The sequence below is a fragment of the Gastrolobium bilobum genome, unplaced genomic scaffold, assembly GCF_033153095.1.
Source record: "Gastrolobium bilobum isolate Gb01-03AN ecotype WA unplaced genomic scaffold, APGP_CSIRO_Gbil_v1 utg1530, whole genome shotgun sequence".
Classification (NCBI taxonomy): domain Eukaryota; kingdom Viridiplantae; phylum Streptophyta; class Magnoliopsida; order Fabales; family Fabaceae; genus Gastrolobium; species Gastrolobium bilobum.
Window position 1 is genome coordinate 282686 of NW_026898965.1, and position 139723 is coordinate 422408.

At 34.1% G+C, this 139723-nt stretch overlaps 18 protein-coding genes across 32 annotated transcripts in view; 10 read left to right on the top strand and 8 right to left on the bottom strand.

The window, feature by feature from the left end:
• The first annotated feature begins 5783 nt into the window (after positions 1-5783).
• Positions 5784-10980, top strand: LOC133285900 (autophagy-related protein 13a). 2 transcript variants are annotated; one of them, XM_061483217.1, is made up of 4 exons: positions 5784-5999; positions 6506-8050; positions 8136-8317; positions 10308-10980. In XM_061483217.1, the coding sequence occupies exons 2-4, from the start codon at positions 6764-6766 to the stop codon at positions 10621-10623; spliced, it is 1785 nt and encodes a 594-aa protein (XP_061339201.1). In that variant the 5' UTR covers positions 5784-5999; positions 6506-6763; the 3' UTR covers positions 10624-10980. The 2 variants fall into 2 exon arrangements, with proteins under 2 accessions (XP_061339201.1, XP_061339202.1); XM_061483218.1 differs by having other exon boundaries at positions 10312-10603.
• Positions 10981-12073: 1093 nt separating this feature from the next.
• On the top strand, positions 12074-14328 carry LOC133285870 (uncharacterized). Its single transcript, XM_061483170.1, has 6 exons — positions 12074-12132; positions 12206-12247; positions 12614-13522; positions 13617-13728; positions 14078-14173; positions 14245-14328. The coding sequence occupies exons 1-6, from the start codon at positions 12074-12076 to the stop codon at positions 14326-14328; spliced, it is 1302 nt and encodes a 433-aa protein (XP_061339154.1).
• A 3109-nt stretch (positions 14329-17437) lies between these two features.
• On the top strand, positions 17438-23939 carry LOC133285871 (membrane protein of ER body-like protein). The gene is made up of 9 exons (XM_061483171.1): positions 17438-17879; positions 18401-18550; positions 19116-19736; positions 20164-20331; positions 20882-21145; positions 21854-22285; positions 22429-22683; positions 23203-23264; positions 23461-23939. Exons 1-9 carry the CDS (start codon positions 17438-17440, stop codon positions 23923-23925), a joined length of 2859 nt encoding a protein of 952 aa, XP_061339155.1. The 3' UTR covers positions 23926-23939.
• A 1488-nt stretch (positions 23940-25427) lies between these two features.
• LOC133285906 (uncharacterized) lies at positions 25428-29580 on the bottom strand. Its single transcript, XM_061483225.1, has 8 exons — positions 29202-29580; positions 27900-28047; positions 27622-27772; positions 27300-27425; positions 27114-27194; positions 26700-26892; positions 26332-26602; positions 25428-25942 (listed from the first exon to the last, which is right to left on the bottom strand). The coding sequence occupies exons 1-8, from the start codon at positions 29409-29411 to the stop codon at positions 25680-25682; spliced, it is 1443 nt and encodes a 480-aa protein (XP_061339209.1). The 5' UTR covers positions 29412-29580; the 3' UTR covers positions 25428-25679.
• Positions 29581-40807: 11227 nt separating this feature from the next.
• On the top strand, positions 40808-42285 carry LOC133285916 (uncharacterized). Its single transcript, XM_061483234.1, has 2 exons — positions 40808-41325; positions 41517-42285. Exons 1-2 carry the CDS (start codon positions 40869-40871, stop codon positions 42014-42016), a joined length of 957 nt encoding a protein of 318 aa, XP_061339218.1. The 5' UTR covers positions 40808-40868; the 3' UTR covers positions 42017-42285.
• Positions 42286-45097: 2812 nt separating this feature from the next.
• Positions 45098-46731, bottom strand: LOC133285884 (large ribosomal subunit protein uL6-like). The gene is made up of 3 exons (XM_061483192.1): positions 46290-46731; positions 45483-45605; positions 45098-45353 (listed from the first exon to the last, which is right to left on the bottom strand). The coding sequence occupies exons 1-3, from the start codon at positions 46659-46661 to the stop codon at positions 45273-45275; spliced, it is 576 nt and encodes a 191-aa protein (XP_061339176.1). The 5' UTR covers positions 46662-46731; the 3' UTR covers positions 45098-45272.
• A 1931-nt stretch (positions 46732-48662) lies between these two features.
• Positions 48663-53760, bottom strand: LOC133285861 (uncharacterized). Of its 3 annotated transcripts, XM_061483162.1 has the most exons (6): positions 52660-53760; positions 52382-52540; positions 50996-51084; positions 50742-50906; positions 50556-50633; positions 48663-49484 (listed from the first exon to the last, which is right to left on the bottom strand). In XM_061483162.1, exons 2-6 carry the CDS (start codon positions 52500-52502, stop codon positions 49473-49475), a joined length of 465 nt encoding a protein of 154 aa, XP_061339146.1. In that variant the 5' UTR covers positions 52503-52540; positions 52660-53760; the 3' UTR covers positions 48663-49472. The 3 variants fall into 3 exon arrangements, with proteins under 3 accessions (XP_061339146.1, XP_061339145.1, XP_061339147.1); XM_061483161.1 differs by lacking the exon at positions 48663-49484 and having other exon boundaries at positions 50322-50633; XM_061483163.1 differs by lacking the exon at positions 48663-49484 and having other exon boundaries at positions 50507-50636.
• Positions 53761-55779: 2019 nt separating this feature from the next.
• Positions 55780-62855, bottom strand: LOC133285860 (uncharacterized). Of its 2 annotated transcripts, XM_061483159.1 has the most exons (8): positions 61728-62855; positions 60896-60972; positions 60632-60797; positions 59220-59308; positions 58966-59130; positions 58777-58854; positions 57040-57143; positions 55780-56301 (listed from the first exon to the last, which is right to left on the bottom strand). In XM_061483159.1, exons 1-8 carry the CDS (start codon positions 62422-62424, stop codon positions 56196-56198), a joined length of 1482 nt encoding a protein of 493 aa, XP_061339143.1. In that variant the 5' UTR covers positions 62425-62855; the 3' UTR covers positions 55780-56195. The 2 variants fall into 2 exon arrangements, with proteins under 2 accessions (XP_061339143.1, XP_061339144.1); XM_061483160.1 differs by lacking the exons at positions 55780-56301; positions 57040-57143 and adding an exon at positions 57381-57539.
• Positions 62856-65321: 2466 nt separating this feature from the next.
• On the bottom strand, positions 65322-69927 carry LOC133285894 (hydroxyacylglutathione hydrolase cytoplasmic-like). The gene is made up of 7 exons (XM_061483208.1): positions 69797-69927; positions 69598-69720; positions 68560-68721; positions 67836-67914; positions 67481-67594; positions 66003-66179; positions 65322-65716 (listed from the first exon to the last, which is right to left on the bottom strand). The coding sequence occupies exons 1-7, from the start codon at positions 69841-69843 to the stop codon at positions 65642-65644; spliced, it is 777 nt and encodes a 258-aa protein (XP_061339192.1). The 5' UTR covers positions 69844-69927; the 3' UTR covers positions 65322-65641.
• A 4978-nt stretch (positions 69928-74905) lies between these two features.
• Positions 74906-77169, top strand: LOC133285863 (large ribosomal subunit protein uL16). 2 transcript variants are annotated; one of them, XM_061483165.1, is made up of 6 exons: positions 74906-74955; positions 75968-76184; position 76221; positions 76357-76469; positions 76641-76722; positions 76936-77169. In XM_061483165.1, the coding sequence occupies exons 1-6, from the start codon at positions 74946-74948 to the stop codon at positions 77005-77007; spliced, it is 495 nt and encodes a 164-aa protein (XP_061339149.1). In that variant the 5' UTR covers positions 74906-74945; the 3' UTR covers positions 77008-77169. The 2 variants fall into 2 exon arrangements, with proteins under 2 accessions (XP_061339149.1, XP_061339148.1); XM_061483164.1 differs by having other exon boundaries at positions 75968-76469.
• A 10983-nt stretch (positions 77170-88152) lies between these two features.
• On the top strand, positions 88153-92135 carry LOC133285855 (probable inactive receptor kinase At5g58300). 3 transcript variants are annotated; one of them, XM_061483153.1, is made up of 3 exons: positions 88153-88450; positions 89518-90893; positions 91416-92135. In XM_061483153.1, exons 2-3 carry the CDS (start codon positions 89600-89602, stop codon positions 92006-92008), a joined length of 1887 nt encoding a protein of 628 aa, XP_061339137.1. In that variant the 5' UTR covers positions 88153-88450; positions 89518-89599; the 3' UTR covers positions 92009-92135. The 3 variants fall into 3 exon arrangements, with proteins under 3 accessions (XP_061339137.1, XP_061339139.1, XP_061339138.1); XM_061483155.1 differs by lacking the exon at positions 88153-88450 and having other exon boundaries at positions 88708-90359; positions 90390-90893; XM_061483154.1 differs by lacking the exon at positions 88153-88450 and having other exon boundaries at positions 88708-90893; positions 91431-92135.
• Positions 92136-92976: 841 nt separating this feature from the next.
• On the top strand, positions 92977-94668 carry LOC133285872 (serine/threonine-protein phosphatase 7 long form homolog). Its single transcript, XM_061483172.1, has 4 exons — positions 92977-93257; positions 93375-93950; positions 94068-94146; positions 94237-94668. Exons 1-4 carry the CDS (start codon positions 92977-92979, stop codon positions 94666-94668), a joined length of 1368 nt encoding a protein of 455 aa, XP_061339156.1.
• A 2860-nt stretch (positions 94669-97528) lies between these two features.
• LOC133285864 (low affinity inorganic phosphate transporter 8-like) lies at positions 97529-99412 on the top strand. The gene has a single exon (XM_061483166.1). The coding sequence runs from the start codon at positions 97529-97531 to the stop codon at positions 99203-99205; it is 1677 nt and encodes a 558-aa protein (XP_061339150.1). The 3' UTR covers positions 99206-99412.
• Positions 99413-99897: 485 nt separating this feature from the next.
• LOC133285888 (serine/threonine-protein kinase AtPK2/AtPK19-like) lies at positions 99898-103609 on the bottom strand. 2 transcript variants are annotated; one of them, XM_061483198.1, is made up of 7 exons: positions 103569-103609; positions 102094-103044; positions 101855-101945; positions 101658-101773; positions 101334-101507; positions 100707-100814; positions 99898-100386 (listed from the first exon to the last, which is right to left on the bottom strand). In XM_061483198.1, the coding sequence occupies exons 2-7, from the start codon at positions 102820-102822 to the stop codon at positions 100141-100143; spliced, it is 1464 nt and encodes a 487-aa protein (XP_061339182.1). In that variant the 5' UTR covers positions 102823-103044; positions 103569-103609; the 3' UTR covers positions 99898-100140. The 2 variants fall into 2 exon arrangements, with proteins under 2 accessions (XP_061339182.1, XP_061339183.1); XM_061483199.1 differs by lacking the exon at positions 103569-103609 and having other exon boundaries at positions 101658-101778; positions 101855-101937; positions 102094-103459.
• Positions 103610-107214: 3605 nt separating this feature from the next.
• Positions 107215-115298, bottom strand: LOC133285909 (methylesterase 17-like). The gene is made up of 4 exons (XM_061483227.1): positions 114940-115298; positions 114697-114837; positions 108455-108589; positions 107215-107540 (listed from the first exon to the last, which is right to left on the bottom strand). The coding sequence occupies exons 1-4, from the start codon at positions 115222-115224 to the stop codon at positions 107259-107261; spliced, it is 843 nt and encodes a 280-aa protein (XP_061339211.1). The 5' UTR covers positions 115225-115298; the 3' UTR covers positions 107215-107258.
• A 7959-nt stretch (positions 115299-123257) lies between these two features.
• On the top strand, positions 123258-128354 carry LOC133285879 (uncharacterized). 3 transcript variants are annotated; one of them, XM_061483178.1, is made up of 3 exons: positions 123258-123376; positions 124296-124563; positions 124994-128354. In XM_061483178.1, the coding sequence occupies exons 2-3, from the start codon at positions 124443-124445 to the stop codon at positions 128074-128076; spliced, it is 3204 nt and encodes a 1067-aa protein (XP_061339162.1). In that variant the 5' UTR covers positions 123258-123376; positions 124296-124442; the 3' UTR covers positions 128077-128354. The 3 variants fall into 3 exon arrangements, with proteins under 3 accessions (XP_061339162.1, XP_061339165.1, XP_061339166.1); XM_061483181.1 differs by having other exon boundaries at positions 123259-123379; XM_061483182.1 differs by lacking the exon at positions 123258-123376 and adding an exon at positions 123865-123881.
• Positions 128355-128749: 395 nt separating this feature from the next.
• On the bottom strand, positions 128750-133375 carry LOC133285885 (uncharacterized aarF domain-containing protein kinase At5g05200, chloroplastic). The gene is made up of 10 exons (XM_061483193.1): positions 133135-133375; positions 132855-132997; positions 132369-132482; positions 131890-132078; positions 131641-131796; positions 131068-131333; positions 130884-130981; positions 130412-130590; positions 129576-129692; positions 128750-129070 (listed from the first exon to the last, which is right to left on the bottom strand). The coding sequence occupies exons 1-10, from the start codon at positions 133322-133324 to the stop codon at positions 128891-128893; spliced, it is 1632 nt and encodes a 543-aa protein (XP_061339177.1). The 5' UTR covers positions 133325-133375; the 3' UTR covers positions 128750-128890.
• Positions 133376-136054: 2679 nt separating this feature from the next.
• LOC133285897 (uncharacterized) overlaps positions 136055-139723 on the top strand; it is a 26818-nt gene continuing 23149 nt past the window's right edge. For 4 of the 5 annotated variants that reach the window (XM_061483211.1, XM_061483212.1, XM_061483213.1 and 1 more), the window contains exons 1-5: positions 136055-136186; positions 136705-137528; positions 137702-137908; positions 138069-138130; positions 139236-139692. In XM_061483211.1, the coding sequence (XP_061339195.1) occupies positions 136717-137528; positions 137702-137908; positions 138069-138130; positions 139236-139692 (1538 nt within the window). In that variant the 5' untranslated portion in view covers positions 136055-136186; positions 136705-136716. Of the gene's footprint in view, positions 136187-136704; positions 137529-137701; positions 137909-138068; positions 138131-139235; positions 139693-139723 lie in introns of those variants that run through there. The other variant, XM_061483215.1, reaches the window with a different exon arrangement.

Genomic DNA, 139723 nt, shown 5'->3' on the forward strand with positions numbered 1-139723 from the left:
AAATTATTTTCATTAAAATATTTCTAATTAACTATCACTTGAAACATATGAATGTTTATTTTAAAATAATATTTCGATAAACCCCATTCATTTAACAGTTACACACACACAGCATAGGGTCTGCACTGCCGGCGCCTTCTCTTCTTCCTAACCGCACCCTGCCTGGTGAAAATTAGAGGGAAATTGATTGCGAGACTTCAAGCATTGTACATGTGATCCACATGCTTGGTTTAATTTATAGCGAAAGTGGTGCATTTTTGTAATTGGGATCAGGTCAGGAATATTGCATTAAATTGGATATCTCCTTTTGTTAACTTGAGGTGCATTTTTGTTTATATTTTTTCGCACTGTATGTCCACATTGCTTTGTAGGTCTCGCAATTTTCGATGGGAACAAACTTGAACTAGGGTTTTACATTTTTTAATTAAAGTTAAACTTTCGCAAATGTTACTGGTCTTGGTCTCTTAAGAGTCCAATTCTTATAAGAAATATAAATATAAAGTTATTTTGCTGCATTTGCACCTTCTTTCTCAGCATGTTTTGCTGAATCAGTTAGTGACATCCCTTGTGACATAGCATCAGCAAGGGCAGACTGCATTGCATCAGCAAGGGCAGACTGCATGGCATCATGCTTTGCTCTTTCAACATGAGCAGCTCTAATATTGTAAATATAAAGCTTCACACCTTCCTTGACACCACATACCAAAGTTCCAGAACCCATGTCAAAGCAATTGAATAATGTAAACTTTCCACTTTGGGATGACGCCTTCTCGCCAACAAGATGTCTGCATTTTTCAGCTGAAAAGAGCCATAGTTTATGCATAAACAGACATTGCAATTGGAGGGCTTCACCACAGTCAAAGATGAGAACACAAGGCTAGGAAAACAACTCAACTTTAACATTTGTTGGAAGGAACATAAGTTATTTTAATAATGATCACATGATAATGAAACATACACACACAACAAAATCAAAGCAATCCATAGAATCCATGCTAGAAAAGAAAGATTTATCCCTTCAATCAATCTGCACTAGATCGACTAAATGAAATCTCTAAACCCCTAAAAAAGCCACACAGACGTAGAGTTAAATCGCTAAACCCCTAAAAGGTAAAAGCGCTAAACCCCTAGATCGAGTCCACAAATTGCTGTCGTTGTTGTCGTACGCCACTCCAGGTGGTCTCCCTGCTTCCCTTTAACGGTTTGCGGTTCTCTGTGCTCAGCATTTGAATCGACCACTGTGCTATGTGTTTTTTTTTTTTTAGTTTAGATTTGTGCAATGTGTTTCTTTTTCTTTTTTAGTTTATATATATACAATCTGTTTTATGTATTTAAGATTTTATTCTTCTCTTTTTTTCTTTCTCTCTTCACAAACTTTGCTAATCGTGGTAATACTTATGCTTCATACTCTTGAATTTTCTTGTTCCTAATATGTTCAAAGACACAATATATATATATATATATATATATATATATATATATATATATTCTGATCAACCGGTCCGACAAGTGATCTGATTAAGAATTTGACATAATCTTTTCAAAAAATAAGAATGACAACCTTATTATCAACATAAATCAATCTAATCGTAATAAAATTTGATCGGTTCAAGTTAATAATTTTTTTTTTACAATCCTACCTAATTTAGTTTTTACTTTTTCTCCTTATAGGGGTTCCAACAATTACCTTTTATTAGCATGAATCCACAATAATCTCTATTAGCACAAATTATTGAACTGAATGAAAGAAAACCAAACCAAACCATTGAGAGTATTAGCACAAACATTTTTATTTATTTATTTTGTCATAGGTCATACATATTTTGAATTATTAGTGTAACACCCCGTGTATACCCGTTTGTTATGATGTCATCGTATTAAGCTACGTTTAATTAAAATGCGAAATAAACTTTTTCTTTTCAATTATGACGTCATTATCATTTACCAAGTTAATTATTTAATCATTTTCAAAACATTGCCTGTATGTAATTTGCAATCAAACAACTAACTGAAATACCTCATATATTAAATAACTGTGTCTCTAGTCACGGAACTACAACACGTAGACCGGACCATCCTGATAGTTTATACAACTCAAAACTACAAGCAAAACTAACATCAATGTGGCATGGACAATCCCCATGCTCACCAAATATGTCAGCAAAGCCCAACAGAGTCTCAAATCCAATAACATGATAATAAATGTAAAACATGTCAGCATCCAAGCATATCATCATAAAAGCATAAATCTCAACTCAGCTCCGGCCTCCTGCAGCCCGAGGTACTAACCCCCGAGGTACCTAATCCTGAAAAATGTGCCCCAAACGTGGGGTGAGATCTCTAAAAAGAAATCTCAGTAAGACAAGGGGTCCTCAAGGACTCTTCCGCCCCAAGCTCACTTACAAGCATAATATAAGTTCAAAACAGTAATTTCAGTGCATGTTCATGTTAAGCATATATTTCATTACATTATAATCTCTTGCTCAACGAGCTAACGTTTAACTCAGTAATCATGTGATGTATGCAAATGCGGTTCGACTGGCCAGAGAACATGATAGGGATTATGCACGTATGCGACCCATCTAAACATAAGAGTTGCAGTCTTATGCCTTACACACCAGAGTCGTTGTCTGATTGTGTAAGTAAACATCACTTCCATACACTATATGCCTTACACACCAGAGTCGCAATCTGATTGTGTAAGTAATTAACAGACATATTCACATATCTCAGGCATATATCAATGCATATAACATTTTCATAAAAGCATACCATGCATATAAACCACCCTCCCATGGAGGTCGGTGGAACAAACAACAGATCAATCCGAGGACACGAAAGCTTACCTGTACCCGTATGCCCCTCCGACTTGAACTCGGCATCAAAAGGGTCCACACCACAAATATAATCCAATGCACTCACAGATCTGGTTCAATGACCATCATAGTATCAATATACATATTCTAAAATTCCAAGGAAATTGGGTATTATTTTCTTTTTCATTTCGAACATGGAGATCCTTTCTAAAACATATCATTTAACTTATTTAATTTTAAATAATTACTATTTTATAAATATATATGCAATAACCACAAAACTAAAGGATTGTGATGACTGAAAATAAGACACTAAACAAATAACATTAACAAATTCACAATGAAAAGTGATGAAAAATAGAATTAACAAAGCATCGCTGCCTAGATATTAACTACATAAATAGAAATAAACTGCCACATGTTTAGCAATTCATTCTCTGATCGGGTGGATGTATATATACCCAATTTGAAAATCAATTCCTGTAACTATCTCTAACGGGACCAACATGCACTTATTGCTGGCTTGAAATATGCCTTTGTACTTGTTACTGATCCTTACGTACTTGTTACTGATTTTGCACCACGCTTGGCTCGTGGGTAAGACACTATTTTTGGTCGAGACAAAAAATTTATTGTAAAGTCATTCATAAATTCACTTTTCCATTGCACAGACGAATATATTCCTTTTTTGTCGAATTCACTTTTCCAAAGGAATATATTCATATTCCTTCCGTGCTTGTCGTCACGTTCTAATGGGAGGCGACGTGATTTTGCCAAACCCGTCAGCAAATGTGGCGGTTTCATGCCACATCATCACCAATCCCGTCACATTGTGTGACATGTTTAACAGGCCACTGATCCCGTCGATTTGGGTGGCGGGACTGAGACAATCTCGTCGGTTTATGTGACGGGATTCAAAGGTCACGTGGCTGGACTCATGATCTGATCCTACATGGCATGGCATCGCGTCGTATGTAGCTACGGGACTGATCCCGTCAACACATATTACGGCTTTGACTGCCTTAAGTTGGTCTTTCATTTCCAAACTGCTTTCATTAAGAGATACATTTGTTAAATGTGCTTAGTACGGTCGTTTTGCCCCTTTTGAAGGCATATGTCTAGAACCTTGTAAGTGTTCAAAAATGCCAGTCCAAAAAATGTAGATTTAGACGCTGACTTGTTTTTTATACTATTCCAATCATGTATGCATATTAAACCAACTTTTAATTTGGCTCAAGTTACAAATCCAATAGAATCTTTAATTATTCAAAAATGGTTTTAAAAATTATAAATTCATTATAGGAGGTATTGCTGGAATTAACATAAAGGAATGATCTTTGCAAAAAGTAAAACAAGTCGGTATAAAGGTAAATTACAAATTCACAGTAAGCTTAAAGGTGCCTATGACTTTAGTTGTGAATAACAGAGTATTGACTACAGACCTGTTGTAGTCATAAAACAACATGTTGTAGACATAACGATGAAGAAGAAGAGAGCTTACAATGAGGGTTTTGGGGTTTAATGAAGTAGATAGCTCACAATTAGGTATTGCTGGATACCTGATCAAAAGTGTAGACGCTGCCCTTGTAGACAGGAAAGAAGGACACCTATTTTTGTTAGTCAATGGAGTATATCAAACTGACTATAGACGGGAAAGAAGGACGCCTATTTTTATATTATTTTTTTAAATATAAAAAAAATTATATTTAAAAAAGTAATATCCAAACTAAATATAAGATTTTCTCTCATGAAAATATTAAAATATAAATAAAATAGTGAACTTGACTTTTGTATAATTAGATTTTAAGAATATTTTGTTATATGCCTTATTTCATAACAGTTGCGTTATAATTTATTATAATTCTAGTTCTCCTATTTAAAATAAGATTTAAGAATTATTGTGATATCCTCTATGCTAGTCAATTGTAGAGGATGTTACATTTTATGGTATTAGAGCACAAAGGTTCAGGTAAATAAAAGACTTAAATTAAACGTTGCTTGATATTTTGTCATAAATAGAATGGACTGCATTTATCACTAACTAATTTATATTTCGATCAAATAATGGTCATTAAAAATAAATTTGGCCAATAAATCTAGTCAATATTTTCTCAATCTATTTAATTTTTGCTGGACATGGTTAACCCTTTTGATAAGTGATGAATATATTAAAGAAACTTTTTTCACCCTTTTTAAAATTTAAAGAATAAATCTCTTATTAAACCAAAATTAAAGAAAAAATTCTGCATTTAAACAAAGAAAAAATTGTGTACATTTAAGTCATTTTAAGAGAGAATAGATACAAAGAGATGAAATCTATATTATTATATTATTTATCTTTTTTTTTCAATAAAACTCATATTTCTTTATATCTATCTTTTTTAGAATGAATTTACACTTTTTCCTTAAACAAACTCCTAATATGAACTTGTTGAATCGTAAGAGATAAGGAATAATGAATAATAATGAAAGATAGTTTTTATGAGGGTATCTGAGGGCAAATTATCTGTGTAAATATGACAACATGAAAGTCAAAAAGTCATAATTGCTTTTCTAAATCATTTAAGTAACCAAATGATGGCATTTATAATTTTTTTTTATATATAAATAAAATTAAATATATAGCTTGATACAAACTATTTCATTATATCACAACTAATCTGGTTCAATGTATCTTAATTCACAATTTTCAAAATTTCGACCATCAAATTAATCCAAAATTCAAATCACATTTTTTGTTGTATTCGTAGCAGGGTATACAATCACTTCACCAACTAGAATCATTCCCATTTTATATTAAAAAAAGAAAGAAAGAAAATTGAAAAACACCAATCACAGAGGTTGATTTGGGTGGGTGGGCGAAGAGGGGAACCTGAAGAAAAGAAAGCCCTTCCTTTCCTTTGTGCCTGCAATTCTCAACATTTATCCACACATGCACCTTTAACTAGTATAGTACGAGCATTTTTTTTCTTCTCTCATTTCTAAACTTGATCAATTAAATATACAATATTATACATTTATTATAATAATTTGGAGTTGAAGAGAGAGAACGCCACGGCACTGTGTGTTTCTACGCAACCTTGTTTCTTCTTATTCTTGGCTTGGACAATATGAGTCATGGCGTCTCTCTTCTAATGCTAACATACCCATCATCCCCTTCTTCGTCTCTGCTTCTCCTATCATGTGAGTACTTCCCTTTTCCTCTTTCTAGAGATCCACTGTTGCTACCCATGTGAAAAAGATTCGTTTTTTATTCTTAGGGGGCGTTTGGTACACGGCATTTTGCCGGATTCCTGGGAAACTGAATTTTTCTAAATTTTAAATTTTTGAATATTATCGTAAACTAAATGTAAAAATCATATTTTTAAAAATTGAGATTCCCGGACAAATAAAAATTTCCCCTGTACCAAACGCCCCTTTAGATCCCCATGATGATAATGATGATTTTTATTTTATTTTTGGAAAAAAAATTGAATCAGTTTTTTTTTTTTTTTTTTTTTTTATGATTACTTGATAATTCTATGTGATGAAGTCTTGTTGAGTGGTCTCTCGCCATGATCTGTGTACCCAGTTGATTTTACTTTCATGGGCATGTGTAAATCTGCATTGTAGTTGGAATTTGCTTTTTGATGATGTTGGCATATTGGTGTATAAATATGCTTGCTGATTGTTGTTTTTTGCATTATCAGAGTGAACCATGATGCCCGTTTTCCTTGGTGCTGCTGGGGCTGCATATTGACTGGTGATGATCAATGAGGTGATACTGTGAGTGAGCTATGTGATCTGTTCCTCGTCTCATGCATTTTTTGGAATTTCCTATTTGATAGACATGTATGAGTTTGACAAGTAGTGGATTTTTCTGGGAGAGGATATTTTTGTGGTAAAATATGTTCTTGGGTGAAGGGGGAATTTAATTAGGAATTATATTTTTTTTTTCCTGGGGTAGGATGGATTTGCAGTGTAATATGCAGCCCGAATTGGGAAAATTGGAACAGATTATTTACCAATTTCTTTTGAAGAGCTTACACATCATTTTGGACTCGAGGGTGCCTTTGTTAAAGTCACATGATAGAAGTGGTGACCAGTCAATGGGTTTTCGTGTGAGAAGGAGTGACAAATGGTTTAACTTGGCATTAGGTGATCGACCTTCTGCTTTAGATAACTTGAACTTCTGGCACAGAAATTTGATGGATCCTATGAATATTGACATTATACTAGTTCATGAAGGGACTGGTTCTTCTGTTGAGACAGTTATAGAGAGGTGGGTTGTTCAGTATGATTGTCCCCGAGTAACAGCTCCTCACACTGGTGACATTACTGGCTCTTACAAGAAGACTTACCAGAAGTCAATAGTACTGTTCCGGGCTCTTCATTCTCAAATGAGGCTTCTCCCTGCTCATAAGATATTTAGGATGCTAAGTACATCAAGTCATGCTTGTAATTTTGATATTATTTACAAGGTCTCTTCCTTTAGTGATCCATTCTCTCGGGCAGAAGGGGGAATGCTGGAAGAATATAATTTCACTCCTGTTGACGCACTTCCGGGCCGCCTTTGTATATCTGTGACCTACCGTACTGTGCTATCTGATTTCAACCTCGAGTGTTCAACACCATTACCTCCAAAAATAATTACTGATTATGTTGGAAGCCCCAATACTGACCCTTTGAGGTCTTTCCCTTCCTCAGAAAAGGGTGTTTGTGCCACTTCCTTTCCTTTGAGAGGGATAGCACCTCCATCTTCTGTGCCACTTGAACGTCCTCACAGCTGGACAAGTGGCCTCCATAAAGCAGCACCTTTTGTACAGAACCATCCATATGTTGGATCCCCACCGGTGTACCGTGCTTCTCCCAAGCCATATGATTTTCCATCTCCACCTACTGATAATTATGGTATCAGAATTAACAACTATCGAATACAAAACCGGCAAAGGTCTACAAGTTACGATGAGTATCAACTTTCTCCTCCATTCTCACCCTCATCATCTCCATCACCACCTACATACTTATATAGTGGCAATCCAATGCAAACCCGTATGCGCGCTGAAACTGCCCCTGTAACTATACCTCATCCAGTGATGAGCAAAAGCTCTAGAAATCTTTCTCCTAATTTTTCAGATCCCAGTAGAAATTCTCTGCCTCCTTTATCTCCCAGAAGGAATGATGCTTCATCACAGGAGTCTCCATCTGGAATTAGGTCATTCAGGAAAATAGAAGCTTCAAGGGCTGGTCAAAAGGTAACCTTGGTCCTTCATTTTCTACTACTGAAATTCAAATCTAACGTGTTTTATCTGTTTGATAAGCCTTGTATTTGCTTCATAGATTGTCAAAGATAGCAAGGATGATTCAGGGCGGTTCTCAGGATTGTTATCTTCGAGTGACTCACCACGCATCGGATTTTCTAGAACCTCTAGTAGATTATCTTTTCAGGATGACTTGGATGATGGTGACTTTTCGTGTCCTTTTGATGTTGATGATGTTGATACACCAGATGTTCCATGCAGGTACTTTGATAAACTTCGTTATTCACAACTAAAGTCATAGGCACTTTTAAGCTTACTGTGAATTTGTAATTTACCTTGATAACGACCTGTTTTACTTTTAGCAAAGATCCTTCCTTCATGTTAATTCCAGCAATACCTCCTATAATGAATTTATAATTTTTAAAACCATTTCTGGATAATTAAAGATTCTGTTGGATTTGTAACTTGTGCCAAATTAAAAGTTAGTTTAATCTGCATACATGATTGGAATGGTATAAGAAACAAGTCAGCATCTAAATCTGCATTTTTTGGATGGGTGTTTTTGAACACTTACAAGGTTCTAGACATATGCCTTCAAAAGGAGAAAGAACTTATGGATATTCTATGGAATAATAATGAAAAAAGCAGAAGACGAGAAGCTTATTCAAGAGTGTGGATTTGTTTTTGGAGGACTTTATTATAGATATATTTCCTAGGTGTTATTTCTGAGGCTTTGATAGGTTTTAAAGGCAAGTTTTAATATATAAAAAGTATCATTTCTGGTGGTAATTTTTGTTATCATAGGTTCATTTATATGACTATGATCCTTACTTAACGTAGAATGTTTTTTCCAGCCAAAGTGATTGGGTGTAACCGTGTAAGGCAATAAATTTTTTTAAGATACTTTTATTTGATTTAACAGTTGGTCCATATTAGCCCCTATGTATACTCCACTTCTTTGTATCAAGGATAATTATGAGACCAAAAAGACAGTAATTATGATTGTAAAGGTCATAATTGCTATATTAGAATTCAGAATAATATAAGTGAAGGTTCTCATTGTTGTTCTAATAACTTCCCCTTCTTTATTTAATCTCATGAAGTTCAGAATCATATATGATTAAGGTAGAACTCTTTCCAAAATTAACTCTTTGCTTCTTATACATACAGAGATGTTTTTCAGAGTTTAGCCTAGGAAAATCAGAAAATTTACTATAAATATAGGTGTCACACAATTTAGTCAAAACAATAATTGATCTGGCCGAGTAATTCATCCCCAAAAGGCAAGTTTGTCATAGAGTCATAACCGCTTACTAAATCTCCAATTTATAATCTGACAAGGTTGGTTATAAATAAAGAGTTTGACAATATGTGATAGTGATATCTATATTGTTCCCTGGATGGATATGCCTTTTCTGCTTGTTGCTCCATCCGTTTTGACCCAACCTTTGGTTATCCTCGTGTAGATAGAATTGGGATCGCCTGGTGTATTTTGAGAACAACAGGGTTGATGTCCTTTCTATCTCTCTAAATTTAGGTGAGCCTCGTGGATTTTATAAATATAGAGCCATTTGACTTTAAAGAGATTCAGATGCCATCTTTTTGTGGTATAGAGCTATTCATTGGTTTCCATGTGTGTGTCAGCACATGGCCTATTTTTTTATTTGTTTTTTAGGGGGTGGGTGTTTTTCTCCCTGACATTACTTCATTAGTGACTTTCAGAATAATGGTCATACTTTTTTATTTATCAAATAACTAGCAAAGTTAAAATTAATCTAGACATTTACACGGTTTGTTAACTTATGATTGCTCAATGCTCATTTGTATCTCTTGGTTGCCCTAGTTTTTTCATATATTAGGACTTGGGAGGAGGTGACTCCAGCTACATGCCTGTGCTTGGCATCCTCTAAACCTGAAATCTAACATGATTGATTCTACTTTGGCAACTTTCAAAGTGATGGCTTGTTACAGGAACATGTCATTTATCTGCCAGTAACATGGTCCTAGAGTTCTTTTTTTTTTTTGAAAGCCTGCCACTGTTGACTGATCCTATTTGGAAATAATGATACCTTATTGGATTATATTTTGCTGTTCTATGGCCATTTATAGTTTGGGCAGATTGACAATGTTACTTAATCCTTTGTTAGATCGACCTGTCTTTCTAAATGCTCCTCTAAATGTCCATGATTTGTATTTTAGTATCTAATGATGTTATTTCTTTTTTCCTTTTTGTTGATTTTATGATAAGTAGTCAGAATGTGGATGGGAAGAGTGGTTCGGAGATCACTTCAACATCACTACAAATGGGGAAAAAATCACCTGATGCTGCTGTTGGGGAACTTGTGCACATGCTTAGGACTGCACCTTCTTTGCGCCAAGATCCAAGTTGCTATTCATCCCATTCCCTAAAGGCTGAACTTGAGGGAGGAGTTGGTACTGCTTCTGGATTCTTCATGCCTAGAAAGACAGCTGATGCACTTGAAGAGCTCAGGAGTTACAGAGAAATGAGAGACCTTCTTCTTTCCAAGAGTGGGACTCGGATTGTGAACACAGATGAATCTTCTTAAGCATGCTTGAAATATAAAATAGTTGAGGCAGTTGATGCTGACTAAAGAGTAGTACTAAACTACTAATTTGAGTTATACAGAAAAAGCACTTCATTTGGGAAACAAAAAGATCCTATGGATTTGTGTACATATCCTGACTGAATGTTGGCTAGAAACACCAAAGTTATTTTATCACGGCCAAAATACTTCTAATATGCTCTCAATCTTTATAAACATTATAGTTGTGAAATGAGGAACTTGCTTGCCTGGTGTATATGCTAATGACAAAGGTGGGGAAAAAAAGAAAGAAAATGTCACTGGTATTTTGGGAGAAAGGTTGTTGAATTTCATTGTAAAAATGCACGCACGCAACAGGAAACATTGCTTGAAATGTATATTTGGCTTCTCTAAGAAAATCATTTTATGTGATTATTTGTTTATGTATAGGAGGATTAATGTCTTGAAATTATTGCATTTTTTTTTTTTTTTGTAAATAAAATTATTGCATTTTAAGTATAACCGTTTTCCACTCACCATTTAATACCCCTTTTAAAAAAATGAAAGTAGTAGTTTATTTCTTTATGGCTTTAATAGCTCTATTGTTGCTGCAGATCAAAAGATTTGCAGTAACATTTATTTTTATCAGGATTCCGTTTTATATTCTGAAATTTTTTATTATTATTATTATTATTTCAGGATCCGGTTCCGTATACTATTATAAATATGTTTGTTACAACTTTTTTCGTCTGCAGCAATAGGCAATAGCAGAAACGATGAACCCATAACTAGCTCCGTATAGTTTCTTGTTTCTGTTGTTGCTGAAGATGAGAAAAGTTGCAACAAATATATTTACACTAGCATACGAAATCAGATCTTGAAATAATAAAAAAAAAATTCGAGGATACAAAATCGTAGTAGAAATAAGTGTTGATGTATATTTTCTGATCTGCAGAGCCCTATATAAATCCTGTAGTCTTACGGATTAGCACATATCGGTATATATCATAAATGAACGAGATTAAATTGAAATGGTTGAGTGAGTTATTTACGGATTACGGTTCCTAATATATAATAAATGAGGTTTGTATTTATCATTTATCATGACACATAAAGTTTTCTACACACAATATTTTGTGTACTCACATTTTTTGAAAAAAAAAAAAAAACTACGACATGCAAAAAATGAATCTCTATAACATTACACGATCATATTTTCTATAACCTAATTCTTATAAAATTCATAATAAATTTATACGGCGGAAAACCGATAAAGAATTAACAAAAATACAAGGAATTTTTTTATTAAAATAATAGTTAAAGTTTAAAAATTATAATTGAGATAAAAAATTTTTATATAATCTCTGTAACATTACACGCAGAAAAAAGTTGCAGCCGCCATTAACATTTGAAAAAAGGAAAAGACTTTCCGCCATTAACGTGACCTTGTCCTCTGTGGTTCTTCTTCATGAACATGGATTCTTCGACTTGCCCCTTCTGTCATTTATCACTTCCATCCTCTCTGCTCCAATGGTATTTCTTGCTTTCCTTTTTCTTCTTTATTGTTTCCCATTTGATGCATGATGTGTCGCTGTTTGAATTTCAGGCACGCCAACACCCACTTCGACGATGATGATCCAAACTCACCACCTCATTCTCTTCTGGTACACATTTTTCTTTCCCCATCACCAAGTTTTTTCCTTTTTCTTTTTTGGTTTATCTGAGGAAACCAAAACCATTAAAATGAAAATAAAAATTGAATTTTTTTTAAAGAGGTTCGCTCTGTGGATGGTGATGAAAGTAAATTTTACCCTCATAAGCTTACAATGTGACTTTGTCAACAATTTATGCTAAACTCCAATGGTTATTTTTTATTTACCCTTTTTGTTGAAATGCAAGTTTTCACGTTTATTGTCTAAAAGGGATCACTTTGTCATCTGCTTGTCTAGACAAGAAAGACAAATGAAGTACTTGTCATTCAATCTGGAGTTTGTGTTGTGTTGCTTCATATTCTGCAGGGTGAACAAGCAATTAGTGGCTTGCATTTTGATACAACTAGTGGAGATTATAAAAGTTGGAGTGGTGGGACTGGTAGAGATAATGGGGTGTGGAAAATGGATGAAAAGATCTCTTGCTTGGTTGATTTGCAGAGAAGGAGCGAGTTTTACAAGGTTGAAGCGGGTTTGATGTCCTTGTTGAGAAACTGTTTGGAATCTGAAGCTGAAAACTCAAGAAGCATTTTGTCAGGTTATGTTGATCATTTCCAGAGCATTGAGTCTGAGGATGTTGGATGGGGTTGTGGTTGGCGTAACATTCAAATGCTTAGCTCACACTTACTGACACAAAGACCAGAAGCAAGACAAGTAATGTTTGGTGGTTCAGGGTTTGTTCCTGATATCCCATCACTTCAGAGATGGCTTGAGATTGCTTGGGAAAGGGGTTTTGATGCAGCTGGCTCTGAACAATTCAATCATTCTATCTATGGCTCGAAAAAATGGATAGGAAGTACTGAATGTGCTTCCCTTTTGCGTTCTTTTGGTCTCCTGGCAAGGATAGTGGATTTTGGTCCTAAGGAATCTGAATCACTCTATCTATCTGTCCCTGGTTTAAGTGTTGGGGCACAGGAGCTAGTGAGAACTAATAATGGAAGGAAGAGGAAAACACTAGATTTTTATGGACCAATGGATAGATATCTGTCTCGTAATGTTTCTCAAGCAAGTTGTGGCCAGGATGCAAAGTCATGCTCTTCTCTTATCCGGCTTCATGACAATGTGGATAAAGAAAGTGGTAGTGATAGGGTGGTACAATGTACTGCAAAACAAAGTGAGGGTCATCAAGTTCTCATGGACTTCGTGTGGAATTACTTCTCTAATAAAAGCTCGATTCAATTTGGCCACAGACGTGTCATTGTCAGCGAGAAAACGTAAGTGAGGGTGCATTTTAGATACAAATGTTCTAACCAAACAAATGATTGTGTTTCTTATGGTGTTTTAAGTTTTGAATGCTTTCTTGGACAGGCCCTTGTACTTTCAACATGATGGACATTCAAGAACAATAGTTGGAATTCAAGTCAAACATCAACGGACTGGAATTCTGCAATATAATCTCCTAATTCTGGATCCTGCTCATGTAATTTATATGCATGTTAATGTCATTTTTCTTGTTATTTAGATGGCTGTGAGTAATTCACTTTATTTTTTAGTGCTTCTTGAAAGATTGAAACCCAGGTCAAATTAAAAACCTTAACCAACTTTAATTACAACCCACATTATAATCTTTCTGGTAATTGGTTGTATTCTTTGGACTAGTACGAGCTCTACAAGTGAGGATAAGCAATTAGAAGTAGGTTTAGAACTTTAGATATGTTTTCTTCCTACTTCTCTTTGGTATGTGTGTTTGTGTGTAGTTATTAAAAGATGCATGTTGTGTAGTAATGATGGCATGGCATCGTTTCAAATGTTGTGACTTATCATTATAGAGAACGGCTGCTCTAGAAAGATCACTGAGGGAGAAAATTGGATGGCAGAAACTCATAAAAAGAGGAGTGCACACACTGAAGAAGGAACAATACCAGGTTTTACTTCTTTTAACAATTTCCCTTGCACCATTAAATGATGAGGCTTGATGGTATTGTTTCTATTTCAGTTGTGTTATGTTGATCCTGGAATTGCCGGTGAGGAGGAGATGGAAAAACTCAAGACAATTGATAGTGTCTTTCTCGAATTTTAGACAACAATATGGAGGTCTTTGCTACATCAAGGTACCATCTTATATTTCATGTTATATAATTATTTTTCTTGGCATTTTTTGACTATGATTTTATTACAACAGAGAAGAAGTTGGACTGACACAGAAAAAAGTTTTATGATTGAATACTATAAAGTTACAGATGCTGTAGCTGCACAAAACTGGTAACTTTATGTGGTTTCTTGGAAGCTCAGTTAAGTTATACATCATCACTGAAGTATTTTATTCAGTAGCAGCAGAGGGGTTAATCATCAGAGGCAAATTAACTGTATATGACTTAACAATGCTTGTTTCACATTTTACTAAAATGAAACGAAATTTCACATATTTACAGAGGCAAATTAGCGCTTTTGTGGAACTTAGAATGAAATAAATACTTTTGTTCTGGCCACCGTGGTTGGGTTGGGATAGTGATGATTGGCTTACGTAATTTACATCGGACTATAGAGTCAAACCTTAGTTTAACTATCGTAAAAGAAAGGGAAAAAAGTTCTTGTAATCAACGCCTATTTAGTGTTTGCTGGAAGGTAAACTAAAAACATGCTTTTTAGTGGGAAACATTTATGATTTTACATATTTTCACTCTTTTAAAGTGAGTGGCCAACATATTTGGAAATTAAGGAAATGGATCATGTGAGAGGATATTAATTATCAATAAATAAAACTCATGGTGATGATTTTATAATTTTTTATCCTAATATTTTTTTGATCATCCTTTATAATGATTTATTCACTCTTGTATGGTTAAGATTATATTAAATAAAACATGAGAGGATTTACTCAGAAATTAACGTATAAAATCAATGCCGTTAAACTTGACCTAGTTGAGGTATTGCATCATTGGTTCAACCAGTGAGTTATTGGTTCAACTAATGAGTCACTAGTTGAACTGTATAATTCAATAAGTATATGCAAATCTATAATTTATATTAAAAAAATTATAATCATACTCAAATACATGTAAAAAATGATATCAGTTTCAAATATTCTAATATGAAAAATAATAAATCATACAACATTGTCCAACAAACAAAGAAACACACAATATTTGACCTGTTTTCAAACATTTAACATCTATTATAAGTGAAATTCAGATGAAATTTTAACAATTCATTCATTCATCCTATTAATTATAATTTTATCTTATTTTATAAGCTTCTTAAAAAAAATTAAAAAAATGCCTCAAATGATATTCCTAAATTTATAAGCTTTTTATTGATTTTTTTAAACTTGTATGAATTGGCCAGGTGTACGGTTGAACCAGCTGGGTGATTGATTTTCAATAAAATTGACCGGATTTCACTTGTTCTAGTACTTGGCGATCCATTGGTTCACTCGAACCATGATCCATTGGTTCACTCGAATCGCTTATATGACTGATTTATTAATTTTTTGGTCGATTTGATCGGACTATTTTGGATTTTTGAACATTCTATGAAATTATAATTATTAATTAAAAATCTATATTTTAATAACTTTATAATTTATTATACATATATGATATATGGGTTATGTTTATCTCATTTTACATGAGATAAACAACTTTCCTATACACACAAAAAGGAGTTGGGTCCCACTATTTTTTTTTTCTCTTACCTGTGGGTCTCACTTATACTTTTATTTCTACAACATGAGGTAATTTTTTTCTTACAACATAAAAAAAATATATCCCATGATATATATATTATTTTAATTCGAATTATTAATTTATACACGCCAATTTGGAGTTAAGAACGTGCAGTTGGTGACAGCTGTAACATCAACATCATCGGTCTGAAATCACATCAAAATCAAGATAAGAATTTGTCTCAATCTGAATTATCTCATCCAACGGCCCACACTTGAGGATCTGGATCGTACAATAGTCAGTTATGTCAACTTTATTTAAATATGTGAGAAGGAGCTTCGCGTGAACCCCACTTTAAGCTTATTTTATTTCTTGTTCGAGCCGTCAAATTTTCAATAAATTTATGTTTTAAGGATGCTTGTTGGGATTTTTTTGTTATGCTTTTGGACAACAAGGATATTGATATCTAGTGATTAAGACATATTTTGTTCGACAATATACCTTCTCATGTTTTGTTTTAATCATTTAAAACCCTTTAATGTTTTATTGGTTGATTAATGATCAGTAATTAAATTTATTTTTTCCTTTTTGTTTTATATGTTTGTCAATATATATATATTTATATATATTTTGTAAAGAGTTTGTGAATATTTTGTGACTGTTAATATGTTAACGAATGATTGAAATTTTTTACACAATTTTAAAATTACTAACTTACAGACGTAATTAACATAAACTAAAAAAATAAATAATAAGAATAAATACAGAATAAAATAAATTAAATTAAGAAATAAATAATAAGAATAAATATAGAATAAAATCAGCTTAAACTAAGAAAAAAATAATAAATGCAGAATAAAATCAGAACTATATGTGTTTACCAAAAAAAAATAAAAAAATCAGAACTATATGTGACAATCGTCATACTTAAAAAATAGTGTAGAACATGGGAGGTGAGTAGTTGGTGTAAGATTATGTGTTTAATTCTCCTGAGTATCACTTTTAAAAAGAATTTAAAGTTTTAATCTTGCATCCGCCTCGAATCATACAAGTCGCCATCAATTGAAATATTAAAAAAAAGATAAATATTTTTTTTAGTCTCTAATAAAAAATACGGTCCTCACCTTAATCTCTTACAAAAAATAAATCTGAAGGTCTCTAAGAATTTTAAAGTGCATCTATTTAGTTGAAATCATAGTCTCTCGTAAATTCAAAAAAAATACACACTAATTTTTTTTTTAACGGATTAAGGCGAGATCATATATTTTTGTTAGGATTCAAAAATATATTTACTTTTTTGTTTTAAAAAAAAAAAGGAGTGTAGGAAAATCACGGTTAATAAATGACTTAGATTTTTAGTTAGAACAGGATGAGATATGCGTTAATCATAAGTGAGAAAAACGTGGTGGTTGAATTTTAGCATTATATGTGAAGACAAGGTCAACAAGAACAATAAACCCCACAAAACACCACACCTTAGTTTCTTCCCTTTTTGTCTCTATACTTCTGGGCAAGACAACTTCAATGGAGCAAGTGCACCATCAATGGATAGTGCATAATCATGAAGAAGAAGAAGAAGAAGAAGAAGAAGAAGTGGAAGATGCTGCTTTGAAAACAAGGCAATCTCTGCCACATAGCAAGGATAATCTTGTTACAGGTGTGGTAGTATCATCTTCTCCTATTGGCAATGGCGGTGGGCTTAGTGATGGAGTTTGCTCGGTGGTCACCAACCCAGATAGATCTATTCTTCAGAAAGAGGAAGAAGTTACGGAGATAGAAAATGTTGGTGAAAATGACAACCATTTTGATGATGATAAAGTTGATTATGCAGCTGTTGGGCTTGGACTAGTAGCAGAATTTGTTGGAGCAGCAACTAATGGAGAAGCTATAACTGGTCCTGCTGGTGCTACTTTTGGTGCTGTTGTATCTCAGAATAAGAACAGTGTTTACTTTGACAAGCCACAAGGTACCACACTACCTCTCTCTTGTTCTTCTTTTTATTCAGTACTCTTTGGCTTCATAATCTGTTAGATAAAAAATTTCAGGAAATCACTGTTTTTATGTGTTTGTTATTGCATCGCTCTCATTACCAATGCTTTTATTCGAATTAAGTTCTCTAGTGTAGTGTAAATTGTTATAAGCATTAGTCCTAGTTTAAATTTTCTCAATGTTTTCGAGTTGTTGGTTAACATTAGTCTGTGTGTATGAGTAGTTGAAGACAGTACTCAATCCATATTGGGGTTCCAGACTTCAACTTGTCTTTCTTAGCTTGTCTCATCATGAGTACTGCTAACTTGTGAGCAAAGATAATCTCCATTGACCATTGTAGATTAGTTATTTGGATTTAACCAAATAATATGACAAATGTTCTGCTTATGAGTTATGACATCTCTTGGACTGAAATCATCTTCATTTATCAAATTTCTGGGAGTTAGTTTTCCTTTTCTGATGTTTAGTAAACATGCCGTCACTTTTTTATGCGTGAAGGAATGTGGAAATGTCACCACTGCACATGGACCAAACGATTTGACAGTCCTTGGACTGTGCCCATTTGGAATCTTAAGGGGTACCCTGACTTGCTGATGAATGTCAAAACTATGATTCAACATGGACCATGTTTTGTTTGTGAAACTAAAGGTCAGTTGACGCCAAGATTTCTAGAACGCACATTAGCAGTACTGACCAGCGTAATTGAATAGCCTTTCAGTGGGATGGATTGTCCATATTGATTTATGAGGACTTGAAGTAACTTTTATCGTAGATTTGCTGGATGCAATTCTAACAGTTAATTTAACTTTGTCAGCTTTAAAATCTTATTGTTGTTAGAATGTCTATATGGAAACATGTTCAATGTTTTATAAATGCAAATTTTGACATTGTTTTGGAGATGCTTAGATGCATGGTGATTTCTATTTAATTATTTTAATTATTCTTTTGGTTGGCGCGACCAATGGTAGCAATGAAATTCCTATAACAGTAGCTATTTTTCAGTCACTTTGGTATTCTTTCACCATCTCAGTCTATGATTTTAGTAGAAATATGTATAATATCTGCTCTGTATAGTATGGGGGTAACCTATTATGGGCATATCTTTGAAACTCATTTTGGACATCTATAATTATGTGATCCTAATTTCTCTTTTCCATGAACGTTCTTATGTGGCAATTTATTATTGAAATGGTTATCTGTGCCATTCTTGCAGACAATGAAGTTAATGGACTTGAGGAAGATCAAACTGTTGATGCTGCCAGGTCTTTCCGTCCAACAAATCCTGGGGAGAGAGAATTTGATGTACAAGAAGAAAATTCAGTTATTCTAAATCGTATATGCAGTGAAGTCAACAATCAATGTATGAAAACTGTGGACGACAAAGTTCCTTCAAATTCAGAATTATCTCCTTTACGTAATTCATCTGACACACAAGCTATGAATGCGATGAATTTTCACTCTGAAACTAGTACAAAGGAAGATCTTAACTTGATAGAAGAAATTGACCAGCAACTGAAAGATTTGGATGTTGAGGCAGTATTGGCGAAACAAGAGACGCATGACTTGTTCTGTCCTAATTGCAATTCTTGCATTACTAAAAGGGTTATCCTCAAGAAAAGAAAAAGGAGTATTCATAATGTAGACAACAAAGCAAAGCGTGATAAGTTGGACACTATAGTTATCTCCCAGCTGGTTGATAGTTCTGCTCATGAAGCCAACCAAGGTGATCATGCAAATGCAACTTCTGACATTGTTAGTCTAGAGCCACCTGCTCCAGAAAGAGAACCAGAAGTGTTCAGATGCTTATCATGCTTCAGCTTCTTTATTCCTAGTGGTAAGTGGATTACCTTTCCTGAGAAGAAAAGCGTAGTGTGGTCTTTGATTTTGGGGAAATAATAACTGGAGGGAATATGAACTTCCTTAGATTTAGTGACTTAAAGCAGCAATTTCAAGGAAGCTTTATCATTAACTTAAAGGTATAAAATATGCCATTTAAAAAAGATCTGATTATGAATATTGAAAAAGCATATGTTTCCTGAGATGGTTGAAGGTTATTGTCAAGTACCAACTCAAACAATAGCTTAAGCTATTAGGTGAATGCTTAAGAATGGTTTTACATCTCTAACGATTTTCATCCTACAATTTGTGCATAAATTACTTTTGTATAGACTAGAAGTATTCTTATGACATATCTTAACAGATATGTGATGATTATGTGCTTGTCATCTATGTGAACTTAATAATCTTGTTGATTTGGACAGGTAAAGGTTTTAATCTGTTCCGTAAATTTGGTGGTGCTAGAGAGCATGAAACTTCACAAAATCCTTCGGGAGTCTCTGCAGGCAATTTGCAAAATCCTTCAAATCTACCAAGCACCAATGCGAATTGGTTCTTCTCTGTATTTACTTCAAATAAGGGGAAAACAGCTAGTAAGGAAGTATTTTTTTTTTTTAATTATCATTACATAGGTACTTCTAAGTGAAGTTGCTTTCACACTGATGCTTATTTGAAGATGGGCCCCGCCAACCTAATTGTGCCACTTTTATCTTTGTTTTGGAGTTTCAATTCATATCTTGTTTGAGGTCTGCAACTATAGTTACTATAGTATTTTGTCACTGTCATCTTTTAAAATATTTTTATAATGGAACATAAATAACTTCCTTGCCTTGAGACATTTTTAAATATTGATTCAAATGTGATATTCGACCTGGTATAACTTCAAAAGTTGTTTCATGAAGCATTTCAAATTCTCTATACTCCTTTTGGTTTACTTCCCTGTTGTATCTCCAATTAATAGAATTTCTCGTATTTTCCTTTCCAACACTTTCTTGAGCAGTTGTGCCATATGAAATGTAAACGGACAAATATTAGAAATCATGCATCTTGCTTGCTGTGAATTTCACTCAAGACAGAAACATTTTGTTTTGAAATCTTTCTGCCTCCAATTTAATTGTCTGTTTTATTGATATATTTGTGTAGGTGGTGCTTCCCTAGAACATTCTACAACTGATCCTGCTAAGCAGCAGCATCACTCACCATCAATTACTTCAAATATGATAACCTCCCCTGAAATTGGTCATGCAGAAGGTTCGCTTGCTGATACAGCTCTAGTTGAAAATGTAAAGTCTACACCAGATATTAACCATGGAAATGGAGGGACGAGTTATCAGATTTCCTCAACAGTGAAGTCAGTAAAGATTGAATCGTGGATAGAAAATGGCATTAAATCCCATATTACATCAGGTAATGAGCCTTAGGCTGACCAAAACTGCTTTGACTCATTGTTTAGAATGATTTGTCATCTATACAATCCTGTACAAAATGTGCTGGTTATAGGAACAATTACTGACTGGAAACCTGAGGACCAATGAGGGGGAGAAAAAGAATGATTCATTGGATATAATAAACACTATTTTATGCTTGAGTTTTGAAGATAATAATTCCTTGAGTGTTTGTTTTCATATTAGTTCTTTCAAAACAGGATCTAGCAAAATTTATATATGTACACAATTGTGCATTATGAATTTGGCAATATAAATATCCTATCTGTGAGGAAAGGTCATTCCTTATTCATAAAGAAGGTGAAACATCACTGGCTCATTCATTTGAAGGCTAGTTACTTTTAAATAAAAAATGATAAACAAAAATAATGCCAAGTCTTAGGGTTATGTGCTAGCAACTATTTTTCCTTTTATTTTAGTGAAATTAATATTATAACATTCCCAAACCTGCATAATTGTGTTTCGGTTTCTTATTGAATTATGCATGTCTACCTTTAAACTTGTACAAAAGCTTCTTGCCCAGCCCTCCAAGATAGAAGAAAATATGAAACATTTGTACACTTATTAATTATACAAAATGTAAATTTTCAAACTCTCATATTATTTATTCCATTGATTCATTTCTTGTTCAATGTGGTAGCGCTCACTTCACTAAATCACTATGAAGCAGATAATGTTGAAGATATGACCTCAAAGAGCTTTTCTGATGAGATGGTATCCAAGCATGAGAGGGTTCAATTAGCAACTGCTGCTATTACTGAAACACTTGTTAATGCCGGAGAAACTTCAAAAGATGCCATTCTGAATCCCCCTGAATTTCTGGTTCCTACAACTTTAGGATCTCCAATCCTTGAGAAGTCACAGAAAGATGTTGACAAGACACCTGAAATTATTGAGAATGGCTATTCCTCTTTGAGACAAGGAGCACAATCAGCAGTTCAATCATTTGGCAGTGCAATACTTGCAAGTGGTGTAGCTAGTAACAAACAAAGTTCCGAAATAGATGTTACATTTCCATCAAAACTAGATTTTCCACTTAGTGAGAAAGTGAAAAGGGATATTGATGAGGAAATAAATCCTTCTGTCATTAAAAAAAATAAAGGTATGTGCATGAAATAAATATCATCAGTTAATAATCATTTCACACTAATTCTTGCTCACCTGTATCACTTGCAGAGTTTTTGTCACTAAAAATCTTACAGGTTTGCTTTTTGTGTAACAACCATAGTTATTATTATGGTGCAGGTGGTGATGTGATAGTTATTGTTGAGGGAGAAGCATTTAAATCCACAGCATCTCAGACAGCAGATAATGTTCAACTTGAAGGTGCTATTATGACAGAGTCACATACTCAAGTATATATTGGTGAACCACCAAGAGATGAAATTGGAGAACCCCGACAATGGGAAATACTTAAAAGCATCGTGTATGGTGGTTTAATTGAGTCAATCACAAGTCTAGGAATTGTGTCATCTGCAGCTAGTTCTGGTGCTACCCCATGTAATCTTTCTTTCTCTCTCTCTCCTTGGTTGAAGGAGGCCCTTTTTGTCTAATAACCAAAGTTATTATTTATATTACATGACAGAAGTTGTAGGTAACCATGATTTATACTAAAGTCGTGATCCATAGGACTCATGCAATTCGTGGATATATACCAACACTTCCATTTCATATATATATCACTTTTAAGAATTAGACAGGTTTACTTTGTACAAGCATTTTTTTTATTTATTTTTTTCAGAGAATTCAGTGAAAACCAGTTATGACTAGTGTTGAGATATATAATCTCACATTGGTTGTATGAGCAACTAATGTGGAGTTTATAAGGCCTTGGGCACTCCCACCCTTTGAGCTAGCTTTTGGGGTGGTGTATCCCAAGGTTCTTTACATGGTATCAGAGCCTCGTGTTCCGGATTCGATCCTCGCTGAGTTTTATTGCAAATTTTGATTTCATATTTTAAAAGCTGAAAATTTGGTTGGTGACAATGAGTTAATTTTCTGATCTTGTGTCTATTGCAGTGAATATTATAGCATTGGGATTTGCAAATCTTGTTGGTGGACTTTTCATCCTTGGTCATAATGTGAGTGGGCTTCTGATCATTCTCATAATTACAATTGTATCATATTGTCTCTCTCTGCCATTTTTTTTTCCCACTCAGGTAGTCTTTTTAATAAAAGGAGTACTGTATTATGTCTTTTAAAATTAAATTTTTTATGTCAAATGTTATTTCCTTCATCTCTAGCCAAACATTTTTTTGTTTTAATCTTTTTTCCCAGCTTAATGAATTGAAAAAGGGTCACACTGTTGGGGATCAACTGCAAATGAATGTGCAAGATCGGTATCAAGAACAACTAGGACGCAGAGAAAACTTCTTGCTTCATGCTGTTGTAGCAGTTTTATCATTCCTGATATTTGGTTCTGTTCCCCTCCTTATCTACGGCCTCTTGATTAGTAAGAATTACTATGATGAAGTTAAGCTTGCGGTAGTGGCAGCCACTTCTATTGTATGTATCATTCTGCTTGCTATTGGGAAAGTTTACACAACAAGACCACCCAAATCCTATATTAAAACTGTATTATTCTATGTTACATTGTCACTTGCAACCTCTGGAGTCTCTTACATAGCAGGCAACCTAATCAAGGATCTCCTAGACAAACTCAGCAGCAACTCAGAGTCTGGTTTTGCTATTACCATGCCCATTTCAGACACTAACATGGAGTCAGCATGGATGTCTTACTGAAGCAGTAGGGAGGAGTAGGAACTTCTAAAGGAGCTTAAGCTTCTGATGGTAATCTCAAAGGTAGTAAGTTCCTAGAGGAACTTTATTAGAATAAATATATTTTTATGGTAATACATGAAAGTTCAAGGACACTTTTTCATTTTTTGTTTCCATTTTATTATGTCCTGTTTTCTTGGATTCCTGTATTCCATCTTTGTTCGAAGTTTTGATTTTTCGTATTTATATGTTTTTTCATCAGTTTTTCGATTCAATTTTTTTAGATTTTATTATATTGGATCGCTCTATAAACATCTCGAAGTATATTTACTATTGAATTTTATTGGGTTAATATCATGATAAACTTGAAATTAAATGAAAGATGGATATACTTTTACTTATTCATTTTAAAAATAATTTTACTTCAAATTATATATACATGTCTCTTTTTCCTTTTTGGTCAGTGTGTTATATATATTTTTTATTCTATTTTTTAGGGTGAATTATGCTATATACATGTTAATTTGTGTAATTCTCGCCAAGGTTTGATTTTGGGTTTTGTGCTTCTGCTTCTCACATGTACATTTTCATCGTCAAAATTTGAATCTACTTATATATTGTCGGTGATTTACGTGCGTTAACCGCGTGCCCATGTCCCTCAGTAAAACAAGTGCATGAACTTCCCTCTCCCCCTCTCCCTATTTTTTTCATTTTATTTTCTCCCTGATGAACCTTTACGAACATTAAATACAAAGAATCATGACTTAATTTACATCTAATCTTAATTTGCATGAAAGCACAAGGATTAGATCTTACATCTGAATCACATATCAGGTTTTAGGTGTAATTTTAAAAATTAAAAACAACTTAAGAGATTCCCGTGTGCAAGTGCATATGACAAGGGCAAGTAATTGGTGATACGAGTAAAATAGTTTTTTTAATAATTGGATTTACTTTGATACTCTATCTAAAAAAGAGAGCAGCCGCATTTTTTTTAAGTTAAATACTTTATAACATGTTATAAATTAAATAATTATAAACTTACAAAAATTTCTGACAGAGCGATAAATTTTTTAAAAAATCAATAGTATTTTTTTTTTCTTTGAAATACAAACCCTTCAATTAAGTACTTTACAAATAAACTTAAAACTTAAATTAAAATTATAATGAACTTTATATTAAATTAAAACCAATTACAAACTTGTTCACTTTAAAAATAAACCAACTTGAAAAAAGAATTGTACTTTTCTCATACTAGGCTAAGAAAGAAGCATTAGAAAAAGTTGGGATAGAAAGCAAAAGTCAATTGATTGAAGTACCAGCAATAGGCAAATCATAAAGCTAACACACTACTCAACAATGATTGTTTTTGTTCTTATACCTCAACATTGAGGCTCTAGCAATCCATATGTGAGAGCAAACAGATCAATACACTGCATGCCATCACGCTGCAAGGAGTCAAAAGAAAGAAACAGGCAGAGAAGAGCGAACAGTAATTATATATTTCACTCCATTGAGGAGCCTCCATAAATGTAACATCCATTACAACATAAACAACATCTGGTGAGTTAACAGCATACAGTATCACCTAACACAGATTTGTTGCCACCTGTGGATTAAACTTGCCTAAGACATATATGAAAAGAAAAAAAGGAATGATTCAAGACCAATTAATGGTTTCCGGTTCCGAAAGTTCTCATAGCAGGTGAGGACTATCACCGCAGCCATGGAGAAAAACAAATAAGAAAAAACATGGCAACAATAAATTCAGCAATACATCAGTTAGACCAGACATGAAGCAGACCGAGCCTATTGCCCGTATAGATCTCGTTGCGTTCTTCATCATAGAAGAGAGCAGTAATGTCTTCCAAGGCTTCTGCAACCGTGCTAGTAATTCTAGAGGCACGTTTTACCTTCTTTGCATTACACTTGCTGCTTGAACAATCGTCACCGCAACTGCATTCATTCACAAAGCTATTACTCGCTCTTATCTTTGCAAGACACTTGCCAGTTAAAATGTTGCTGACATTGATGGATCCCACTGCATCAAAGAAGCAAAATTTGTGTGTTCAGGAAGGAGGAAATGAAAGACATTTGGTGAAATCTGTGTGAGTAAACTACGCAACAGAGATTAGATTATATAAACAAAACTGCACTAAATACGAATATCATGGAATATTTTATGATATGCTATCCTGTTTTACATTTCAGCTTATCAGACCGTACATGTAAAACACTAACATAAATCAGCTTTCCAGTTCAATGATTAAACAACACCTTTCAAAATATTGATCCCACCGAACATTCGATCACACAAAGTGCATTTAAAAGAAAGAGGAAACAAAGGAAAAATAATTGAAATAAAGAAGTTTGTGTGTGTGTGTTTTTTTTTTTTGGGGGGGGTGGGGGGATAAAAAAGAAGAAAAGTACCATTTCCTACGGACAATGGATCATCAGAATCAGCCTTGCAGTATGATATGATGAGATCCTGGTCACTGGTTATATAAATGTTGTTTGTATTGCAGTCCGGATGCCACAAGAGATGATCCTCAAAAGAAGTTACAAGTTCTCCACGAAAGTTCCACACAGCCACAGTTCGATTTCGGAATGTCAGGAATAATTGGTTCTCATATAGAAATATAAATGCAGATGGCGTCATAAATTCACTTCTGCTAACTTCTGTGAGCTCAAAAGTTCTCACCTAATGTTAAATAAAAGTCAGATATATGGATGTATAACTCTCATGTTGGAATGGGAACAATCTATAACTCTCATGTATAAATGGGAAAATTACTTACGTCAAGAATTTGGAGGTTCTCATTTTCCTGTTTGACAAGAAGTTTTTCATTGAACTGTTCAATAAAATCCACCTTCTTATTCCGATGAAGAAGATGGTTGAATGATTTCAAAACAGTACCATCTTCTATTGAGAGGATTTTGAGGGGGACATGGCTACTTGTTTTATTAAAAATCAACAGCATGATCCCCGGACTGATTAAAAAACAAAATCATGAAACAAAGAGAAAAGTAGGATAAGTTAATCTAAGGCCAGAAAAAAAAACTAGAGAAAGAAGAAAATTCAATGATATCAAGAACTAAAAGGTTATGTGATATATAATCTAAAAAATTTGTACATAGCCATAGACCACATATCCATGGGGTTGTATTGTATATTTCAAACTAAAATTCACAAACACAAAAAGGAAAATTACCTTATCTTAATCTCTTGTACATTTTTATCTGAAATGGAGTATAACATTGAATAGTTTTTCAGGTCAAACACCTTGTATATGCTATAGAGGAAAAGAAAAGAAAATATAAGTATCACAATCAAGAAGCCTTGAAATATTATATAATTATATCTCCACACCATAGTATCAGAACAATAAAATATTTACCTATCCTGCGCAGAGTATGTGAGTACCTTCCCATTTACATCATCAAACTCTACAAAGCCAGGCCACTTCAATGACTCAGATTCAAAAAGAGCAAAGCCAGCTTCTGGTTGAATCCTCTTTATATATCTGGAAAACAGAGATATTCTAGCATAGAACACAACAGCACAAAATTGCACAGGCATCTGTTGCTATCTACTGCTTTTCTTTTAGTCTCTCTCAATTTGTGTGTTTGTGTGCCTGATTTTTTTTTTTTTTCTATGTCTTTCTTTTCTTGAGCATGAAAATCAAGGGTGGGAGTTAAAAAATAGAGAGCTATACTTACTCAATCCTGGTGCTTCTGCATTTCAAAGAACTAAAACTGTCCGAAGCATAGACAGAAACTGTGATAAGTGAGTCATTATTTTTATTATAAAACAAACTTCTTATAATTTCATCCGGACTGACATTCAAGAAGCATATCCTTTCATTGCTCTCTGCAGCAAACAAGTGAAACATGTAACAAAAATGTCATGTATCTACTTTTATGTTACAGTAGAATTGAACAGCATCAGAAACAATAATATAAAAAATATAAATACAGTCACCAGTTAGCAGTACTACCTCGGCTAAATGCTGCACAAACACCAGATTGTGCAAGAGCAAAAACAATGTCACGTGATGCTACAATCTCGATAATCTTTGACCTCTTTCTCAGAAATGGTAATACAACAGCCGAAGGACCTTTTGGATCAAGTGAATCATACTCTTCCTATAAATAGATACATCAGACATAATCACAAGGAGAGAGGAAAATGGATATAATAAAGCAAGGTACACGTCTCACTAGTGAAAACATGAGACACAGAAGATTTCTCAGCATCCAATGATTTAAATTAGAGTAGTTTCAAATGTTGTACTACACAAGTGTGTGGGGAATTGTTAAAAACAAAATAGCACTTATTGAGTTGTCAAATATTCTACTACATACTCCTCTTGATCCCTCGACAATGACCACATCATAACCTCAGACAAATTCACACTAAGCAATCCCAGTTCCACATTAAGCTAATTTTCTATTCCCGCTGCCTCTTATGTGGAATGCCTGTTGTTTTATGCTAATGTATCAAGGTACAAGCATGTAGCAGGCATAGATTAGTCCTCAACATCAACAAAATCATCATATACAGTTAGACTATATACAAAGAGTGTTACTGAAGCCTTTACAAGCAAGAGAACTCATAATTCAAGCAGCAACTTGAGAGTATAGTTTCTGCAAGGGCAACCTGATAAATCTTTATCAAAAGTACGGAGTCTTCATACTAAACTATTGAATTGTTCTGTATCAAACAAATTCAAACAAAAACAGAATGCTTCAGTCCATGAATAACTAGCATGCCTTTTGTTTCATGTTATGTTAATAACAAAGAAAACCAGATTCCGCTGGTTTGTTTGTATTCCATGATTGAAATGCACAGCGCTGGTCATTGAAATTTTAGCAAAAGAGTATCCCTTGAGCATCAACAAAAATGAAATATTAAGGGAAAAGAGGAAACCAATGGAGGGAAATAATATCATGGGTTTTGTTGACACATATTATAGGTGAAAATCTATTGGGAAAATTGAGGGAGGAGAAACATTCATGGATTAGGATTAGGGTTTGTAGCGTTCACAAATCCTCTGTTTTCTGAATTCGCTAGTTTAGGGTTATGGCTTTTAGCATTTTAAAAAATGTTCAAGAGAATCATGAAGGGAAGTCTAAGCCAAACAATGGATCCACCTAAGGGTATGGTCCCACCTGGAACACCCACATCAATCTGGTGGTGGGTGAAACTTAAACACCTAATTTCAAAGAATTAACACATTGACAAATACACAACAGAATTACATGACCAATGTCAGAATGAAAATTAGAAAATAAACAACCTGCAATCGGATGTTGCGAAACCTTTCTTGAGCTTCGGTGAGGCTGAAGCCACGATGACTTTTGGAGCTGATTTCGCGCCTCTGAAGCTTCTTCACGCTGTTGATAAAGCCACCAAAGATGCCTCCTCGACGCGGCCTCCTCTTGGCCAACACTCTCCGGCCACAGCATGGTCTTGGACTCACTGTAATCCTCCTCCCACCGCCTTCCATAATGAAGGAGCTACGAGTACTCTCTGCCACCACTCAGACTCAATGAAGGGTACACACTACACTGGAAGCTGTGTATTTATTTTCAGTTTTCTTAGGATTCGAGCGTTTCAAATTTGGTAGAGGAAATTGGGAATAAAAAAAGTGAAAATTGGAGAGGCGAGAGAGCAACATATAGTGAGGTGTGAGGGACATTAATTTGAAAAAGTGGCGTGCTGTGCTGTACACTCAGACTTGTTTGCATGTGTACTGTGTGACCTTCAGGGTCAACCTCTCAACCCAGGCTCATTTTAAGGTAACGGACCATTGTGCCTTTTATTTAAAAAAAATTCACTTTCTCCCTTCCTACATCGAATATAATTTATAATTGGAGAATTATCTACTGTATACATAAAAAAGTGGACGAAGTCTATTTATTTTTTCTCAAAGTACCCGTTGTTTCAATGAGCGATAGTCTTTGAGGTCATACTTCGAGGATATGGTGATCGAAAGAGGTTGAAAGGAATACCCTTTAGGTTATACCAAAAAAATAAAAAAGTAGATGAGACTCACTTATCTTTTCTCGGTCTTCTCCTTAATGGATCTCATTCGCTATTATATATGTACATAAGAATGAAATTATATTCCTTTTTAAATAATAGAGTAGATAGTCTTTTGGTTCCCTAACAAAAAACATGATCCCCACTTTAGTCCCTTACAAAAAAAAAATAGTCTCAAGGTCCCTAAGAAATTCAAAATGGACTCATTTAGTTGAAATCGTGGTCCCTCACAAATTCAAAAAAGACTCACATTAGTCCCTCAAAAATACTAAAATGGATCCACTTTGAATTTTAATAGTGATCAAGCGACTATTTTTTTTGTAAGGGACTAAAGAGGGGATCATGTTTTTTTGTTAGGGACCCAAAAGCGTATTTACTCATAATAGTATATCATTTTGCTCTTGTTTGCCAATATTGACCACGAATTGCTCAAGTAAAAGACTGGGACACCTACTCGAGTAAATCAAGCAGGTGGACAACTCAAATTTGGATATACGAATATTTTTTATTCAAATCAATTTCTAATGTCTTGTATATGTATAATTATAATTGAACTTGTGACAGGTGTTTGAGGGTCCTTTATAATTGAGGGCAATCCCGATTAAATTTAAGGTGCCAAAATATATATTTTTGTTGATTTTCGATATGACTTGTTAAGTTGGATTTATTTTTTTATTAATCCATACTTATTATTATATTATTATATCATGCATACACATATTTGGACTTTATATATAGGTTCGAGGGTCCAAAACAATTGAGAATAATTTTATCCAAGCTCTTTATACCCCAAAATAAGTTTACTAAACTAAGTTTTATGTACATATTTATGTTCATGTGACATTGCTTTTAAAGATTTATACTTATTTACTTTATTATTCCCAAAATTCATGAAGGAAGCATTTTTTTGAAAAGAATTTTTTTATCAAATCCTTTTCGACAACTGAGTCAATAGTTATTTTCTTCCAAAGTTTACACCATTTTAGGGTATAAAGAGCTTGGATGGAGATTTTCTTAATTGTTTAGGACCCACAAACACTCATCTTAAGTCCATTTATACATGTATAAGACATTAGAACTTGATTTGAATCAAAAATATTGGATCCAAATTTGAGTTGTTGTAATATGTCGAGCGCTGACGACGGCGGTGAGTCATCGCCAGTACAAAAGGGCACAGACAAGGAACAACTCCTGACAGGCTTCCAGCGAGGGGTTACATGAATTAATCGAATCGACACCTGAAAGAGAGAGATTCCAAAGACTGTGCAGGTATGAGACTGCACAGTTGGGGATAACTTATAAGAATTAATTGGTACTACCAATATTAACAAGATGCATCTACTTTTCGGTAGCCCGAAACGGAAGAACTCTATAATTAAGCGTGCTTGATTTAAGTTTTCCCAGGAAGTGTGCAAGTGAGGAAAAAGCACACTGAAAAGTCTCGTGTTAGTATGTGGGGATAGTCATTGATTCTTGAAGCAGTCGGACATTACAGTTATCCACTTACTTGAGTTACTCGAGTAAGATATTTACTCGAGCTGGCCTAGTTACTCTAGTAACTTGCGATCAATGTGGTCAAACAAGAGCATATTGATATATTAGTTAAAAAAAGTGATAAAAAAATTAAATCAAGGGCACAATGGTTAATCACCCTAAAATCGCCTTGGTTAAGAGGTTGACAATGAAAGTCACATAGTAGACGTGCAAACAAGTCTGATTATACATCACAACATGCCACTTGGGATAAATGCATAAGCTGATAAGTGCAGAATTTAAATTCAAATTACATGCATCACGAAATTTTCTCAAGATAAGGATGAGATAAGGTTGTTTTGAAGATAAACTCTTAATTTAAATGAAGATAACACCTTATCCTCATCCAAATCAGCCACGAAGATTAGAATAACAAGCATTCTTATCAAATCATATCAGAAGATTTAGCTACAGCACTGAAATTTTGAATTCAAGCTCAAACTTGGAGCCCAAGTTACCTAAGTCTATAAATACAAGAGCTCATGAAGGCATAATGAAAAAATGAGCGATCATCTCCATACACAAAAAGCTCTTGGACATTTTTAGAGGTCACACTCCACCATATTTCATCCTCACTAATCGAGAGACGGTGGAGGGGTTCAAGCCTGAGAGGGAAGAACCCTATAAAGATTCTTGGAGGAAGGAGAGCTGCTAGAGCATCGCTGGAGTAGAATTGTGCCCAAAGTCTTAGGATAGCCTGTTCTAGTGTTCTTTTATGTTTCTCCATGGATTTCTTCTTCTCTGTTCTCTTTTATTTTACCTTGAGCTAAACATTTTCGTAGGTTGGGTGATAGAGTACCTATGTTGTAACAATGTAATGGAGGCCTAAACTTTGCATATATGAATGTCTAATTAGTTATTCAATGAGTATGCTTTGTTATATTCATGTGGGCATGCCAAGAGGTACATGTATGGTTTTGAGGATGTTGTGACCGAGAGGTTTCCAAACTCAAACCCTTGTTGAGTAGTGTGGATTAACTAAGTTAAAGATAACTTAATTAAGTATTTCCAAAAAAAAAAAAAAAAGATAACTTAATTAAGATGAAGGTAGAGAGATCATTCACATCACATAGCCTTAGAACTTGTGCTTCATTGAATTCATTAGTTAATTATTGCATAGAGATATGAGGGTTAAGTGTTGGGTATATATGTAAGGTTGACGAGAGTCCCTACATGAAATAGTGCTCGACTACTAGTCAAACATTGATAGAGCATTATTATAATATCATTGCATCATTGCAATATCAGGGAAATTGATCCTAACCTATATCTCACATCCATCACTAAAATCAATTAGTTTAGTTTGTTGTTTTTATTAGTTTAATTATTAGTTTTAGTTTACTTGTCTCTTATTTTACAAAATCCACCATAAAGTTCATTCATTTCCTTTATTTCTTTGCTTGAATAATCACGATTTATAAGGGTGTGCATGACAACCTTCCCGGAATCAATTCTTTTTTAATTTTTGTTTCCGAGAACAGAAATGGATAGGAAACTCGTTTGGCAAAATCGATTTATTTTTTTTGTTTCCGGGATAAACCGGTTTAATTTTTGTGCTGGGGAACAGAAAAAAGAATCAAAAAAATTTTGCTTTTTTGTTCCCGGGCTCAAAATGAGAAACACTTATCTCTCTCAATTACTCTCCACCTCTACCATCACCACCACCACCACCACCACCATCATCATCCCGACACGACTGTCGCCACCATCGTCGCTGCCGCCATCGTACGACTAGTGCCGCCGTCACCACCTCTCACCACCACGATGTCACCGCCACCATTACCACCACCTCCACCCATCACTACCACCATGCCACCACCACCACCACTATCACTGCCACCGTCACCACCGCCATCAACCACCACCACCACCACCATCGCAACCATTGTCGTCGCCGCCACCATCGCCATCACACGCCAGTGCCACCACCCTCATCGCCATCACTACCACCACCACAATGCCACCACTACCATCACCACCACTGTCACTAACCACCACTACCATTGCCGCAACCACTACCATCTTCACAACCGTTGTCGTCGTCGCCGCCGCCACCAACCGCCACCACCATCGTCACAACCATTACTGTCATCACCACCACCATCGCCACCGCCACCATCACCACCACCATGCCTTCACAACCACCACCACCATGTCACTGCTACCATTGTTGCCGCCACCAACCACCATACCCACCACTGTTGTCGCTGTCACTGCCGTCACCTCCACTACCACCATTCCCACCACTACCACCGTCGTTGCCACCATTATCACCGCCATCGTTGCAGCCACTGCCGTCACAACCACCACCGCTATCTTCACCACGTCACTGCCACCACCACTATCGTATCGCCGCCGCCGCCACCACCTCAACCACACCATATGGAAAGGAAAGAGTTGATCCGAAATTTTTTTATATTTAATAAGAATTATTTTTTATTATATTATTTGTGTGTTATAAAACACAATTCTCATCCTCGGAATAAAAATGGAACATGATATCAAACACATTTTTTTTCTCAGAACAAGGCACAGAAATAGAAAAGAATAGTTTCTTTTCAGAAACAGTGCTCGGGAATAGAATGGTTGTCATGCACACCCTAAATCACCTCAATGGGAATAATATCTGGACTAACAATCCTATATTACTTGTTGACAATGTGCACTTGTGTTTATCAAGGGTGTTACTCTCACACCAACATGGTAACATAAGCATTACTCTTTTATAGTATTAAATGAGGGGGCTTAAAAGTACAGAAGGTAAGGGAAGGATTATGGTGACCTTCTGCGGGATCTAATATAGGCTAATTGGTTCATTAATGGCAAGGACTTGATTTAGGATCTAGGTATATTTAACTTACTATAATGCAAGGGGAAACAAAGCCATTAATTGATTCTTTACCAACAAGAACTTTATTTAGTATCTTAGTATGTATAAGCCACTACAATACTAGGAGAAACCTAGCCATAAATTAACCTTTAATTGAGTTTTAAGCCCAAGCTAAAATAATATATATTGGGAAAAAAAGTACTTTATCCTCCAGGAAGGGCATGTATTCATAACATGAAATGTGAAAAAATAAAGATTTACAAGTTGAACAACACAACCATCCTAAAATCATTTTGGCAAAAGTTGATCAGGTGACAGAGTTTTTATCAATCACTAAATTCACAACATACCTAATTTTTATTTACCACAAAATCTACCAACCAAGTAAATATTAAAAGAGTTTTAAACAATGATGTAACATATATTAAGGCATGGCTATGCATTAAAATCACTCCCCAGTTTAATGAGACGAAACAAGACTCAAAATATGCCTTAAATTGAAAGACTCAGGTGTCAAAAGTAATCTAAACCTGGACTTTATTGGACATCTAAATGTACCTTTCATTTTCAAATTTGGACTTCAATTCCTTAGTCATAAACTTGATCTTAGAGGCCACCCTGTCATTAAAAAATAAAAAACAATCACAAATGATTTTGCAACAAAATTAAAAGTAAACAACCAACAAATTAAACAAAAAAGAAGAAGAAAAAAGAATAGCAATTATCACTAATTTCATAATTCATTTCAATAATTTTTGCTTCAAATTCAATTATATATTTTAATTTACAAATAGACGAGTGGGTGATAGGAAACACATATATGGAAGTGAAGAATTAAATTCCTCACAGATCATTTTTAAAAACTACTGTCAATTCTTAAAGGAGATTCAAAATGGAAATATAATGAATTGACCAGTGCACATTGTTTTTCACAATACAAAATCGCAGGGGGTTTCTTATGCATTCAGAATATAGAATCATTTCATTATAATATTCAAATCATAATAAATGAATTGGTTCAAGCGCATGACATGATTCATTTGATATCTCTGCAGCCACTTTAGATCGAAGTGGAAGTGAAATTCTCGAGTGGTAAAACAACACAAATGTTAAAAAAAATGCAAAAAATTCCAGATTTTTGAAGAAAAAAAATGAAGAGAACAAAATCAGTAATAAAATGAAATCTTACCTCAGAGAGAATGAGAACCCTCGAACCTCAATGATGAATCGGGCAATTGAGAAATTAAGAATTAGAAATATGGTTTGATAATTTCAATTGTGAGGAAAGAGTAGATAAAGAAAAAAAAAGGCGTGTTGTTATTTTCAATGTGATTACGAGCTAACCCAGATTGATCGTAACCCTAGCCTACAACAGTTTTAGGATTCATGGATTGAGGTTAAAATAGTCCACCGATTATGGGACTCTAGGAATAGTGGATTAAAAAGTCGGTTATATGGGGTGGGTTGTGGGCTTTAACCTATATTGACAACTTTAGACTATTTAAACCAATGAATAAAATACATTTGGTCAAGTAAGAAAAAGTGAGAACTGAATTGTATATGATTCATTATATTTACTTATGTTTCTTTCTCTCCCAAATATTGGAGCATCTCTCTAAATGAAAAGTTGAGGCGTAAATCTAATCTTCTAAACTCGTTGTTGAAGTATTTTTCTTTTATAGAGTTGTTTTTTTTCTATTTTTTTAATGTTAAGTGTATAAAAGAGTCAATTTGATTAAAAACAAAAAATATAAGTTCAGGATTCATTAAAAAAATTATAGAGTAATATGATACAAAAAATCATACTTTATTTGATTGTTCAAATAACATAAGTACTAAACAAAAATAAATTCAAAGGACATAACAAATCTTTAAAATTTGGTTACACATTAACATTACAATAAACTATGCAAACTGCGATTGTTATTTGGGCGAATCATGATGGTTTAAACAGCAACGAAATTACCCTCGTAGCATGTGACAAGTCGCCACAATTACTACCTATGTAAGATCACTTCGCAATTTTTTCATTGAATTGTTCGAACGATCAAGAGCAACAATAGTTTTAGGGTTGATTGACTGTTTTACCCCTATTTTAAAATCAATTTATCATTTTTTCTGTTATCTTAAACTATAAACAAATATATCCTTATTTGACCAAAGTTTGACCAAACTACTAAAAAAAATATTTTAGCCACGTTCAAAACCGTAGCTAACTTGCTGAAAAATCGAGGCTAATATAAGTTGAGATATATATTGAACATACATTTGAAAAAAAAAGCTTTGTGATATATTATAACAATTTTCTTCTCGTAAAAGCCTTGCATCTCATAAACCTGAGAGGTGTCTCGTGAGCATCTCCCTCCAGCATATAAGTAGCAAACATAAGCTTCTGGGAATCCGTACACTGCATCTCCCTCCCTCATAAATATCTTGTCCATGGCCTGGAGCCATCTAGCAGCAACAATGGGGTCATAGGATCCATCAAAGGGAGGTGGCTTGTGCTTACGGAAAGCATTCAGCCGGCGATCTATAGTCTCTCGATCCTCTATGGGTTCAAGTTAAGGCTGCATCAATCATATGATGTGACTCACACCCTCCATGTGGCTCAAACCATCAGGGTCAGGATTATGCGTTCCTCCTCCTCCGTTCCCATCATGGTGACTAGGTGGAGATGGTGGTGGCGGTGGCGGTGGTGGCGGAGAAAATCAGCCCTCATTACGGCCAGCCCTCATCTCCTCCAACATGACCCTCATCATGGTCATGTTCGTCAGCCTATTCACCTCAAGCACGTCCTCTGTAGCTTTCCTGTTCGCCTCTCTCATGGCGTCCAACATAGCCTGTTTGGCCACTCTGATGGCCTCCTGGTCGGCTTGTCTAGCCGCCTGCATCTCAGCCAATGCAGTCAGGATAGGATCAGACTAACCCTCATTCGTCTCTCGAGTCCTCCTCGGAAGTACTATAACTCTGCACATGTTACACAAGGATAAGTTGATCAGGCCTACACAATATGGTCACGCATGCATTATTATAGCAAAACCTAAAAGAAACTCAACAGACAATTCACACAACAAGGCATCCTAAGTTATTGCAATACATACAGGCTTTTTCCCTAGAAAGTGCTATGATACCATAAAATGTAACACTTAGTGTACACCCGGTGTATTAAACATACATATGGTAATAGCGCAGCTAAATAAATGCGGAAGCTAACTTTTTCTTTTCAATTATGAACTAATCATTATTAATCAAGTGGATTTACTTATTTCTTTTCAAAATATCGCCTGTATGTAAATTGCAATAAATAACTAACTGAATAACCTCATGGTATAAATAGGTCTCTAGTCACGAAACTATAAAATGTAGACTGGACAATATACTGATACATTATACAACTCAAGACTGAAGAAACATAACTGATATCACTGTGGCATGGACAACCTTCATGCTCACCAAATAAGGCAACATAGCCAAACAACGTCACGAGTCAAATAATGATGCACTGAAAATAAAACATAAATAATATCCAGGCATATCATAAAAGCAACATGCATAATCAGCTCAACTCTGGCCTCCTGCCACCAGAGGTCTCAACCCTCGAGGTACCTGTACCTGAAAATGTGCCCCAACACGGGGTGAGATCTCTAAAAAGAAATCTCAGTAAGACAAGGGGTCCTCAAGGATCTCTCCACCCCGAGCTCACTTACATGTGCAATATAAGTTCCAAAACAGAATAAAAGTATAATTTCATAATTTGTGCAATGCAGCATATATCCATGTCATGTGTGTAAGCATCCTACTGGCCAGAGAATAAAAGGTAGGGTTTACATACGTCTACAACCTACAGTACAAGGCTTCTCGCTTGTACCTCACCCACAGAGTTACCATCTTGTATATCTCCACATACTCAGAGGTTACTGTCTAGGTGGAACATGACATACATATCATATGACATTTGCACTCGTAAAACAGCTCAATAGCATATCGATAATCATCACATATTTTCACACCAAAACACAACATACATATAAACTATCTCTCCATGAGGTATGGTGGAACCAACAATGGACAAAACCGAGAACACGAAAGCTTACCTGTAGTGCCAAAATCCCTATCCAAAGGCTCGGTATACACAGACACCCCAACAGTCGCACAACACGTCAATTGCAATCTGTTTTGTATGAATACACAATTTAATATTCAGAAATCTCAATTACATAACCATTAAACAACGTCCTCTCTTTCGTTTACATCCTTTTTAACTCATTGTTATCATGTACGAAACCTCACTATTAAAGGTATTAATGTTTCCCAACAGTAACACTGACTTCCTAAGGCATCATGCCCTAATGAGAACTTTCCCACGCATTAAAACTGATTTCTGATCATTCTGACAGGGGGTAATCGATTACCATACAATGGGTAATCGATTACTCAACTTGGTAACCGATTACCAAAAACAGAGTAATCGATTACTGAACATGGTAACCGATTGCATACGAAAGGTAATCGATTACCACGCGGACAGAACAGAATTCTGCAAAAACTTTCTGCATAATCCGCGACTCCAATGGTTCCCAATGGTCCAAGGTCCCATTTTTTTTTATCAAAACAGAAGTTCCTTAACACTAATCATGCATAGATTAACCACCATTTACTTGAATAATCAAAGTTCCCTCTTTTAATGACTCAAACAAGCTAAAATCATGAAATTTCAAGGGAAATGGTCAATGGTTGCCTATGGACCTTTGAACTCAGAAAATGAGAGGACTCTGAGGACCAAGGAAGTGCCCCAAGCCACTGACTTAGTGGTGCACGAAAATCTCCACACCAAGGCAGGTTCTTTTCTTCCAAAGCTTGGTTCTTGAAGCTTCAATGGAGGTGGAACACACTCACACTCCCACAACCAAGGAGGCAGCCCTCACATGCTTAGAAAACAGAACCTTAAGCTCCCAAGAACACACTCCTCACTCCCCCAATGCTTGCTACAAGTCTACAATATGATGGAGGAGGGTTTTCAAGAAGAAAAGGTGGAGTCTTGGGCTTGAAAATGAAGAAAAGCTCCAACTTTCCTTTGAAGAAGAAGGTGGCAGCCAAGACACCAGAAATTCCGCGTAGAAGAATGAAAAACTGACCTAAAAAAGTATGTCATTTAGTATTTATAGTCTCCTTAAGTTTAATCCGTCGGTATTAGCACTAATAGTTACGCTAATCATTTTAATCTCAAACTTCATATTCTGAACCTAGCCATTTTTCTAGGATTTGTCATATTTTTATTATAATTTTTCGCAACACTTTTCCGGTATGCGTTTTACACGTAGCCGGAATTAGTTCTGACATTAATACTCATAATTATGACTCCAAACTTGGTTTACTCAACTTAGGTATTTTTCTAGGAATATTCATGTATTTATCATAATTTTTCGGGATACTTCATCGGTACGCATTTATTCCGTGAAGCAGAACCGGTATCTGCACTTTTCGTTAGAAAAGCGACTTTCAGCGTTATTAATCCCTTATAATAATTATTTAAGTCTTCCCATATTTATTCGACGTCAATTATGAAATTATTTCTTAAACTCATAATTAAATTATTAAAATTCCTAATTTAACGGTGCAGGTTCTTACAGGTCCAACCCGTCAGATTGGCCTGTTTAACTCGCCCAAAATGGATGTTAGGTTGGAATTTCCAACCTGCTTGAATTTGTCTCGCTCTTAAGAGCGGGTCAAAACGTGTTCAACCTGCTGCTGTCGGTTGATTTTTTAATTTTTTTTAAATATTTATTAATGATATTTTTTACACCATTTTTGTCATTATTTGATACCTTTTACATTTTTGGAGAGCATAATTTTTGAAAAAAAATTATTTTTCTAATATGTTGGCGGTGTAGGTCGGGTTGGGGGCAGTTTAAAACTTTTAACCCACTTTCAAAAGCAGGGTGCGACAGGTTACCCCCCTAAGAATCTTCAAGGATAGTAATATTATTCAAGCCTCATTGCAAGAACGGCAAGCCAAAACAAGATCATTGGATGCTCAATCAGAAGAGAATCAATCATTAGTGTCCCCCTCACACTTGGCATATAAGTAAATTCAAAAGTTTCATTGCAGCAAGAAGGGAAAATGTTGAAGCTTGTTTTCATCCTCATCCTTTCAGTGAAAATGTGAGAAACATTGTTACTTATGGATTAACTACAATAAATAACTTTGATCAATTATGAAGATAAAACTTTTTTATAGTATGCATTTATATCATTAAAAATGTTTAATCTCTTGAGATATATATATTTTTCCTTAGCCAAACTCTAGTAATTATATAAAATTAAATCCAATAATATAATATTATCAGAATAATACCCTATGGCTGTGATGCACTTAACAGGAAGAAAAAGTTGGCACAAGGGTACACCCTATTTTGTTCCCCTATCAGAGCAAGTAAAGTAGCCTTTGAAAAACTTTAAAACTCTGTTCACTTTGTCTCTTTTCCTGAACCAGAACAACCCTTTTCCCTTTACCCTTTACCATTCCTGTTTTTTTTTTCTTTCTACTCTGTGCCCTCTATGGGGAAAATCTGGGTTGAGATATGCTTGATATCTGCTCGTGGGGTCAGAGTTTCACGCTCACTTTGGAAGCGTCAATGGTATGCTGTTGGTTGGGTTGATACTAAGAGTAAGTATTGCACCAACGTTGATGCTTCTGGGAATGCAAATCCTGTTTGGGGAACCAAGTTTGCCATTCAGGTTGATAACTCAGACCCAAACTTACAAGATCTTGCACTGAACGTCGAAGTTTACAGCAGAGACCCCATATTCCTCACAGAGAAGCTTCATGGCTCAGCCACGGTTATTCTCAGAGAGTTTCTTGCCAAGCAGGTCAAGAACTCTGAGGTTTCAGGGCCGAGGCATGAGGAAGTAGGAAGCTACCAATTACGAAAGAAGAAATCCAGCAAATCAAGAGGCTTCATTGATGTTTCAGTTCGTGTTTCTGAGGACAAGGAAGAGCCTAATTCTCACCCAGGTATATGGTTATTTCACAAGCTTCAATTTTTATTTTTTTTTAAAGAAAAAAAAAAAAATTCTATTTGCACTTTTAGTTTCTAGAAATGGGTTCCATATTTGAGTGAAAAAGTTGACAACTTTGATTGAAGTTAAATCTTTAGCTTTGAATAATTAAGTAAAGTGATTTGAGGCTCTATGTTTGTTATGCAGGTAATGGGGGAGGAATAGTGCTCTTAGATCGTGGCAATAGTACCCAGTTGACCCCAGATATTGGATTTGGGCAACCTTATCAGCAGCAAATGGCTAAACCTTCATTCCATGGGCCAGAAAAACATCCACAAACTACTGTCTCTTACTCACATCCAGTGCCATTTCCTACAAACTATTCTAACCCATATGTGGGTGGACCAAGCTACCCTGCAGCTACTGGACCAAGTTATCAACCACCCAGAAATCCACACTCAAATGTTGGTTATATTCCCACTTTCCCCCCAAGTAGTTATGGCTTGGAACCAAGTTATATTAACATGCCATCATCCTCTGGGGTAGCCCCAAGGCAGAGGGGACCCCCAGGATTTGCAATGGGTGCAGGTGCTGGAGCATTAGCAGCTGGTGCTGTAATGTTTGGTGATAATTTAATGTCAGGTTTTGATGTTCCTTCAGGTCTTGGAGATCCCAGTCTTACCATTGCAACTGATCCTCTTTTCTGAACAAAGTGTTAAATTTAAGCAGCTTCTGTAATTATATATTAGGCTGCACACTATTGTTTACTGCCTACCCGTAAACAAGATATGTCCATGCCATAAGAGTTCTAGTATCTTTAGGTTTACTCTATCAAAGAAAATGCTCAAGTTTCTTGTGTCTGGTCTGAGTCTGGAGAGCATTTTTAGTGCTCCTGGAGCATCAAGTATGAGACAACATATTAGAGCTGATTTCTTGTCATTTAAAAAGAGACAACATATTAGAGATGATTTCTTGTTCGAAGCACTTGAAATATTTTCCTGAATATGAGGGATCAAGTTTTATTCTTTTACTTTGTAGCTAGTTCTAGTCTGTATCTTCATGCTATTCTCTTTGGCACAAAAGAAAAAGGTGTCTAAATGGCAAGTATGAAACTGTATCTGAAACTTGTTATGGAAAGTCTAGTCCTGTGTTGAGGGCATGTTTGGTGTTGGATAAAGTCTGATAGTATAAGACTTGATAATATAAGGTTTGATTATATAATGTATAATTAAATTCTAATACTATTAAGCATTTGGCATGGTATTGTATAAAATAATACTATCTAATATTTGATAATGTAATGTATAATACTAGATAAGATAAAAATAAATATTTTTGACAAAAATATCCTTTAACAAAAAGTTCATATGATTCTTTCAAATATATCTTTCATTTATTTCCTTCTATTGTAATTTTATTCGATTTGAGTAATGTCAGTTTCTCTTATAATAATTAATATCTTGAACAACAATGAGACAGGATTTTCTCAAGACTAAAAAAGTCACCTCACATCCTATAGAAATATTCTGCAAGACTAAAAAAAGATAGTATAAATAGCCTTTTTTGTGGCAGGATCAAACATGCCAGTATTTGATTTTGCTTCCGACAATGCAGCTACATCTTACTATGAAGTTCATTTGAAACTGGCATCTAAAATAAAATAATCCATTGAGAAATTCATCTTTCATTGATATACAAGGTTTATATACAAGTTAAGTGAGGTGAAACAAACATCAAAACTATAGACTTTCTTCAACCACCGATAAGCTTTTGGTATTTTTGTATTTGTATTCAATGCCTTGCAATGCTTAACTTGTAGATACGCCGCGCATCAAATTACTTACGTCAAAGTGATCGGCGTCTGTCGTCGTGACATCAAACCCCATAACCTATTGGTAAGATTTGTAACAGTTCAGCCTGAGTCATGGTTTTTTCCCCCCTCGTATTTTGTTATTTCCTTACCGCTTTGAATGTGTCAATTGATCATAATGACGTATGTCTTGCTCAACTTTATTATTAATTATTACTATTATTGGGAGTGGGGGGGTTACATTTGTGAGTTGTTGATAATCTATATTGTATTTCTTAGAAGGAAAGCACTAGACAATTAACAATGCTGCATGTTTTTTTTATTTTGTGATTCATACCATGAGGAAAAATTTGATTGAGATATTTGTATATAGAAATATGAATGGACTATGAGTAACTTGTAACAGTATACTGCTTAGAATTCATCTCTTTGCCATCAAAGCGCATTGAACTCACATGTGATGCATATGATAGGTTAATCCCCAGACACATCAGTTAAAGATATGTGATTTTGTTGGGGAGCGCAAAGATGTTGGTAAGTTCCTTTTTCTACTGAATTTGAAGATCTTTTTTTTTTTTGAATATCTGAATTTGAAGATCTTTTGATAGTATGTATCTGAAACTTATGATACTATTGTAATTTTAGGTGCCTGGTGAGCCCAACATATCATGTATCTGCTCTCGATATTATAGAGCACCAGAACTTATATTTGAGGCAAGTGAATATACAACTGCTATTGACATGTGGTGTGCTGGTTGTGTTTTAGCTGAGCTCCTTCGAGGACAGGTTAGGATATGCACTATTTTATTTTATATCTGAGCTTTTATTTTATTTTTTCCTACTTTTAAATGTATTTATTTTGTTTAATTGAGCCCATATTTTGAAATAGGTCAACTAATCATTTTTTTGTAATTAAGTTTAGAAGTATTTCTTTTTTAAAATAATAGGAATAAGAATAAATAACATAATTGATTAGAATAAAGCAAGAAAAAAATATACAGGATAAAAAATAAAAAAGATAAAACACAAAAATAATCATACTATACATGTTCTTTATTATTTGTTTGGATTTAGATAGTTTGTTGTTACTTTGTATTGAGTATTTAATTTTCTATTTAGGTTGAGTCAAATTATAATTTTCACCTAAGTTAATTAATTATAATTATATAATAATAATAAAAAAAAACAAATGCCAAGGCACATGCTGGCTTGAATGTGACAACGCCACCGGATAAAATACATCTTGATATTTTTGAATGCTTAGTACTTATCACTGCTTAAAAAGGAGAGAAAAAAATTAAGGAGCACAGATTTAATTATTTATCTAAAATGCAAAAAGTTCTTATTCCTTCCGAAATCAATTTTACTGGTCGAAAATCGGGAATTCATCCACGCAAAATATACAACCAAACTCAAATTTTGTTTGATAGCAAATGGAACTTTAGAGTATTTGCCATAAAATCGAACAAGAGAAGCTATGTAATTTCCAACTACCACTTACGAATGTAGAATAACTACTCAATAACAGAAACGGCAATTTTGTCTTAAAAAATTCATAATACAAAAGATAGAAACACATTTTAACTAAAAATTAGTTTTGTTTAAAATTTCACTGAATTTAATTAGCGCCCCTCACTTTAAAAAAAACATATAGAATTACAACTATTAATTACAAATAAAGAATCAATTATAATAATTTTTTTGGGTACACGGAATTACTCGAAGTAATAATAGTATATTACCAAAAAAAAATTCCATTTGGACTAATTTTAACAAATTAATAATTTTATAGTTTTTTAGGTATTTGATGGCCAAAGATCAAGGGAGAAGGTAGGAGAGGGTGCGTGGCAACGTGATCAACGAATAGTTTTGCAGATAAAGACTAGAACATTGCGGGTCCATTTTAAAGTGGCGCCAAAATTGTGAATTTACACAGAAAAAAAGAAAAGAAAATATTCATAAGGATGCATGCAAAAGCTATTAAAATATTTGAATACCCTATTCATATAAAGATAACTTTAATAACACAGCATTGTAAATCCAATCTCAAAGAAGCTAAGAAAAACTGTCTTCAAAGACTCGGGAGTAAACAGAAAACAGTGCAGGCAGATGAGTGACTCAAATTAAAATCAATATTCCTAGTTGTCCACATTTTACTCTTCAATTGTCCCCTTCTCGCTAACATAGATACCATCAAGGAACTTCCGGATATCTTTGTTTTTAACATGGCATTTCTGTTGCAATCAAGGAGGGATAATATTTTAAAAACAAAAAAGAAATCCAATTAATTATAATCTAAGAGAAAAAATGGAACAAGGTTGGACTGTGTGCGTGTGTATAAAGAAAGTTAAAGAACTGCGAACCTGGTTAATGAGGGCACAGGAGCGGGAAACGAGCTCAATGTCATTTCCATCCAAAATCAATTCATCCTTGACCTTTTCAGATCGACCAACAGAAACACCTTCAAGCATGTCCACTTTCCTCACCTAAGTACATGACATCCAAATAAACATTTCAATTTAAAAAAAAAACTAATCTATCACCTGAAGTTTATGTCTATCTTTCTGTGCCAACCCATTGCATAACAAAGCATTTTGCATTTACATGCACCAGCAATATCACACTCAACCCCGTAAGATATAAATAGAACAGCAAAAGACACAATACTGAAATAGAATAAAATAGGAAATGAAAATGCATCAATACCAAAAGAATATAACTACTGGTAAGATCAGGGAATATGTGGAATTGAGCAATCACAAGAGCTAATACAATATGGAATTCCCCAATCAAAACAATTCATAACGCAGACACAGAAAGCAATGGCTTACAAAGATCAATTCAGAGATATTCATACCACCACTCTACCAAATGTATTAGAAATTAATTGTTTCAAAAATGTACCCCAATAACAATGTACATCAAACGACAATAATTGGAAATTAAGTACACATAACAAATCAAGCAAGCTGCTGATGACTAGATTGAATGACTAAAGTAACAACCCCTGAAATTACTATATGTAAAATCATAACAAATTTTGAAACCACAAACAAACAGCTATAAACTATGATCAACCCTCAGATAATGAGGCATTCATTACCGAAATGATGAAACAAAAAGAAAGTAAAAATAAAATAACATAAAAACTTGTATTGCAGGGGAAGCACCTTCTTTTCACCAAGGAAATTTCGGATCTCGATGGAGGCGTTGTTATTGGTGATGCTAGCGTTGATTGGAAAGTGAGCATAGACAAAACGCATCTTGTAGCGGTAACCCTTGGTGACACCGGTGATAAGATTCTCGATGTGAGAAATGGCAGTGCGAATGAGAGCGGTGGTCTTGCGAGTTCCGAACCAGGATTCGATCTTAAGCTTCCTCTTGCCGTCTTCGTCAGTGAAGAGCTGAAAATCGAGCTTCATGTGCTTGAAATCTTTAACCAGCTTTCCACGAGAACCCTCCACCTCGACCACCTTCGCATGCACCTTGATGCTCACCCCCTCAGGGACGTCCATCGACTCCGAAGAATAAATCACCTTCATGGTTCCCCTCCCCTTTCTCTCTCTCTCTCTCTCTCTCTCTACTTCTCTATGTGACGGTGATAGCAGATTAGGGTTTTTGAAACCCTATATATATAACGGAGACGGAAGGGGTAGGTCTTGACATTGGGCCGTGGCCCGTGGCCCGTAGTTCCTTGTTATATTATTTATCTCTGTTATTTAAATATTAAAAACTTTAATATAAAGTCTTAACTCTGACTGTATATTGCAATTATTTGTTTCAATAATTTGAATTTTTTTATAATTTTATATAAAGCTTTCACATCTGATATACATATTTTGTCATGATTTACATATTATTATGCTTTTATTTGAAGTTTTTTATATCCACATTTAAAATTTATAATCACCCTTGTGATTATAATATTTAGTGTTGAATTTCTACCACATAAATAATTATCCGTATAAGTTATGAGTTCACTTTTTTTACAGTCAATATAGATAATTTATCTACAGTAAGCCCAAAACGACGTCGTTTTGAGACGAAAATCAAGATATTTTTGTAATTATAATTTATTTCGGGGTTATAATAGCCTTTTTCATTATAATTTTTTAATTTTTCAACGCAAAACGACATCGTTTTGGAAGCGAATATAGATAACTTATCTACATTCACTTTAGAAACATTAAAGCCATAAGTTATATTAATAAGATTTTTTAAAAAAGATTTCTTCCTTTTTTTGAAGACAATATTTGCCCCGTAAATTAAATAGTAATACCTCTTTATGTCAAATTTTCAGCCTCATGTAATGTATATGTTTACCTGCGATTTATATATTAATAATTTATATATTAATATACTTTTGTGTAAAGCTTCTATTATTAGGTAAAATTTTAACTCATATATTTTAAAAATTATACAATTTAATATAAGGCATTTATCACTATATGATTTAAATATTTATGCTTGTAATTCATATATATATATATATATATATATATATATATATATATATATATATATATATATATATATATATTTATATAACGCGAACTTTGTTTAAAGCAAATATTTATTTCTACAAGTACATTTTGTAAATATTTGATTAAAGTGATTAAGTAAGAGAAAAAACTATTGACAAAAATAATTATAGAGATAAAAAAACTCCCAATCATATTAGTATAATATTATCATTTTGAAAGTAAAAGATATAATCATAAGTTATGTTCTGCACTGGTTTCATAGGCCCAATGTGCTGTCCATTATAGTTTATTATTGGGGCTTAATCCTTACACCTCCAAGCATAGGGGTCCAAGTGATAAAAGAATAAACACAAGGGGTTTATGAACTTTTTTCTTTTTTTTCGATAAACAAGAGGGTCAAAGCCCAAAAACAAGAAAACAAGAAAGAAAGCGACAAAATCAGCACACACAAAAAAACCTACACCCCTATTGGATGGTCATTGCCCTAGGCCTACCCACAGCTCCAAGATCAGCAAGATAGAGAAGTTGAGTCCCGGGAGGAGGCTCACCACTAACAAATTCATGGATTCCTTCGTTGTTGCTTGAGATGATGAAGTTAAATTAAATGCAAAAAAAATTATTATGTTAATATCTCTCTATCCTTATCTTGATTTATTGCTTTGAGTTAATTTTTAATTAACAAATTATTTTAATAAAACTCAATTCACACCTCTCTTGAGTTCATCTGGAAGGAACACTTTGTAGACATCACTATCCACATATCTCATATTAACTATGATCCCCTTGGATCAAGCAAATTGTTAAGAAATATAAAATTTTGCACAAGAGTGTGATAGACAATGTAACCTCATACGCAAGCAATAAACTAGCTAGCTAAAAAAAACAAAGAACAACAAGGGAGGACAAATATGAATTTATATTGATCTTTTCTTAACTGAGTATTAGATTATGTGATTTTGTGTTGCATATGATGGCATGATAGTTTCCCTCTTTCTCATACATACAATATATATAAATCTAAATAATAATTATAAATTGTACATAATCTTAGCACTCCACGAAAATAGCTCCAATAAAGGTGACTTAATTTTTCTTTTGTCTGAAAAATATCAATGTTGATAGTAGTAAATCCTGAATTATAAATAAATAAAAATAAAAATTGAAAAAGCCCCAACACCCTAAGAACAAAGAACAATGTCAAATACATTTAATTCGGTGTTCTAATATTTAATATTAACTGTTTGGATATCTTCTTATGAGAATGGAAATTAACTCCTCCAGCACTTTGCTCCAGTCAACTCAAGAGCTAGTTAACGGAAATTAAAGTATCCGAGTTATTTTTCTTATTAGTTGCATTCGTGATCTCTCCGAGTATTCTTTTATGTTAAAAAAAAAAATGACATGATCATATGAGATAATCATAATCATACAAATGTGAATTAACGGTTATAATTTAATAATTACATATTTTAATATTTTTCTCTTTCATCTTTTATCATCATTGATCCAGCTTTATATGATTACAATTACGCATATGACATTGTCATATCTTTTTCAACATAAGAAAATTCACTCTCATGATCTCCCACAGATATTTGGTGGCTTGGGTTAGTGCGAGCTTTTAAATAGGCAAATAAGTCTATTGATGGTTTTCATCATTGAAGCCATAATAATGATTTCTTTTCTTCTTCTTTATTTTTTTTTTTTTTATTTTTTTTTTTTTTTTGTGAATTCATTATGATGATTTTAGTTTCAAGATATATCTATGCTGCTGCTCTTCCAGTTTGCGTAGCTTGGACTCTAAAAGATGTTGCTGCTAGAGTCAAAGTCAGCACAATGTTTACTTTGCTTGTTTCATATTTCCCTTTGTTAGTTTTTGCCCTATTCATCAATCAAAAACACAATAAAATGTTTAGTTGAAAAAAGGAAAGATCGGATAACAATGAAATCAAACAAATTTATACCACAATACAAAAATAAGATACGCTCCGGAATATATTATAACCTTGTTATGAGTTATGACACTTCGTTGTGACACTGTTGGAATAATGATGGCCAATGATCGAAACAAAATTTACACAACAACAATTAATAGTATTTCTATTCATATGTAGCACAATCATAACTAATATATCAATAAAATAAAAAGAAAGTGAGAAAAAAAAAGTAGAAAATAAACGAAATAGAAGAACCTGATAATCATAAATGTGGTAAGCATAAAATGTATTATCAAGTTTATCATAAAATAATTTGAAACTTGAAAAATATGTTATATAAATAATGTTGGCAGTTGATTTGTAATATTTATTACAACAGAGAAATCAAATAAATATGAGTTGATATAGACATAATTGATTGAGATTATATAAGATTATTATTTAATTACTTGAAATAGATTGAAATCCATATACACCTAATTACTTGAGAATTATATTAATTAATTAAGATAATTATAAATAATAACAATGATTAAAGATTACGTTGGATTATGTAAGATTACTTGAGATTGCTTGAAATTGACGTGTATGCAGGCAAACAACTAAATAAAATATAGGAGTTCCATCAGGACAAATCACATTCTGTAGATGAATGTGACAAATTAATTGATACATGTAAGTTATATTTACAAAACATGATCCATAATTTTTATAGTTAAAATTATTTATAAGTAATCTTATAGACAACCGTTGCATTAAATTACATAGCTTTATTGTCAGATTGATAAAAACATATTACTTGGAGGAGAATCGCTGACTACAAGTCACTTTCTTATGCGTGTAACATTTACGCACCCAACTTCAATATATTATATGGATGTGAATGCAGTTACAAAAATTAGAAAACTACAAGTTCCAAACAGCATGCAACAAAGGAGAGAGAAGTGTTATTTAAAAATATAATTACTCAGATGCAGCATTAATAACAAAAATTTATGTGAAACTGGAATATCACCTGTTCCATTGTGGCATTAACCCCATAATGAACTTCCTTTCTTGATAAAGCTTTCAAGGCAGCAACGAAGCATTGGACCTACTAAGCACACAGAATGTTGAAGACAAGGGGGAATAATTTAACATAATACACAAATATCTTTAAATACAGAACTAGGTAAACTAGTTTTAAGGAATGGAAACATACCTTCTCAACGACAGATGTCAGCTTGAAAGTTAGATACAATCCAGTGGTCAGTGATGAAAAGAGACTGCCATAATCCCTGTTCAAGAAAAACCGGTACCAAACTGGGGTTGGCAACAAGGCATGATACAACAGCAGTGTGTACTCAACCAGAGTTAACATTTGAGCCTAGAAATAAGTTAGATGATTTCAGTTGTTGTAGCAGTAAATTATACTTGAAAATTACATGCTTGTTGTATATGGAAGACGCTAATCACCTGCTGACTGAAGGTATGACCTTTGCCATTTTTGTAATATATAAGCAGGAAACACTGGAAAGCCATTGCAGCTTGCCGCGTCAATGTATCTGAAAATCAATGTATATGGTGACCATGAATACCAATAAAAATTAGAATGACTAAAGGCGACAAAAATACCAATATAAAAGGATAGATGGGACACAAAGAAACAATCAATTAAGACAAAAGTAAAGTATAATGATACAACTATCTCCAAAAAAAAAAAAGTATATTGATACAACTCAAGAGATGCAGAAAGATATCGCTCATTATCAGCGTCAAATGATAAGTCAAATGTTGAAGCAATAAATAGCCAGAAAAAAACTGTCTCCAAAACAATATTAAATGAAAGAAAACTACCAAACTATGGCGACACTAACAATCAGTTTGGGTAAATATTGAGCATTTTATGGAACACCAAAAGGCAGATCTTGGATCAACATTGAAAACACAGATCTAATATTGTCATCAATTCATTGGTGTTCCAACAAGTTCTCTGTGTGGCATAAAGGAATAAACCTTTTGAGAGAAAAATTCAAAACGGACTGGCAACAGATATTATTCCTCAATTTATGTGACAGTATCAATTCTACTGAAGGGTTCCAGGTCTCAGCTCACACTTGACAGATGACACCAGATAAAACATGCATAGCTTTTAGAATAAGCTATTTCAATTTTCATAGAAGCACTTATTTCAATAGTTCATCAATTGGGCTGGAAGTGAGTAGAACAGAAACTTCACAGTTGAGATCTTGAGATCATGTCTCCCTACAGCAAATCTGGATCTACAACACGATTTCAGTTAACATTCCTTCTTTCCTTAGATGTATTGACATGTGTATTGTGAAAGTGATCAAGCAATGACAGTTGATATCATGCAAAGGAAACTTTGTCCTTATGCAAAAAGGAGGCTACAATAGGACAAAACTGTTAACTTTATCCTGAAACAATTATAATTCAATTCCTATTCCACCCAATAATTAAATATAGAAAATCCGTTTACCAAAAAAATAAAATAATATAGAGAATCTGTTCTACTGTACCCTGTCTACACATAAGACATTGATGAAAATATTCAAAATAGAAATGAGTTACAAAACAACAAAAAGGAAGGTTTCAATTTCATCGTTAGTGATAAATAAAACAGCTGCAATATTGTGCTGAAAATTTAAAACCCTTGCATATATATGCCAAGCATTCAGGGTTTCCCCTAGATTGCATAACTATTTCTACGGAGCTTTCTCTTTATAGTAATCATAAACTATGGACATGCATTTATGTCACTATGTAAATTAGAATAAATAAAAGTTCAAGCATAAATCCACGGTAACAACTGAACAGTGCATAAACAGAACAAGTCCATACCATTAACCAAGATGATGAATATTGCAGGCCAGAAAGGTGTTGCTCTTGGAGGAAGCATGACCAGTGGGTATAAAAGATCATCATTTCGATACCACCAGTAAATGCACATCACGTGAAGCATGAAAGCAAAGAGCAATGCCAATAAGGATAGACACTTTCCTGATAAAACTAGTGTTGGCCTCTGGTTTATTTGGTATTAGGGGTAGGGGGTTTAACTAATAGAAACTTGGTTTAGGAATGGAAATTTTAAAGGATTATCAAAGATATGTGTAAAGCACCTTTAAAGCTGTCTGCTTCTTAACAGTTTCATTTGATTTGAACCTCACAGCTGATATCCAAATTATGACAAAGAAACCTGGAAGTTCTCAGAAATGAATATCATCAAACAATAAGGAAAAAAAGACCAAAAGCACGAATTAGAGGAAACTTAAACTAAATGTGAGAAGCAGTGCATTACACACCTCTCCGAGGAAGAGGTTGCAAATAAGAAAAGACACAATCACAACTTACATGAATGTAAGGTAGAAAACAAACCACATACTGATTTTCATTTAGTGAAGCTTTCACATTATCAACAAAGGATCTCTATAGAAACACATGGCATGAACATCACAGCTTCGTTAGCTCTACAAAATTTGTCTTTACCTTTCTCACAATTAGCATATATCATACAACAGAAACAATTTTGAATCTTCCCAATATTTTATTTTTAACAACTGGAAAAACTAATAACAAGTAAAAAGCAAACCAAGGGAAATTCACAGTGCCAATCCTATGATTTCATTGGAGTACCCTAGGAGGAGTTTTTGAAGCCAAAACTAACATTATAGACATAACATGAGATAACCAATGAATCAGAACACAAGTGAATATCATACCTCTATGGTAGTCAAGTCACTAATACGAGACATGAGACATGTGATTACCTGAACTAAAAATTCGTAGTCACTAAATGCATTTTATAAGGACTAAGTTGAGCACTCTTGCAGTCAAAAAGAAGCGTTCGCAAATTTCTAACAGATTGCGATTCAATTTTGGGAACTGTTCTTTTTAACAGCAAGAGTGCTCAAATATAGTGATGGTTAGCAATAGCAAATATTGAAGTCAACAGTTAACAGTCATTTTTAATGAAGGTCAACAATATCAAGAACCACAGGAACCCAAATGAATCTTGCAGTACAAAACGCATAGCTTCTTCGCTAACAACCGACGAGGTAATGGGAGATAGATTTGGCGGCGGCGGCTTCGAAACCTCAACGACCTCTAGCGGATGTGGAGAACATTCTCATCGAAAAAATCTTCCGCGTTTCGATGAAAACGCAGCTGAACCCTCTTCCCTTCACTAAGAATCTCAGCGGCGGTTTTGAGGAAGATTTTTCGAGTGATTTTTGTGGAGTATGTACAGCACGTATAAATTATATTTACAAACTTTTATAAACTATATTATATTTTTTTGGAGAATACAAATTTTTACAAATTACATTATGTTCATCTAAAAAAATACAGTGTAGATTATAAATTTTTTTTAAAAAGTTTGTAAATAGATATAAATATTAGTTCATGGGTTCAGCAAAATTTGGCCAAAATGGTACAAGTAAAAATGGTGTTTTAATTTTCGAAAAAAAAAAAAAATGGTGTGTTAATTGGGTGTGCCAGTCCTCCTGCTGAAATTTTTTTATCTGTTACATTCGCATAATAATAGTTAATAAATTTATGTAGGGGTTTATTTTTTCTACAATTAATATAGATAAATTATTTACATTGACCTTAAAACAATGTCGTTTTGAGACAGAAATCAAGATATTTTTAAAATTATAATTTATTTCAGAATTATAATAGTCTTTTTTATTATAATTTTTTAACCCAAAATAACATTGTTTTGATTATGAGGGTGGCCGAGAAAAAATTTATGCAACAATAATATAAATATTTTTTCTATTTTAATTTGGCCAAAATGGTGTTGCGTTTTTTATGACCTCTTTTGTCAAGTATAAATTTGTATATAAAACATATAATATTATTACGAAGAAGTTATATTTACAATCTCTTTTTACTTATAATTTCTTATAATCAAATCTTAATAATTAGTTTCTACTAATATAATTTATTGAGTTATATTTATTAATTAATTATTAATTTTCAATAAATTATACTCTTAGATTAATAGTTAAAATTTAGTTATAAAAGATTGTAAGCAAAAAGGGATTATAAATACAATCTCTCTTTATTATTAAATATAAAGAAAATTGTGGGCGTAGGTCTCATGACATGTAGCACTTCTATATTAAATTTATTCGATCATTTAGCATGTATATGTCTTAGACACTATCAATTTAATGATCTAATTATAGAATGAATTGGAAATAAGACAAATTAAACTTTATACTTATTCGGAGTCCCAGTTTATTTAGTTAATTTTAGAAAGGTATGCCTAATTATTCAGTTAGCTAATATATTATAGGGAGTTACTAATCTCATGTTGCTTGAGATAGTTCTCTCATGTGTGTGAGATAAATATATGGGGTCCACACTTTAAAACAAAAGGAAAAAGAAATGGAAAAAGCTGGCACAAAATTCAATGAGTGTATAATATGAGAGAGCTATCTCCAACGAAATGAGAAAAATATTTCCCTATATTATATGCTGAAACAATTCCAGTGTTTTATACTTACTAAAATTAGTTCATTCATGAAATCTGATTTGACCTACAATTGATTCAGCAACTCTAGTAGTATACATAGATTCAAATTTTAAAATTGAAAATTAGTTATTTAATTCATTAATTAGTTAATTGCATCTAGTAAAATTGGCAGCAGATCCTCGTGTCAAATTAGGCTAAAAAAATCTGTTTTGATCTCGTGTCAAATTAGGTTAAAAAATCTGTTTTAATTGTAAAAAGTCGATTTATATTACTGAGATGCATATACAATTAATTTATGTTTCATTCATCACCAATTTGTTCAATACTAAAACCCACACTAATCCAAATTTATTGGCTTAATCTAACACCATTTCTCATATTTTAATTGATGCCCAATTTTGAAGGTTGCTTCTGGTTTGTTGAGAAAATACCATTGTAACATTACTCTTTCATGTCAATCTCCTTTAGCTCACGTGATAATGATATTTGCAAGTTGCTACGAACTTTAGTTTATTGTCTTATATATTGCAAATTAACAAATTAAACAAAAACATGTGCGTAACTTTATCTGGTAAATATAAGTGTGTAAATTCAAATGTGCAGAAAGCATTCCTTCTCTTCATGCTACAAAAATTATGTCAGAAAGATTCAGCAGCATTATCAAATCTATAGATACATCTCTATAATTGGATAACATACATTGATGCCTAAAAGAAAAAAGACATGCACACTCACCAAAAGCATCCAAATCCAAATTTCATATAGTAAAAATATCAATTTCAGCACTTCCAAGTGCATGAACAACTCAGTTGACATATTTGCATAAAGCCTGTGTAGATACATATACATACTTTAAAAAGGGAGTGGGAGAGGGAGATGAATTTCAAAAGGATGTGACATTATGAACAAGTTTGTGTTTATCATTTACTGAGATATGAGGAATATAAAATATCAGGTTAGTGGGATCCCCTCGGGTTTGAGTAGCTGGCAGCTTGCACATCTGACCTCATTACAAGAGAACATGAATTTTTAAGCCATATCTTTGATGAGTCCCTACAATTTCATTTCCTAGGAATTGATTGATGAAATATCTTACCAAATCAGAGCACTAAACATGATGATTTTTTGGTAGAGGTTGGCTCAAAGCTATGATCCAACCCAAAGTTCGCGAGTTTAAAACAACTGGAAAAATAGACTTGTTGATCCATCTCCAAAGGTCCGAAGATCAGCAGGTTTAACCAATGCTCTGCATAGTGGGCAAGTCCTTTCTCTCTCAAACCTGAAAAGAAAAGTGCCTTTGTTGGTCATGAATAAGATCATGAGCAAATCATAATACAATTTAAATGATTTGTATATAAGTCAAAAACATAATGTATACTTCCTTCTTATACTTAGCTCGGGCTAGTTTTCGCATCAACCGAGACTAAGTTTCTCCTCAAGGGCACACTCCCTACATCAGCCTGATGCATCTAGGAGAATTAATTCTCCTAGGTGTTGGCTTGGGATTTGAACCCGATTAATTTAAATATTTGACAAATATCCAGGTGGCACGAATAAAACATTTGATAAAATGAAAGTTCCACAGTTGGTGCAAACCAGTACTTCTGGTCATTAGTTCATAAGAAGACTGTAATTGGATGCATAATATAACCAAATGCATAATTTTTCTTGGAGGCATATATAGGTACCTTTGTAGGTCAAGAGAGAAGTCATAAATATGACTACGAGCAAATCAAAATACAATTTAACTAACTCTTATACAAGAAAACATGTAAGAGAGATTCAAACCATTAGCCAAAATCAACATTTTCGTGAGAACCTTTTATAAAGAGTATGGTATTCTTGAAAATTAAATAGTGGGAACTTACGGGAAACTCTCCTAGTTGATTACTAGTCTACCCTAAACAATTATCTACTGGCTTTCAGAATCAGAACGTATCTGATTTTTTCTTAAATATAGTGAACTTTTCAAATAAAAAAAATAAATTGTAAATGAGGAATAAAATTATGAACTCACCACTCTGATACACACTCTTCGCAAAAAATGTGTTTACAGCGCAACAAGATAGGGGTATGCATCTTCTCCTGGCATATAGCGCATAGGTCACCAGCAGCATTAACCTGTGTTCAATACTTAGAATTTAGAATCATATTTAAAAAAATTGCCCAATAAAAATCTACAATAACATATACTAGCATTTACACAGTTTTCCATCCTTAAATATAAAGAAACTCCATTGGAAAGGAATAATTGTAAAAGAAAAAGACAGAAGACAGCATCCAATAACAAAAGGCCAAAAGCAAACATTACGCAGAACATAACCATATCTATGTTACAAAGCTCTCCAGCTCCCCTGCATATCACATAATGAATCCCCATGAAAGTAGCCATCAACCAAGCACTATCCATTAGTAAATGCAAAGATAGGAATTTATCTTTGAAAATTCTAACACTTCCCTTCAGCCAAAGATTCAATAAAACTGCAAACAAAGCACATTGACATAAAGTTCATCCCACTGCATATCACATAAAAAATACTAGTGAAAGTAGCCATTGACCAGAACCATAGAAATGCCAAGAAGACAACTATGTCCAATAAAAAATACAAAGGCAAGAATTTATCCTTGAAAATTTTAACATTTCTCTTCTGCCATATATACAATAAAACTGCAAATAAGGCATATTTCCATAAAGCTCATCTTCCCTTACTCCTAAAAAAACCTCAAAAATGATTTGGCAGAATTTGCTCCAAATTTTGAAAGACAAGCTCAAGATTCTCAAAAGACGCCAAATATATAGTTGAGTAGACCAACAAATAATGGCTATGGAGAGTAGAGAGGAAAAGCAATAAACAAATAAGAACATTCACAAAAATCTTGTCCTTCATTCCCTAGGATTTTGAATATTTTCAGAAATTTTCAAGGAAAATAAGGGAGACGAATAGAGCATGCTACCATCATAGAACTGGAGCGCAGGTAGGTAGAACAACAAATCTTTATTACAGAAAATCACTCTGACAATTAACAATGTGATACAAAACCAGAGATCCAGAACGATACAGTGAAAATTCTCTCCCTCTCTAGCTCCCAGGTATTTGAGAGTCCTGGTTCTCTCCCTTCCAATTTCCTTCTCAAGACTCTCAACTGACTCTATTTACTCCCCCTACTTTTATTACTGCATAAAAGTAGTTATTCTGTTATTAAAAGAGTTGAGTCCTAATCCCCTACTAACCCTTTTTTCCCCTAACCTGGACCGTTTTATTTTGTTGCTGCTAACAGATCCTTCTCCATTTCATCCATAAGAATGATGTACAACACAGCCACCGCGTGCAGGCAAACAACTAAATAAAATATAGAAGTTCCATCAGGACAAATCACATTCTGTGAGATGAATGTGATAAATTAATTGATATATGTAAGCAATATTTACAAGACATGATCCATAATTTTTATAGTTAGAAAATATTTATAAGTAATCTTATAGACAACCGTTGCATTAAATTACATAGCTTTATTGTCAGATTGATGAAACATATTACTTGAAGGAGAATCGCTGACTAAAAGTCATTTTCTTATGCATGTAACATTTACCCACCCAACTTCAATATATTATATGGATGTGTATGCAGTTACAAAAATTAGAAAACTACAAGTTCCAAACAACATGCAACAAAGAAGAGAGAAGTGTTTTCTAAAATATAATTACTCAAATGCAGCATTAATAAATTTTTTGTAACTGAAACTGGAATATCACCTGCTCCATTGTGGCATTAACCCCATAATGAACTTCCTTTCTTGATAAAGCCTTCAAGGCAGCAACGAAACATTGGACCTAAAGAAGCACACAGAATGTTGAAGACAACCAAGGGAATAATTTAACATAATGCACAAATATCTTTAAATACAGAACTAGGGAAACTAGTTTTAAAGAATGGAAACATACCTTCTCAACTACAGATGTTAGCTTGAAAGTTAGATACAATCCAGTGGTCAGTGACGAAAAGAGACTGCCATAATCCCTGTTCAAGAAAAACCGGTACCAAACTGGGGTTGGCAACAAAGCACGATACAACAGCAGCGTGTACTCAACCAGAGTTAACATTTGAGCCTAGAAATGAGTTAGATTATTTCAGTTGTTGTAGCTGTAAACTATAATTGGAAATTGCATGTTTGTTGTATATGGAAGACACTAATCACCTGCCGACGGAAGTTATGACCTTTGCCATTTTTGTAATATATAAGCAGGAAACACTTGAAAGCCATTGCAGCTTGCCGTGCCAATGTATCTGAAAATCAATGTATATGGTGACCATTAATACCAATAAAAATTAGAATGACTAAAGGCCACAAAAAACCAATATAAAGGGATAGATAAGACACAAAGAAACAATCAATTAAGACAAAAGTAAAGGATAGTGATACAACTATCTATAAAAGAATAGTATTTTGATACAACTCACGAGATCCAGAAAGATATAGCTCATTATCAGCATCAAATAATAAGTCAAACGTTGAAGCTAATAAATGGCCAGAAAAAAACTGTCTCCAGAACAATACTAAATGAAAAAAAACTACCAAACTACAACAGTAACACTACCAATCAGTTTGGGTAAATATTGAGCATTTTATGGAACACCAAAGGACTTCAAGTGTGCACATGCTGGAAGACTCAGATCTTGGATCAACATTGAAAATACAGATCTAATATTGTCATCGATTCATTGGTATTCCAACAAGTTTTTCTGTGTAGCATAAAGGAATAAACCTTTTGAGAAAAAAATTGCAACCGGACTGCCAACATATATTATTCTTCAATTTATGCGAGAGTATCAATTCTACTTAAGGTGGGGGGTTTCCAGGTCTTAGCTCACACTTGACAGATGACACCAGATAAAACATGTATAGCTTTTAGAATAAGCTATTTCAAATTTATTTTTGTGTTCTGAGACTCAATTTTGATAGAAGCACTTATTTCAATAGTTCATCAATTGGGCTGGAAGTGAGTAGGATAGAAATTTCACAGTTGAGATCTTGAGATCATGTCTCCCTACAGCAGTTCTGGATCTATAACATAATTTCAGTTAACATTCCTTTTTTCCTTGGATGTATTGACATGTGGATTATGAAAGTGATCAAGCAATGACAGTTGACATCAGGCAAAGGAAACTTTGTCGTTATGCAAAAAGGAGGCTACAATAGGACAAAACCGTTAACTTCATCCTGAATCAATTTTAATTCTATTCCTATTCCACCCAATAATTAAATATAGAGAATCCGTTTCACTGTACCCCGTCTACACATAAGACATTGATGGAAATATTCAAAATAGAAAGAGTTACATAACAACAAAAAGGAAGGTTTCAATTTCATTATTAGTGATCAATAAAACAGCTGGAATATTGTGCTGAAACTTTAAAACCCTTGCATATATATGTCAAGCATTAAGCGTTTCACCTAGATTGCAAAACTATTTCTATGGAGCTTTCTTTTTATAGTAATCATAAACTATGGACATACATTTATGTCACTGTGTAAATTAGAATAAATAAAAGTTCAAGCATAAATCCACGGTAACAACTGAACAGTGCATAAACAGAATAAGTCCATACCATTAACCAAGATGATGAATATGGCATGCCAGAAAGGTGTTGCTTTTGGAGGAAGCATGACCAGTGGGTATAAAAGATCATCATTTCGATACCACCAGTAAATGCACATCACGTGAAGCATGAAAGCAAAAGCAATGCCAATAAGGATAGACACTTTCCTATCTCCCTGCAAAATAAAACTAGTGTTAGCCTCTCATTTAGCTAATAGAAACTTGGTTTAGGAATGGAAATTTTAAAGGGTTAGCAAAGATATGGGTAAAGCACCTTTAAAGCTGTCTGTTTCTTAACAATTTCATTTGATTTGAACATCACAGCTGATATCCAAATTGTGACAAAGAAACCTGGATGTGATCAGAAATGAATATCATCAAGTAATAAGGGAAAAAAAGATCAAAAGAAGAAATTAGAGGAAACTTAAACTAAATGTCAGAAGCAGTGCATTACGCACCATCTCTGAGGAAGAGATTGCAAATAAGAAAAGACGCAATCACAACTTACATGAAAGGTAGAAAGCAAACTGCATACTGATTTTCATTAAGCGAAGCTTTCAAATTATCAATAAAGGATCTCTATTGAAACAAATGGCATGAACATCATAGCTTAGTTAACTCTACAAAATTTATCTTTACCTTTCTTACAATTAGCATATATTATTGTAACACCCCAAATTTCATATAATAGAGATAACCTAAACACCTAGGGATTAGGATTACATCCAAGTTTTATTAGTATTATTAATTTATTGTATTATAAATTACTATTATTTTCCTGGGATATTACATTCTACCCTCCTTAAAAGAAGTTTCGTCCTCAAAACTTAAAAGTTTGAGCTTCTCAATTAAACTAAAAGACATAAGGTTAAAGTTAATAAAAATATGGGGTATTACAATTATACAACAGAAACAATTTTGAATTTTCCCAATATTTTATTTTTAACAATGGAAAAACTAATAACAAGTAAAAAGCAAACCAAGGGAAATGCACAGTGCCAATCTATGATTTCATTGGAGTACCCTAGGAGGAGTTTTTGAAGCCAAGATCAACATCATAGGCATAACATAACATAACCAATGAATCAGAACACAAGTGTTTATACCTTGCAAATGCTGTCGGATGAAAACAACCACCAACAAGAGCGAGAAAGGAAGAATTTGCTCAATCCACTTGGCAATTTGCTGAATATCATACCTCTGGTAGGATGATGAATCCCTACTGTTACCATTCCCAGCAGCATCACCACCAACCTGTCCACTACCAGCCAATGGTGAAGACGAAGACACCAAAGGAACCCTCTCACCAACAGCATTTCTACCACGACCCCCAGCATCATCATCATCATCCAATGCAGGCATTCCACCTCTATCATCCATCAGATCATCACAATCATCATGCCCCACTTCTCCAAGCTGATTCTGATCATGCTCTCCAGCTCCAATGATCCTTATTGCAACTTCCCCTGCACTGTTCCCAGCATCAGCAGCAGCATCAAACGACCCAGTTTGAAGCTGAGACCTTAATTCCGAACCAGGAACTCCATTGTTGACAATCACAGCCTCAGAATCATGGGGTGAGCGTAGAATGCCAGAGTAATCCAACAAAAAGGAAAGTGGAGAACGAAAGGGGCTAACAGAGGGCAACCTCATCCCATACCAGGGACCAGTGCCAACACTGCTATTACTATTACTGTTACCATTGTTATCATTACTATTAACACCTCCAGATGATGATGATGATGATGATAAATTAGGAGAAATGGTAGCGTACTGGTCTGAATTAGCATCCAAATTTTCCATCTTTGGCACAACACCAAAAAACCCTAATCTTCACTTTACCTCTTCTGTTTGATCTTTCCTCTGTTTCTGCTATTTTCTAATTTGGGGTTTGATCACAGATATTAAAAAAACAATTTTTACCCTGCCCCTTTAAGGGGATGAAGCTAATTGTGAGAGAGGAAGAGAAAACAAGGTGAAAGGGGATGAAAATGGAAGGGAACGAATGAAGAAGAGAAGTTGGAAGCATTAGCTTTATATCTTACCTGATAGATTGTGAATTAAGCAAATGGAAAAAAAGGAAGAAGCTTTGGAAATGGAACTGAGAAATGGGTCAATGGTCAAGAGGATTAGAGCTCAAAACAGCAATGGTTGCAGAAAATGAATAAGATGATGACGACGAAGGTGAAGGAGAGTACAGGAGAAAAGTCAAAGTCAGGAACTGTTGTTTTGCCTGCCTTTTTCTTTCTTTATCTTTGAGCGCGTGGAGTGTGTATGTGAATGCATGACAGAAAAACGCAAATAATTCGTAGTTCTGAAAATTTCATTAATTAGAATACGATGGTGGTTCATTTGATGTATGAGAGTGAAATAATTGAGATGAGATAATCTGTTTGATCATTTTTTTTTTATTATTTTTGAAAAAAATTTAAATTTTTAATCATGAATCTGTCTCAAATTGAACTAATCCCAAATAATAAAGGATTCGTTTTTTCTACGTCAATGTAGATAACTTATCTATATTGAGCTTAGTTATCTACATTGAGCTCAAAACGATATCGTTTTGAAGCGAAAATCATGATATTTTTATAATTATAAGTTATTTCAGGGTTATAATAGTCTTTTTATTATAATTTTTAAATTTTTCAACCCAAAACAACGTCGTTTTAGCAGCAAATATAAATAACTTATCCACGTCACTTTAAAAACATTAAAGCCAATAATAAATTATTGAAATATTTCCAATTTATTTATTTTATTAATTGCTAATCTTACACTAAATAAATAGTCTAAGATTATTCAGGATTAGGTTTGCTTACATTGTATGATTATATATTTATGAGCCAATTTTATTTTTGTTTTTCATGAACTAATAATTGTCATTATTAATATTGAGATATTAAAAAGTGGTGATTTATATGAAAGACTATAGTTGTGTCTTGTGTGTGAAGTAGAATGTTTTACGCTCACCAACTAATAAATATGTTAGGTTGGTAACGGCGACGTAGTGATGATATTTTAGGATACGAAAATCCTTAAATAATCATATCAAATAATTGTGATAACTTAACTGAAATAATTGATGTTTTGTTGGTAGACGTAGCGAGGTAACTGATAGAGAAACGCGTGCAAATAGACATTTTCAGATTCTTTTCTTCCCTTTGTCATTCCAACAAAATGAAAAGCCATGATTCACCCTTTTTTTTATTTATTTAATCAATCACCTCTTTTGTTTTTTATTTAATTTTTTTAACAAGAAGGGAAAAACTCCAAAATATAAAATTGATAATTTTATAGTATATCATTTAATATATTTCTTTAATTAAAATTGAAGGAGGGACAATACATCATCTTTCTATATATGTTAATAAATAAACGTTAATAATTTTGCGTTATATTTTTCAATCATGATTCAACTGAGAGAAAGTAGTAGAGAAAAATATAAAATTTAGTGATAAAGTAGCCGTGCAATAGTGGTTTATACGTAGATTTCTATAGTAGCATAGAAGAATTTCAGTGATCCCGATCAACATTTATTCAGTGGTCTAGACCAATCAAAATCATATAACTAATAAGGAAAGAGGAGAGAGAAAAAATAAAAAATAATTTTTTTTGTCCAAATATCACTTTTTAAATGAAAAAATCACATGGAGGCGTGAAGAAAAAAAAAATATTCCCACCAATACGTTATACACAAGCCACGTTCTTAGACGAGACTCCGCACACCTCTATACAAAGTCTATGTCGGTGTGGTGCTATTCTCAAAAGAACATGCTTATGGAATTGGTGTTGTGATATGGGTTTCCATGGTAATTTCATGGCAAGGAAAGCACACAAATTTGGAAATATATCCTCTTATATTATATATTAAAATAATTATATTTTTTCATTTTAAGAATTTTGTTATCAAAATTATGAATGTTAATTTTTCAATGAGTCAGATTACAATAAAACATCCGATGAGTTGAGGTATAGTATATTTTAGAAATCTTTGAGGGTTAAAATTATCCTTCTTTTCGCTTGGGAAGATGGGTTTGAGAATGTTTATTTTTTTGGTAACTGATCCTAATTACCTCTCTGAGACGAATCAGAACCCTCTCGTATTCCCCACTTTTGAGAATGTCTATTGATAGTATTGTACAAGGAGAGACTATTTCTAAGAAAGTTGCATTATTATGGTTTGATAGATTTTGATTGTAGAAATATGTAACAATATAGTTTTATTGCCTTTTTTATTATGTTTCATGCCTTGAGTTTATTATTAAATAAATTTATATTTATGATAATAAAAAATATAACCAAAATAAGGTGTAGATGACATTGCTTTTAATTATATAAACTGCTAAAATGTGACCCAACAACACAAACAAACAACTAGTTAAGTTAGCATTTTTTTCAATCTTATTTATTAAAGATATTTTAACAGATAAAGAAACGGAAAAAGAAAATCCATAAAATATCATGGGCCTAAGAAATACAATTTATTTGTATAGATATTATTAAATGATTGTGGACTTTGAAATCGCCGCTAGTGACGGCGACATGCGTTTTGCTACTAGTTCCATCGTCACTCCATTTACCCAACCAAAAACAAAGATAATAAAATGATGGGCACAGAAAGAAGCAGGCCATTATTTTCTATCTCTGCCCCATTCTTATCCTGATCACAGAAAGAAACAAAGCATCGAAGGGGACATACAATTTTCATTTTTATTACTAAATTTAGAGGGAGAAAGTTACTTTGCGAACAGAAAATGAAAAGAGAAAATAATTGATTTTAAGTTGACAAGTAAATGACATGAATGAAATAGAACATCTTAGTATTTGAACTAACCAACAGAATATACATATGGGTAACGGAGCTAATCAAAATCCATGCTCCTAACATGACAAGCCTCTGACACTGCCATTTCAATTTCAGGTAAAACAAGCTGTTACAGTATCTGCATAAAGGGCCTTCTTCACATGGATGGAACAGAAAAGGAAAGTGGAACAGGAATGAATGAGAATGCACGTTTCATTAACCCCTCCAGTTGTCTTTGCGCTTCCTCATCTCTCCTAAAGCTTCAACAGGTGACTTGCAGCCCACCTTCTCCTACAAATATTAACATGTCAACAAATGCTTCAGGTTCAGCATTGTGTCACTTTATTTTTTATCCAAAATATAAAAATATAAAAAATGAAAGACTGCCACAAATTGCAGGCTTGCAGCTTCCTTTCAAAGTAAATATGCTAGAATTTCAATTTGATTGTAGAAAGCACCAATATACTTCTGAAGGCATTACTGAGTATCTATTTCATTCCTCCCTCCCATCAGTATGAAATCATCTATTTGTTTCACTTTCACACTATAAAGAGGGTTTGGAGAGGAGCGGACAAACCTGAATCTCAGGTAGATCAACCCTCATAAATGGATTGGTCTCCATTTCATCCTCAATGGTTGAAGGAATTGTTGGTTGGCCAGCTTGCTGCTGATTCTGAGCCCAGGTTAATTTTTGCTGTATCCTCAAATTGTCTGGCTCAACTATCAGAGCAAATTGCAAATTTTTCGCCGAGTACTGCAGAAAAAACAAATTCAAACTCTTAAAGGTGATTAATGACATAAGTGAGGAACAGCATATAATAAACATGCGACTAAGAATTTAAGATTATAGGCCAAAAGTAAAACTACAGTAGAACAATCTAGAATTTCTCCTTCCCTCATGCTGTATGTTTCTATGCCTCAAAGCTGCATCATTGATTCAACCTAAGCCATAAAATTTGTATTTTAAGCATAAGAGCATAACCAACTTTGCACAAATAAGCTTCTTCTGAACACTCACTAAGGATCATCTAAAGCATTCCACTTCTTCCCAAATCAGAACTTTGCAGCTGGGTCTCAAAACCAATTGTATCTTTTTTCAGCAAACCAAAGAAGTGAGTTCTAAAGTATAAAGGATCTCTGGATTTTCCTTATCAAGGGTTGTTGTAACATAATGGTAGCTCTTAACCAGAAATAAATGTTTCCATTAATAGACAGACTCCAGCATAACAAAAGGTTAGGAAACACTATCCATGAATACTTTATGGCATTTTTAGCACTAAATTCGATACAAGAATTGAGTGTTGATAGGTTCCAACTGGTATCTTTTTCAGCAAACCAAAGAACTGTGTTCCCAAGAATAAGGATATCTGGGTTTTCATGCTCAATAGTTGCTGTAATGGAATGCTAGCTCTTAAACTAGAGAGAGAGAGAGAGAGAGAGAGAGAGAGAGAGAGACTCCACTCCAGCATAACAAAAATTTAGGAAACAGTAGTATTCATGAATACTTAATGGCCTAACTCTAGCGCTAAATTTGTTACAAAAACTGAGTATCGATGGTTCCGTTACGTCTATATCAAGTTGACTACTCTATGCAATACTAAGTGGAAATATACGCCTTCCATTTCCCATTCTTTTCAGTTTACATAAAGCATGCATGGACTGACCCAAGATGTTTATTTTAGACTGTCTACAACTTCACAAACAACAATTCCCAGGGCAGCACCACTAACATCCTCAAGAAGTTCACACATTTTATGGATTGACCCAAGATGCGGAAAGAATTTGGGGAGCATACACACGTCTTCACCATCAAAATAGATATACATACTCATCAACTATAGAATGAATTAGAATTCAAATATATATTTGCATCATTCTCGAATTCTGCTATCTCCAATAATTAAATTATAAACTTTTACCAGGTAAAGTCATGCATTACATAACTGTTGAAACAGTTGTGTGGATTAAATTTGAACTTACAAGAAGATCAATCATTAATGGCAATCCCTACTATAAAATTTTTCCAGTAAGGAAGGGGACTTCAGTATTGTTTACCTCATGGCCACAGTAAACCCGTGTTGGCTTTGGTAATGAACCTAAGGTTACACAGAGTGACTGATACATCTGTTCTGCAGTTCCTTCAAAAAATTTCCCACAACCAGCAATGAACTGTAAAAAAACAATAATATAATAAGTTTAGAGATCTAAAAGTAGGACATCTTCAAAATTATATATACAAGAAGGTTTTCATAGAGAAATAATGAAAGTCAAAATAAATCATATACCCCTGACTTCAAGTATTTGGCACAGCTTTATGAAAAAGTTTATTATATGGTTTCCAAAGAACTACTTTTTCAGAAATGCTTCATAAAGACTCCTTAAAATGAAGAAGATGGATCAGTCATCTTACCAATGTATCACCAGTAAAAACAGCCGGATGCTCATCCTCTTTGCCAGTGACATAATAACTTATGTGACCTTTGGTGTGGCTGAGCAAGTCAAACAAATAGCTTATGTTATCAAGACAGGTATATGTGTCTGGAGAAAGGGTGAAAGTGAGGTTGAACCACTACAGAGCACATCAAGGAATACCACAGAAGAATGATAATTACTAACAATTAATAAAGCACTGACCAAAATTAATATTAATAACTGATAAGGCCACTGAAGCAAGGAATGCTTCCTTGGTATCACATACATCGGTGCATCTATTGGTTTAATCATCATATAAGCACGGCCAAAACCCTCTAATAGAGGATGAGAACAATTAGCACACGTTCAGGAAGCAGTACACAAATAATTATTCAGAACAAAACTTTTCTGGCAAGAGAAATACATTATTAAAGTTAACACTGTATTATGCTCGGCAGTTTGCAAGTTTTCAAATCTCTTCCAGTGTTGCAGTATCATTGGTATACAAACAGGAGTTAGACGATTTCTTTCTTTTTGAGTTTTGTGTTTCTTTTTTAGGTTTGGAGATCAGACTATTTTTATGTCATTTGAAATGAAGGGGAGACCCAAACAGTAACAGGCCCAGTCTATAATACACAGTTCACTATTTCCAAACTCTTTACATTGGGTTGGGAAAAAGAGTGCCAACAAGAATCTATAATTAACTAGTTGAGTTACCATACCAAGGTGTGTGAAGGGCCATTATACTTATATCAGCTCCAAGAGGCACCTTATCACCATTTTCAACTTTATCAGTGCAACCCTGCACGTTATCAACCGAACCACCATATACCTTGATTCCAGGTACCAATTCCTTTATCTTCTCATTTCCACCAGCATGATCCCTGTCACATAATCACACAAAAATTACAAATTTTTTTTTTTAAAAAAGAAAAGAAAAAGATGAAGCAAAAAGCTTAACACCTAGCAAAATAACCAAGAAAATGATTAACAACTTAGAGTTAGTTTTAACAAATTACATAAAATAAAAATTTAAAGGAAAATCGAAAAGAAGAGAAAAGAGAAAAGCAGTGTGCATTTACATTTTTTAAGACAAAAAAAAAAAAGACTCACCACTCATTTTTATATGGATTACTTTAGCTTCACATAGACATAACCACTACGAATTTAGATATTCAGGTGGTGTTTGGTTTCATTTTTGATCTGTGTTTCCACTAATAGTTACAAAATTCCACCTTAGTATTATTCCTATTTTCAAGAATTTGCAAAAAATAAAATAAAATAAAATAAAAATGATAAAAACAACAAAATCTTACTAAAATAAAGTAACAATTTCATAATTATAAATTGGGAAAAGTTTTTCTCCAGCCACCGGAGATAAAGTTATCTCCAGTGAGCCCAAAACGACGTCGTTTTGAGATTATAAGATTATAAGATTATAATGATAAAGACTAATATAACCCTGCAATATATTATAATTACAAAAACACATTGATCTCCACCCAAAATGACATCGTTTTGAGCTTATATCCGGTTACAGGAGAAATCCTAAATTACAAGTTGAAAACATACTATCTAAAGATAAGAACCAAAAAACAAATCCAGCACCAGATACTAAACATATTAACACGAGTTCTAAGCTAAGAAAACAAAGGCAAAGTGTGATGCAAAAGGACGCGATTAAATCATACCCACCAGCTTCCGAAAGTCATGAAATTTAACTTAAAAAAAAGAAAAGGAAAAAGAGTAGTTAGAGGGACCAGTGATGGTGGGTAGTGAGGACGAGTTTGAGTTTGAGGCCATGTGAATTGGCAGCTTCGAGAACCTTCTCCGGTTCAACGGGGTCAACCGCCGCGGCTTCTTTGGTAGTCTCGTCCACGATCCTGCAAATAACCCAGATTCAGATATTGCCCAAAATTGGAATTGAAAAAATGCAAAATTAGAATAGTTACAGCTTACAAATAGGAATAATTGTCTTGAAGGCAAGGAATGTGATAGATCTTCATGCTTCTTCTCTTCTTCCCAATTCAAGGTGAACACACACTCACTCGCACTGAGACAAAAATCTTGCTTTTGCCACTTACAACAAGCAAATATCAGTAATTATATATGATAATAAATAAGTCTTATAATTATTAGTTAATTTATTCCAAATAATTTTTTTTAAATATTTAAATTAGTTCGCCTCGCGATAGTTTGATCGGGCTATTTACGAAATTAAGACTTTAAACTGGATTGAGTTATTCCAAATATTATTAAATAGTTATTTTTTGTCAAAAATATATATTATGCGATATTATTAAATAAAATTTAGACTCCATATTGATACGTCAAATTAATTATTCAATATATTATGAATATTTTTATAACAAAGTATTTTTATTTGGAAGGCCACCTGTGATGATTTATGATAAAATTATATATCGCTTGCTAACAAGAAAAGCCTGATAATCGAAATCAAACTACAATGAAAAATTGTTGTAAATAAAAATTATTTAGTTATTATTTAGTCATTTATTTGTTGTATTGGGCCAAGCCTATTAGGTTAAAACTAGGTCAAATATTCTCTATAAATAGAGAACCCTTTGTACAGATTATTTACAATTATATAATATATTAGAATACCCTTTTCAAGTTGGTATCAGAGCTCTCGATCTGAGGGCTTTGCTTCCGCACATATTATCTTCTTTTTTAACAAAATCCTAATTTCTTTGCCTCTTGCCGCCACCGGAAAAAAATTTCGGGGACCTTTTGGACCAAGGGGACCATTGTTGACCTTATTTTTCCTCCGATCTATTATTCTACGCATTGTTCCTCCGCCACAAACGACCGAAACACCTCTGACCGCCTCCAATCAGATCTGTCTTCACCGTTTGGACCACTTTCCGGCGACTTTTCAACCGCGACCACCCACAGACAGGTGCGCGCTCAACGGACGACCACACCAGAAAAATCTCAGCCGGCGAAGCCCATCCACGCGCTCTCACGCGCCGCCCCTTTCCCGATGAGTGAATCCCACGCGCAGCTCCTTTCTCCGGCGCGTGGAGGCGCGTGCGGCCGTGTTTTTGGACCGGACCACCACCATTCTTCTCGTCTTCTTGTCTTCTGTCTGGATCTGTAATTATTTTTCTGATCAGAGGTCATTTGATATTCTGTTTGGTTGATTTTATCGCTGGTTGTTAACTTTTTTTGTTAAAGAATGGCCGAGCATGATAGTTCTTCGATCTTATCTGGTAAGAGCACACGTTCTATATCTCTTCTTGCTTCTTGCACTGATTTTAAAACCTCATGGATTTTGGATTCTGGTGCAACTGATCATATGGCTTGTCGTACTGAGTTGTTTTGTTCTTATCATCCTACTGTTGGTAGTCATACTATATCTGTAGCTGATGGATCCCATAAATCAGTTATTGGTTCTGGTAACATTCAAATTCAACCTTCCGTGTTTCTTAAAAATGTTCTTTATGTTCCTCAGCTTTCTACTAATCTTATCTCTACTCAAAAACTTACAACTGATTTGAATTGTTCTATCACATTTTTTCCTTCTCGTTGTCTTATTCAGGATCTTACCACGAAGAAGACAATTGGAGTTGCTAATGAACAGGATGGGTTGTATCATCTCCTTCCAGACCATGCTAGCAAAAATCAGTTATTAATGACACGTCATCCTTCTACTGCAGAGTCTATGATTTGGCTCCATCACAAGCGTCTCGGGCATCCACCATTTAGTCTTTTGAAGTCCATGTTCCCCTCTCTGTTTCTCAATAAGTCGGTTGAGACCTTTCATTGTGATGTTTGTGAATTTGCAAAACACCATCGAGTGTCATTTCCTTCTAGCACTATTAAAAGCAGTGAACCTTTTTCTCTTATCCATTCTGATGTTTGGGGCCCTTCTAAAGTGCACAGTGTTTCAGGTGCAAGGTGGTTTGTTTCTTTTATTGACGATTGTACTCGGATAACATGGATATACTTGATGAAAGACAAGTCTGAAGTACCAGAGATATTTATTCGGTTTCATCATATGGTTGAGACTCAGTTTGGTAAGGGTATTAAAAGACTCAGATCTGATAATGGTACTGAGTACGTCAATCAATGCCTGTCACAATTCATTTCAGACAGAGGTATGATTCATGAGCTCACATGTGTTGATACCCCTCAACAAAACGGGGTTGCTGAAAGGAAAAATCGTCACCTTCTTGAAGTTGCTAGAGCACTACTTTTTCAGACATCTGTTCATAGTTTTTATTGGGGAGAAGCAGTATTAGCTGCAACTTTTTTGATCAACTGTTTACCTTCACGGGTCCTTAACAATATCAGTCCTATTCATTCCATGACTTCCTTCTTTCCTTCTGTTCCCATATTGTAGAGCCTTCCACCAAGAGTGTTTGGATGTGTTGCCTTTGTCCATGTTCATAAACAACATCGGAGTAAGTTGGATCCTAGGGCTCTTAAGTGTGTCTTCCTTGGTTATAACCCTTATAAAAAATGGTACAAGTGTTATCATCCACCAAGTCGGAAATTTTTTGTTTCTATGGATGTCACCTTTCAAGAATCTGAATCTTATTTCCTGGGTCCTCATCGTCAGGGGAAGAATAGTTCTTCAGAAGACTCGTCCCCTTCCTTCTTTGAGTCTGGATCAATCTTCTCTCTTCCTAGTGTGTCTGCTCCTGGTGTGTCAGAACCTTCAAATACTCCTGAGATACAACCCATACTGTCTCACCAGCAACCTCAATCGTATGAACCACTGGTAAGTCCTGAATCTCCTGTTTCTGATTCTAATATTATTTCCTCTCATGATTTGTCTATTTATTCTGATATCTCTAATGACTTACCCATTGCTTCTACTTCTGATGACTTACCTATTGCTCTTAGAAAAGGAAAAAGATATTGTCACAAGAAAACTTGTTCCTCCTGTCCCTCTTGTACTCAATACCCTATCTCCCACTTTGTTTCCTCTGCTAATCTTTCTGTGCAGCACAAAAGCTTTGTTTCAGCACTAGATTCTATTGCAATCCCAAAATCAGTACATGAAGCCTTGAAAGATAGGAATTGGGCTCAAGCCATGCAAGAGGATATGAATGCTTTGGAGAAAAATAAAACATGGGAGGTTATTGATAGACCCAACGGAAAGAAAGCAGTAGGGTGCAGATGGGTTTATGCCCTAAAATATAATTCTGATGGCACTCTTGAGAGATATAAGGCTCGATTAGTGGCCAAAGGTTACACTCAAACCTATGGCATTGATTATGAAGAAATCTTTGCTCCAGTTGCAAAGATGAATACAGTGAGAATCTTGTTATCTCTTGCTGCCCATTATAATTGGGATATAAATCAATTTGATGTGAAAAATGCTTTCCTCAATGGTGAGTTAGAAGAAGAAGTCTACATGGAAATCCCGCCTGGTTTTGATTCTGTGAAGGGGAAAATAAAGTTTGTAGATTAAAAAAGGCCTTGTATGGATTGAAGCAGTCACCTCGTGCTTGGTTTAGAAGATTTACTAAGGTTATGATGACCTTAGGATACAGACAGAGCCAAGGAGATCACACTCTTTTCTTCAAGCACTCCCAAAATGGGAAGCTTACTGTGCTCCTTGTATATGTTGATGATATTATTATCACATGTGATGATTTTGTGGAGAGACAGATTCTGCAAACACGGCTTGCCTCTGAGTTTGAAATCAAAGACCTTGGGAAACTAAGATATTTCCTGGGGATAGAAGTAGCTCATTCAAGCAAAGGAATTTTTATCAGCTAGAGGAAATATGTTCTTGATCTTCTCAAAGAAGCAGGAAAGCTCGGGTGTAAACCCTCTAATACTCCTATTGAGCAGAATCACAAGATGAGCTATGAAGAAGAGAGTCCTCCAGTTGATAAAGGACAATATCAACGGCTAGTTGGGAAATTGATATATCTGGCCCATACTAGACCAGACCTAGCTTATGCTGTTAGTGTTGTCAGTCAGTTTATGCACGATCCAAAAGAAAAACACATGCAGGCAGTAGAGAGAATTCTTCAGTATCTTAAAGGTACTCCTGGTAAAGGATTGTTATTCCGACGTGATGGCATTCTATCTTTAGAAGTCTACACAGATGCTGATTATGCTGGATCCGTGACTGACCGTCGTTCTACCACTGGTTATTGCATGTTTCTTTGCGATAACTTGGTGACATGGAGAAGTAAGAAACAAGATGTGGTTGCCAGATCAAGTGCAGAAGCTGAATTTCGAGCTATGGCTCAAGGCATTTGTGAGTTACTGTGGCTGAAAATTGTACTTGATGATCTCAAAATAAAATGTGAGGGACCTATGAAGCTGCTATGTGATATTGTATAGCTCATAATCCAGTCCAACATGATCGGACTAAACATATTGAGGTTGACCGCCATTTCATCAAAGAGAAACTTGATAGCGGGTTGATTACCACTCCATACATTCCCACTGGGCGTCAATTAGCTGATCTATTAACAAAGGGGTTTCCTTCAGACAGATTTCAAGAACTTACTAGCAAACTGGGAATGATAAATATCTATTCCCCAGCTTGAGGGGGAGTGTTGTAAATAATAATTATTTAGTCATTTATTTGTTGTATTGGGCCAAGCCAATTAGGTTAAAATTAGGTCAAATATTCTCTATAAATAGAGAACCCTTTGTACATATTATTTACAATTCTATAATATATTAGAATACCCTTTTTCAAGTAAAATTTGACAAGGTCAACAATTTCAAAATAAAAGAATGGTCTAATTTATTAAAAAAATAAAATAAGACTCTAGTTTTGTTACTTAAAGAGTATTATATTTTTGTTACAATAACATAAATTTAATATTTTATAGAATTATTGAAGTTTTATGAAATTATAGAATTGACTGTATTTAATGAGACTTGTATAAATCTTATTCAAAATTAAAACCATGTTAAAATAAAAACGTGTTAATTAATATTTCAATCTTAAAGAGATAAATTTAGATTTAGGGATTGGGCCCAAAACATAAGCCCCGTTCCTTAAACGGGTAAGCCCAAAGCCGCTGCTCTATATAAAATCCTCATTTTAGGTTTTGTTTCTAACGCGGAAAGAGCAGCGCGAGAGAGAGAGAGAGAGAGAGACGCAGCCATGGGGAGAAGTAAGCCCTAATTATCTATATCTGTTGCATGATTTCGATTTGTCGTTTCAATTTCATCTTTGCTATGTTCAAAATCCATGATTCCTTTTGTTGTTGTTGGATCTGTGTATGTTGATGGTTTTGGGGGTTAGCCGGGTTGATGTGTTTTATATGCCGTTCTTAATTGAAGCTTATTTTTGGCTTTTCTGGAAAATTTTGGAAAGTGGAATATGCTGAACTGTGATGTATTTTATGTGTTGGTTTGTGATGCTGCAAATTGAATGTAAACTGTGGTTCATTGGTTTGGTAAGTCCTAGTGATTTTTGTTGTTGTTTGGAATAAATTTGAGATTGGCGTTACTTGCGATGTACTTTTCAAAGGATTCCATTGGAACATTAATTGTTATATTTTTTATTTAAGGAGTTGATGCAATGGATGGTTCTTTGTTTGTTTGTTTCGAATACATGTTAGATGCATTAACCTTACATGTAGTGAATTTATCCCAACGTATTATTTGACTAAACTTCGATTTTTTTCAAGATTTCAAATACTCGTTTGATGCTTTCGACATTGTTTGATTGAAGCTGTATCCTTTCTTTTGTGACCATATTATTTGATTCCTTGTTACCATGCCTGAGTATTATTTAGATTACTTTAAGATGTTGAGGGAGTTGCATTAATAAGATGTGCATGTGAATTGTATGGTTGCTTATTGATGATTTCAAGAATTGCATCATCCTTTTCACTTTTGTGAAAACCCAGCAACAGGTTGTGCGCAGGAAATTGCCTTCTTTCATTATCCTCGTGTGAGCCATTAAATGTTATGCTAAATGTTATATTTTATGTTATGAATTTTCTAGTATTCATATCCATTAGGAAATCCTTTTTAAATTTATATTATCCTATCTGAAATTTCAGTGTCATGTCTTTTGTGCGCATTTCTTGTAATCATAGAATATGGTTTTAGAATGAGCTGGATCAGTTTTTGTCATACTATTGTGGTGATGATAATAATGATTGGTGTTTGATTTAGGACCTGCAAGATGTTATCGTCAAATTAAAAACAAGCCATACCCCAAGTCACGGTTCTGCCGTGGTGTTCCTGATCCCAAGATCAGAATTTATGACGTTGGTATGAAGAAGAAAGGTGTTGATGAGTTTCCTTTCTGTGTCCATCTGGTTAGTTGGGAGAAGGAAAATGTCTCAAGCGAGGCACTGGAAGCTGCTAGGATTGCTTGCAACAAATATATGTCGAAATTTGCTGGAAAGGATGCATTCCACTTGAGGGTCAGGGTACATCCATTCCATGTTCTTAGGATAAATAAGATGCTTTCATGTGCTGGAGCTGATAGGCTTCAGACTGGTATGAGGGGTGCCTTTGGAAAGCCTCAAGGTACCTGTGCTAGAGTGGCTATAGGGCAGGTCCTTCTTTCTGTCCGTTGTAAGGACAGCAACAACCATCATGCACAGGAGGCACTTCGTCGTGCTAAGTTTAAGTTCCCCGGTCGTCAAAAGATTATAGTTAGCAGGAAGTGGTATGTATTTGTTCTGCAGGAAGCTACCTCTACATCTCGGTTTTTTTACTATTGCCTAATTTTTTTTATGAATAATACCTTATATTTCTTATAGATTTGCATCATTTGATTACATAGGTCTTTTTTTATGTCTATGGCTTAACTCTAGTAATTATTATTTCAAATGCTCAGGGGATTCACCAAGTTTAACCGCAATGATTATCTGAAGTTCAAGTCAGAGAACAGGATCATGCCTGATGGTGTGAATGCAAAGGTAAAGTGAAACTGCATGTAAATGCAATGTATTGTAGTTGAAACTTTATGGCATATGGATTTTGTCTTGCTGAGGACTTGTCCATGGCATATAGTGGGCAATGCATTGGAGCATATTACTGATTGAATTTTTCCTTGTGATTCAGCTAATTCTCTTCTTTTGTTGTATATAATTAGCCTTCTAACTCATAAGTTCCTCTTTGCGACTTCGCAGCTTCTTGGGTGCCATGGACGATTGGCGAACCGCCAGCCTGGAAGAGCCTTTTTGAATGCCACTTCTGCTTAGACTGTTTATTGAAAATATTAGACTTTGGATCGTATTAGTTTTGCAAGAGTGAATTTGAATTTGTTATCTTGTCTGCTCATTATATTAAATCTGAGTTAATTTTTGTTTTTGTGAACCGCCCTGAATGCATTATTTATTAATGTTATATTTTGTTATGGTCCACTTTTCGTTTTGCTTTTTTATCATTGGATATTCGATTTTTGTTGAGCTAATATTGGCTCATGGTAATGGTACCTACTATAGTTTTGTTTGCGAGATGTTGTTAGGTACACAGAATATTAAATTTGTTATTCTTTACTGTAAATATCATCCATGAGGGCTAATGCTGCCTCCATCTTGCTAGAGTATGCATACAAATAAAGGACAAATATAATGTTTTGGATTCACACATCCTGACGGTCTAGTTTGAAAGCGGAGAGGGTACTCAATCTGATGCTTTGATTTTAGTTTTGTGTGCGTACTGTCTTGGTGATCTTTGAACTCTGGTTTATTAGCTGGGCTGGCTGGTCATCAGCTATTGATATACAATATAAGGGAAATTGCAAGAATATTAAAATAAAGTATAAAAAAAAGTTCACCTTTATTTTGTATATGAGTGGCCGTGATTTTCATTTGTATATGTATAGGCGCTGATTGATAACTGTTTTTTAAAAATAGTTTTTTTTTTTTGTTATCAAAAAAAAAAAAACATGTTTGATAAAAGGTCTCTTGTAAAAGAAATTTAAAAAGTTGTAATTATTTTTTTTATAATTAAATTTAAAGAAAATGTCGGAGTTGTTTTTATTTTTTGTTTTTAGCTTTTAAAAAAATTTTATATGAAATACTTCTTGTCATAATTATTCTATAAAATAGTGTTAAGAAAAAAAAATCAGAACACTCTTTAAAAAAATAAAAAATCAGAACACAATTAAATAGATTTATAATATTACATGAGACAATTTTGTCATATCCACATGTAAAAAAGGGTGAGATTTTTTTTTTATATGTTGTTTAAGATAAATATTATTTTATCCTATATGAAAAATGTATTTCTTAATTTCATATCACCTGGTGATATTAGATAATTTGTGTCTATTACTGTACATGGTGATATTAGATAATTCACGAAGTGTATACATTCTACGGGGGGGGAACATCAATCTCGACCAAAGGATGTGTTTACCTCGTTTTTCTATTTCTTCTCACTATCTCTCTTGTTAACATGAACTCGCTAAAAGCAGAGGTTTGATGTTGAATGCGAGGCTTACTTATGTTATTAGCGGGATCTCTAATAACATAAGTAAGAGATATCATTTTCAAAGAGTAGTTAACAAGAGCGATATTGAGATGTTCACTGAGAATAGAATAGCTCACCTATCGAACGATATTGGAGCTAAAGGCCAGAGCTAGCATTCCAAATGTAGCTATAAGAGCATGTATTTCCTAACCGCTTAGAGTTGTGGAGTCTACTCTAATCAAAAGGTGGGAATAAAGGAGAAGTGGGCGTAGAGGGTGGAAAAAGCGCGGGGGGGAAGGATAGTGAATACATAAAGGCAAATGTACTACCCTTCTATTTCTTATTTATTTTTTTCGAATCAATAATAAACACTGCATATCAATTAAAATAAACATATTATCACCAGTACACAAGTTTGTTTATGTAATTACTTGATCGATTTCTCTTTTCTCATATTATAAGAGATAACATATCTCATATTATATGGGATAAAATATCTCATATTATATGGGATAAAATATCTCATATTATAGATATAAGTGATGGAGTTTACCACTTATTTAAAAAAAAAACAAAAAACAAAAAACAAAAAAAAAATAACACAAATTTTAATATCTCACAATATAAACAAATCTCGTATTGAATGATAAAATAATTTCCCTTACCTTATATAAAACAAGTTTTTAGTATTTTTCTTTGTCTGTAAGAGTGAAATATCTTCAATGCATCTTTTACTTAAAAAGAAAAAAAGAAGTAAAATCCGTTTTACCTATTCTACCCACTCTTTTATGATTATATCATCTAAGTCCTTTTTTTTCTATTTTAATAAAGGAGTAATTACTAAGGGATATTAAAGATATGCTCCTCTAAAAAATAAAATTATTTTCCATAAATAGTACAGTATGTTGGAGAAGTTAATTTTTTAAAATATTCTGTATAATTTTTTTTTGGAGAAAGTTCACCAATGCCCCTGTGGTTTACTCCAGAATCACTTATGCTCCTGTGATTTTTTTCTTATCACATATGCCCCTGTGGTTTATAAAAGAGTATGTTTTTTTATCACATATGCCTCTATGGTTTCTTATTTTTTACAAAGCACAGGGATATATGTGATAGGAAAAAAATCACAGGGGCATGAATGATTTTGAAGCAAACCACTAGGGTATTGGTGAACTTTTCCCTTTTTTTTTTTCTAAATTCCAAAACAAGATTATTTTGAGATTATAAGACATAATTTTATCTTGTAAAAAGAAATACTTCCCATTCGGTGATAATGTGATAGTTGAGATTATAATGTCCATGCTTGCCGCCTCTTACAAGTAATGTTGACTCAAGTGAAATTAAATTATTTCTTGGTGTTATTTGTATTTGATTTCACAACAGGAATAAAAATTTTGGCGATTAATCAGTAAAAACTGTTAAAGAGAAAATTCAATGAAGATATATGTATATAAATGGAGTATGAAAATTTCTTGTACATACCCATTATTAAATCTCTATTTTTTTTTTGTATTTTTAAAATTTTTAAATATTAAAATATTGATTAAATGATTTATGTTGATCCAATGTCATTTAAATAATTTTATACATTTATCGCTGATTGTTTCATGTTTCTTTTTAATTGTGAAGTTTGCTTTGTCCCTCTATGTTCATGTTCTTCACAGGTTATGACTCGGGGTGTAAACAGGACAGGTTAAGCCTGCAGGCTTTGGCTTTAATAGCCTAAGCTTATCTAAAATATTTAGAGCCTATACTGACTTATTAACATATTAAATGTTTGATTTATTGGTTTGGCCTGACCTATTATAAAAAATTAAAACACCTAATGTGGTCTGTAAGGCCTACCAAGTTGCAAACCAAGTGGGTGTACTGGATTAGGATTTCAGAGGATTTTAATGGATTCTTTTGGACAAAAAAATCCATTGGTATTCAGTTAGAATTTTAAAAGATTGAAAAAAAGTCATATGGTATTTAATTAGGATTTTAAAATATTAATTTAGACCCGTCCAAATTCGTTGGTTTTCAATCAGGATTTTAAACAAAGGAAAAATAATATTGTGGTATTCAAAAATCTGACGATTTTAATGGGTTTCCCATTGGTGTGGATTTCGTGAGACTTTTTAGTGAGAAATATAAATAAGACATCACTCTCACAATCTCACCCTAACCCCTAGGATTTCTTGAGAATTCTCTACTGCAGTGTCTCACAATCTACTCTAGCATTTTCTCAAAGCCAAGGTATGTTCTTTTTTTACTCTCATATATTTTATCAGGTTTGGGTATTCCTCCTTCATGATTGATGATTGTGTTTGTCGTATGTATTTACCAGGTTTTGGTATTCCTCCTTCATGATTAATGATGTGCTTCATTTTATTTTTTACCAGAGTTGTACAGAGTTGACGATAAACATGTATCTAATCTCTAAAATTGAACTAATAAGCTTACCACATATATTCTTTGTCGACCTTCTTCTTTTGTATATTGTTTGGATTATAATGAGCATAAAATCCTAATATTCTTCGTGTTTGGCAATGATACATATTAAAAATGTGTTCAATCTTCATCATGCATCATTGAGAAATGTAATTGAGAGGATATTTGGCATATTTAAATCACGGTTCACAATTTTTAAGTCAGCACCTCCATTTCCATTTAAAACACAAGCAGAGCTTGTGCTAGCATATGTAACACTACATAACTTTCTTCGCAAAGAATGTCGCAAGATAAATTTTCAATTGAATCAGTAGATGCATCTTCATCTTCAGTATCACCAGTTAATGAAGAAGATTATTTTTAACTCATTGGTCAAACCCAAGAGCAGGATTAAGAAGATGCTGATGCGTAGAGGACTAGTATAGCTTTAGATATGTGAAGAACTGGTGCTTAGTAATTTTGAATGTTTGTTAAAAATTATATTAAGTTTTACTGATTGAAAAAATTATATTAGGTTTTCTTTTTTATTAATATCATTGCATTTTTTTTATTATTATTTTTATTAACTCTTGTAATTTTGAATGTTTGTTAAAAATTTATATGGTTTTTTAAAATCGTATAAATCCATTTGTCCTTTCAAATCTTATAAATTCTATTAAAGTTTATAAGATTTTTTATCTCAAAAAAAGTCTTTTAAAATCATAATTTAATACACCCCTAAAGTTTATAGGCCAAAACCAAATTGAAATGTAAAAGATAAAAAAAATTATTCACAAATATCACATGAAATAAATTTTCATTAACATCACATGTAATAATGTTCGTAAACATCACATGAAAATGTTCATAAAAATCACATTAAAATTTCATATATGTATATATACATATAATTTGCACTTTCTTTACTAATTGAATTTTATATTATATTTTAAATTTTAAATATATATTTATTATTTGTTAAAATAATATTAATCCTTTTACTTTGAAAATTAATGTTACAAATTATGATCTCAGAATATGTTTTTAAATAAATAATATATATCATAAATATATTATATTATTAAAAAAATAAAAAGTATGTGTAATTATAATAAATATTTTGATATGTCAAATTTTTTGGTCCCGATTAAAATTAAATTCTGACTCCACCACTGCTTATATTAATAATTTTACGTATAATTTCGTGAAGGAAATATATATAAAATACATCTTGATATTTTGTGAAGGAAATATATCTTGATATATAAAATGTACACCAATAACAATGTACATCAAATGCCAATCATTGGAAATTAAGTACAGATATCAAATAAAGCTGCTGATGATTAAATTGAATGACTAAAGTAACAACCCCTGAAATTACTTTATGTAAAATCATAACAAATTTTGGAAAACACAAACAAACAGCTATAAACTATGATCAACCCTCAGATTTTGTGACATTCATTACCGAAACAATGAAACGAAAAGAAAGTAAAAATAAATTAAAAAATTGTAGAGGAAACACCTTCTTTTCACCAAGGAAATTTCGGATCTCGATGGAGGCATTGTTATTGGTGATGCTAGCGTTGATTGGAAAGTGAGCATAGACAAAACACATCTTGTAGCGATAACCCTTGGTGACGTTGGTGATGAGGTTCTGGATGTGTCTGAAGTGGTTCAAATGAGAGCGATTGTCTTGCAAAAAGCTCTCGTTCCTTCCAAAATGAATTTTACTTGTCCAAAATCGGTAATTCATCCACTCAAAAGATACAACCAAACACAAATTTTGTTGATAGCAAATGGAATTTTAGAGTATTTGCCATAAAATCGAACAAGAGAAGCAATGTAATTTCCAAATACCACTTAAGAAAGTAAAAGAACTACCCAATAACAGAAACGCCGATTTTGTCTTAAAAAATTGTAATATAGAAAACACATTTTAACTGAAAACTAGTTTTGTTTAAAATTTCACTGAATTTATTTAGCGCCCCTCACTTTAAAAAATATATATAGAATTACAACTATACTTAAAAATAAAGAATAAATTATAATACTTATTTTGGGTGCATGGAATTACTTGAAGTAATAATAGTAGATTACCAAAAAAATTTCATTTGGATTATTTTTTAGAGTAAATATCATTTTTGGTTCTCAGCAAATTTTACGATGTTCACTTTAGTCCCTAGCAAATAAAAAGGCTCATCGTGGTCCCTAAGAAATTTAAAATGGATCCATTTTAGTCTTTTTAGGAACTAATATGGGTTTTTTTTTGAATTTGTGAGGGATCACAATTTCAACTAAATGGGTCCATTTTGAATTTTTTTAGGGAGTACGATGGGCTTTTTTATTTACTAGGGACTAAAACGGGGATCGTAAAATTTGATGAGGACCAAAAAATGTATTTACTCTATTTTTTAAGAACTTAATAATTTTATAGTTTTTTAGGTAGGAGTGGGTGCGTGGCAACGTGATCAACGAATAATTTTGCCGATAAAGACTAAAACATTGTAGGTAGAGATGTGCAAAATGTCCAATTAATCCAAACCAAATTAAAAACTTATCTAAATCAAATTAAAAAATTGGTTTTTTTTTAAAACCGGTTAAAAAATATATCTACTTTTTAATTTTAAATGTGGTTTGGTTATTCATTTATCAAATGGTTTGGATATACTGGATAACCAAATCATATCAATTTCTTTTTGTTTAATATATATATTTTTTTTTTACGTTTTAACCCTATTCAATTTCTGATTTCTAACATTGTTGAGTTTATAAAAACTTAATTAGTAAATCAATGACAAGTAACGTTGAGATTATAAACTAAAGTGGTTGCGCTGAGGATTCCTTTTGAATGCCGCCTTTGTTGTTAGAGCATGGACTGGCACATCGACATTGATAGAGCCGCCTTTATAGGTAAGGGAAGGGTTTAATATTTAATAAGACAATATTGCCTACCATGAAAATGGATCTTTTTATGTCAAAAACAAACATTGATATGATTATATGTGAAAATTATAAAATACACAAATAAATTATCAGTGATGATTTTATAATTATATATTTTAATACTTTTTTCTTTTTTTATTATCATTAATCTATCTTTATATGATTATAATTCATCACATAACCATATCATATATTTTTTCAATATAAGATGATCCACTTCCATATACCATTCCTTGAGTAGATCTGTAATTAAAGGAAGTCAGAAAAATAATTACTGAACTCATGCTAGCTTACAATAATTGGGCACTTATTTTATAACCATAGATGAAAGTGACTTAAAGTTCATGTTCTGTAACAGCCCTGATATATTTGTTCATACGTCCCTTTCCCTTTTTATGAACTTGAAAAAAAATGTGTATTATTTTAAAGGATATAAAATTGTATCATTTTAAGTAAGAGAAAAAAAAAGAAAAGAGATTAGACAAAAAATATATAAAAATGTGGATTCTACCTTTTTATGAGAGTGAAATGACATGAATTATACCATTTGAAAGAAAAAATATTTTTCCGTATACGAACTTTCGGTTTTAAATTCAGTGGTCCATGTAACTGTGTCTCAAAATATCTTCTTATAAGGCAAGTGCACAAGTTGAAAATTCAAAAAGATAATTTAATTGTCACAGTTAGGCATAGTGTAAATTGGTTTATTTTTATTTTATCTTTCAAAAAAAAAATTGGTTTATTTTATTCACTGTTTGTCCATATACGGTACAAAATATATATTAACGAGATGTGATATCATGTTTATATTTTTTTAGGCATATTCTACGTATTCATCTTAAACATTAGAATCTCAACTAATTAGACATAAAAAAAAAATAACAGAATATCTCATCCCTATATTAATATCAATATTTAATACATGCATATAAAGTGTTATTAAACCTGACTTGAACATAGACCTAATTGGAATACTGAATCACTGGTCTGACCGGTGGATCACCGGTTAACTCAAATATACAAAAGGATATATAAATATGAACATATATATTTAATTATATTCTCCATATCTAAGATGAGTTAAACAAAATTCACAAAATAAGCTCAAAAATGACCAAATCACACTTTTACAAATTCATAAGTACAAATAAATGAAAATTACTCAGAATCCCCATAAACACACATCTCATTGATATTCAAAAGGCTAGATGTTGTGAACACATAATTTTTTAATTTATATACATTGAAAAGACATATGTCATATTCTCTTAATTTATTGTTTCGTAAATTGTTTCAGCATTGGAAGCTGAAATTTGAGGTTATTGTAGAAGTATATTACAAGTAAATAAAAGTACAAAAAAATTTAAGATGAGTTTTACATTTTTTTTATAAGATGAAATAATTATGATTTTTATATATATAAAAATTAGAGGTGGCAAAGTGGGTGGCCCGCCTCGCCTCACCCCGCCATCAATCCGCCAAAAAATAAGTCAGCCTGGCTCGTCTCGCTTTTGGAAGTGGGCTGAAAAACTCAGCCTGTCTCACCCAGTTTGACGTTTTGGGGGAGTTGGCCCGCCAGCCTGAGCCTATTTTACATTGACCCGTCTCGGCCCGTAGTCAACTCGTCAAAAAATGAGCTCACCCCACTTTTGAGATGGGTTAAAAAATTCAGCCCGCCCTACCCTGTTTGACGGATTGGACGGATTGACCCGCCGAGCCGAGCCCATTTTGTCATGTCTAATAAAAATGCATGACCTGATTGGATCAAGTTTTGACCGAACTCAATGTATGACCGATCCGATATTTGATTTGAACCGATTCAATAATCAATTTACCGATTTCAATATCCCGGCCCGGATTTTATAATACTGTGCATATGATTCATAAAACTAGTGCTGTAGGATTTCACAACACTATGCATGTACCATAATTCAAAAAACTAGTGCTGTATTTTCACTGGCATCCGCATGTACCATCAATGTTCCTGACATGAGTTATGACATTAGTGGGGAAGGGAGGAAGTATCTCAAAGTGCTTCTCTTCATCAATCAACCACCTTGCTTTTATGGTTAACTCATTACACTTTTGGCCCATTATGTCTAGCCCATCTCGGAAACCTAGCCAGTATGTGTCCCATCATCAGTCCTGAAGGGTCACTCATCTAAGTTTTGACAAAAGAGTAATCACAGTATTCGGCTCTCATTTCTGACTGGCTCAATCCCTAGCCGAATTAATACCACACGTAAAACGAATTTTTTTTGTACTTTATTGGAAAAAAGAAAACTCTTCTTCTCGTAGATCTCACACCATTAAATTGATGATGAGACTCAGCAGTAGAGTCTTGAAAAATTGGATGTCATGATATTTGTGGAGGAAGAAAGAATTTTTCTAACACAGTGTTTGGTTCAGGAACAAATTTTTTTACTAGGAAAATATAATTAATAGAGAAATGGTTGAAAAATAAATTTGGTAGGAAAATGTAAAAAAAGTTGTTTGGTTGACCCAAATATTACTAGGGAAATTTATTTAAATATGCAAAATCTATGTTCGGAAGAAACTTTGCACCTGTTTATTCACTTCCCCCAGTTATCTCAAAATACCACATCTCAAGTGGTATTCTGTAACAGTAAATTTCATCCAAAAATCAACACAAAAGTCATTTTTCCATCTATCTTATTTGCCAGACATTTTTTGAAAAAACCTGAACCAAACGTGGTATTTTTCAATATCCACTTACACTTTCCCATCAATCCCAAAATAAACCTTCAACCAAACACTACCTAAATAAAGTACATGCTATTCAATAAAAGATTTTATAAGAGTTATGTAATAAGAAAAGTGACTGTGTAATGTTATAGAGATTTATTTTGCGTGTCGTAATTTTTTTTTTCTTCAAAAAGTGTGGACCCCACTAATATTACGTGTGTAAAAAAATTTCTTGTGTCGTATTAAATGAAAAATGCAAAGCCCTTCAATAAAATGCATAACGTCAAATAATAAATGGGTTTAACTTTTCTTATGTTGTAGGATTGTAGGAGAGAAAAAAAGTAGAGAGAAGTTAAATGTGGGTCCCATATTTTATATTAAAAAAGAAAAGAAAAATTAATTGGCACGGAAAACGAATTTGTATAGGAAAATAGGAGTATCTCATGTGACATGAGAGTATTATTTCCCATAATAAATTATAGATAACTGTTTAAGATCATATTCTTCTGGTTCAGTACTTCTCCAATAAATAAAAGGAATTGAAGATAGAAGAATTTGGGATATATTGCGGTTATGTACTTTTTAGGTTAAACCTTGGCTTATTTATCTTTTTGATTTAGTTAAAGGTAGTATATTTTAGAGTAAAGAAATTCATGAAAAATATTCCTTGTAACATGACTTTCATCATGTATAACAAGTCTAGCTATGATTCACCGTGTGAATAATGCATGAAAAATCTAAAACCAGTGACAAATTTGTATTGTATTCTTATCCAATACCAATACTTATATACTGTTGCATACGTATTTTTGACACATGCGTTTTTTTCTTTCTTTCGGGATACCCACAGTGCTACCAAAAAATTAAAGATATGACGAACAGGTACAGTTGGCTAAGAGTTTGGTCCATATCCTCAAGGGCGTGGGTTCAAACCCCGCTGATCGATGTGAGGACTTTGTTGGTGGATGATATGTAATCCCTCCCAGAAATCTTCAAAGAGGTTAGGAGTCTTCCCTAACCTTAGTGGGATACTGGTGTCTAACTCTGCTTAAACTTTCTTATATACAAAATAAAAATAAAAATTAGAGATATGAATTCAAGTTCCATTTTCATTAATTACCTCCCCGAAAGCATATTATCATTTTTGCAATCTTACCCTCCTCAAAATCATCATACAAAATAGTAGATTATCATCCGGATCAAATGAGTTAGAAATCACATGGGACCCGATGATTACAGGTGAATTTTTTTGATTTTATCTGGGTGGGTTATTCTTACATCGGTATATAAAATTTTATATCAAATATTAACCGTTAATTTTCATGCATCTACCAGTTAAGATTTATTGAGACATGTTAAATAATTAATTAATATGACCCAAAAAAATCTTAATAGTTAAATGCACAAAAATTAATGATTAAGATTTGATATAAGACTTATTATTCTTATACATTTTAATTGATCCCGTCCATCTTTACGTATATAAATACAAATTTTAACTAATTTTATTGTCCAGGCAATATTCTTTAATGTTTTTAGTACTCTGTACTGTCCATCAACAGTCATCACAGATTCACATGCCACCAAGTTTCTAATTAATGTAGTGCTCCTATGTTTCAAACGTTTAGACTTTAGACTGATGAAACCTATGCTTTTCTAAATTTATGTTGGACTTATTTCAACAACAACAGTGAGACATTAATGTAATGGTAGTTGAGGTTAGACAGAACAATCTGGTTGGTTAGGACCCTCATTATTGCTGTCATTGTAGTTAAGTAGGAAAGTGATTTTGGTTTCTTTCCTTTCACCAAGAGATAAACTCTTGCTGTGGGTGGAATATCCCTTGACAAAAGAAGAAATCAGACTCTTATTATTGGTAAAACTGTAATAATGCTCAGTCAGATGCCACCAACTCCAAAGTGCTAACTTTAACCTCTCTATTTATTCAATAATCTCATGTCATGTGTTGTGTGCTGTGCTCTAAAAGTTTATTCCTGTTTCTCTCCATTTCATTAGATCCTCATTTATTGTAAACTGGGAGATTTTGAGCTTTATAATACTTCTCTTCTTGAACTGGATTATATCCCCTACTCATTTTGTGAAGTCATGATTCTTTCTATGATGTGTTCTTGGAGTCCTAAAACTGAAAATCATACAAAGGTAATCTCTCTCAGTTCCTCTAAATTCCAAATTTGAATACTTGCAGTTGCTGACTTAAATTTGCTTAATATTACATTGTCCACAATTATAGATTGGAAAATAAGGCATTTCTAATGAAGCTGGTCTATTTGTGGTTACTTATGTAGCTCATAGTTGAATCATCATAATTGTTTTTGGAACATGATCCCATGTTTTTAGCCATCTTACTCACGGATCTGCATATGCATGTGTGTGTGTGTATACTTGCTTGCAATGATAATATACACTGACCAGTTAAGGTGGCAAACACAAGAAATCAACACTAATGATTTACTATATCTTTTTAAATTAGGATAATGCAGCCTAGATTTAGTAAATTACGTTTTTTTTTTTTTTAAAGTACGAAAGAGAATCAAACTTTAGCTTTTTCTTCTGAGTACTTTTTTCTTGGATTCTCAATTGTCACCAAGCTTTCCCCCCTTCTCCCTTCTAATTCTTGGTTGTTTTTGAAACATATAAGAACCGATTTTAAGTGGGAATTTCTTTTTCTCAATAAAAAGTGCACTTTAGTCCCCCATTAACCGAATTTCACGGGCAAGCCTTTGCCTTTTTCTTTTAATTGAAAAAGTTGGAATAACATCTCAATCATTGAAAGAACGAACTTGCCTCAACTGATGCATCTGAAAGAATTTCCCAACTTCAAAACCTGCTACATGGTAAGCATGTGTAAGACCGTGTCTTAATAATCTTTCTATTTCTATGTAAAGCTGCAATAAGTGATGTTTCTGCATCAACAAACAAAAAAATTATCATACTAAAACTCAAGTTCTTAGAGAAAGTTGCTGGTTCAAATTATATGAAATCATTTCTCCACAATTTCTAAATCAAGCCTGAAAACTATTCAAAACCATATTTCATGTTTAAGTTCTGCTTTACTTTCCGAATGACACATCACTGTTTTTAGACTATTTTCATGCTCACCCCAAGTTACTCCATGTCACTGAACAAAACATAGTAATTATGACTTTTAACATGTTCATCCTTCTTAGCTGTATGATCAACTAACAATTTGCCATAATTTTCCAAAGCCAAACCATGAAAGGATGAAGAACTGTTAAGGTCATAACTTGGAACTACCACTTGCCTCCATTTCTCACCAAACAATCATCCATGAAGTTCAAGTTCTCTATTGTTCCATTTGTTCTGCTAAGCTTCACTTTGTCTCTGTTTGGCTTGATTGTAGCAGACTTGAACTCTGACAGACAAGCTCTCCTTAAGTTTTCTTCTAGTGTCCCACATGCCCCAAGGCTAAATTGGAATGAATCTACTCCAATTTGCACTTCATGGGTTGGTGTGACTTGCAATTCAAATGGAACTCGTGTCATTGGCATCCATCTTCCAGGGATTGGATTCAAGGGCTCCATTCCAGAGAACATCCTAGGAAAACTAGATGCTCTTAGAATCCTGAGCCTTCATTCCAATGACCTTAGAGGAAATCTTCTTTCTGACATCCTTTCCATTCCTTCACTCCAATATGTATACCTACAGCACAATAACTTCTCAGGTCCAATCCCTTCCTCTATCTCCCCTAAACTCATTGCATTGGATATTTCCTTTAACTTCTTCTCCGGGAGTATACCACCTACATTTCAGAATCTGAGAAGAATCACCCGGTTGTTTCTCCAAAACAATTCCATCTCTGGAGCTATCCCTGACTTCAACCTTCCAAGGCTCAAATATTTGAATTTGAGCTATAATAACTTGAATGGCTCAATTCCAAGTTCCATCAATAAATTCCCATATACTTCTTTTGTTGGGAACTCTCTCTTATGTGGACCACCTCTCAATCATTGTTCTGTAATCTCCCCTTCTCCATCTCCTTCTCCTGTTTACCAACCACTCTCTCCAGCAACTACCCAAACTAAAAAAGGTACCACTTCAAAGAATTACTTTGGCCTAGGTTCTATACTTGCTCTAGCAATTGGGGGGTGCGCCTTCCTCTCTCTCCTTGTTTTGGTGATCTTTGTATGCTGTTTGAAGAAGAAAAAGAGTAAAAGCAGTGGTATACTGAAAGTAAAGGCATCTTGTGCTGGAAAAACTGAGGTTTCAAAGAGTTTTGGGAGTGGTGTGCAAGAGGCTGAAAAGAACAAGTTGTTCTTCTTTGAAGATTGCTTTTATCGCTTTGACCTTGAAGATTTGTTAAAGGCTTCAGCTGAAGTTCTTGGAAAGGGGAGCTATGGAACAACATACAAGGCTTCTTTGGAGGAGGGAACATCAGTGGTAGTTAAAAGGTTGAGAGAAGTTATGGCTGGAAAGAAAGAGTTTGAGCAGCAGATGGAGGTTATGGGAAGAATTGGACGACACCCTAATGTCATGTCCCTTCAAGCTTATTACTATTCCAAAGATGAGAAACTTCTAGTCTATAACTACATGCCAGGAGGAAGCTTGTTTTCCTTGTTGCATGGTAAGTTTTAAGTTGATACATTGTCTCTTTTTGTTTCATTAGTCCATGCAGGGACTTATATCAATAGAATGGACAGAATAAGCTTATCTTTGTTCATCATTCTTCAACTGCATCAGAATTATTTAGGCACTTGATGTGAGTAACCAAAAGCTGAAGTCAATGTTAATTTAAAGTCATTGAAGGAGGAGATCAATGACTTATTATCATGGGAAAACAGTGCCCAGTTTGTTCAAAAGTAGTATGTTTTATTGTTTCTACATGAGCATCAGAGTCATAACTAAACTAGAATAAAGCATCTTAAGTCAGAACCAATCACCATTGAAGTTTGTTTACTAATAATTTTTGGATTAGTCAAGAAAATGGACACAAACCTGTTTTCCTTTGTTTATCATTCAGCAGTTGCATTATATTATTTGCTTACCAGTAAAAAAATTCATGGAACTCTTACAAATATTTACTATTGTCAATTGTAATAAAGCTATATCTTTGCTTTATTCTTCTATCCTTACCAATCAACAATAGGAAACAAGGGTGCAGGAAGAACTCCATTAGACTGGGTTTCAAGAATGAAGATAGCACTTGGAGCTGCAAAGGGAATTGCTTCCATTCATTCTGAGGGGGGTCCAAAATTCACTCATGGCAACATCAAGTCATGCAATGTGCTCATAACACAAGAACTTGATGGTTGCATAGCTGATGTTGGACTAAAGCATCTGATGAACCCCTCAGCAACCATGTCAAGGGTCAATGGTTATCTTGCACCTGAAGTTACTGAGTCCCGGAAGATCACACAGAAGTCTGATGTTTACAGCTTTGGGGTGCTCCTTCTTGAAATGCTTACTGGTAAGACCCCACTGGGATATCCAGGGTATGATGACATGGTTGATCTTCCAAGGTGGGTAAGGTCTGTGGTTCGTGAGGAATGGACAGCTGAAGTTTTTGATGAGGAGCTGCTGAGAGGGCAATATGTTGAAGAGGAGATGGTGCAGATGCTTCAGATTGCACTGGCTTGTGTGGAAAAGGTTGCAGATGATAGACCAAGAATGGATGAAGCTGTTAGAAACCTAGAGGAAATCAGACACCCTGAGTCAGAGTCTAATGTTCAAACACCATGATTTTTTTGTTGCCAACTGCAATTGAAAGTGAGAGAATTTTCATTTTCTATGAGACATTGTGTGTGTAATGCTTATCTGTTCTGATAAGCATGTTTCATTGTGAGAACACTAATGTTTCAATTCCATGTTGGCCATGCAAGTTTTTATTTTGCACCCTATTTGTTATTACCTTCGCAACTTCTGTCTATTTTGGTTTTAGTCAACGAAAATTATGGAAGGTTAATGGTGCTGACTGACCAGAAGACCCCATTAACATTTTTTATGCATACTATTTAGGAACCTACTCATATGATAAAATAAATTTAAGGGTCATGTTAAGAAACATTCAGCAAGAAGGAATTAATGACATACAAGCAGCTAAGATTTTAAGCACAAATAGACCCATAGTTATTATAGATAACCATAAAAGGCAAAAAAATTAAAATAATGTAATTAATTAAAATAATTACGCATTTAATGCTGTTTTGTTAAAAATTACACATCTGTTGCACAATGAGACGCCCTCTTTGGGCGTCACATGTGACGCCCAAAGAGGGCGTCTCATGTGCAACCTATATATACCCCACTTTCCTTTTTTCACTCCTTACTCATTTACCTCTCCAACCTCTCTCTAACCTCTCTCTAACCGCGGTTCGTAGCGAAGCTCTGCCAACGTAGGTAAGGTCATAATACCTCATATGTATACATTTAAATTACAGTGCTAGTTAGTAATACATGTTAGGATTGATTGTATATTAGAGACTTGGAACATTAGGATAGTCACTTAGAAATTTTGTGTCATGCTATGAATGTTGTAATGATATAGTAATATTATTATTACGTAGTTATTATTATTACTGATTTTTAATTATGTATTAGGGTTTAGCATATTAATTAGTGATTTATAAATAGTGTTAGAGACTTTGTAAATTTCGTATGTATGATGTTATTAATGCGGGAGTGCATAACTTTGTAGTTAGTTAAGGATAATGGCTGAGTCATCATCTTCTTCGGGATCTGATTCGGATGTAGAGCCCACCGATCCCAACATGTGGATCATACCTGGACCCTACAGGTGGGAGGTCCTTCGTCAGAGGACGCAGAAAGGTCATATTTCACAGCGTGTGTGGAATACTGAGCATGTAAGAAAGATTAAGACGAGGCGTGGGAAGCCACAAGGGGGCCACCTACCGGTGCTATTCCACAGGTTGTGGAAGAGTACCTCAGACAGGCGGGTTTCATACATGTTGCCAGGATGCAACATATCCAGGTATGTTATTTATGTCGTTTTGTATTTATGTAATTAAATAATGTAATTCGTTAACACGTGATAACTGCGTAATTTATCACAGATAGATACATTTTTAATTAGTGCTCTGGTCGAGAGGTGGAGACCAGAGACACATACCTTTCACATGACCCAAGGTGAGATGACGATCACCTTACAAGATGTGGCAGGCATCTTGGGCTTGCCGACCGACGGTACTGTCGTCATCGGATCGATCTCTGAGGATTGGCACGCTGCTTGTGCTGGTGTTTTTGGACATGTTCCAGAGGCCGGTGAGTTCCATCATTCTGGCGACCTCCGCATCTCATTCTTGGATCGACATTATACCCGGTGGACTGATCATGAAGGGAATCATGCTGCCGAGATCTACTTCACAAAAGCTCACATTGCGCGGATGTTGGGGACTTGGTTGCTGGCGGACAAGTCTGGAGGTAGCAATTTTGGTTGTCGGCTTGTCCCGTTGCTAGGTGGAGGATTTGAGGACATTGGCCGATTCAGCTGGGGATCTGCAGTTTTGACACACTTGTTCAGGAATTGGTGTGAAGTGACAGATGCCCGTCGAAGCGACATGGGTGGTTGCCATATTCTCCTTCAAATTTGGGCATGGATACGATTCCCACCCATTGCTCCACCCCTTCCTCCTCATCCACAGCCGGGCACACATTATGGATGCCGGTATGATTTATTTACTTCATTTGATTTCGATAATGTATGGTTAATACTGTATGTACTAACTGTATACTTCTTGACTTTGGACAATTATGTATGGTTGATAATGTTTTTGATTGACAGGTTTAATGCTGTACAAAAGTTTAAACCTCATGAGGTCACCCATTATCGGGCAACATTGGACACACTCTGTAGAGATGAGGTTTGGTGTTAGATACGTACGGTGTTGTTATTTGTCTATGGGTTTATTTTTTTTTGTAACTCTATATATTGTTTCACATTTTGTTTGTAGGTGGTGTGGCAGCCGTATATAGAATATGAGTGGCTTGACGTGACTCCAGAGCAGCAGTATCTGTGGCTAGCTCCCACACCTATTATCTACTTCCACACAGTTGAGGCATGTCAACCGGATAGGTGCATGCGACAGTTTGGTCTTAATCAACCCATCCCAGAAAAATCTAGAAAATTGAGAGGAATACATGATCATACTCTACGGGGGAAGGTTGAAGAGAACTGGAGACGTAAGCTCCGGGCTCACATTGATCGATGGAATACTAGGATTCAACATATTGTACTGCCACCTCCATTATATGGTTTGATGTCACCTAATCATGAGTACATGGAGTGGTTCAGAGAGAGGGGAAAGCGCTACATATCACGGAGGGCAGCAAAGATAGGGCGCTACATGACACAGATGGTTCAGACTTTATCATCCCTGCATTGAAGAGGATATCAGTGCCTCGATAACATCGAACGAATTTAATTACACATTTGTGGTCAATCACACATTTAAAATACAAAAAGGTACCTATCACGAGATCTGCAATAACGTCCGCATCCAGCTGTCTATGACCCTGGGAAATGTGCTCATTCACACATTCGTGTTTTCCACCCCATCTCGTTATTTTCCAATTTTCACGAAACACCGGTTAGATCGCCCTTACGCGCCACAGACAACCTTGATCGTACGCACAACATGATTGAAGCCAGTTGCCACGGACCTTGTATTGAAGCCGATCCAGACACCGAACCATCAGTACATGATTCTTGTTCGCTCTGATAACTCCAATCAATGTAAGAATAATGCGGAATTCCTTCCCAAAAAGGAATAACATCTGTGTCACCTGCAATTGCGGGTTATAATTTTTTAATACGAACTTACTACTAATTCAGGCAACATTAAATCAGTTATTTATTCACGCAGTATACAAATGGGAACAATTACCTTCTTGTGGAATACCAAACGGAGCAGACGCAACGTCATTCAACTGCGGCATTTGCGCGACGACTGGTTGATGGAATATTGGAATTTCAGACGCACCCATCTCACGAGATTCATCTCCTTCTGAAGCACTAGCATCCTCCGCCAGAAGATGTTCTTCCATTGCCATATTTTCATCGTCATCATCGTCATCTTCGTCGTGCATTTCCCAAGTCGGATCTTTTTCATCTCCCTCAGAAAAGATACCAACTGGAGACGCATGAGCGACAGGAGAAGCTGGAAGACGGGGAGAATTTAAATAAACTGACCTCACCGGTATGCGAGCATTCTCCGTTGCAATGATGTCGACATACAACTCTAGAAAATCTGTCCTTGACTGGTTGCAAAATTCTTCCATTGTCATCTCCAAGTCTTCATCGTCAAGCACTTTCAAACTAATGTATTTATCACCTTGCCACACCCTTGTCGTGATCTCAGTGATACATTGGTTGTCTTGAAGACTTAACTTCTGCCGAATTCTCTGATGCAATTCGCCAATGGTTGTGTTGCGTTGGATACGTGTCGGCCTTTTTTCACCTTCGAATATGACACCTCGTCGACCTTCTACCTTCCTACCATTGTAATATAACACAACACGAACAGAATCAGGATTTGAACTCATTTTTAAATAGAATTACAACTAAAATTCAAATACTAAATTAAAGATAAAGGAATGTTGATGGAGAAGAGAGATATGAAGAGTGAGAGAAGAGGTGTGAATTGAATGGAGGGGGTGAGGAAATATATAGAGCACACATGTGACGCTAGTTTTGGGCGTCACATGAGACGCCCCATTGGGGCGTCTCTCCCATGGATAAGACGCCCCAATGGGGCGTCACATGTGACGCCCAAAACTGGCGTCACATTGTGCAGCAGATGTGTAATTTTTTACGAAACAACATTAAATGCGTAATTATTTTATTTAAATACAATATTTTAATTTTTTTGCCAACCATAAAAAGCTCGAATGCTCAAACTTTAGTTGGATTCCTTAGTTTTTTATTAAAAAGAAGGGGAATGTTATATGGGTTCGCTTTTTGTTATGTCACATGACAAGATCATTTTCGTGCACACACAAATCAAGTGTGGGTCCCACGCTTAAAAAAAAAAGTCAAACCAAAATCAGGATACGGCGCCGTATCCTCAAGATACGTTGTCGGATCCTTGTTGCAGGAATGAACAGTGTCATTCCTGCAACATTATTCTTATATTTCCCATATTATATTTACAAACTTTTTGTTTATAAACTCTTACAAACTACACTATGTCTCACTGGTAATACACTCTTGACTAGAATATTGCCGGTCAGATATAGTATAGTTTGTAAAAAAAAAAGTTTGTCAATATAACCCTACTATAAAAAAAAATTAGTGAATTAAGACTATTCCATGGTTTTATATTAAAAAGAAATTCTTAAACTTAATTTTATGAATGTTGTTCTAAATTTTATAGGGAGAGGTGTATTCTATTATTTCAAGAGACAGGGTAATTGTTCTGTTCTTGCATCAAGTTGTACTGCATTAATGTCTCGTTGTTATATTATGTTAGCACAATACATACAATTTTGAATCTAAAAAGGGGATGTGAGGAGATTGATGTAACTAGAACTAGGAGGTAATCTTTTCCAGATTCATTATCTTCTCCCCTTTTTTTTTGGCTTGAAATACTTTGTAATGTGCCCCACATAAAGTTAGTAAGAGGGAAAAAATTATAAAGGAGAAAAAAATAAAAAATCAAATGGACGTTGGGTACAAAAGTTTATGAAAAACTCGCAAAGGCTTTGCCTTGTAATGTTCTCGGATCTGGCCACATAAACCGTTACATGTCAATTTAGCCAAGTAACATATTTGGAGACTTCATGGATTTCATCTATTTTCATCCTTATCCAATAGAATATCCAAAGGAAAATTTAGGATCCTGGTAAAGAGAAGAACGGTTAATGCAGGCAGTAATATGAAAGACATGTGATAAAAACAAACATAGCTACACTTTTAAATATTATTTTGGAAGCCAGCTTAGGTTGGAAACTGATGGCAGCTTAGCCACGACTACACATAAGGGAATGTTTTCAAACTTTGAACACTAAACAATGTGTTTTCTCAAATATCAATGTGTTCTCCTTGAAGCAGCCGAAGTCTAAGTAACCCGTTAGTCACTATGATATTTTTCTTGCTTTAAGAAAGCAACATCATTTGTCCAAATCCCAAAAGACAAGTGAACCTGTTCATTCACAATGTAACTCCTTTATATACTTAACATTTATGTTCCTGCTCTTTCCTTTTGCTCACACTTCTCCATTAGATACCAGCCTTTGTCCAGTGCCATGGACACGAACCAAGGTGTTCTCTTGGCTCTTGACAATGCCAAGACACAAGGCTACCATTACAAGGCAATTGTGATAGCTGGGATGGGATTCTTCACTGATGCATATGATCTCTTTTGCATCACTGCAGTGACCAAACTTATAGGTCGTTTGTACTACTTTGACCCCAATAGTAATAGTCCAGGAAAGCTTCCAACGAATGTAAACAATGCAATAACTGGGGTTGCTTTGTGTGGAACCCTGGTGGGGCAGCTCTTCTTTGGCTGGCTTGGTGACAAGCTTGGTAGAAAAAAGGTTTATGGCATAACTCTTGCCACCATGGTGGGTTGTGCCTTGTTATCAGGGCTTTCCTTTGGCTCCACATCCAAAAGTGTGGTTGCTACTCTATGCTTCTTCAGATTCTGGCTGGGATTTGGCATTGGAGGAGACTACCCTCTCTCAGCTGTTATTATGTCTGAATATGCCAATCAAAAAACCCGAGGAGGTTTTATTGCTGCTGTCTTTGCTATGCAAGGAATGGGAATATTGGTTGCTGGAGCTGTGGCCATGTTGGTGTCAAGACTATTCTTAGCAGCTTACCCAGCTGATGATTTTGAGACTCATCCTGTGATATCTACTCAGCCTCAAGGAGATTTTGTTTGGAGAATTGTGCTCATGTTTGGTGCATTTCCTGCAGCCTTCACTTATTACTGGCGAATGAAAATGCCGGAAACTGCTAGGTACACTGCTTTGGTGGAAAGTGACCACAAGAAGGCTATTGAAGATATGGCCAAAGTTCTTGATAAGGGCATACCTTTGGAAGAATCAAATACCAGGCTTTCTGACACTTTGAGCCCCTCTTATGGATTCTTCTCTTCAGAGTTTCTTGCTAGGCATGGTCTTCACCTTCTAGGAACCACCAGCACCTGGTTCTTGTTGGATATTGCCTTCTATAGTCTTCAACTCACACAAAAGGATATTTACCCAGCCATTGGACTTGTATACAAGGCTTCCAAAATGAATGCCATAGAGGAGGTGTTTCAACTCTCCAGAGCAATGTTTGTGGTGGCCCTGCTTGCAACTGTCCCTGGGTACTGGTGCACTGTGTTCCTCATTGACAAGATTGGAAGACACAGAATCCAGCTTGTTGGATTTCTTCTAATGTCTGTTTTTATGTGGTTTCTGGGACACAGTTATGGAGAATATAGGGGAGTGTCTGAATGTGGCTCACAGGCAAAATATGATTATTGTCACGGAAACAGAAGCATGTTTGCCATATTTTATGGACTTACCCTCTTCTTTGCTAACTTTGGACCCAATAGCACAACATTTATAGTACCAGCAGAGCTGTTTCCTGCTAGGTTCCGTTCAACATGCCATGGTATATCAGCAGCAGCAGGAAAATCAGGAGCTATCATTGGCGCTTTTGTGGTGCAAAGCTATATTGATGATGCAAATAACAAAACAAAAGGAACCAAGAAAGCAATTATGGTACTTTCAGTTGTCAACTTGCTTGGATTCTTTTGCACTTTCTTAGTGCCAGAAACACAAGGTCGTTCATTAGAAGAAATCTCAGGAGAGGATAAAGAACTCCATGGCAATGTTACTGCAGAAAAAGCAAATGAGAAAATAAATGATGCAAAAGAGCGAACACGAAATGCTAGTGTTGATAAATCTCCAGGAGCTTCAAAAGTTTAGTTCCAAGGCATCCAATCCGAATGCCTCAGAATTATCAATATGAGAATGAGAGGAAGGACCACGAATAATAATATTTGTTTCAGTAACTTCTACTATAAGTGCTTCCGTTTTCTGCATGTGTACTTTGATTCTCCCTTTTCACTCCTGCCAAACAGAAAGAGCCAAAAAATAATGTGTTTCGGTAACTGCTGGAATAAGTGCTTCTTGAGTGTGTGTATTTAAATTCTTCCTTACTAGTATAGCACCACTTGAAGAACCAAAAAAAATAATGCCTGTTGCTGTAACCTCTACAATAAGTGCTTCTGTTTTATGTGTGTGTATTAAATTTTCTTTTTAATGTATCTCTACCAGAAGAACCAAGAATTGATTTGATGCTTGTTTCGTAATTTTAAGTCCTTTCTTCCCTTTTACTCTAGCTCCAGATCATAAAGATCATAGTCAAGTTATCCACAACGAACACAATGTACAAAAAGGCTAGCCATGTTACCAACAAGTAACCATGACATAATAACTTGTGAACCTCATCTAACTTTGTTTTTAAAAAAACATGCCCTAGAAGAGTTGGAGAGCCAGGGAAAGAAAACTGCGTAGGTAGTTCATCTCAATTAACATTAACTATTAGCTACAGAATCACAAGTGTATAATATGACTAGCTTGTTTGTTTCAGTTCATAAACATTGAATTTGATACAAAAGAATGTCATTGAGATCAAGCTCGTATTGTAAAACAAAGAATACCCACCAGAGGGTGTACAGGTTGGCAATAAAAGAAAGTGGAAACTTTAGAATATTGCTACACACAAATCTCCACATCAAACAGAATATTAGTATTGCTTTCTTGTATAGTTACCAGAAAGCATAGCTTTATACAAGGAGCAATATGGCAGGATACAATTTTCTCAGCCATTACATGACTTGGCTGCTCTAATTGGACTTTTATCGCAAGGAATTGTCATGTTTTTTGGGACTAGCAGATGGAGAATCCAGCAAGGGCATGGTAGTCCACCGCTCCTCAAAGTTAGCAACACAGTGCTTCCCAGCAACTTCTGGGACAAAGCTTGGCCTAACTTCACGGGCTTCCAGTTTCTTCCAATGGACTGACTTAAACCACTTGTGGCTTTTAATCTCCTCACTGCCACTTGGTCCACTCCCAAGGCGTTTGCTGGCATCTTTCTGCAATAGCTGAAGTGAACAGGAAAACTTCATTACACTATTGTAGCCCAATACATAGAACAATTGGTTCAATAAGGAAATATTTCAGTACCATATACTAGTAGTATATGGTACTGAAATATTTCCTTATTGAACCAATTGTTCTATATATAAGTAGTGCAATTTTCAGAACCATACAACACAAAAAAGAAAGAAAGAAAGAAAAAGCCTTTTCCCACTAGTTGAGAATTTTTCAGAACCATTTCATAATCCTAAGGGTTCATCTCATAATATTAGTAAGAAAAAGAAAAAGAAAAACTTGTGCGTTAGATGTTGGTGAAAAGTTGTACCCCTTTTAACAGTGAATGTGCCTCACTTGACAAAAAAGCTGGGAGTTTCATTTTGTCTTTAATTATCTTCTGCTGGATCTTTTGTCTATTTCCACCAGTAAAAGGAAGCTGCAATTAGAGTAAACAATAAGATATAAAGACCAAGAAACTAAGGCATCGGCAACACATGATTAAATGCAACCAGGTGGCTCAAGAGTCTCAAGGAACTGCATGTCATGGACTCACACCAAATCATAATGGATGGTCAAGATAACTTTATTTTCACAAAACTAGAAAACGGTCAATTGCCTTAAAGATAAGGGAATTATTATTCTTATGTTGTAGGTGATAGGTATCTTATGTCATAGACTCAATATATGTGGACCCCATTGATTTAAAAGAAAAAAGAAAAAAGGAAAAAGCAAGCACGGATATCGAAGGGTCAGTAGGAAAATTTTTCTATCTTATGCTGCATGAGAGTAACTTAACCCTAAAGATAATCATGTCAATTCATCAAGTTCAAAGAAATCCAAACTCCATCTTTAGTAGTACTCGCATGAGAGTGGCATATGCTGAATTGGAAAGAAAAAAATTTGTGGGACTTCTACTTCATACTAAAAGAAGATGAAAAAAGACCAAGATACTAACCTTCCCCACAAGCATTTCGAATAGTAAAATTCCCACACTCCACCAATCGGCTGCCTTATCATGACCTTTCCCCATAACAATTTCTGGGGCCATGTACTCTAAAGTTCCACACATAGAGTTTGACCTTGCAGTCTCATTGAATTTCTTAGCCAGACCAAAATCTGTTAACACTACCTGGTATCAAGCATAGGAATAATTCCATTTAACAGCAACATAGACATTAGATACAATCACAAATCCCTTTAGAACTAATACATAGGCATGTAGAATGCCTAATGCAGACAAAAAGACACACAGATATAGGTTCAGTTCATGTTATCTTACATGACCATCTGAGTCGAGAAGAATATTTTCAGGTTTAAGATCCCTGTGCATTATCCCATTTGCATGAAGATAAGAAACAGCACAAATAATCTCTGCAGCATAGAAGCGTGCCAAATCTTCCCTGACAGAAGTTGCAAGTGTAAGACAGCTATATATCAGCATTTCATAATATAGTCACAAAATGCAGCTTATAATACCTGAATAGGCCTTGGTGATATAGATGAAAAAAAAGGTGACCACCATTAACAAAATCAAGCACAAGGTACAGCCTACATTGGGTCTGCAAGTCTAACAGAGGTTGTAATTATGCAAATATGATAGTCCTGTCAATTTTTCCTTAACCTATACATATCTGCATAATACTAACATATGTGCACTGATAGATAATCTGAAACATATGAGAACACAATTAACTTCATTCAGGAAAAACTATTACTTGGAATGAGTATCTGAGCCGTACAACAAATGGGTGATCAACCTTTGTCAATATATCCCTTTCGGATTTTACATATTCAGCATGACTTCCCTGCATAATCTTATCCTTGCACATGACCTTCATTGCATATATTTCTGAAGTACCTGCCCTCTTCACCTGGTACACCTTACCAAAAGCACCTTGCCCAACAACCTTCAAAACTTCAAAATCCTCAACTCCAATAGTCTGATAATTCAGACCATAATTATTGAATTGTAAACTACTTTGCTCTTCAGAAGCATTGTTAACAGAATGTTCCTTAAGTTCTTTCTGTGTTTCTCTAAAGACCTCCTTCACAATATCTAATGCATCACCCGTCTCATATAAGGTAAGCTTGCTAAGCTCCAAGGACTGACTAATAGAGGTTGAGGGGGCCAGTAACGAATGGGAGCGGATGTGAATGATAGCAGGGTCATTATAAATCATTTCACTTGAACCTGGTGAAACAACCAAATTTCCAAGTTTCTGGGAACTCACTGCCATTGAGGCTTCAACAGGAGATAGACCAAACACATCAGAAAACTCAAAATCCACAAAATCAGAAGGCAAAAGATCAGGTGGTCCATTTGGAAGAAGCAACTGGTTCAGGAAAGGCTTCTGTGAACTATCTCCATTTAAGGTAGAGAATTGAGAGGAAACCATGGTTCTTTGATAAAAATCAGAAAAATGATTAAGAATCTTCAGTAGCATAAGAGTCTCTAGCCAAAAGATTGAAGACCATAAATGGAGGAAGATGGAAACCCAACAATGGGCCTTATTAGTTTGAAGTGAGCATATACTTCAGGAGCTCCCAGAAAACTTAGTAACAAGCAAACCAAAATCCAGAAAAAGAAATTGTAATTGCTTCCCGGTTTACAGGAAACAGTGGATGCAACAAAACTCCTTAAATTCATGAAGATCAGGTTATCAGTTCTGTAATTCAGGACAATACAACAGTTATTTCCAGTTTGCATTAAACAGAAAGTGCAGAAAAGAGGGGATTAAAGACAACTGCACCACAAAGAGCAACTAACATTTAATCACAAAGTGGAGAAAAAAAAAAAAAAAGCAGCTAAAGAAGAGAATAAATTACATAAAGGGAATGAATGTTCAAATTAGGCTCAAACAAGGTTAGCATCACAAAAGAATTTACTGTGTTGCTCAGTTCATGAGATTAAACAAGTCACCACAAGCAAGGATAGAGAACAACAGTTCAAAGAAGTTCAAATGATGAGATAAGATAGCATCTAACTATATTCTTCAATCACACAACTAAATCCCAAATTAAGAAATTTGAGAAGAAAAAAATTAGAATAAAATTCATAATTGCAAATGCTTGACATTCTTGAAGTACACATGATCATCATACAAAAGGCCATAAACCCAAAAAGGGAAATTGTTTTATTAAAATAAAAAAGAGCAAAATGTTAGCATAGAACAAGCTATGGTTCACTCACATTGAGGAGAATACAAAGCAGAGCCGTTAAGAAAAGAAAATATAAGGATGGTTTTTCACCTCTCTGTATAATAATAATAATAATAATAATATTTTGTTTTTTAAATCATAATTTGGTTTTGGCGGCGGGTTTTGTTTTTTTGTTTTTTTCGCCGCTTCCGTGTCGTACAGGACTGGAAATACTAAGTTGACTTCGCGAAGAAACGTGGACAATGATTAACTACGACGTGGGACACGTGGCGTTTTGTCGTTCAGTATAATATACATTTATGTGGGCTTTTTAAATGGAAAGAAGAGAAAACTTCTCTCTGTGAATGATTAGTATTTAATTTTATTATTATTATTATTATTAAATTTAATATAAATAAAGAAGGAATAAAATTCAAACTTGTGTGGCTTTGCGTTTGGGATCAGCTTCAATGGACCTCAAGCAAAGCAACAGACTACATTACAGCGTGGATGTACTTATACACAATTGTTCATTATGCCATCATCTTTCTTTTTCTTTGCGTACGCAAATTAATTTCGACATTATTCTTATGTAGTGCTTGGTTGAAGGTTTATTTTGAGATTGATGAGAAAGTGTGACTGAATATTGAAAAATACCACGGTTTCTTTGCTATTTTTTCTTTTCTTTTTTTTTTAAAAAAAATGGATCTCGTTTTTTTTTTTCTCAAATTAAATCATATGCTTCCCTAAATTAATTAACCTCCTCCTTTGTTAAGTGAGATGGTGGATTGGACTCCAAATTAAGCCGAAGACACCCATAATCTATATTATATAGAGAGGGACTAGTGTTGAGATAATTCTCTCTTACGCATACATAAAAATACGTAAGTCTCATGTGGGATGAAAAGAAGGGAGAAAAAAAAAATGGGCCTTATATGTTTTTATGTATATGTAAAAGATAAAATTATTAAAAAATGTGAGTGTCATTTTATAGATATAAAGAGGTGAGACCACACCTTTATTTTTATTTTTGTACTTATTTTTTTAGTAGAACTCACACCTCTTTGTGTCTATGAAATGACACAACTTGTGTCATTTAAAATGACACATTTTTTTCAAAATTATTTCCTACAACATGAGAAATATTAAATATATATATATAGGGTTATATTTATTTTATGTTGTATAAGATAAACAAGTTTCCTATACACACAAAATGGAGGTGAGTCTCACATCTATTTTTTTCTCTCCTCTTACGTGTGGATCTCATTTGTAATTCTATTTATATAACATGAGACAACTATTTTCCTACTACATAAGATAAATATAACTCATATATATTCAATTTTTTAAAAATTACCATTCAATTAGTCTAACTTGAGCTGGATAAACTTATTAGGAAAATAGAGCTTTCAAAGTACCTGTATTTTATATTCACAAACCTTAAATTTGACAATTTATTTAAAGAAAATTAAACCTTATTAGGAATAATAGCAAGCGACTTTGTTCCATCAAAACTTCGGAACATGGGGCTGATGGAGAAAAGTATGTGTGTTGCAGGAGCACAAAAATTCAGTAATTTTCCTTTGGTGCTGTTGGTTGAAAGTTTCTGAAAATTTTTCCATCCAAATCAAGTTGGCAATTGTTGATTTTCTTGTTTGGTAGAGAGTTTTTTAAAATTTTTCCAACTATTCATGTTGCATAGCTATTTAGATTTAGCCGTGGAAGTGGAGCAATTCTCACTGTTCAAAAAGCTTTCTTCCATGTGGTTTTCTTGGTTAGATGGGTAAATGGCAAAAGGTGAAAAGTGAGAGAGACCAAAATATCCTCTGCTATGCGCCTTTCAATTTCTTTCTTGAGTTCTTCTGAATTAAGCCTCTCCTCAACATTTTTTCGAATTGCTTCTTTGATTCTTCTTGCAACCTCTTCTTCCAATTGTTTCAAATCTTCCTCCTCCTGTTGATGTCTGCTACCAAATGCAAATATCGGAGAACATAAATAAATTGTCATTGATGAAAAAGAAAGATTCACAAGTCAAAGAAAACGAGAGAAAAAACAAGAAAAGTGTAGAGGGAGAGAACATTGTTCTGGGTAAATTTACGATGATACTTATTCTTGTTATTCTTCTTTCATTTACCTTTTGTTTTGTTGGTGGTCTTTTTTGGTTTGAGAGTGGCGGTGAGAAAGAGGGGATGGAGTGTCTTCTTCCGTAAGAAGGTGAATGCGACAAGCTACGAGCCATGTCCTTTAGTGGGGTATATTTGTAAATTTATATCATTTACCCATTAATATTTTATCTTCAACCAAATATACATATCAAAAATTTTAATCAATTTGCCTGGTAAAATTTGTTCCAACCAAACAACTTTTTTTACAGTTTCCTACCAAACTCATTTTCCTACCATTTCCCTATCAATTACATTTTCCTAGTATTCAAAAAAATTCTCCTCAACCAAACGCTCCCTTTGTATTTTCCCAAAAAATTGGACTCGGGCTGATGGCTAAATTGTCTTTTCAAAAGTTACTTCAACGGATCTCACATAGACCCTTTTAAGAAATTCTAACATACTACTTAATATTTACATTTTACTAATAAAAGTATAACACATTGCTGACATGTTTTTGAAGTGAGAGAATTTTTTTTTTTAATATTATGCTTATATATTTTTGAGAATACATAATTTGTAATTTTATTTAAAACAAGAGTCGTACTCAATACGACAGTAATTCCAACGATATTCTTTTCTTAAGAATTATTCTGTTCTTGTGTTTCAAATAAGAATTAATGGTCATTTAATATAAATTCAAAAGGAAGGGAAACCTCCAAATTGGAAAAAGTTTTAATATCTGCATTCTCATAGTTTAATGCAAATTCTATGTAATCTCCTATTGACTAGGACTTCGTTTAGGAAAATTCAGTCTCTCTATTGGTCTCTTCTCACTCTGTTTGCTAATTTTTATGATGATTATGAAAAAAAAAAACTCAAAATAGATTTTCTTTAATATTTATTTCTTTTTTTAAAATTAATTATATTTTTAGTTGAAAATATTTTTTCTTAAAAAGAACACAAACAAACAGACCAATAATGTTATCAATTACCATTTTAATACATCCTTTCATGAGAATAGACATAAAAATGTATAAATTAAAGGAATAAAATTGAAAATTGCACTTAAAATTTTATTATATTCAAATTGTTATTATTTTCTACATCCCAGTCTTAAAAAACACATTATTAGGAAACAGCATAGGATTATTATTAGAGGAAGGATATTTTAACAACCAAGTTGTATTAATACCATGTTACTACCAATCAATCTCACCGTTAGATTGATTATGTTGATCAAACGGTTATATTTATTTTCATCTTTGTATAGTCATGATTTTCCATATTTAAAGGGAAATCATAACCATACAAAGGTGGAAATAAATATAAAGTATTAAATTTGGAAAATAATGACCATACAAAGATGAAAATAAATATAACCGTTAGATCAACATAATCGATCTAACGGTGTAATTGATTGGTAGTAACATAATAGTAATACAACTTGGTTGTTACAATATCTTTTCCCTTATTATTATATCATATATATATATATATATATATATATATATATATATATATTATTCATCATAATTAATGGGACTACAATCAATGTTCTTCAAATATTCATTATTATAATTTCTTGGTTTGAAGAAAAGCAAAGTAGAAAAAAGCTAGCAGGGTGGTCTCTGAACTTAGTAACATCCAATGTCAAAAGCTGCAGCTTTTACAATGAAACCAAAGAGGAGGAAAGGGGTTGAGAAGAAGGGGCTATGATCACTGTCTATTTCATACACAGTCAATGGTGGCCACTTCTTTATCATGGCTTCCTGTTGCTCAGGCTTCATCACCTTGTCATGCCTAGTCCTTATATACACTCGCGGCACCTTCTCCACTTCACCATCCTCTCTGAATTTTGCACTTGTCAATGCTAGAATTGGCCCAGGCCTCAACAACATAGCAGCTAAGGTAGAGTCCTGAACCAAAATGATTGTGTAATTAGTGTGACATTACTATTCAAATATTATAACTCAATTATATGGTCTCTCACATTCACACTTGTTGAGTATGGCTCATACTTCGCATGCTGATAAAAGCTCTAATTGTCAGGGTTAGTAGAAAGGCAACTGAGAGTCTCGCTCCTAGGTGATCGGGCGGGGGTCCAGGGGAGCCGCCCAGCGGTGTCCGGGGACAGTGCCCCAGGCCCGTAGAGACTAGGTATTGTTGTGGGCCTCTGATTTATTGTAATTTTCTTAGTAGTTTGAGCTTGGGCCCATGAGGTGAGCAGACGGAGGTCCGGAGGAGCCGCCCAGCGGTGTCCGGGGACAATGCCCTGAGGCCCGTAGAGACTAGGTATTGTTGTGGGCCTCTGATTTATTGTAATTTTCTTAGTAGTTTGGGTTTGGGCCCATGAATAGCTGCTGTTATGGTTTTCTAATTCTATTTATATTTTTCTTGTAAACCGAGTGATTTACGAGTGGCGGTGAGATGAATATAGTACAAACAAGCTGGACGTAACCTAAATTGAGTGAATTAAGATAAATCTCTGTATCTATTCTCTCTCTTTTCATTTACGATTTGTGTGATTGTCGATTTCCAACAACAACAGTATCCCATGTGGTAAATTACTATCACCGGCTATAATGTTCTGATCTTAGGATGTTTTCATGTGAATAAATTTTCTTGGTTTTCACCATTTTCCAAGAAAATTTCAATTAATGGTCCTACAAGTGGCAAAAGCAGAAGGTGGCAGTGAAATTGATAATAAATCACAAGTATATGGCATGTGGGGTACCCTGGAGAGAAAAGGCCTGAGAAATTGAACATGGGGTGAACAGTTTTTATAGAGAAAGCACATGCATGTTTTTTTATTTTTTCCCCTTAAATATACCTCGTGAGGGCTTAAAGGGTAGATGATTTTGCGTTGAAATTCTTTCTTAACCAATGCACTAGTTGGAGGCTTATCCTGTCCCAATCCAAATCCTAGCTGGTAGACATCCCCATACTCAGATAGGTCAGGTACACCCTGCTTGACACAAATCAAAAACACTTTCTAAGCATCATTATAGCTATTATTTACAAGAGGCACAAAAAGTTAGCTACTCTACTCTATCATGCAAAGCTAGCAATTAGGTTCACTAATTGTTTGTTTCTTATCAATCATTGGAGGTATATTGAGCACACTGAAAATTTGCTATTATACCCACCTCTATAGAGGACAAAATAGACCTGTGGTACAGGCTTTGGATAAGTCATATAACACCCACTCTTGTTTGGAAAAGCAAGAAAGCAAGAGATTTGATGATTTCTTGTCTCCAAACAATAAAACATGACAACCAAAGATGTTTATAATGATTAATACACGGATTGCTGTATTGGTGGGGGTTTAGATGGCACAAAATTATTGATGATGATATATACAATTCGAAGGGGAAACAGAAACTTTATTAGATTGATCGAAGCTCTCTATGATTATGTATATTAGCTTTGTTCGTACACGTTATAGGCTCTTAGAATATTGTGTTAGCGTTAGATTCCTATTCATTTTTCTTAATCAAAATCTCTCTCTATATTTCACCCCAAAAAAGAAATCCATCTCTATAATATAAATCTGTTAGAGATCATGCTTTAGAAACTGCAATTTGATATTTTTAATTATTTAGGAGTCAGTTTTCATTATGTTTTAATGAGTTGTTATGTAGATGGGCAGTTTACTTTTGCTTTAATGGGTAGTTATATAGTGAGCAGTTTTCTTTTCTACTTTGATGAGAAGTTATGTAGTAGTGAGCAGTTTCTTTTTATTATTTTGCTTTATAAGTTGTATTGTCACACATCAATAAAATGTACTTCATTTCTAAAACCAACAACTGGTATCAGAGCTATCTTCCTAAAGGGATCTGTGTGTCAATTTGAGGCGCCATGGAAACTGAAGCGAATCTTACGTCAATTGCTCCGCCAGTATTTGATGGAGAAAACTACCCAATTTGGGAGGTACGCATGGAGACGTACTTGGAGGCGTTGGATCTTTGGGAAGCAGTGGAAGAGGACTATGAAATTCTGCCTCTTCCAGCTAATCCCACCATGGCACAAATAAAAGTGCAGAAGGAGAAGAAAACTAAGAAGTCAAAAGCAAAAGCCTGTTTGTTCGCTGCAGTTTCACCCACTATTTTCACTCGTATCATGACTTTGAAGTCAGCAAAGGAGATATGGGATTATCTCAAGACTGAATACAAGGGAGATGAACGCATTCGAGGAATGCAGGTGCTGAATCTAGTTCGCGACTTCGAGATGCAGAAGATGAAGAATGATGAATCTATTAAGGAGTATTCTGAGAGGCTTCTTAGTATAGCAAGCCGGATCAGATTGCTGGGCTCTTCTTTTCTAGAGTCAAGAATTGTTGAAAAGATCCTTGTAACCGTTCCTGAAAAATTTGAGGCCACAATTACATCCTTAGAGAATACTAAGGATATGTCAAGCATCACTCTTGCTGAATTGTTGAATGCTTTGCAAGCACAAGAGCAAAGAAGAGCCATGAGGCAAGAAGGTGTCATTGAAGGAGCTCTACCTGCAAAATATCATGAAGCTGGTAAAAATAAGAAAGTGCAAGAAGGTAATTCTGGTTCTTTTTCTTCAAGTAGCAGGAATGGAAATTCCAAGGGGAAATATCCTCCTTGTCACCATTGTGGGAAGAAAGGTCACCCTCCTTTCAAATGTTGGAGGAGGCCAGATGCAAAATGCTCCAAATGCAGCCAATTTGGGCATGAGGCAGTGGTATGCAGAAATAAGAATCAAATGCAGGAGGCAGATGCTCAAGTTGTTGACGAAGAAGAGGAGGATCAACTGTTCGTAGCCACTTGTTTCTCCAGCAATGAATCTAGTGAGAGCTGGCTGATTGACAGTGGGTGTACAAACCACATGACTCATGATCGAAGTCTTTTCAAGGAGTTAAAACCCACACCAATCACAAAAGTCAGAATCGGTAATGGTGACCACATTTTGGTAAAGGGAATAGGAACTGTTTCTATCCTAACAAATTCAGGTACAAAGTCAATCTCAGATGTTCTTTTTGTACCTGATATTGATCAAAATTTGTTAAGTGTTGGACAGCTCATTGAAAAAGGATTCAAAGTGTTTTTCGAAGATAGAGTTTGTCTCATTCAAGATGCAAATGGAAAGGAAATCATCAAAGCAAAAATGAGAGGCAAGAGTTTCTCATTTGAACCAGTCAAGGAGGAGCAAGCTGCTGTTTCCACAGATGAGAATGTGACTGAGACTTGGCACAAGAGACTAGGCCATTGTCACCTCTCAAATATGTTGTTGATGAAGAAGAAGGAGTTGTCAAATGATTTACCAACCTTTGCAGATCATTTACCATATTGTAATGCCTGTCAATTTGGCAAACAAAAAAGAAATCCATTTCCCAAGTCAAGTTGGAGAGCCTCCAATAAGCTGCAGTTGATCCACTCAGATGTTGCTGGTCCTCAAAGAACTCAATCACTTGCAGATAGTCGTTACTATGTTATTTTCATAGATGATTTTAGCAGAATGTGTTGGATTTTTTTCATGAAGCATAAATCAGAAGTGGCTAGCCTGTTTTGGAAGTTCAAGAAAACGGTGGAGAACCAGAGTGGTTGTAGCATTCAATGCATTAGGACTGACAATGGAAAGGAGTATACTTCAGAACAATTTAATATTTTTTGTGAAGAATCTGGCATTGAACACCAACTCACTGCTCCATACACTCCGCAACAAAATGGAGTAAGTGAGCGAAGAAACAGGTACATAATGGAAATGACTCGATGTATGCTTCACGAAAAAGAGTTGCCAAAGAATTTCTGGGCTGAAGCAGCAAGCACTGCTGTCTTCTTGCAAAATAGGCTGCCTACAAAGGCATTGGAGGACAAAACTCCATTTGAGGCATGGTATGGCTATAAACCCTCACTCAATTTTCTTAGAGTGTTCGGTTGTATGTGTTTCTCTCATATTCCACAGGTAAAGCGTGATAAGCTTGACCAAAAGTCAGAACCAGGAATCTTTGTTGGCTATAGCTCTTCCTCCAAAGCCTACAAAGTGTATCAACCTCAAACTGGAAAGATACTTATTAGTAGGGATGTTTATTTTCATGAAGAAGAGAAGTGGAACTGGACACAAGCACAAGAGGCATCCATGAGTAAGCAGAAATCAAGTCCTCTCATCCAAATAAGCAAAGAGCAAGGAGTGGAACAGTGGCAAGAAGAGTTAGAAGATGACCCACCAATTCGTGGAACAAGGTTGTTGTCCAATATTTATCAAAGATGCAATGTAGCCATTTGTGAACCTGCAGGATATAAAGAAGCTATTCAAGACCAGAATTGGAAGAAGGCAATGGAAGAAGAGTTGTTAATGATAAAAAAAAATAATACTTGGGAGCTTGTTGACAAACCAAAGGATAGAGCAGTTATTGGAGTAAAATGGGTGTTTAGAACCAAGTTAAATGCAGATGGCTCCATCAACAAGTACAAGGCTAGACTTGTAGTCAAAGGATATGCACAAATTTTTGGTGTTGATTATTCTGAAACCTTTGCACCTGTGGCTAGAATGGACACTATTCGACTCTCGCTAGCTGTTGCTGCTCAAAAAGGCTGGAAAGTATTTCAACTAGATGTAAAATCTGCATTCTTGAATGGTATTTTGCAGGAGGAGATTTATGTTGAACAGCCCGAAGGATTTGTGAAAGAAGGTGAGGACGAGAAGGTCTACCTGCTCAAGAAAGCTCTATATGGCTTGAAACAAGCACCTAGAGCATGGTACAGCAAGATAGATGAGCATCTATCAAGCTTAGGATTCAAGAAAAGCACTTCAGAAGCTACTCTGTATATAAAGCACGAAGATGATGATCTACTTATAGTCTCTCTTTATGTTGATGATCTCTTAATCACAGGTGGCAATGACAAGCTTGTTGAAAAGTTCAAAAGAGAAATGATGCAGATTTTTGAAATGACAGACCTTGGACTCATGACATACTTTTTGGGAATGGAGATTAAGCAGTCAGAAGATGAAGTTTTCATATGTCAAAAGAAGTATGCCAAGGAAATTCTCAAGAAATTTCATTTGGAGGATTGCAAGGCAATGACCACTCCAATGAATCAAAAGGAGAGCTTGAGCAAGAATGATGGAGCTGACAGAGTTGAAGAAGGCTACTTTCGAAGTCTGATTGGTTGTCTAATGTACCTCACAGTATCAAGACCAGACATTTTATTTTCTGTAAGTCTTTTATCTCGTTTTATGCATTGTGCTACTGAGATGCATTTAAGAGCAGCAAAAAGAGTAGTGAGATACATCAAAGGAACGATTGATTTTGGTGTGAAATTTAAGAAAAGTCAAGACTTTAAGCTCTTGGGATTTTCTGACAGTGATTGGGGAGGTTCTGTGGATGATATGAAAAGTACCTCTGGTTATTGTTTTAGTCTTGGCTCAGGAATTTTCTCATGGTGCTCTAAAAAGCAGGATGTTGTAGCACAGTCCACAGCAGAAGCGGAATTCATAGCTGCTACGGCAACAGCTAATCAAGCAATTTGGTTAAGAAAATTTTTATGTGATTTACACCTGAAGCAATGGAACAATACTGAAGTTCATATTGATAACCAAGCAGCAATTGCCATTTCTAACAATCCAGTTTTTCATGGGAAAACCAAACATTTTAAGATCAAGTTTTTCTTCTTAAGGGAAGTTCAGAAAGAAGGTGAAATCGTACTTGTCTACTGCAAGTCAGAAGACCAATGGGCAGACATATTCACAAAACCATTACCTACAAGCAAATTTGAAGATCTAAGGGAGAAGATTGGTGTTTGCAGCTCCAAAAGCAAGGAGGAGTGTTAGAGATCATGCTTTAGAAACTGCAATTTGATATTTTTAATTATTTAGGAGTCAGTTTTCATTATGTTTTAATGAGTTGTTATGTAGATGGGCAGTTTACTTTTTTGCTTTAATGGGTAGTTATATAGTGAGCAGTTTTCTTTTCTACTTTGATGAGAAGTTATGTAGTAGTGAGCAGTTTCTTTTTATTATTTTGCTTTATAAGTTGTATTGTCACACATCAATAAAATGTACTTCATTGAATATTCTAACTACTAAAATTTTTCACTACCAACTTACTATCTATCTAATCACTATTAGATTAATATTTTCTCTCTCTTCAAATTTTTTTTAGCATTCTCTCTTTGATCCAATGATATGATGGGTAGTAAGTTAATAGTGAGAATTTTTGGTAATTAGAATATCCTCACTCATTATAAAATTACAAATAGTTTGTTATCAAACCCTAAAAAAGGAGGGGAGCTTCCTTCTAACTTAAAACATATGGAAATAATTTATATAAAAATTAGCTCAAAGATACCTTTATCTTAAAGGGTAAAGGGTAAATTATGATGCACTAAGTTTCCCAACTTATGAGATTAGAGATGGGAGTGGGTTATACACAATTTTACCCTTGCATTTTTCAAATAAACTATTTTCAATACTCAAATCCGTAATTTTTTTGTCACAAGGAGCAACCTTATCTAATACTTTTATTGTACAATAAGAAAAATATAAAAAAAATCTTACAATTAAGAAAAGTTTAGCTAATAATAAACTTATAATAGTCTCATAAACAAGGGAAAGAAGAAAGGGAGATAAAATGCAACAAAGAAAAAAAAATCATTTTATTATCATTATTTTTCCCTTTTGTAAGTTGTAACACACATTCCCTTATTGCTGAACAGCTGCTAGTTTGTTTTTATATGGAACTATTGTTAGAAAAATATGAGAGTAGGTGCGTGCGCCTCAAATTTGTGAAGACAGTTGGCAATCAATTATTTCAACAGAGCATCTACATCAACCTTATACTGGAACCTTGAAGAGTCCAAACATTGTACAACAATGGAAACCAGCAAGCATCACTATGATCACACACTCTCATCCCAAGTTTAGGTTCATGTACACTTGACAACTAAGTTAGTTAATTATCATAGTACTCAGTCGCCCAGTTTGCAAATATTACTAAAAGGAGAGACACTAGACATGCATGGCACATTGAATTCAAGGTTCAGAAACTAAATAAAGAGAATGAGACATTGAAACTGGAACAGAACAGATTTGGTGAAAAGGACTCACATCTTTTAGATCTTCATCTGTTAAGTATCCCAACTTGAGCATAGTTGCTGCCACATACACTGCTAAATGAATCTTCTTGGCAAATTTGTGACATGCCTGAGTAATACTCAAGCCTCCTGCACTGTGGCCCACCAATATAACCTATAGTAATCACATCACTGATAAGAACTAAGCCACTCTAGTTGATCATATTCCCATATAAGAATGAGAAAGAGCAATATCTAAATAGAGGGGGAGCAAAACCTGTTCATTCTCAGGCAAAGCAGACATGAAATCCATGAGGGGTTGATTATAATCATCAAAAGAAAGAACAGAATCAGCATCAGATTGATCAATTCCTGCACTTTTGAGGTCAATGCATGAGACCTTGTAGCCAGAATTCTCCATAAGGCACCGGATTTTGTACCAGCACCAACTTCCTCCTCCAATACCATGTACTAGCACAAAGTGCTGCTTCAAGGGAATTGTTCCTCTTGGTTCAGCACCTTCCTCTCTCAGAGGCATGGCTTTCTCTGCCTTCACTAACATGATGTTTCCTATGTTCTTTTGCTTTCAACTTTGTTGGTGAGCATATATATAATGGGAATAGTCTTTATGGGTCATGATGTTTCCCTTTTAATTAACTTTCATTGTTAATCATGTTATTTGATTTTTTCAAGAGTTTATAGAGGTATCTTTATTGGGTCAGGGTCATTTCCTTCCATCGTAAGAACTTTGAAAATGTCACAAAACATAGACAACTATAGAAGATAACATTTTGCATAAGCACTGGCGTAGGATGCATTCAGAGGAGGCTTGGACTCATAATCAAGTGGTTCAAAAGGGCTCCAACTTGCACTAGTACTTTTCAGCATTCCTTAGGATGCAAACATAACTAAAAGTAAAACTGTGAGGTTCATTTAAAATTATTAGACATTCGTGCAAGGAAGATTTAGCTTTGGAAATGGAGATTTGTCCTTCCACAAGACAGCAAGAGTTTTGTTTTTCTTTAATACCTAATTATTAGCTGGATTTGATATATAGTGGAATTGGTCCGGTGTGTGACACATTAATTTTTATTATAATAGTCATATGTTTATTTATTAGGATATTGCTGGCCGACAATATCTTTTATTTTTCTTTAATAATTCATTATGTACATAAAATAAAAAGAGGAAATAAAGAGATTGAGACAAAAGAAATATGGACTTTAGAAATGTATTTCTACATATATTAATTAATATTTCTTTCTTAATTTTTCTAAGAAAATATAACTGTATATAGAACTCCAAATATAAATAAAGAGATTATAATTCATGATATAAACAGTATAATGATTACACTTTAATTTAGCACACTAAAGATTATAATCATAAACACTTCTTAATGACATTCTTAATTTCTAATCAAAATATCTACCATGTAAAATATGCTTAATTTACAATAATTATTTGGATGTTCTATATTATTTTACTTGTTGCTGTCCTTTTATCTCTTTCATGCAATGAGATGACTCATATCATTGCTTGTCTGTCATATGACATGTGACTTACTACTAGTATTCAAGGAATAACAAAGTTTCAAAAAGAAACAAATGTTTGTAAGACATGGAAAAAGAGGATGAACCGGGGGAAAGTTTTACTTGGTGGCTTGCTTGGTTTCTCAATAAATAGACTGCATAACAAGAAGTGATAGCAAGATGATTCTCTTTTTTTTTTTTTTCTTCCTTTCTTCCAATAATCATAAATTCATTTTCTTAAAACTTTGAGCTAAAATATGATGTTCCTCAACTCTTATTGTGGTTTATCATTTGGTCCATTAATAAAATATTACAAAAGGTTTTGTGTTCTTCCGTAACATTCTAACAAATATGCTTGAAGAGTGGTCCATTAAGCATGTTAATATATTGGTCATGAATAGTGGTCAACCTTTTAGGCCTCCATGAATTTTGGTTCACATTATTCGTGAGGGAGATCCAGATGGAAAATGGTTACTAGTAAAGTCATTGATAATTGTTTTTCTTTTAAATAAATGATTATGGGCAGCTGGCAGCGTAAATAAAGTAATTGGAAAGTGAGTGTACCCAAAAAAAAAAAGTAATTGAAAAGTGAGATTTCAAGTGAGCAGATTATACCCTACCCTCACATATGCCGTACTCATTAACCTCACAATTATTTTGTGCACACAATCTCCACAACAAATATAATACCCAAGATAAAAAATAATAATAATAATAAGGAAAATGATATATTTACCACCAAAAAAGTTTACAACCTTTACAACCAACTTAATCACCGTTGATTTCCGTCAATCTAACGGTTATAATTTATTAAAAAATCAATAATTAATTAATAAATGCAACCTAATAATTTTCAATAAATTATAACCGTTAGATTGACGGGAATAATCAGTGATTAGGTTGGTTGTAAAAGTTGTAAACTTTTTTAGTGGTAAGTATATCCTTATCCTAATAATAAAGGTTTTTTTCTTCTTAAAATCGCATTAAAAGGATTTTTCTTCTTCAAAATCAGTAGTCCTTACACTGCCGGATGAAACAAGCTTGAGCTAGTGCATTTTCTGTTTTTTGAAATGGTCTCGATAATCCATAACGTGGTTGTGCCGTGCTCTCTTCCAAAACGTCATTTGACAATATACCAAGCAATGCTGATGGTAACTATAGGTCATCATCATGTACAAACCAAGCCCATTACCAATTTTTATTTGGTTTAAAACTTAGAATTCCTAGTAGACTTTATTGCTTATGTCAATTTCACTTGTGAATAAGATAATATTCGGTTTCGGAGAGGAGGCATGTGTTTAATCTTCCTTGACTTTCTCTCGGTCAAATAGTCAAGTCAAGCAATCTAATTTTTTATTTTTTTAATACATAGTCAAGCAATCTAATTAATTATACTTGTGAATTACATGCTAAGTTTAGTTACTCAATATTTCAACCCTTTCCACCTAAGATGAGTTTCTAATGAGAATGTTATCATAAGGTTCACCTCTCCGGGTGATGAAGATATATGAGGACCTAACTCGCCAAAAGGAATAATTAGATCATGTAATCCTCTCTCTATATATATTGTTAATGGTAATGCAGTAATATATGAAAGTACAAATTAATTCAGTATATATTCAGCTGAATATCATATTGGGGCATTATATATGTGTGGTCTTCCATATTCATAGGCTTTCTAGTGATCTTCTTGAGCCCATTTCCCTTGTCTGCAATGTGTGGTCTTTGGGTCTCTTCCTGGCCTTTGTGGTTTAGACTTTAGACCCACATTAATGGAAGACACTCAAATATCATATAGCATATGACTTATACTTGGTCCATTGTCAAACTCCACGAAAGTCAAACTTTGTTAGTTGTTACTCCTTCTACTGCTTGATATTGGTAAATATTTTAAACCCTTTTACTTCTAGATCCAAATTAAATAAATTCAGCGACAAAGAAAAATGGAAACTCAGTTGATACCCGACAGATTTTTAAATACTGTCACTAAAAGATGTACATGATGTCACATTTGTCTTTCATTCATCAATTTGGTCATATAACTTCCATCCTTCAATTATCAATTTGATGTTATTTTAATGATTAATTTAAGGGTTATGAATTTTTCCTTGTCGAGAAGAGTTTTTTCTCCTGTAAATACAATATAAAGATAGAGGTCATTGAAAAGAAAAAATAAATAAAATAAAAGTGAAACTCATATCTTTATATTATGTCTGCAGGAAAAAAAAAATTATTCTCCTACAAGAAATCTATATCCCTTAATTTAATGATAAAAATGAGATAATAAAAACAATTTAACATTGCCCATATTTTTGAAAAAATAATTTGATATATTTAAAATTTGAGGATGAAAAAAAATTCTTCATGAGCATATTCTATCATTTAAACGTAAGGGATCCCAACAGCACTGAGTTAGAAGCCACAGATGGATGCATTCGAATTTTTGTATGAACAGAGAGTTATTGACTGATTCGCAATTAAAAGACGGGAAAAAAAGAAAAGAAAGAAAGACGTACTGTACTGACCGTAGCAGAATTCCCCCATTTAAAAAGGAAAGCAACAAATCATTTGTAGATAATAAAAACAATAGTTGCTTTTCCCCTCAAATCATTCTCGTGAGGACCATCACTCAAACCATTAATGAAATGAATTTGATAGTAGAAGTTTCCTTAAATAACTTTTGACAAAACCCTTTATTTCCTTTCTTTTGTTGATTTTCAATGAATAGGGAAACAAATCTTCTGGAGAGAGAAACAAATTTCCTTGTTGTCCTTGCATTAAACGAGAAGGTTTCGTTAGCACCAATTAAATAATTGGGAGTGAATTCTCGTGCGTTAGTTAATATGAATACTGTTGGTGAGATGATCTTAAATCATGGGTAAATTAACAGTGATGATGACATGATGTTGTCACTCCCAATTCTTTCTCTCTTTTTTTCTGTCATTTCTTATCACTAATATATCTGAATGGTTATGATATCCGCGTAACATGATCATATTAATTATCACATAAAAGAATTCATCCCCTAAATAATTAAATTGACTCCACCAATTTAAGGGGGTGTATTTGATTAAGATTTAAAAAAAAAAATTTTTTTTTTTCTTTAATTTTAAAAGACTATTTAGAATTAGTGGGACTTTAAAGACTTTTTTAAAAAACTTTTTTAAAAGACTTTTTTTACAACCAATATTTTATAAGATTGGATTTTATAGAATTTTAATAGAATTTATAAGATTTGAAAGGACAATATGAATTTATAAGATTTTAAAAAATTATATGAATTTTTAACAAAAATTTAAAATTACAAGAGTCAATAAAAAAATAACAAAGAAATGCAATGATATTAGTAAAAACAGAAGTAAAACCTAGTATAATTTTTTCAATCAGTAAAACAAAATATAATTTTCAACAAACATTCAAAATTATTAAGCACAAACTCTCCACATATTTAAAGTTATACGAGTCCTCCATGCATTAGCATTTTCTGCTCTTAGGTTTGACCAATGGTTAAAAATTATCTTCTTCATTGGTATCAGAGCTATGCATATATGATTATAAGACCCAATTTTTTTATTAAAATAATTCTAAATTTGCATATAGAATCTAAAGTTTATAATAAAATTTTGTTTGGATTTTTTTGCAATTGATCTTGGAAACCTTTGAGTTTTTGTTCTACGTGATGAGATTTTCTAACCATATATTATATGCATGTTTTCATTGAGTATTATAAGGTGACGATAATGACCATATTGATAATAGTGACGATATAAATTTTGAATTTGAATTTGAATTTCTAAGTTTTATTACATAAAAGTTTAGAAAATTTCTCAAATTATTTTCAATCGATACATTGACACCTTAAATTGCTTTGAGACTTTTGAAAAACAAGTTTTTAGTTATCTATTGACACAAAAATTGTTTGAAATCGTTTCTTGTAGTGAAGGAATTTCATTCATGAATGTATTGTTACAAAGTATAAGATTTAATTATGAAAATTTTAATCTTTCTTTAAATTTATATCGTTTGATTGATGTAAAACGAAAATTGGTTTATTTTATGTTATTTTTAATATAAAAATCATATCGCGACCATAGTTTGAAAAATCATTTTTTAAACTTTCAAAAGCTCTAAATTTTTTTTTGTTTTGAGATAGATTATATTAAAATCTTGTTGGTTTGTTGTTTCTGGGTTGTTTGTGATAAAATTGCTAAAAAATATGCTATTTTGAGTTTTGACGAAACTCTCACGGCCGAACCCAATTTCGAGTAGGTCAACCCGCTAATGGAAAAAGAAAACACTGCAATATAAAAATCTCAAAAAATCTTAGAGATTAGGGTGAGATTGTAAGAGAGACATCATTTTATATTTCTCACTAAAAAGTCTCACAAAATTCACACCAATAAAAATTTCATTAAAATCGTCAAATTTTTTAATACCACAAATTCATTACTATTATATATATATATATATATATATATATGATCTCAAATCTTTTTACCCACTGCCGATGGCGGAAATTGACCCAAATTGACTCAAACTGCATCCCCTTTAAAATTTTGGGTCAATTTCCGCCATCGGCAGTGGGTAAAAAGATTTGAGATATATATATATATATATATATATATATATATATATATATAGGTGTTTATATCTGGGCTTTAATAAAATGAATGTAGATAAGTTATCTACATTCGTTTTCAAAACGACGTTGTTTTGAATTGAAAAATTAAAAATTTTAATGAAAAAGACTATTGTAACCCTGAAATAAATTATAATTATAAAAATACCTTGATTTCTGTCTCAAAACGACGTCGTTTTGGATTCATTATAGATAAGTTATTTACATTGACTGTAGAAAAAACGAACCCTTATATTTACAATGTTACAAGAAAATACCCCAATTTTCTGTAGACACAATATTTGTGGGGTTTGTTATATTTTTTTTTTTTTAAAAAGAAAAAAAAAAGCTGGCGTTGTTTTTTGTATATATGCAGAAAAAAAATTATGTTGCTGTAACATAACTTTCCAATTTCCCACATATTTATTAAAAAGAGTTTTTAAATATGAATAGTAAGATTAGTTGTTATTGTGCAAATAATAAATATATATAATCATCGGCAAAGTTAAAGAGAAAAGCAAAAGATGAAAGCTGAAAGAAAGATGCTATAATAATGTTTGACTGATAAAGCGTGACAAGATGTTGCCGTGTATTTGGTTTTCGTTTTATCTTTTTTATAATTATTTTGTCATAACTTCGTCTAAATTTAGGCTACAAAAGAATATTAACAATCTTTTAGGTTATATTTATGTCATGAATGACACATATCGTTTTACTTTTATTAATTTATATTTTTTAAATTATACTTAAATTAATTACGAATCCATTAAACATTTTGGTTTCGTACGAAAAACTCAGTCCTAAAAAAATATGAAAGAAAGTTTTACACGATTTTGATAAAAGCTTATAAAATTAAAAAAGTGTTGTTCTAATTCTAATATAAAATATTACAAGTATGGTATGATGTGATGAAAGAAAGAAAAGATTCCGTATTAGTCATATTATATAATTGTAAATACACATGATAGAGAAGAATTTTATATGAGAAGTTGGAAAATTTTGCATTTGGAAAACAATAGGTGGATAAGAGAAGGCCAGGTGTCACATTACAGCTGGTCATAGATAGACCCAGTCAGTCACACACAGCCCTCATGTTTCTTCCACTCTTCTATTCTGTAGTGTACTTTGACTTTATCTCTCGACCTTGTTTCTGCCTCAAATAGTCAAATTTCATATTTCACCCATTTAAATATTTAATAATAGTAATAATAATAATAAATAAATAATACTAATTGTGGATCTGGTTGTGTTTCCAAAATCAGGTCCCCAATGCAGCGTGCACTGATTTTGATACTAATTCAGAATCTTCCATTCACCTCCAAACACGACAAACAATCATACCCTTTTATTATCATAATTTATTTTCGCATAAAAGACTATAAAATGATAAAATCTAGTCTTGGAATATTCTATTTAATGTTATTTTAATTTTTAAAATTTATTCCTTGCACAGATTGTTTATTTGTTTACAATTTGTATTAAAACTATTAATTTTTGGCATTAATTTATATAACTAAAGAATTTTCAAAACCAAAATAATATAATTAAAATTTTCAAAGAGCGATTAGTGTATTTATTCTTAAAAATGAAGAAAAAGATTTATTTCCTTAAAATTATGGCACGATGAGTCGACAGAACAATTTATATTTTTAATTTCTTTATAATAAGTCACAGTGAGTAAAGGAACAAATACACAATTTATTTTATATAACAACTCTTAAAAGAATTTGAGAGATTCAAACATGAAATCAGATTAATTAAACTTATTAAGATATTGAACACGAGGAATGTCATATTTACAATCTATTTTTATTTATAACCTTTTATAACTATAATCTTAACCGTTGATTTCTGCTCATCAACGGTTATTATTTTTGTAAATTAAATTTATTAATTAATTATTAATTAATAAATGATAACCGTTGATTGACGAAAATCAACGGTTAAAATTATTATGGTAAAATGTTGTAAACAAAAATATGTTGTAAATATAATCTTCCTATTGAACATTATTAATATCTAATTTTTTTTAGATATTTTTAAGCATATAATTTTGAATTTGATTTTAAAATTTATGTGTATAAAAAGATTTTCTCATTCAAAATCAACTCATATTCAAAAAAAAAATAAAAATAAAAATTTAAATAGCCAGTGAAAGTTATTATTATTACTAGCCTTTAAATAAATAATTCGTTTCATTTTAACTTATATAACCATGATCCTTAAATTTTCTTAAATAAATTTCTTTAAGGTTGCCGTGTACGATTATTTTAACTCCCCGCGTCGCAACAAAACCTAATCCTCAAACTGTTTAAGTAAAAGTCAAAAGACGGGACCCACAGATGCCACGTCGACAGTTTGGGGGTTGGTCTGCGCTTTAAATGCGTGAAGCGCCGACTTTGAAACCCGTTGTTACGGGTAGTCTTGTTTGTCTCTTTCCATTTTCATTTTTCACTTTGGCTTTCGCTTCAGAAAACGAAGAACAACACATACTTAAAAACACGCATAAGAGAGAGATGGTGGAGTTGAGGTTGCTGTTTACACAAGATCCATTTTTGTCTCAGGTTGTTGTAGCTGTGGTACCTTGATTCTTCAAGTCAATGTCTTCTTCTTTTTCATTCCACTTGTTTTTTTTCTTCTAAAAATCAGTTATTTTTTTAATTTTAGAAAAAAAAAATGAAAATTTGTTTTTCTTTTCCTTTGTGGGTTTTGCATGTTATGAAATATTACCATTTTTTCTAAAGCTTTTTCGCCTGATGGGTGTGAATGTCGAATTCATCGTTGGTTCGGCTTCTTTGTTCAGTTGAATTTTGATGCATGCCACGGATTCAACTCTGATCTCATCATATTTTGTGGGATTGTTTAAAACATTTGAATGCCTACAACTTATAATTCATGATTCCCTATTTCTATGTCTGAAAATTAACTTCTCTGTTCAAATCCTCTCTCTCCGTCTCTCTGTCTCTTGTTTTTGATTTTTGTCTTTTTGTCGCTTTTAGACCAAGAGAGTAAACTGATCTCACATCATAACCGTGTGCCGATTTACAAAGATTAGAATATAAGAAAATGGTAAATTATTTCATCAATTGCTAGTTATTAATGGCTTTTTGAGTATAGTCCATAGAGTATGGAACTACCATAGAAGACCATGTAGTGGATAAATTCTGAGAATCATGGATTTGTTTCAAAAAATTGGTGTATGTTCCTTTTAAAGAGAATTTCCTATCCCGGAAAACATTTATTTCAGTAGTTGGTGTATCTTCTGATAGTAATGTTCTCTGGTTTCTACTAAACTTAGAGTCCTAGAGTTAGCTGATTCAAGATCCATAAAGTCACTTTGTCAAAACTTACCAAATTTGATTTGCTGCATGTAGCAGATTTTTTGTGCAGTTTTACTTTCTTGAGTGTTATGCTCTTTTTCCATGATTAACGAGGCAATTTTTTTCGACAATCCTAGCTAAACTTCAATCTTATCTGATGCAGGCAGTGAAAGCGTAGGAGAACTTCTTCTTTTTTTCCCTGCCAGAATGTTTTGAGTAAATTTGGTATTTTTCTTTGAGATCTTCTGTGCAAAATTTGTAGCCAAAATCAAGTCTTTGAACGGTGACTTTATTACTAATTTGGAGTAAGATGTCTGTTGAATCGGCTCCCAAACCTCGATTAGTAAGATGTCCTAAATGCTGGCAACTTCTTCCAGAGTCTCCAGATTATGATGTGTACAAGTGTGGTGGATGTGGCACGACTCTTCAAGGTTAAAAAAAAATCTCATTATTGTATATTATTTTACTTTTCAAGTTTTATTTCTCTTGGGAAACACGATGCAGGAAAATTTTTCAACTATCAAGTTTATGCCTGTTGCACTTGTTGAGCTCTTACATAATGTACTTGGGTTGACCATAAGCTTCAATGTCTAAATTTTCTTGCGAACTTAATCATACCAAATTAATTTTTCTGATATGATTTATGCTTCTTGATTGATTGGTATAAATGATTTACTATAATAAATTATTACTCACTCAACGAAGCAAGCATTCTGCTCCAATCTATTGCCTGCCTCTTGTGTATGGATTAATTTTTATGAAATCTTACTTTACAAATGAGGATACTGATTCTATATATATACCTCTTATAGTTCTTATTCTTAATTTGTAACTGAAATCATTTCATTGCTTTCCATACAGCTAAGAAACGAAAAAATAAGGCTGTGAACTCAGAATCCAGTACACGTGAAACTGATGCTGCTCCTAGAAACGCATTGGATCATGTTTCAAAGGAGAGCGGTTTGAAGGAAAAAGCAGCTGGTTCTTCCTCAGGAGAATGTTCTTTAGATGGAAATGATGGAAGGGGTCAAATTGAAAGTAGTGAATGCAATGGACAGGCGCTAGTTATTTCTCAGGAGAGTGATTTGAGGGCAAAAGCAACTAGTTCTTCATCAGGAGAATGTTCTTTGAATGGAAATGGTGGAAGGAGTCAAATTGAAAATGATGAATGCAATGGAGAGCAGCTAGTTATTTCTAAGGAGAATGGTTTGAGGGCAAAAGCAACTAGTTCTTCCTCAGGAGAATTTTCTTTGAATGGAAATGGAGGAAGAGGTCAAATTGAAAATGGTGAATGCAATGAAGAGCAGCTAGTTATCTCCCAGGAGAATGATTTGAGTGAAAAAGCAATTTGTTCTTCCTCAGTGGAATATTCATTGAATGGAATTGGTGGAAGGAGTCAAATTGAAAATGGTGAATGCAATGAAGAGCAGCTTGGACCGTTTAATTTATCAGATGAAGAACTGGAAAACGAGATGGATATCTATAAATTATCAGACATCAGAAAGCGTACAGTGTCCAACCAAGGTTGTTCAAATGAGCTTACTCACTCTGAGATTGAGGCCTCAGCAGAATTGATGGCAGAGAACTCAGTAGAAAATGCAAATGATACAAACTTGCAGCTAGAAGGAGAAGAGCCAAGTAATGGAAATATGCTGTCAGAAGGAGCAGGGGAGCAGTTAATTAGTGCATTCAATACAGAAGATGCCAATGATGAGAAATCAGCTCCAGAAGGGGTAAAGTCTGAAGTGGACAATACCGGAAGTGATTTAGAAATACCAGAAGAGTTAAATAATGGAAACTTATTACTAGAAGGAGCAGAAAAAGAGTTAATACCTGGATCGGATGGACAAGATCTCAATAATGGCAAATCGGTTCTAGAAGGTGCAAACCCTGAAATGGACATTACTGGAAGCAATAAAGCAGCATCAGAAGAATTAGACAATGGAAACTTAATATTAGAGGGAGAAGAAGAGGAGTTGAATATGTGTGCATCAGATGGAGAAGATCCCAACAAAGACCAATCAGCTCAAGTGGATGCAAAATCTGAAGTGGACATTCCTGCAAGTGCATCTGCTGCCAGGAAGTTAAGTACTGAAAACTTTGTACGTGGAAAGGGAAGCAAACTTGAAGAAGGTACATCTGGTAATCATGTATCTTCTCCCAAAATTCTTCACCGTAGCTTTGACAGTGTAAGATCTGTGGATACATTTGATAACATAGAAGTAATTAATCCCAATTCGGAGATTGGTGGTACTCTGGGAGAATTGTCTGAATCCCCAACCACTAGAAGCTCTCATGCTTATGACGGCAGTATCTCTTCTAATGGTGGGGTGGATGAGAGGTTTCCTAGTCAAAATTTAGATTCTTTTGAGAACACTTACACTGTTGCTAATGGTGTTTCTGATGGAGTTTCCGGAAGGGGAAAAGGCCTTGTTCATAGCATGTTATATGGAGATCATGAAACACAGCAGCATGTCCTGAAAGACAGCAGAGGGAATCAAAATGAAGTGCCGGAGACTGCAAGACATGGTTATGCACGTTGGATGAAAGCAAAGAAAGATGAGTTTCCATCGCAAAAGCCTCTCCATCGAAGTGGTTACCAATCCGGCTATGAAAGTGGCAGTCCTTCAAATCAAACGCATGATGAGCTCTACTGCAGCTCAAGCTTTCTTTCACCTGACTCCTTTGAGGACCCTGACCAGGAGAAGATGAAACTGTTGAGAATGGTTTATAAATTGCAGGATCAGCTCAACAGAACTGGCTATGTAAATGGGGAAACAAATGGAAGACTGTCAACGGGAAAGCATGTTTCTGCATACCAAAGCCATGATCTTCATGAAGGAAGATTTTACCATGGTCTGGATTACCCTAGATGCGATGGAAGATGTAGTCATGGAATCAACTGGCGCCAGAGGCATAAATATTCACAGATACCTTATTCAGCTGAGGCAACAAGCAGTACATACCATGTTGATCATTCTTGTTTCCATTGCTATCCACAAGAGTGGCAATGCTCAGCAGAGTTGCCTCCACATGTTCTTTACCAGCATGAAGAGTTTTGTAGACCCCATCTGGGTTGCAATTGTTGCTCATCTCAGCACTCTTATCCTTCAAGTCCACAATGGTTCATGACCTCTAAACTCCTAACACATGGCCGTGAAACAAAATCCAGTGATCAAAGGCACAGTGCTCCCGGGGTAAAGAAATATTTTAGGGAGAAAACGAGCTTGACTAAACGGCATTACCGGCCAGTAGCAGGGGGAGCACCATTTGTCACTTGTCATAAATGCTCAAAGCTGCTGCAAATTCCAGCAGATTTTCTCCTTTTTAAAAGGGTATGTCATCAGCTCAAATGTGGTTCATGTCAAGAGGTACTCAAATTTTCTCTGCAGAACGGAAGTCATATAGTTTCTTTTGCACCAAATGCTTTAGGGACCCCATCAAGTGACATTGATGACCAAAACGAGGTGATTAATGGCAGCAATCTTAATTCAGGATCTCATGCCAACTATTACCATTCTTCACATGCAGACCCCATTTCATATTCTGATGATTATGACCATTCTGTCAGCAAAAGCTACTCCTCAGAAGGAGATCCTGTTTATGTGACACCATCTAATTCAATGCATGCCAGTGAATATGGTAATCCAAGTGTCTCTCATGGTACCTTTGAGCCCATAACAGAGAAGGAGAAGATTGCTTCAAGAGGTCCTAGTGCAAGTAAGGCTCCAGTGGCAACAGAGGAATTAGCTGTGCCTGTGCACTCCTCCAATATGTCATCAGAAATGGATGCAAGGTTACCGCCAAAAAGTTCACCACTTCATCAACTGATGGGTTATTCCTCGCCAAGTCAAGTGATAAGAGGGACTCCGTCCTCTGTTGAAGGGAAAGAGCCCATACTCAATGGAGAAAATGATCCGAGTCATAACTCTCAACAGAGCTGAAATTTCATGCATTGGCTTAGATGACAATTCTGTTTATTCTATGTTTGGTGAATCTAAAGTGAAGCTGGGAAGATCAAGAACGGGGGAGTTATTTATTCGAATTTGAGATGTAGCGTGTAGCGATATAGCATCCGCACAACGACGTATTTTTGTTGAAGTTTTCTTATAAATATTGGGTGTCTTGAACAAGGGCAATAAGATTGATTCATTGCTCTACAATTGTGTATTAGAAACAGACTAGCTCCACTATTCAATTTTCTGCATACCAGTTTGCCAACAGATGCATATAATCGTTGTTAACTAAAAATATGATTTTGGTATATGTAGAAGTAATTGTTGTGTTTATTTTAAACTTTTATTTTCTTAAAGTCATGGCTAATTTTTCATAAATAATGGGTGTATAACAGTGTCTGTACTATTGCATGTCACCCTCTAATAACGACCAGCATCTGACTTTGTCACCGTAATCCCACTCAATCAATTTTCTCGCAAAGATGAAGCATTTGCTCAAGTTTCATTTTAGTTTTACAGCGTGAAGGAATTTTGTTTCACACTTTCTTCTCATTTTGTTGGCATTTCAATTTCGCAATCTCATCCTTCTAAGGCCTAAGGGAGGCCCCACCATTAAAGTAACAACAGGAATGGAAAAGGGATGTTTTATATTGAATCCCTTGTCAAAAACTTACAATCGAATGTCCTTATCAAATCAAAGTAACAACAATGGATTACTTTATTTATTTATATACGATAGTAACAACACAGATAAAATCTTTTGAACTGAAATTGGTACATCTATATTTTGTGTAACGTCTCTTTAAAAACTGTCTCTATACCTCCTGCTTCTTCTATTGGAGGCAATGGAAATCCTCTGATCCCGAAGCATGTTCATATTGGGAGCCAACAACCGTGTGTACCGGTCAAAGTACAAGAGCTGCTTCAGGAGAAGTGCAAATTCTCTAGGAAACTTTAATCCATACGATTCACTAACCCGAACCTGAGGAGCACATAGAAAACACAAGCATTATATTAATAATTAGCCTTCATCAGCAAAAGAAATTCCCCAGTTAAGGAGGATCACTGTATAAATGGATACAGGAAGCTTCTCATTTCCATTTCTGTGACTTCGAAATGTTGCAATGTTGGTTAACCTACATTAATCTGATAATTTCTCATGTTTATCCAAAATCATATTTCAATAATATTTCTTGTTGGAGAAAGAGCCTCTTGGCTAGTAAATTCGAATTTCCACAAGTACTGTATCCTGTATTAAGTGATGTGACACACAAACTCTAAGATTAATAAACTGAGTAGTTTTAAAGCATCGCATTAATTTGTCAAAACAGTAAGGGAGCATAAATCATCATGTTGCTTAGTAAGTAGCAAAACTCCATATGTCTATCAATTCAAAATACCAGTAGTTAACAATGAGACTTTGGACCTTTTAAATTGACATACAAGCTGTTGTAAAAGTCTAGTAATTTCACATAAAAATAGCTTACCACATCAAGAAAGAGTGCATTCATCTGCCTCTCATCAACAACTATATTAGCAGAGACAGCAGTTGCATTTGTGGCTGTTCCACTAGCTGTTGCTACAACTATTTCAGTGTCCAACTCCTGCACTTGCATAGTGGGTACAAATGCGAAATATAAGCAATAACACTCAACTGGATTTGGGCCAAGTTATATGCATAATTTTGAAAAATCAACCACTCAATGATGGAATAACTTACCACAACACCAGGAAAAATACCTTTTCTAGATAACATTTTTTGCCTACTAAATGACTAAGATAATAAAACCACTTTATTTTAACCCAACCTAACCCCTGTATTTAGAAGACGTATGAATATAAACCACCCAATAAATGAGATCTTAATTTTTCTTAACTAAATATTTAACATTGTTTACAAACAATTCTCCAATAAATTCACAGCGAGAGATACACAGACCTACATACTCATGAATTTTCTCATGACCATGTGTGCAGAGAGAGAGAGAGACACACACACAAAGACCCTTCACAGGGATCGACAAATTTTATGTGAAACACCGCACAAGAGAGGACCCAAATGCATAGGGAATGCATCAAGTAAGAGCACTGATATATTCTATAGTGAGTGAGCAGAGAAAATACTAAACATTGGATCTTGCATGAACGATCACGACTAAAAGACCTAGCGTGTGAGCGTAGACATGCGCATTCCCTGGTTGTTTGGGTACCACTAGAGTACAAAACTAAAATTTGCTCTCCAAATTAGCAAAGCACACACATGTTCACCAATGTAGTCAAACACATAACTGACAAGTGAGTATATATGAGTTATAGTGCTTGCCTTAATTGATGAGAATACTTTTTCCAAATCCATGGCAAAGGCCTTAGCATTAACATCCTGGTTTGTTGCACCCATTTCAATTAAGGCAGATGCCATTGAGTCATAATCTTCAATGCCAATTGATCCTAAGAAGACTTCCATAGCAGCCCATGTTTTGGGGGATATACGACCAACAATTCCTGTAAATTGAATTTTTTTTTTTTTCAATAGAATGTGGACTGAATCTTATTACACACAAAATCTCATACAAATATGTATGTGCATACAACAGAATACTGTAAAACTTTAGTTCTTTAGAAGAGTAAAGACATATTGAGTTCATAAAAGAACAAAACAAAGCAACAACAACATGATGCCCTACAATAAGCATAGCTAAAAATATGCTGATTGATGGAAAAATGTAAAAACACTTCAATTCAGTTAGCTTAAGTAAAACTATCAGTAAACAATGCACAAGGATGATAAAGCATACCAAAGTCAAGAAATCCAATACGGCCATCACGTAGAAGCCACAGATTTCCTGCATGTACATCGGCATGAAAAGATTCACATGCAAGCAAACTTCCAAACCTGCAGCAAAATTTATACCAAGATAAACAAGTTGATGTTTAAAAGGTACAGGGACATTAATTGCAAATAGAATTTTGGAGTCATACCACACATTGAGAGCAGTTATGAGGCTGGCTTCTGGATTAGAAACTAATGAACTTATGGAGTCTAGGTCAGTAAGGGGAACTCCATACAGTCTTTGCATAGTTAAAACTTGCCGTGTGCTGCAGTATGGATACACTTTTGGAGCTGTTGCATCCCTTGTGAGTCCCATTGCTTCTAAATATCTCCTGAAAGCCTCAATATTCGCAGCCTCCTTACAAAAGTCAACTTCTTCAAGCATAGACTCCCGTATGTCTTTGACAATACCAACCTACTAAAAGGATGCACACATTAGAAGAAATTTCAGGCCAATAACATTTTTAATGACAAAAACAATAATAACAAAGGAATGTGAATAAAGAAGTTCTAAGTTTCCTTTTCTATATAAGAAACTAAAAAGAACAATGAATTTAGTGAAAGGGACAAGAACAAAGGGTGATAAAAAATAGGCAACATAATTAAGAATTGTACTTCAGTGTTAGTAAACAGATACTTAAATAAAAATAAAAATAAAAGCATTATTTTCATACTGTAGCAAATATATCCATGTATAGATAAAATTGCCATATTGCTTATACCAGTGATGTCCGGCTGATTTCAGGATTCAAAAATTCCAATATCCGAGCAACAACGTAAACAAAATTAAGATCTGCCACTAATATGTCCTCTATTCCTGGTTTTAAGACCTTTATAACCACATCCTCCTGGGAGCCTTTTAGCCTTGCACCATGAACCTAGAATGTAATATATACCAATTGCATTAGCAACCACATAGTAGTCTGACTAAAGAAGTTCTTGAAAGAGAAAGTCAGTTGTACAAAATATACCTGTGCTATAGAGGCAGAAGCAATGGGTGTTGGGTCCACATATTCGTAAACACTTTCTATTGGTCTTCCTAGTTCCTTACGCAATATAGATTGAATTTCCTCAAAAGGAACTGGAGGAACTCTATCAAAACAATTCTGGAATTCTTGTACATACTCAGGTGGAAACAGTGTCGGTGCTGATGCTATAAACTACCAAACAGAAACTAAATGTAACAATCAGTATAAAGGTCCATAGCATAAAAAGATCAACTATCAAATTAGGAAAGGACTTTTTGTATTGAGGAAATGATCATATCAAGCGGTTATAAAATTTAATCTGCAATCTGCATTATTCTTCTCCAACTATAAATAATTGAATATTGATTAATGAGTCATTTTATACAGAAACAAAGCAAGCATCATCACTTTTTACTTATGAGATAACATTATGAAACACAAACTGGGAGGGGCGAGGAGGAAAAAGAGGAATCCACTCATACCTGACCTAATTTGACATAGGTTGCCCCCATGCGTTCAAACAACCTCCTCAAATAAATGGGGGAGAGTAAACCAAGCTGCATTTCAGTGGGCAACCCAGTAGCTGAATTTGTTGACTACAAATGATGCAAGAGAGTTAATAGTTCTGTCCAAAAGATTGAATAAAAACACCCAAAAAAAATTATTAAGAAATCAATACAAGATTATTAACTACTATTCAAATGGAAGAAAGAGCAGATGCAGATTAAAACAAAATAAAGAGTTGGCAATGTATACACCAGTAAGATATCTCAAACCTTCACTTATATATAGTAAAAAATTTCAGCCAACTTACATGTTTCCCACAGTATATGATTCACTGAAATATCCTACTATATTTTATAACGAGATTGAAAAGGTGTGATAACTTGTCTAAAATCCATTCCATAATCCATACCATACCAAAAAATGTTTATGCCTAGGATATAAACAATAGTGTGTAAGGTTACCTTTGACACATCAGTTAACCACTCTTGACCAACCCCAATGAAGGCTTGAACACCTTGAGCCAACCTAAGGACACCCCTAGGACCTGTGTTTATGGATGTCTGCACAATGTCTTCCACAAGCTTGGGCAAGTTTTCAATGCTATCTGAGGTAAGGGCACAATTCACAGCCATTTCAACAGAAGAAAAAAAACAAATTTTTTTTTTTCCTAATTTGTTAAAATTGACAAACCCCAACTGCTATAATGAATAGGGAGTGAGTAAATGGAGGGAAAGAAGGAACCTTGTAACCGACGAGAGGAGAAAATGTCCTGAGCTTGAGCATAGCGAGCAAAGAGAGTGAAACCCTTTGACTTGGAGTGAAGAACGTTGAGCTTTGCAAAGGAAGGAGGTGATTGTGAGAAACGAAGATGGTGATGATGAGGGAAGTGGAACAACGGTAAACCACCACTTCTCAACCCTGAAACCGCCATGGATTCTCACAGTTGAGACAAGAGAAAATGCAGTTTTTTATTTTGTGGCTATAATGTTTTCTTTTCTTTTCTTTTTCTTCTGATTCAACTTTTTGGAATTTTCATTGATAGCTACGTAGATTTTAAACGGATTTGGTGGTGTCATCTAAATTTTATGGGTCGACTTGTACTTTGATTAACCACCACGTGGTATGATCTAAACTTGATCCAATGATATTGGAGAAGGAGAAAAAAAAAATCTTGCCTAGTTTGTTATGATCTAAATTAATTACTATATGTTACAATTAAGTATGGGATAGGATAAACTTGTATCTGTAAGAATAATCTGTCTCATTAATAATTATTATTATAAGTAATTTTTTTTGAGTCCGAGACTCCGAATAATGATTAATTGAAAAATAAAAATAATCACATAATTGATGTTTTTTTTATGGTCTTTAATTTATTACACTATTTAAATCAACCAATTTTTATATTTTTATTTATTTATCAAATTTGATATAAAATAAATAAATTTAGTGACCGAAACGGGCAAGAATCGGAGTTTAGAATTTTAAATTCAACCAACAATGTTGATGATATATGTTTTTCAATTATTATTATTTTTTTTTAAAAAAAGGAAGGCAGAAGAAAGAATGAAAGATAATAAATTTGCTTCTTAAGAGCCGAATTGGCAGGTTGTATTTAATTTGACGCAAAAAAAAGTGAAAAAAATAAGGTATTCAGGGTAAGTTATATTAATTTAATGACTTTGTTTATATTGAAAATCAATTCTTTAGAGACACCATTTAATTTTAATGTTTTTAATTTATTCAGTTAATGTGTTTTTTCTATAGCTAAATTTAATTAGGAAGCTAAATTAAAAGAAACAAAAATTAAAATTATAAATAAAAGTTCTATAACTTATACAGATAAATTCACAATTAATGAAATATTATTGATACAAGTGGTAAAGAACTTGTATCTCTTAATCAGAGATTTTATATTCAAACCCTAAAAATGAAAAAATTAATTTCGGGAGAGCCAATCTCCTTCATAGGATTCAACAATGCTTAAATTAGACTAATCTGATAATGAACTCATGGAGAAAACTTAAAAAGTTAAAAACACATAAATTATTTGAATTCCTTGATTGAGTTGGTGTTTTTAAAGTTATTATGTTTGGTTGAAGGTTTATTTTGGGATTGATAAAAAAGTATAACAGATATTGGAAAATATCACGTTTGGTTCAGGTTTTTTTAAAAAATACTAGACAAATAGGATAGATGGGAAAATGACTTTTGTGTTGATTTTTGGATGAAATTCACTGTTACAGAATACCACTTGAGATGTGGTGTTTTGAGATAACTGGGGAAGTGAAAAAACATGTGCAAAGTTTCTCTCGAACATAGATTTTGCATATTTAAATAAATTTTCCTGATAATATTTCGGCCGACCAAACAACTTTTTTTACATTTTCCTACCAAACTCATTTTCCAACCATTTCTCTATCAATTACATTTCTCTAGTAAAAAAAAATTTATCCCGAAACAAATACTAGCTTAACCTTTCGCTTTGTAATGGGTTAGTCTCGTAGATATTCTTACTTTACATTTGGCAAGGGGGTGATTGCATTATCTCACTACTCCCCTTCTGGCTTCTACGATAGCAAGGCTTAATTTCATTAGTTTTCAACAATTGTGCTAAAACAAATAAATAAATCATTTGTTCACCAACATAGAGACATAATATCAGCATGAAAACATTTCTTTTTGGATAATATGCTCGGATTGAAATAATTGACGAATCGATGAATAATATAAAAAATTATAATTTTCTTTTTCTTTTTTAAAAAATAAAGTGAATAACATATTGAGTGGCTTTTTAATTAAAATGTAAATATTGACTTGCTTTTTATGTAAGACAAACCGCACGCTCTTCTGAAATTTAGCGACGAAAACAAAAATAAGAATTGTAAATTACGATATGAAGTTTATCTTAAAATCATTCAGATCATGATAAACGAAAATTTTTTATTGTGTTCCAGCACTCTTTTTTAAAAAAGGTAAATTATTATTTCATTTATATTTCTTTTTTCTTTTCAATTTTTTTCTCTTCTATATTTACAAAAGAAACACGTACTCTCCAACCATAGCAAACAAGCTCTGATAAACAAACTCAGAATTAATTTTATACATATATAAACTGGAAAAATATTTTTTCATATTTTATGAAAATTCAATTTTCATATTGTGATCTTTTAATTTACGTGTATTCATTTTACCAGTGTCACTCATATTCTTCTTGTATTCATTTTCTCGTCTCTTTCTACCTTTTTCCTTACCAAAATTATAGTTCAGTTGGATTAAAAAATTTATTTGCTTTTTACCAAAAAATAAAATAAAAAAATTATTTGCTGAAGTGTTTCAACTTTCAAGTAATTCTTGTTAGCTAATTAAAAATTCAATTTTGAATGGTTAGATGATAACGTAGTAACCTAATTATAAATTTCTCTTGCTCTGGTGATCAAGGTAAATTCAGTATAAGAAATGGGACAGAAAGGTCATATCATTAAAATCACAGTCGAATCAATACCATTGGATTTGCTGAAAACACAAACATTAAAATTTGTTTTTTTTTTTTTAAAAAAAAAAAAAGATAAACACAAAATTTTTACGTCAAACATGTATTCCAAAAATTAACCTGATCTTAAACCAAGGACTTGTCAAACAGAAACAGTGACCCTGGTTCCCTTCTTCTATCTCTTCAAACCTGTTTACGATTTTCGCGAACTCGCTACCTCGCGCGTGCGACTCAGTCTCCTGTTGCATGCTTTCCCCAATTCATGTTCTGTTCACTCGGTGATTCTCTTGCTCTCTTCAGGTTCCATTTCCATAATTCCCTTCCTTCTTTCAATTCACAATTTAACGTGCAACACTTATCGGTGTACTTGTTCCATGCACAAAGTGTTGAAATTTGAGATTAGTCAATGGCTATGTAATAAAATTTCTGTTTTTAATTTTTTTTTTTTTTAATGGCGGTGTTGTTCCCACTCTATGTTTTTGCTCCTACCCTTTGATTCAGTTCTGTTAAATTTCACTTAAAGCTCTGTTCTTTCTAACCCTTTGTTGTTGGGTAGTTACATTTGTCAACTTTTGAATGTTTCTGCATTTGTTCTTTACCTTTTGAGCTTATGTTTAACTGTGGTTTATTTGTTCTTAACTTGATGTTATTATATAATAACGGCCTTTCCTCTGGTTTTGTGCTTATGCTGTTTGAGAACCGAAGTCCAAATGAAATTCTTTGTTTCATAAAGATTACTTGATATCATAAATAATCTTAGTACTCTATAAATATGCTTAGCTGATTTTTTTTATTTTTCTTATAATTTTTTTTGCCAGTGGTGCTAAGTGATGGGTAGACGAAAAAGTAAACCACATCGATCAGGTGGGATAATATTAGAAACAAATGCTACTGCTGAAACAGATTTGGATAAACAGAATGTTGTAGAAGCAGGGGAAGAAAAGAAGAATGATTCTGGTGACATTGATAAACCTTATTTTGTTGACGTTGACCGGTCTGGTTGGTTGTCCAGTGAACACCTTGATATTTCTGAAGTAGTTTTAAGGGATTTAAATTTGAGAGAAGGTTTTTCTGGTTTTGAACTGTCTGAGGATTTTTATCAGGATCCTCACTATTCATTAAGATTTCGGGTGTGTAATGCCAATAATGTTCTTGGTCGAATAGGCCATTGGCCTGTTTTACCATATACTGATATTCATCTAGAGTTTGTCAAAAGAGTTACAGTTGAGCATATGGAAACTTGTACAGTGTTGTTATCTGGTATTTTTGATGGACCTGATGAAGGTGTTTCTGGTCTTATTCACTTGGTAAGTTTGAAATTTGTTACAGTAAGGGCAATTTGTGGGATTAGGCTTTCTGAGGACATTCCCTCCCTCAGAGTAAGGGTAGAGGTACTAAAGAGTGCTTTTGATGCATGCGAGTCACTTCTTGATGGTTCTAGACAACTATGGAAAAAGAGTATGATGAATATCATGTCTTGGCTACGTCCAGAAACAATGACTTCAGAAGTTAGGTATGGGTTTGGTAGCTGTATGAAAATGGAAGTTGATCCACAGACAGAGAAGGGAGATGACATTTGCTACACCAGGAAATATGCAAGGTTTGATCCTTCAGGTTTTTATGAAGCCATTAAGCCTTCAAAGTAAGTTAGGCGTTCTCTTTGGTCTTGATCTCTAATTTAAGATAACAATAATTATTATAATGGTTGACTGCTCATATAATAACATACTTCTAACTTCATCCAAGCTTTACAATCATTCTCCTGTCAATTTTTTGTTTAGCTTTTAGCTTATCGCTTTTATATCATGCATACAGAGCAGCGCCAATGCTTGATGATGACATACCTGAGTTACTTCCTGAACTGAGGCCATATCAAAGGCGTGCAGCTTTCTGGATGGTAGAACGGGAGAAAGCAATGGAAGAAAGTCAGAGTGAAAGAGAAAGAAATCAGTTTCTTTCTCCATTAAGTGTGCCTGTGGATTTTCTTGACACAAGTTCTAAAATGTTTTTCAATCCATTCAAGTAAGTTTTATTGTCCAGTTTTCAAAATATAGTATATATGCATTCTTATCTAATGCATAATCATGTCTTGACGGTCTCACTTTCCCTCTCTCCCCCGACTCTATTATGATGCTTCCTTTCCTTTCTCTCCTTATGCTTATTTGAGTTACAATGGCTTCAGTGGAAATATTTCGTTGTGCCCAGAGACTTCTTCGCCTTGTGTATTTGGAGGCATTCTTGCTGGTAGGTCCCAAGCTATGTTGCGTATTTCATTTATTTCCTCATATAATCATTTGGATTTTTGCTTAGAATTTAGATATTTTACTGTGGTAAAAAGTTTTTTTTTTTTTTTTTAAAAAAGAAATTGTATTTTTCCTAGTTGGACCCACTTGACATATTAATGACTTGACAGTTTTCAATGAAATTTATTACTTGATGAATAAACCCATGGAATCTTGTGGGTGCATGATCAATATGAGTCTGCTGATACCATCCTGTTCTCTATGCTGTTGAAAGTCCAATCAATGCCTTTTTGTATCTATTATACATATAAACCACTCTTTGGCCTCTTCCAATAGTTTAAGCTTTTTGGGAGTTGGTCTTGGTCAAGAGTTCAATTCTTGTTTCTCTTATTCTTCATAATTAAATTATATTTCAGCACAAGGTCATTTGGCATGTGCATTGGACATGTCTAAACCTAAAGGACTCTTTTATGAGGGGCATATTAGAGACAAACCATTCGTGAGCTTTGGGTAATATATTAATCTTTTAAGAGAGTTGGTATTTGACAATATCCAAACATATTGGTAAAAAAATTGTTGTCAATTTGCACCATAAATATTGGCAATATCAACCTGGAAGCTTAAGTTGTTAGGTGCATGCCTAGGAATTTATATCTATATCACGCTCACTCATGCAGAAGTCTCAAGATTTTAGCCTGGACAAATTACTGGTCTACCACAACCTTTTGCTAGAATTTAATTGAATTACAAATAGATTGAGGGTGGTCAGAATTGAACTCCTTATCAGTTACCACTTAGTCAAAGAGACTAGTTGTATAAAGATGTTTGAAATCTTATTTCAGGGAAAAAATTTATTTTCCTGATTGAGTACCATGAGCATGTTTGTTTTCTAAACTTTGTAAATGTTTAATGGCTGGTAGGATGAAGACTGAGTATGTAACTGTAATGCCTATTTGTTCTGAAATCTGAGCAGTACTAGTTTGAAGGTTAATGTTCTTTATTGATACTATTGACAAACTGTGTGGGTGTTTTATTTATATAATTTTCCATTTTTCAGTACAAGGGAAAGTTCTGTTCTCTGTGACTCAATTTTTTTAATGCAACAGATGAGATGGGCTTGGGAAAAACTGTTGAATTGCTTGCTTGTATCTTTGCTCACCGGAGATCAGCATCTGGAAGTGAGATAATGATTGATTCAGTGCCTCAAGTTAACGGGGACCAAAACCTAACTTTAAAAAGACTCAAAAGAGAGCGTGTGGAGTGCATATGTGGAGCTGTGAGTGAAAGTCTCAAATATCAAGGTCTATGGGTTCAGTGTGACATTTGTGATGCTTGGCAACATGCTGATTGTGTTGGTTATTCACCTAAAGGTAAATCACTGAAATCAAAACAAGGATGTGAAAACAAGACATGTAAAACCACCATATCTGTGAGGGATGGGGAATATGCATGTCAGATGTGCTCTGAACTAATACAAGCTACTGAATCTCCGGTTGCCTCTGGTGCCACTCTCATTGTTTGTCCAGCTCCTATTTTGCCCCAGTGGCATGATGAAATTACACGGTATAGTTTTTTCATGATGAAAATTATGAAT

Excerpts from the sequence above, each read along its gene's own strand:
- LOC133285900 (XM_061483217.1), top strand. The coding sequence starts at position 6,764 with ATGGATTTGCAGTGTAATATGCAGCCCGAATTGGGAAAATTGGAACAG. Across the intron at positions 8,051-8,135 it reads CTTCAAGGGCTGGTCAAAAG|ATTGTCAAAGATAGCAAGGA; the intron begins GTAACCTTGGTC and ends TTTGCTTCATAG. Across the intron at positions 8,318-10,307 it reads ACACCAGATGTTCCATGCAG|TCAGAATGTGGATGGGAAGA; the intron begins GTACTTTGATAA and ends TATGATAAGTAG.
- LOC133285909 (XM_061483227.1), bottom strand. The coding sequence starts at position 115,224 with ATGTTAGTGAAGGCAGAGAAAGCCATGCCTCTGAGAGAGGAAGGTGCT. Across the intron at positions 108,590-114,696 it reads CAGATGAAGATCTAAAAGAT|GGTGTACCTGACCTATCTGA; the intron begins GTGAGTCCTTTT and ends TGTGTCAAGCAG. Across the intron at positions 107,541-108,454 it reads ACCCTTTAAGCCCTCACGAG|GACTCTACCTTAGCTGCTAT; the intron begins GTATATTTAAGG and ends ATTTTGGTTCAG.
- LOC133285894 (XM_061483208.1), bottom strand. The coding sequence starts at position 69,843 with ATGAAGATCTATCACATTCCTTGCCTTCAAGACAATTATTCCTATTT. Across the intron at positions 67,915-68,559 it reads ATGGCCCTTCACACACCTTG|CCACACCAAAGGTCACATAA; the intron begins GTATGGTAACTC and ends TGACTTGCTCAG. Across the intron at positions 66,180-67,480 it reads GGGTTTACTGTGGCCATGAG|TACTCGGCGAAAAATTTGCA; the intron begins GTAAACAATACT and ends TTTTTTCTGCAG.
- LOC133285861 (XM_061483161.1), bottom strand. The coding sequence starts at position 52,502 with ATGCTTCACGTGATGTGCATTTACTGGTGGTATCGAAATGATGATCTT. Across the intron at positions 50,907-50,995 it reads GTCATACCTTCAGTCAGCAG|GCTCAAATGTTAACTCTGGT; the intron begins GTGATTAGCGTC and ends ACTTATTTCTAG. Across the intron at positions 50,634-50,741 it reads TGACATCTGTCGTTGAGAAG|GTCCAATGCTTCGTTGCTGC; the intron begins GTATGTTTCCAT and ends TGTGCTTAGTAG.
- LOC133285906 (XM_061483225.1), bottom strand. The coding sequence starts at position 29,411 with ATGGAAGGCGGTGGGAGGAGGATTACAGTGAGTCCAAGACCATGCTGT. Across the intron at positions 27,773-27,899 it reads TTGTGCAGCATTTAGCCGAG|AGAGCAATGAAAGGATATGC; the intron begins GTAGTACTGCTA and ends TGTTTGCTGCAG. Across the intron at positions 26,893-27,113 it reads GTACAAGAGATTAAGATAAG|TCCGGGGATCATGCTGTTGA; the intron begins GTAATTTTCCTT and ends TTTTTTAATCAG.
- LOC133285872 (XM_061483172.1), top strand. The coding sequence starts at position 92,977 with ATGGCTGAGTCATCATCTTCTTCGGGATCTGATTCGGATGTAGAGCCC. Across the intron at positions 93,258-93,374 it reads CCAGGATGCAACATATCCAG|GTGGAGACCAGAGACACATA; the intron begins GTATGTTATTTA and ends TCTGGTCGAGAG. Across the intron at positions 93,951-94,067 it reads GGCACACATTATGGATGCCG|GTTTAATGCTGTACAAAAGT; the intron begins GTATGATTTATT and ends TTTGATTGACAG.
- LOC133285885 (XM_061483193.1), bottom strand. The coding sequence starts at position 133,324 with ATGGCGGTTTCAGGGTTGAGAAGTGGTGGTTTACCGTTGTTCCACTTC. Across the intron at positions 132,998-133,134 it reads CTCCTCTCGTCGGTTACAAG|ATAGCATTGAAAACTTGCCC; the intron begins GTTCCTTCTTTC and ends CCCTTACCTCAG. Across the intron at positions 129,693-130,411 it reads AAGTATTCTCATCAATTAAG|GAGTTGGACACTGAAATAGT; the intron begins GCAAGCACTATA and ends ATGCAAGTGCAG.
- LOC133285864 (XM_061483166.1), top strand. The coding sequence starts at position 97,529 with ATGGACACGAACCAAGGTGTTCTCTTGGCTCTTGACAATGCCAAGACA.
- LOC133285884 (XM_061483192.1), bottom strand. The coding sequence starts at position 46,661 with ATGAAGGTGATTTATTCTTCGGAGTCGATGGACGTCCCTGAGGGGGTG. Across the intron at positions 45,606-46,289 it reads ATTTCCTTGGTGAAAAGAAG|GTGAGGAAAGTGGACATGCT; the intron begins GTGCTTCCCCTG and ends TCATGTACTTAG. Across the intron at positions 45,354-45,482 it reads CCTGTGCCCTCATTAACCAG|AAATGCCATGTTAAAAACAA; the intron begins GTTCGCAGTTCT and ends TGATTGCAACAG.
- LOC133285870 (XM_061483170.1), top strand. The coding sequence starts at position 12,074 with ATGGATTCTTCGACTTGCCCCTTCTGTCATTTATCACTTCCATCCTCT. Across the intron at positions 13,523-13,616 it reads GTCATTGTCAGCGAGAAAAC|GCCCTTGTACTTTCAACATG; the intron begins GTAAGTGAGGGT and ends TTTCTTGGACAG. Across the intron at positions 14,174-14,244 it reads TGAAGAAGGAACAATACCAG|TTGTGTTATGTTGATCCTGG; the intron begins GTTTTACTTCTT and ends TTTCTATTTCAG.
- LOC133285863 (XM_061483164.1), top strand. Across the intron at positions 76,470-76,640 it reads ATTATAGTTAGCAGGAAGTG|GGGATTCACCAAGTTTAACC; the intron begins GTATGTATTTGT and ends TCAAATGCTCAG. Across the intron at positions 76,723-76,935 it reads CTGATGGTGTGAATGCAAAG|CTTCTTGGGTGCCATGGACG; the intron begins GTAAAGTGAAAC and ends GCGACTTCGCAG.
- LOC133285855 (XM_061483153.1), top strand. The coding sequence starts at position 89,600 with ATGAAGTTCAAGTTCTCTATTGTTCCATTTGTTCTGCTAAGCTTCACT. Across the intron at positions 90,894-91,415 it reads CTTGTTTTCCTTGTTGCATG|GAAACAAGGGTGCAGGAAGA; the intron begins GTAAGTTTTAAG and ends AATCAACAATAG.
- LOC133285879 (XM_061483178.1), top strand. The coding sequence starts at position 124,443 with ATGTCTGTTGAATCGGCTCCCAAACCTCGATTAGTAAGATGTCCTAAA. Across the intron at positions 124,564-124,993 it reads ATGTGGCACGACTCTTCAAG|CTAAGAAACGAAAAAATAAG; the intron begins GTTAAAAAAAAA and ends CTTTCCATACAG.
- LOC133285860 (XM_061483159.1), bottom strand. The coding sequence starts at position 62,424 with ATGGAAAATTTGGATGCTAATTCAGACCAGTACGCTACCATTTCTCCT. Across the intron at positions 57,144-58,776 it reads TTAATGCCACAATGGAGCAG|GTTAATGCTGCTGGTGACCT; the intron begins GTGATATTCCAG and ends TATTGAACACAG. Across the intron at positions 56,302-57,039 it reads GAAGAGTGTGTATCAGAGTG|GTTTGAGAGAGAAAGGACTT; the intron begins GTGAGTTCATAA and ends TTTTCTTTTCAG.
- LOC133285916 (XM_061483234.1), top strand. The coding sequence starts at position 40,869 with ATGGGGAAAATCTGGGTTGAGATATGCTTGATATCTGCTCGTGGGGTC. Across the intron at positions 41,326-41,516 it reads AGAGCCTAATTCTCACCCAG|GTAATGGGGGAGGAATAGTG; the intron begins GTATATGGTTAT and ends TTTGTTATGCAG.
- LOC133285888 (XM_061483198.1), bottom strand. The coding sequence starts at position 102,822 with ATGCTACTGAAGATTCTTAATCATTTTTCTGATTTTTATCAAAGAACC. Across the intron at positions 101,774-101,854 it reads TATCACCAAGGCCTATTCAG|ATTTGGCACGCTTCTATGCT; the intron begins GTATTATAAGCT and ends CTGTCAGGGAAG. Across the intron at positions 101,508-101,657 it reads TTCTCGACTCAGATGGTCAT|GTAGTGTTAACAGATTTTGG; the intron begins GTAAGATAACAT and ends GCTTGATACCAG.
- LOC133285871 (XM_061483171.1), top strand. The coding sequence starts at position 17,438 with ATGGAGCAAGTGCACCATCAATGGATAGTGCATAATCATGAAGAAGAA. Across the intron at positions 20,332-20,881 it reads AAATAAGGGGAAAACAGCTA|GTGGTGCTTCCCTAGAACAT; the intron begins GTAAGGAAGTAT and ends ATATTTGTGTAG. Across the intron at positions 22,286-22,428 it reads TGTCATTAAAAAAAATAAAG|GTGGTGATGTGATAGTTATT; the intron begins GTATGTGCATGA and ends ATTATGGTGCAG.